Raw genomic sequence first — 144,179 nt, forward strand, 5'->3', positions numbered from 1 at the left:
GCTTCTCCCCGGGGCGTCGGCCCTCTAGCCTCGCAGGCTCCCTACGCACACAAGGACGTCGGTCCTCCAACCATCTGCACAGGCTGTTCACATAGTCTCAAGGGCGCCGGCCCTCTAGCCGACAAAGCTGTCTAAGGCTATCATCTGCATACTCGAGGGCGTCGGGCCTCAGCCGGCGCGGGCTATTTCCAACTTCATGAGGTTGTCGGCCCTCCGCTTATATAGGTCATTGTACGCGGGGATGTCGGTCCTCCAGCCATATGCACAGGCTGTCACAGTCGTGGTACTACGTACTACCGTACGTACTACCGTACGTAGTACCGTATGTTGATCTCTTACATGTTTTGTGTTGCTTATTCCTCAAAGGGTCATCGGTTATCCCGTTGGTGAGTACGTTTTATGATTCTGCTTCTCTCCCTCTTCTCTTTTGGGGATTCTTCTCGGATTTCGGGCAGGCGCCCTCTGAGCTATGATTCCCCTCGGGGTCTAAGCTCCAAAACATTGTTGTACATTCACCATTCTGTAATAAACATCACTCTCCTATTACCTGGTCTCTCCTGATTGAAATGAAGCATTGCGCAAGTTCAGTCAGGCAAGATCTCTCCCTGCGCTCGGGCAACTTCAACAATGTTTCACTACTAAATCCCCCCACTAAGAACGCTCTTCTTCCCTCTTTCCTATATCTGGCTGTCATACGGTTCGATTTGACTGTCGATCTCGTCTATCAATTAAGGCTGTCGAAGAATCATGTGATCGTGCCTTTAAATAAGATTCTCTCCCTGTGTAGTTCCTCCAGGCGGTCAAGTGTGCGACCCTCCACCTCCCCGTCGCCACCCAGTTCCTGTCTCCGTCTTCGACTCGTTGGTCGTCAGCTGCCGCCACCACCACCAGTGTCTGGACTCCGTAGGGGATTCTTCTCAGATTTTGGGCAGGCGCCCTCTGAGCTATGATTCCCCTCGGGGTCTAAGCTCCAAAACATTGTTGTACATTCACCATTCTGTAATAAACATCAGTCTCCTCTTACCTGGTCTCTCCTGATTGAAATACAATAAGTTGACTAATTCAATGGGCGCGGGCCGCTGATGGTTTGCTAGTTACCTCTCAGCTGTCATTCGCATAACTACCACAGACAACCAGACTTCTATGCACTTGTTCAAGCCCAAGCCAGACTGGATTTCTCTCATTGAACAAGTAAAATGAACTGAAAAAAGCATGTATTTCTTTTTGTATAAAATTGAGCAATTGCATATCTGTAACATACTCCAAAACACCTTTTCAGTATTTGTGAAGATTAACTAGTTAAAAAAATAATAAACACTGATGTAATGATTGTGTAACCCGGCTAGGGTTATTAGTATTATCATCTTATTTTTGAATGGGTTTTATTATTCTAAGAATGGTCTATTACGAACATATCAACAATTTGGTTAATTTTGTTTTCGTTTCTTGTTTGATAGAGAAATAATGGTTAATGTTCCTTTAAGATTTAAGTCTGGTAGTTAAGTTTGTGAGCAATGTACCTGCAGAACATGTGGGTTGTGCTATCAAGTTGATGGAGTCAATAGGTGCGTTCGACATGACCCGACTTCATGCGGCGCTGCAGGCGGCTGACTTGAAATAGTGAATTCTGGTTAGACTTTTTGTCCGACTTGAGACAGCGCCGAGGATACGTCACCATCAAAGTACCGTGAGATCGATACGAGAACTGCAGGCTGTGTAGCCGAGTGCATTTTCTCAAGAGCAACTACACGGGTTCAAGTGACGACACAGCTATTTCATGATTGGCCAGACTCACACACAACAACTTTGACCCGTGTTTTGTAATATTCGGACACCTTCAGTTTCGCCAACGCTCAAAAAAGTGTAATTGAATTCAAAATATTTTGAAGAAAGGCTTTTAGTCAGCCTCTTCACTAACGGAAAGACAACGTTTAATTATAAATAAAGTAAAGTAAGCAAACGGCACTTGATCGGCCATGACTGACATCAACGCAGCAAACCACGAGAAGCTGGAATGTCTGACTTCACAGAGCCGTTTTCAACTCCTCCCCGACTGCAAAGCGGCTACTCTCGCCGGTCGTTTCATGCAGCCGTAGTCATGTCGAACGTATCTAATGTCTAATTGGGTGTTATTTAGATTAATCCCATCTCTAATAAAGAGCGGAATTGGAGAGGGAGGAGAGCGGAAGGCCGCGAGAGAAAGAGGAACGTGGCGTAGAGAAAACAAATGCAAACAAGAATATTTCCGATTTATTGTAGTCAAGTAAGTCTTTGTTAGAACAGGAATCTTATGCATCACATGGATTAAGGTGATTGTTAGTCTCTATACGATATTGTACTAGGCATTGAGCATAGTCATTGGCTGTGTCTACTACCGCGCACTTTACGAAGTACACTGCAAAAGAGAGCACTTACATATTCAGTGCGCTCCGTCGCTGAAAAGTGCTGTCTGAAATGGAACACTTACGTTAAACACTTGGCGTAAGTGACGGCAGAAAGGGCTTCTCCTCTTCCGCTACGTAGCCAAGATGGCGCCCGTTTAGGGCGAGTAGTGTCCATCGTTGTACACTGTTTTTTTGGACCGTTTGCAGTGCGCCATCCGGGTACTTTCGGTGCACTGAATTCAGCTGGTTTTGTGAGTGAAGCGCCTTAAGCACTGAAAGTCAATTATAAACAAGGCAGCATTTCCATGTCACATTCAGTCATTTTATTTCAAACAAAGTGCCAAACAGTGAATGAACATCTTCTGCCAGTCCCCGCTACAGGTCCTGTCTGTTGGCCCTGACAATGAAGCACAAAATAAGTTTGTGTCCTATCAACATAATTGCACGTATGAAAGGGGATATACAAGTCATAACAAAATCACATCTAGAAAAATATACATAATCAAAAAAATATTATGGGATTCTAGTTTTTTGTCACATAGCCATGTTGAAAGGTTGGATATGGAAGCTGCAACCATGATTCATTCACCTGGCTAGTTTTGAATGGGTTGTCGGTGCGTGTTTGAGTTTCTCCGCTATGAGGAGCTCCACAGCCTTCTCTCCCAGTCCCGTCTTCCACTTCATAACAGCATCTGCGATTAGAATCCATGAACTTATTGTTAGCACCAATTTGAACGTTGACCGTGCGTGTAAGCCATAGTTCATGGCATCGCAAAACACCAACCATTCTTTCAAAACTCCAGCACCTTAACCCTTGTGCTGCCTTCGGGTCACATGACCAAAAGGTTCATAACGAACCATCGTTGTGTTTACCCAATTTTACCCAATACAAAAGCAAATAAAAAAAAAAATCTTTCTACCTTCGCAATGTGGGGGGTCTGAGACAGCCCAACGGTTAAAAGAAAATGTTTCACTTTTTTTGTATGCGGTAAAGTTGTTGCAAACAACGGTGGGTCCCAATGATGACCCGAAGATAACACAAGGGTTAAGGCGCTCCTCAAGGTCTTGGAGTTCAGCCTATGTTTGGGCCACCTGTAGGTCCATCACTGGCACCTCTCGGTGTGTTTATCCTGTAGTCGCCTGAATAAGAGAGCCTCTCGCTGGTTCTCCTCCAATGTCTCCATCTTCTGGAGCATAACCTGTAATGTCTGTCATTAAAGACAAGTAAAACAAGTTTACAAGAGTTAGCATGATTGGCATACACTGTGGTTCTTCTAGATTAGCTGTAACATTGATGTAAATAACACATGTTACCTTGAATGGTTGTATACAAAGCATTAGTAAGAGAACATTTGTTGTTTTGACAAGTATGTATTCCCCCTGCCACGATCAGAACAACGTAAGTATGCCTTACAATGAGTTGGCAATGCTATTGAGAACCTTTGAGTGTTTTATATTTGCACTTGCCTGGCTGCCATCTGTTTTCCTGGGCCCCCTATGGGTTCTCCTGGCGTCTGGTGATGCAAAAGTTTTAAGCCATGCTTTTGCTTCAAAACATGGTTCATACAATTATTGTCACTGGTATAAACGGTTATTCATTACTTTACCATCATTTCCCAGGAACACAGTGCTAGGCCGTGTGACGGTGGTAGGATAATCTGTACAGAAATTAAAGTGGAATGTAGTTTATGTACATAGTATTGGCATTTTTATATTGATATAAAAGGAGTAGCATCGCACATGTGATTGTTCGAAAGCAGGGCCCCTCAGCGTAGTGTCGCACGTGTGATTCTGAACATTCCAACCGACTATTTTCTTATAGATAATAACTATATGACAAACGCTATACTATGGCTTCAAAATTTACAATTAGTAGGCTAACAAGCAACACTAGCAGGTAGGAGCATTGCTACGAGTATTATGCTAGGTTGATAGGTAACGGAAGCTAATTAAAGCTACCTAGCTGCCGTTTTGGAAAAATAACTCACTCTGGTGGAAGCGTCGGAAATATTTAGAACTCACGCATCTTAAGGTTAAAACGAATAAACTTATCCAAAAACAGATGTCATGTACAAATTGAAAGAATTAGTGACATGATACTTTTATAGACGCCATTGCTGTGCATGCCATGACCAACTGTGATCAAAACGCAGGGGCCCCCCAGGGCTGTGTTCTGTCCCCACTACTGTACTCCCTGTACACACACACTGCAGACTCAAATAGCATCATAAAGTTTGCTGACGACACCGTAGTGGTAGGCCTAATCCAAAACAACGACGAGAAGGCCTACCTGGAGGAGGTGAGGTGCCTGACACAATGGTGTCTGACAAACAATCTGCACCTCAACGCCAGCAAGACTAAGGAGATGCTGGTGGACTTCGGGAGGACACAGGTACGGGACTACACGCCTGTATCCATCAATGGGACCCCTGTGGAGAGGGTGGATACATTTAAATACCTCGGTGTCCAGATCACCGATGATCTGACGTGGTCAACCCACCTGGACACTGTGGGAAAGAAAGCGAGACAGAGACTGTTCCATCTCAGGAGGCTGAAGAAATTCAGAGCCTCCAAACCAGTCCTGCAGAGCTTCTACACATGCACCATTGAGAGCATGCTGACTGGGAACATCACCGCTTGGTATGGGAACACCACCATTCAGGACCGTAAGGCTCTGCAGAGAGTGGTGCGTTTAGTTGAGCGTACCATAGGGGGGAAACTCCCTAATCTAGCAGACATTTACAGCAAGCGGTGCAAAGGCAAGACCAGCAGTATTCTGAAAGACCCCAGCCATCCAGGCTACGGACTTTTCTCTCTGCTCCGCTCTGAAAAGAGATACCGCTCACTGGCAGCAAGGACTGAGAGACTCAGGAATAGTTTCTACCCCCAAGCTGTCAGGTATCTAAATGGCACTGATTAAAGCACTTTGAGCAAAGGATTGTGGGTGGCGCAATTCACATACTTGTTTCATGTTTAGTTAATGTTGTATGCATGTTTGAGTTGAGTGTTGTTGTTCTGTCAATGAGGTTTGTCAGTGGATGATGTATAGATATTTGTAACTATAAGCGGTTGTCGTTGTTGCCATAACTGTGAATTGTATGTGAGTTAATGACTTGCTGTTGGCATTGGGGGGGTAGTAATAAAACCTGTAGTTGAGAGGTGTAAGGGACACAGGATAAAAAGGTCTTCTTCTCTGCGTCAGATCATTAAGCATCCACTCCAATATAGACCTCTAGTGCCATCGTGACAATATGTTTATATATTTAAAACTATTTATGTAAAGAAACTTAACTTTGAAGTAGCTAATTTCCAGTTGAAATCCATGCATTCAAGACGGTTAAGCTCCTGCAAAATATTGTCTGAAACCCCAGTTTCAGAGATGCGTTCAAATGGGCATGCGCCAAGTTGTTGCTCAGGGGCAGGTTTGCTAAGGAAGATTTGTAATATTCTGTGATGACTTGTCTTTTGAAATGAAACTTATGAATTGCTTACCTTTTGGTCACATTTAACAATTTTGTATTTCAAAATTATTGGAGCTCTAATTTGCATTGTGTGTCATACAGCTTTGTAGCCTGGCCCTGTCCTCCTACGTACTTCCGCTCAATTTGGATTTTGCTTCAGTACTAGGTCTGGGAGCTAGGCTCTGAAGTCAGTTTTCAGAAACACATTTTTTGTAGGTCCAATCAGCGAACAGAGGGAGTGGCTGAGAACGATGACGATAATGTTGTGCACTAGTTTGAGTAGTTCAGTAATGGCGGCGGAGAAAGTTGCGAGCAAAGTTATTCTGCGGTTGTGGCAATGCTGCCGAATATCCATAAGTTAAAGCCGGAGCAAGAACATTCCTTGCTGAGTTTTGTAGGTGGCCATGATGTTGTAGCCCTCCTCCCCACGGGGTTCGGGAAAAGTTAGATTTTCCAGCTACGGCAGCTAGCTCCGTTACAGTAGTGGTGAAGGAGTTGGCTAAGTTGAACGCTTGCGATTGGTTATGGCAGATCAGAGTGGCTCTGGGCAGATCCAATAGTTCTAAACTTCAACAGAGGACCCGCCTTCAAGGAAGTTATAGCTTGTCAATGGGGCGATCCCAGACCCTCTGTACAAATGAAATGTACAAGGGTCTGGTTAGGACTAACGGCTAACAGCTTTGGTGTGCTGACAAAGAATGTTTGCTTAAACAAGTGTAACCTACTTATAAGGAATTACAAAGAAAAACGTTTTGAATTATAACAAGGATATTGAAAATGGACCACGGTCGTAAATGCTGTGTTCCAGGCTGTAGCCTACAGGGAAGGCTAGCACTCACAGTCTTCCCAAGGAGCCAAACATTCAACAGGCATGGCTGCTGTTGTCTTATGAGAAGATCCCGGCGAAGTTCGACACTCAATCATTCATTTGCTCTGAACATTTCACCCAAGACAGTTTTGACAACCTTGGACAATTGCTAGCAGAATTTGCTAGGAAGCTGAACCTGGAAAGAGGTGCTGTTCCGATCGTATGCCCATTGCAACTGCCTATAAGGACAGTATGATGTTGTGCTAACAGTTATTAGCAATGCTAACGTTTCCTGTATAATATAGCATACCAGGTAGAATGCTAAATAAGTTTCTACACACATCAAATGACTCTAGCTAGACTAGCTGTAATCGGCATTAGAAGGGAATCTTTCGAAAAATAGCCAGAAAACGAACAGCAGTCTGGCTTATTGCTAACGCCTGTCTAGATAATCTATTTGAAAGAACTGGAGAAAGGCAGGTGCTTGATACAGGATACGGTAGCAGTAGATGTTACTAGTAACACCTAGACTGTAGGCATGTAAACAATTTTAGCTTGCTAACGCAAGAGCAAACGTAGAATGTGTGATAATTTAGCCTAGTTTATTGGCAATGGGGCTAACGTTGATTCATGTTCCTGACTTGTGTTTCATTCAAATAAATAACCTGTGTAATGTAAATCTACAATTCAAGATGCGTGTTTGTCCAGATCTTGGTCATGTTATTTTTCAGCAAGTTATTTAGAGCTAGCTAGCTAACTGAAGCCGAGTAGAATCAGGATATGGTTTGGTTGCTAAGCTGTAGCCTAACGTTATACCCACCCGAGTCAATCCAGTTTGCTTCAACAACAGAAGTGGAAAAACTAATGTTATCATTTCAAATGATATATAGTCAATCTGTTGCAAACAGCGTTGTGTAGACACAAAAGATTTATTTGCACGTTTTTATTTCAAGTCTCCAACTTTGGTGTTTCAGCGAGTGCTGCTGTTAGCCATGTTGCGTTTTTGCTCCCCAGCTTCACTCGTTGAAAACCAACCAATCAGCGCGCAGCTTATCTAAATATTAATGAGCATACCATAATAGGAGAAAAGCTAGTGTTTTTTCCCGGGAACATTTCAGAGGATCTGTCAGTGTGTCAGTGTGCATAGAACAGCACCCGGGCCATTTTCAACCCAACCAATGTTACATACCCTATTTGGAGACCTTAAGGAACAGTGTGAAATACCCCAAAAACCCAGTCAATTGCCCCTTTAACTATGTTACACATCACACATTGATTGCTTTTGTACATGAAAAGAATGAAAGACTTATATTTTAATATAGGCCTAAGGTTAAGAATATAATAATTATATTATATGCAGTCTTATTTATTAAACCTATGTTCCTGCATATGAGAAAATTGATGACCATGCTGAGGCTGAGCTGCACATGAATTACATACATTGTCTACATGTATACGTGCTGGGTGCAACATTTAATATTGTGTGATTGAAACTACTGCACTCGAGATCCGTGTCCTGCGACCAAAGAGCGACTTAACGGCAACTTAACCCATGGTACCAAAATGAATGTATCCAGCCGACCAAGGGACAAAGTCATGGCAACGTTGTCCACGGGACCAAAAAATAACGTAACCAGACAACCAAGGTACAACGTCGCTGCAACATTGCCCACGGGTCTAAAAATAACGTAACCAGCTGACCAAGGTACGACGTTGTGGCAACGTTGTCCATCGGACCAACTGGCAACATTCCCTTTATAACGTTGCCACAAGGTAGTCGCGGGTTACCAACTGAGCACTTACTGGCAACGTTGCCGCAACGTCATGTGTTAGCTGGGTAACCATTTAGCTAACTTTTTAGAGCTGGTATAGCTCACAGTGTAAATCAACAGACTTTTGTGTGCATTTATTTTTGCTCTAGTGCGATCAAATCCCACTTCATGCGAGCCTGCAAATATTTTATTTGGGATTAGGGTTAGTAATGTAGTGCGCTGTCTCTGGTGCATGTTAAAACTGTCCGCCGTGAAATGGTCAGTGGCGCAGAGGTGGCTGTAGGAGTTTATCCAAAGCTTTCCATGGGCGTGGCTCTTCACAAAATCTATCCACCTATTTTTCCTTTCATGATCAACAGGGAACTTAAATGGCGTTGTAGCGCAGCTGGAGTTCTTGCATCCAGGGAAGATGCAGTTGCGGGTGGTGGGAAACATCCTGAAGCTAGCTAATTAGCTGATGTAAGCTACAATAACAGTAGGGGAGACCGGGGTTGGTTGGCTACAGGGGTTGGTTGGCACACAGCATTTTTTGGTCGTTTTGAAGGTCACAGAAACAAAATTGTAACATCAAAATGTTTGCTTTCTCGACCTGCACTCATCTACTATGTTAAAACATTGGAAAATCACGAACTGTTTTGGTGAGGGTAACATTTCACTTTTATAGTATCAAAAGTAAAAAAGTGGTCTGTGAACTAAATGTATTATAAAACTGTGTAAGCTAAAGATATTAAAACAAAATTACATGTAGTTAATAGACATGGGAATCAGCTATATTTTCATTTAAAATTTGAAAGTTTGTGATGAGTGATGGTAGCTAGCCAACATAATTTAATCACAAAATTGGGTTAAATTTGAGCGGGGTTGGTTGGCACAATGATTTTGAAGATAGAGGAATTCAATCAAAAAGTGGTAAGACATGTATTATAGGTGTGATGGGGGAGAGGGGCTACTAGGAGGGCTACTGTTAGGCTACTGTTGGGGTTATTGTCCCTTTTAAATGTTGTCTAATAAGAACACTGTTGTCAACATTCCGTTCTTCAGTCTTAGGATTAGGCATAGGTTTAGGGTTAATACATACATTCCTTCTAATAAATTGCATAAAACATGTTATAGAATGATTAATTGGTTAAAATCTTTTATTCAATGTTTAAATTGTTTCTATTGCTTGCTTCATTTTGTGTAACTATAGCATTTTAACATTGTGCCAACCAACCCCGTGATGGGGCTGGTTGGCACAAATGCACAACATGACTTTAATCTCAAATCACAACATTTTTGAAAATATTTGTGTACTTGTAAACATATTTAATAATAGCTTAGACCATAACGTTTCATTTGCTGCTGGTTAGAATATTCTATCATAAATGATGGCAGAGAAATGTCAAACAGTGAAAAGTGTGCCAACCAACCCCGGTCTCCCCTACAGCAGGAGCAGCCATTCAATGATCTGACGTAGATGGGGCGAAATGACAGATAGGGCATTTTTGGGCTCCGCCCATTAAAACCTGATCTGAAAACGGAAAATAAACTCTTCATTGGTCTCACTCCACATTTCAGTGTGACAAAGTTTTAGCCCTTTGCACGCTTTCAGGAACTCATTTCTCACATATATAATGTACTTAGAAGCAAAACATGGAATTTACTTTACAGGATCTTTAGGTAACAAATTCACAAACATACGCTTCCTCAAAAGAAAAGGGCATTATAACTTCTATGGAAACAACCGTCAAACACAAAAAAAACAAGTAGCCATCGACTCTCGTTAAGTCAAGTCAAACAAAGCTACAGTTCTGTGCAGGCTGTTACGTTTTTTAACGTAAGCTAACTGATATTTCTAGTCCGCTCAGCTTATACAACCAATACCGGCTTTCCTTTGGCTGACCTATTAGCCCAAAAGCTAACATTATGCTAGCAGGATTCAAAGGCAATAACAGTGTACGGTTGACAAACAGTAAATATAATTTTACAGTATGTTTGACAAGGAGATTTGCTAGCTTACCAGCCATATCACAAATGTTGTCCCAAAATCAATAAAGATTTTCACGAACAATATCGGCCATAGACTAGTAGGCAACAGTATGGCCGCAGCCTGTGGAGCGACTTGAATAGCAAATGCAGTGCTCTCAACTGTCACACATTGAGAGTGACAGTCACTCATTTCGGTCTTTAGTCACGCCGTCCTGCCACATATTGTATTTCTCACGCAGAAAAAAATATTTATAATATATTTAATATGCCGCAGGACCCAACCAAAATTCCTCTGGCCGCGCCACTCTCACTATGAAACCGGCAGTCAAGCACATCTACCCTGGAGTTCTTAGTCGGGCCTGCCACTTATCAACCAGTATAAAAAAAAAGAAAAGAAAGGGTCTACACAATAGTGATGGGAAGTTAGGTTCATTTTACTGATTCGGTTCTTTGAATCTCATACAGTAAAATGAACACATTTTTTTTCAAGTCATTCGTTCATTTCAACGGGAGGGGGGGGGGGGATATTCTCATGTAGGTTAGTGCATGAAATGTGCACCAGCAGATACTATTTCAAAAGAAATTCCTGCATTAAAATAATGTATCATGAGTTTGTATGATTTGGTCATGTATTATCACACTAGCATTTAATTATCACGTCAAACAATTACACTGCACTAAACTGTAAGTGTAAATGTAAAGTGAAAATAACAAAACCAGTCAGTATGATGACTTGAGCGAATATCATTCACATCTTCCTAACACAGTGGCCACGCGAAAGGGAATAAGGATTCGGGAAATGATTGAATCATGCGTTCCCTCTAGCTACAGAGCCTATGCAGGTCACGTGAAAAATGATCCAAAGACTCGTTGAAAGGCCGAGTCGGGAAATGAACGAATCGTTAGTTTCCTCTAGCTACAGAGCCTATGCAGGTCACGTGAAAAAAATCCAAAGACCAAGTCAGGAAATGAACGAATTGTTTGTTTCCTCTAGATACAGAGCCTATGCAGGTCACGTGAAAAAAGATCCAAAGACGACTCGTAGAAAGACTGAGTCGGGAAATGAACGAATCACTCGTTGAGAGGACTCGTTACTCCCGAGTCCTTATAAGGATTCGTTCAAAATGAATGAATCGTTCACGAACGACACTTCACTACTAAAAGTCAAAGTCAAAGATGTCAGGTAAAAAGCAATTAATTTTGACCCCCTTATGTGACAGCATGTGGATGCCAAATATTTTGTGTATCCTATGTATACATGTGTAAGTGATCATAAGAGATGAGATTCTTTGTGCATGTCCGAGAGAAAGCTATGTTTCTTCCAGTGCTGAGAGAAGCAGTTTGGCTGAAGTGAGGATTTTGTGGATGCAGTCAGGAGCTGATGCTGTGGCTGTGCCCAATCATGCAGCCATGGCAGGGTCACGTCAGGCTTGGTTGACTCCTGTCTTTGATGGAGCCTGACCTTGAGAGGTGGCTGCTTTTAACTGACTGTCTGTTCATCACCACCAGCAGTGCCTCTGCCTTAGCCACTGCCTCTGGCGTAACACTCACATACACACACACAGAAACTATGGTAATGAGTGCTTGTGAAATATGAGACTTTTGTGTTCGTTTGTGTGTGTATGTGTTTATGTCTATTGGTAGACACAAGAGATGCTGGTGGAGACCTCATGGTTCCCAGTGGTGTTGAAGGACACCAGTCTGAGTAGCTCCCGGAGGACTAAGAAAAGCAGCCCAAGTCTCTAAAATCTACTGAAACACATTAGCCAGTGTCCAGGGAACGTCAGCTATGATGGCTCAAAGATATGTCCACACAGGACTTCGGTTTCTCCATAACACTTGTTTGATTTTTAAACGTTAAAGCCTTAAAAACAACAAATATATGTTACCCCTATGGAAATGTATTAAATGGCTACAGTTTAACCAGCTCATGTGTGTGTGTGTGTGTGTGTGTGGTTTAGAGGTTTCAGAGAGTAATATCGATGACTTTGGTTCTTTTGCTAAAACCTTTACTAGTTACAATGTCCATAAGTTCTCATGGGTCAAATATGAAAGTATGTTATTGAAGGTTGTGTGGTTCTGTGATCTGTGGGGAGAAAGTATTTAGATGAAAAGTTGTTGAAAACAATTGTTTTCTCTGTGAAGTTTGTACTGATGGTTTCTGCACAAATTATCCTTGTTCAATCTACCAGATTAAAGAAAAAAACTGAATAAAGAGGGAGTAAGAGACACATTTAATGTGGCTGCACTGTCAGGTCATCATATTTTTGGGGCTGATTTATCCAATTATGAGTGACACCCAACACTGTGTGAGGGTGGTAACACTTGTTCTAGCACTTATGACAGCTGAGTTTTTTCCCTCCTGACTTATGCTATCTCTGCCTGAGTAGAGATGAAAAGCATGATAAATACTTGACAGAATAAGCATTGAGATACTTCTTTTGTAAAACAAAAAGAAACTTTTGAGAATAGTAATTCATCTATAGTTAGTGGTATACACAATTTACTTCTAAAGATCTTAGTCAAATTGCTGGTTGTAAAGATATTGCAAAAAAAAAGCCAACTTTCTTTCCCATCCAGAACAAAAGCTACATTTTCTATAGAGGGTCTTGCTCAATCAACATTTTCCAGACACTACCGATGGGTTGGGAATGAATCATGTTTAAAGGGGACAGTCCTGGATGTCCTCTACATTTTCCTCATCCCTCTCTTCACCCCTGGGTTTGGGCGTGTGTTGGGGTGAAGTACACCCCGGGCCCTGATGATTAAGAGTCTGGAGCCGGTGACCATGAGTGTCAGCCTCCCCTTCTTCGTCTCACCCCTCATCCCCCATATGGCCCTTCATCCAGTGCTGGCACTAAGGCCCCAGCATCTCTCCTCCTTGCCCCAGCGGCTGTAGCTCTACTGGGGTGAGGCGCTGCCCGTCATCCCCCCTGATGGATGGTGGACATTAAGGCTGGTGGGGACAGGTGCCGTGGACGATTAAAGGCCTCAGCCACTCGCTCGGAAAGAATGGAAGTGGAAAAAAAGGATAAAGGGAAACTGTTCCCGGCAAATGAGTAAACATAAAGCCGTGGGTGGAGAACCCCTGAACAACTGGCATGGAAAATGGTGAGCGAGAAGGGAACGGAAAAGATGGATGGAGAAGTTTGTGGATTAAAATGTTTAAATACATGTTATATTTATGGACCCCTATACATTAAGTCTGTGTACAATCTTTGTATCAGGGTTAAGGTGTGTGTACACTGTACAAAATAAATGACCGAAATACATAATCATCACATACACATCACATAACATGACTAACATAATAACATCACATAACACCTAGGGCCTGTTCCATAAAGGCCACTCAAAAAAGCTAGACCAGACTTAGTAAAGCGAGGCTAAAGCGGTTCCATAAAGGCCAATTTCAGCTCACGCAATCCCACTAATAGAAGTCAGATTTAGGTAGTCAAGCTAATTGCGCGTGCACCCAATTCTTAAACAGCCCGAGAGGTAAAACATGGATCATACAGTCCACCACGGCAAATGCAATGCACACGGCCACGTGACTTCTTCCAGAAAGAACGATCCCTTTAAATCGTGTACAATGACAGCTCCCTCATCCAACGCTTCAATCAACAACAAAAAATGACATGCCATAATTGACGTCGTGAACGATAGGCTACGTAGGAGGACCTTTTTAGACCTTTATTTTGTTGATTAAAAAACACCCTCTGAACTCATTTTAATTGACTTTTTTGACATTGTTTAAAATAAATAGCCTACTATTAATCAATATCCAGTAGCCTACATGGTTTTTGTGTCGGGGAAATGGAGGGTGGATCGTTCATTTTGCAATTGCAGGCTACTGTTAACAATTATATTGCTATGATAATTATACTCGGATAATTTAGATTGAGATATAGGCCTATGTTCAATGTTGAACATATTGAACTGATGAGAATAAGAAAATGAGAATATAAGTGGTAAATAATCGTTTTCCCGTTAGGGTCAGTGTTACAGGAACGTCTGCTTAAGCACCAAGTCAAGCTAAGCCTGACAGTTAGTCTGATCCTGACCAGACTAGTTTTGCAGCCTAAGTTGCCATAGTAACCGAGTTTGAACTATGTTGAGCTAGCTTTATGGAACCGAATGAACTAGAAATGAGTCCGACTAACTGACATAAGTTTGGCTTATTCGGTAAACTCGCTTTATGGAACAGGCCTCTTGTCAATTAAACTTCAGGGATATAAATCTGTCCTGGTAGGAAGCATTAGCAATCACCTGTTTTAGTGCAAATAAAAATGGCAACAGGTGCACTGGAGAAGTAACATCATGGCAACCCCCAACTTCCTGACTGATTCTCCTCTAGTTTTGTGATTTGCTAGTGTATTTGCCACTGGTAGAATGAAGTGGTACCTGCAGCCCATTGATGTTGCACAGGATGTCCAGCTCCTCCAGCATGGCACATTCATACGTGCCATCATAAGAAGGTTTGCTGTGTCTCCCAGTACAGTCTCAAAAGCATGGAGGACATACCAGAAGACAGTCCGTTACACAAGGAGAGCTGGACAGGGCTGTAAAAGGGCATCAATAAGTTATTAATCTGGGTGCCGGGAATTGTGGTTTCCGATTGGATGTTTAACTTGAGACAACGCTCAACTCAGCAGAAAAATTTCCTCCGCATTCCTGAACCTCTTCCATTAATTATAGCGGGACAAGCTATCCCCTACTTCTCAGTGTGAGACATACAAGGTGTTGCATGAGAGCGTGAGAAATGGTTGAAATGCATGAATCTCACGGGAAAACGCATGACACTTAAGAGCCCTGGATTTATTTTGCGCGCTAGTTAGCTCCTTGTCACGTGAAAACAGAGCACAGTGACAAGGAGTAACTGACTAATATTAACCAACCTAAAATCTGCATGAATGTTTAGAATGTAAAGATGAAATTTAATTGGTTATGGAACGTTGGATAGAAAAGTGGACTGGTCACGGTATAAGATCACAACAGGCCCATACTGTGTCGTTGGCTAATTAGCGTGTGTTTTGTAAATAAACTAAAACAGGTCGCACCATAACAATTATTTGCACTCGCACAAATGCTCTCAAATACATTTTGAGGTCGCACAAACACAATTTCGGGAGCATATATGTGGACAAAATGGTAGCAATTGAAAGCCCTGTATGGGTGCAGGAAACTGCGGACGATGGCTAACAGCATACTCTGTGAGGACGAGACGATCGGCTATCCAGGAGCAGTAAGGTGCATAAGACATGGACGCTGGATGATCCTGCGAGGACGTGTCCCAACACTGTCTCCCTTAGACCCTTAAAGACTTTTAAGAAATACATTATATACATTTATATTTTAAATTAAAATACAATATTTTGTAGTAATTATTTTCGTCTGATTTGTTTTGGTTGTGCACACGCTGTTCCTCCCTCTCAAAACAAACCTCAACAATAAGTTCCTAGACTTACAAACTAGGTGGCGTAGTCAGCACAGCACTACACGCCGGCCACATGCAGATCTTGTCTATATTGCGTTGGTCGGTCCAGGAACATATATGCCATGGGGTCCTATGGCAGGCCCTAGAAGCGGTTAGTCGAAAGTTGTGAAATTTGACACACTCATTGGGGACAGTCCCCTGGTCCAATTCACAAAGTATGTCCCATACTTTGGCACTCTAGCGCCACCAACGGGTCAAAGTTGGACTTGTGTCCAATCAAATTAATCAGGAAAGCCATCAAACAGGAAATGAAGTCATATCTCAGCAGTTCTTTGAGGCAGTGACACCAAATTTGGTATGCCTACTCGGAGCCTTATTCTGAGTATGTCCTCCAAAAATTGGAGTTGGAGGCGTGTTCGGGCGAGTGTTATCATGGCGGAGGAAGAGTTACACGTTACTACAAATTGCAATAAATCCAAGGTTTGGCAACACTTCGGATATTACAAGAGAGCTGGGCAATTTGACAAGACCCATGCAATTGGCAAGATATGTTGTGCTGCTATAAAGTACACAGGCAGCACAGCTAATTTAGGTTGTCACCTGAAGAGGCTACATGGTATTTGTGTGGAGACGTCTGCCTCCCCCTCGGATTCAGCTGGCTACTGTCAGTACCCTAAGCAAGAATAGGAAGCTATTTTCCAACAAAACAAATCCCTGTTGTGTACGACAAAGTAAGACGAGAGATAGCTGAGTCATTGAGAAAATGTTTAGGGAAAAAGTAGGACGTAGGAGTTCAATTTAGTGTGTTGTATTATGACAGTGTGTACAGCAGCTTGTGACTGCCTGTAATAGTTTACTCTTTTTTACATTCAGAGAACACATACAACAGGAAAGAAGGACTGGTTTAAGGCAAGGTCCAGGCCTGATGTTATTTTATCTATTGTCAGAGACTTTTAATATGTGAAATAAAACTTTCACTTGTTTAGTTAATTGATGATTTGCAGTCTGACAAAGAAATAAATCATAGCATAAATGTAAATCAATATGTACCATATTAAATTGCATGGCATCATATTCCCTTTGCATTGCATCTCATTGAATCGCATCGTGTCGAATCGCACTGCATCGCAATAGGGGTGAATCGTATCGTATCGCATTAGTAGTTGCTTTTATGTATCTTTAATGTATCGGATCGTTGGCAGTGCATCGAGATGTGTATCGCATCGTCCTCAGTGATGGAGATGCACATCCCTATTATGCAAACAGATTATGAACGGAACATTATCAGTGTGGATGACCTTCCCCTCACCAACGCACCCCCCTCTCCCCAACCCTTCCCTACTGTTGACAATGAAAAGCCAAGGGCCTCTACAAACCATAGGGGCCATCCAGAAGAGCCAAGGGCAAAGCTGCAGGTGGTCAACTATATAAATAATGATGACCTCCCTCACACCGCACCATCCACTGTTGAAAATAAACAGCAAAGGACCTGTAAACGCCAGAAGCTCCCATCAAAAGAACCAAGGGCCTCTACAAGCCATAGGGGTCAGTCAGAAGAACCAAAGGCAAAGCTGTACGTGGTCAAAAATAAAGATCGATTGTTCAAACGATCGAAGAGGCCTGCCACCAATGTGGTTCCTGAATATCTGGTATACAGCCCAAATGCTGCAGAATGTATGAAACAAAGCTGCTCCAACCCAATGGATGTTTTCTTACAAATGTATCCACCCACCCTAAGAGAGATCACCATTGAAATGTCCAACCTCTACTCCACCGAGACCAAGAACAAGAAATTATATCTGGGCATGGATGAGCTCCATACTTTCTATGGGATCCTATTCACATCTGGGTACAGCTCTGTTCCAAGAAGACACATGTACTGGTCACTTGACAATGATGTGCACAATGAAAGCATTTCTGATGCAATGCGAAGAAATCGCTTTGATGAAGTAATGGCCTCAATTCATGTGGTTGACAACACAAAAATCACAGATGATCCATTTTTTAAGTTCAGACCCATCTTTTCTGAGCTCAATCAGTCATACAAAGTAATGCCCTTTCAAGAATGGCTGTCCGTGGATGAAAGCATGATCCCATATTATGGTCGACACGGATGTAAGCAGTTTATCAGAGGTAAACCAATCCGTTTTGGTTACAAGGTATGGAGCCTTGCATCATCTAGTGGTTACATGTACCACATGGAGCCATATGGTGGATCCCATACTCTCCTCCCTGAGACTGGGTTAGGTCAGGGACCCAGTGTCGTTCTCGGTCTTGCAGAGCAAGCTCAGGTGCCTCAAGGTTGCAAGTTCATTCATGACAACCGCTTCACATCGCTTGCACTCCTCGATAACATGACACAAAGAGGATATGGAAGCTCTGGAACAATGAGGCAAAATCGCCTTATTGATGTCCCATTCACGCCACAGAAGGACTTCATGAAGTTACCCCGGGGAGCCTCTGAGGTTCTGACCCAAGGAGACAAGTTGCTGGTCCGTTGGAAAGACAACAGCATTGTCACAGTGGCAACAAACATGGAGGACAAATACAGTGAGACCTCTGTCAAGAGATGGAACAAGGCGCGACGTGCCTTTGACAAAGTCCCACAACCAAAATGCATCAAGCTTTACAATGAGCACATGGGCGGTGTTGACCTTCACAACCAGCAGGTTTCAAGATCCCATATCGCCATCAGGTCTAAGAAGTGGTGGTGCTTTGCATGGTCTCTCAACAGTGCCATTGTAAACAGCCACTTCTTTTACAGAGACATTATGGGAGGGAGCATCGACCTGCTCACCTTCTCACGGATAGTAGCACAGTCTCTTATGCAGACATTTGGCACAAAACCACTGAGCCATGGAAGGAGATCTCTTCTGAGTGCTGCTGTTGAAGATCGGGCGAGATACGACAAAACTTCTCACTGGCCAATCAACACAATGCACCGGTTACAGAGATGTTGTCGTTGTGACAAACCCACCACATATACATGTGACAAATGCAAAGCGCCGCTGCACATTGAGTGCTTCAAGATGTACCATGGACAGTAAAAACAGAAATCCCAAATGAATGAAAAGGGAGGAAAAAGCCAATAACAGAAAGCAGTACAACCTAAGCAGAAAATCAAAATGGATCAAAATGACAAATGAATTAACTACAGTTGTTGGTGAATTTTGCACTAAATGTCATGTTATAATCTTAATGTTTCAATACATGTTGCAGTCGCAATAAATATTATAATGTGTTATACAATAAAGTTACAATGTTGAAATATGTTAATTGTTGTTTTTTGTCTTTTCTCTCAGTATTCAAATTGGTGTTGTATAAGGAATTTTGAGAGGTTAAATAAATCCCAATGATGGGGCCTGCCAGTGAATGTTCTAAATGTATTAATAACTGGGCTGGATAGGGTTATTTTGATAACTGCATAGGAGGAATATGTTACATCAATATACAACACACTATCCCACCGGTCACAATTGTGACCGACCATAAAACATACTTTTTCACCTACTTTCCCTTGAAAAAAAACATAATGATTAATTGTTTCAAAGGATTACTAATGACACATGATTTTGATATTTTTATGTCTGGGAAAAATTTGGGATTAAATGGGTTAATAAAATAGGCTAATGTAATAGGCTAAAACTGCTAAATCCTTCTCTAACTACGCTCCTCTATCTTGCATAATGAAACATAACGTTTTTAAAGTAATTATTAAAGCATACTCAAATGATGCCGTTCAGTACGGTAAAATTACAAAATAGGACGCGAGTGTCTCAGAAATAATATAGAGCTATTTGTCTTCATGGCCAACCAATGAGAATATTGTGAATACAAACAACACAGACACAGGTGGCAAATAAACAGGTAGATGTCAGCCTTGCATTGTTTGAAAAAGAAGAAGTGGGAAGCCAGCTAGTATATAAAAGGCAGATGTTGGATCATGGAAACCCAAAGTCGTCCCCACGTCTGGATCGTTGGCAGCTCGTTGGTCTATTGGCTTGTGCGACACGCGGAGGAGGTCGGACTGTACCCCGACCTTGCACTGGAGTGCCATATTGAATGGGTAGTGGTGAGGGGCATGAGGTGGGCAGACCTTGTGCCTAATCTCTGTGAGAAGCGTGGCATACTTCCCAGCCCGGACATCACGGTGCTCCACGTCGGGAGAAACGACCTCAGCCAAGTGACCGGGCTAGACCTGACGAGGCATATGAAGCGAGACCTGGGGGCCATCATGGAGATGTTCCCAAACACTCTGCTGGTGTTTTCGGATATCCTGGAACGCTGCGTCTGGAGATATCAGAGGAGCACCAGCGCTTCTGGTATCGACAGGGCAAGACATCGAGTCAAGGCAGCGGTGTCTAGCTTCCTGGCCGACCGTGGGATGAGGAGCATTCAACACCCCCAAATACAACAAGGTTTCATGTACCGACCTGACGGTGTCCACCTTGATCACGTTGGAAACAATGTGTTCTTGGGAAAGATCCAAGACGGTCTCCAACGACTCCTGTGCTAGCCACAGCACACACAACAACGACTCTTTTAAGAGCCACCCAAAATGTTAAAAAATAAAAATTAGACTGTTCAAAGTGTCGTTGTAATTGTACAACCATGGCGTCTTACAGGGTTAAATGGTACCATCTTTACATCTTTGAAGTGTATAAAAAGCCGCGTCATGTAGCTCAGCTCACTGTGTCCTACTCTATATAGCGAGCAACTCTACATTCATATGTCTCTGAGCTTGCTTTAAAATAACAAAACATATAATATATAATATATATAATATATTTACAATGATACATTAAGGTGCTTTTATGAATCAATATGTCCTACCACTTGAGAAACACTGTCCTACACGTACTTAGACAAATGCAATATTAGGTGTCCCATAGCCTACAACCTCATAACCAGGTGCAACAGGTGTCTCAAGAGGATTCGGGAGTTGAAGAAGCAGATGCTGTGTCTTCCTCTTGTTGGACAACCAACAAGTTGTTTATATCTGAATACAATTTACTAAGTTACCTACTGAGCGATACCATCTGAGTGATACATGTAATTTTTACAAAATTATTATCAAGGGAACACAATGGTCAGAAATGCAGTCATACACTTAAATGCTTTTTAAAATATGTAAACACCAGGAGACTATCGGTAGCTGGGGCAGCCACAAGCACACCCTCACAATTTCCCCAGAAATTGTATGCTCTCTAGTTATTATTTGTGAGAATGTTGTTACTATTGTTTTTCTGTTTCTCTTTATTGTGAGAATGCTGCATTCTCACTATTGCTTTTCAACTTCTCAATTCTTCCACCGTTTTTTGGCCTTTAACTAGTCCTGCATACTTTCACCGATTTCCAAATTTTTTTTGTATCAAAACGTTCAGCTCCTTCAGGAGATGATGGCTATGACTTCTTGTTGACGTACATACATTAAATGAGAGTGCACTTGAAAGTATTGCAAAGTATACTTTGAGGTTCTTTAGGAAGGATACTTGAGGAACTGAAAGTGCAGTACACAGGCTACTTTAGAGTATTCCAAAGTATACTTTGAAGTACTTGAGGAAGTATACTTGATGAACTGAAAGTGCACTACACAGGCTACTTTGCAGTATTCAAAAGTGAACTATTTTCAAAGCATACTTAAAAGTATATTAAAAGTGAACTATTTTCTAAGCATACTTCTAAAAAGTATATCAAAAGTGAACTAAAAGTGTACTATCCATATTTTAGTATACTTATAGTACACTTTAATATACTTCTTTTTTGTAAGGGTAATCACGGTTGGACTTTTTTTCCACAATCGACCAAATTGGCCAAACAACCCAGCTAACAAAATGACGTCCCCAGGACGTCCCCTGAACGTCCCCGAATGTTATCAGGACGTCGCAAGGGAACGTCCCCATTACGTTTTTTTGTAGGGTCCCCTGAAAGTCCCGGGACGTCGCAGACAAACGTCCCGGGATGTCCATGTAACGTCCTCATAACATTTAGGGGACGTTCAGGGGGACGTTTGTCTGCGACGTCATGGGGACGTTCCCTTGCGACGTCCTGATAACTTTCGCATACCAAATGCAGAATCAATTTCTCAACCTTAATCTATAGTCACATTTATGCATTTAATGGATATTTTTTGTATACAAAGTATAAAATGCATATTAGCCTATAGTGCAAAACTAAACTGAATGTGTTCACTTAAACTCAACAAGGTCATTTAACTTCTTTATTTAAAAAAAATCAACTTTAAGTTTAACAGGCTGCTGCTAAGTATTGTGTATTGTAACGTATTATGTGTATGCTTGTAGAAGAAAAAACACGATTTACAGTATAAACAAACACTTTATTCAAATATATTCTAAAAGCCTGAATTAATTTTCTTATATTTTAATTGTGTCAACCCCTTCTCATCCTCTCCCTACTCCTCGTCCTCCACCAGTTCGTCCGGAATCAACACCTGCAACATGAATTAGCTACAGTTAGACAGCAGATCAAATGCAAAGAACATTAAGTGGAAGTGTATTTTATCCATATGCTCCTGGAGTTATTTTTAGGACTGTAACAAGTGAAACGGAAAGCTTCCCTGACCTTCAGTATCCAGATATTTACAACCATCTAGCTAGTGCTAATCAACTTTCCTTCATCTACTCATCGTGAACATTTGTCCGACGTAGCAACGTAGCATATCATTATGCTACTTTCCTATGCTACGTCTTGGTTGTAGCTCTAGTCTAGAGATAACTGTCCAAAAGTAGCTTGCTACTCTACAATAGAGCTAACGCTACTTGACTTGCTAGAGCTGTAGCCCTCACCTGTCCAAAAGTAGCTTCAGCTGTTTTGTATTTTCTGTATCCTTAAAGAGACGACACCACTAGTTAGTGTGTAGGTATCCGATTTCAAGCTAGCTAGTTAGTGCTATTGAGAACATTGTTAACTACTGTACAAATTAAGATGATACTGTACGACGTCTCAATTTAGCCGACTTAGAAAACTACTGCCAACTCAAATTGGCTAGAAATTAATATAGCTACATTAATCTTCGATATGTCTATTTCACGTTGGATAAACATACAAATACATAGCTAGATAGTAGAGATGAAATTTGTATTAAAATATATTTACCTCAAATTCTGTCCTTCGGGTGGCCCATCCAAGAGTGCGCTAAATTACTATCCAACTACACAAAAAAACTATTAAAAACACAAAAACAAAGAACTAAACTATCAACAATAAAACTCAATTTGAAGATATATTTACACAAATTGATTATCAAACGGTATTATAGCTATAAATGAAGGATGCGGGATCAAAAGGTTTTGCTGTCTCTCAACGACTTCTTCACTCAACAACAGGGTTCACGTCACGATCGATGACGTACGGTGGCCCTGAAGTGCAAATCACACCCCCTAATATGAGTACATCCCCCAAATGAAAACACTCCCCCGAATACGAGTCAACTCCCCCCAAATCGGATGACTTGTTCACCTCCCCCCAATACAAAAACACGCTCCCCCAAATGGAAAACGACATTACATTAACTCTGAACGGAAAGGGTAGGTACTACACTTTAGCGCTGATTGGATGCTAGTAGGCTAAGAAATTGATCGACAGAAGTAAAAAAATGCAATAGCCTGACAGAGTTACGTGCACTAGGACATTTATTTGGGTATCGAAGCATGTAGCATAGGCTACGTATGCAAAAGCATAAATTGCGTGTTAAACATAGCCAAACAACTAGTCCACGTAACTGTCATTATCATGAACTTGATCGTTTTGGTTGGAAGAAAAGAGGAAACATTAATGTTTACAATTCAGAGTCATGACACTACTCTTTATTTTAATCAGGGTCATTCCTATGAAATAATCTCAGATATGCTGTTAACGTTTCAAAATATAAGTAGCCTATGCGCACGCTAAAAACGCAGTTGAAGGCAGGACTTTTCAGAAGAACAAACTAATAGTCCACTACAGAAGAACGAAATGCCACAATGACAGAGTAACGTGGACCAGGATATCTTGGTCCACGTTACTCTGTCACTACTCTGTTTCGTGTTAAATGTAAAAATCGATAGCCAAACAGTTTGGCTATCGATTTTTACATTAAAATGAAATACTTTTGCCTAAGTAGCCTACTATTTGCTACATTCTTCGATAGCCAAACAAATGTTCTGGTGCACGCAACTCTGCCAGGCTATTGCATTTTGTACTTCTGTCAATCAATTTCATATTTCTTGTTAGTTAGTCTACTGCATCCAATCAGCGCTAAAGTGTAGTACCTACCCTTTCCGTTCAGAGTTAATGTAATGTCGTTTTCCATTTGGGGGAGCTGTTTTTGTATTGGGGGGAGGTGAACAAGTCATCCGATTTGGGCGGAGTTAACTCGTATTCGGGGGGGAGGGTTTTCATTTGAGGGATGTACTCATATTAGGGGGTGTGATTTGCACTTCAGGGCCACCGTAATGACGTCCGCGAGAGATGTGCTGTAATAGGCTAGTATGGAACATTTCCAGAGACACAGCTGGTGCTTGGATAGGCTGGATCCAGCTTAGATGTTTTGTTTCAGTACATTCCCAAATTATTTATGACTATAATGTATTACTTCGCTCAAATGCATGTTATTGGTACCATACATAAACAATTGATTTAATACTGTACAGTTTCCAGAGTGACGGTAGGCTATAGCTCGAGCAATTCACATCACAGAATGACACACAAATGAAAATATCAGTTCGGAATTTAGATGGTTATGACCAACAAATGACGTTCTGGAACCCCCCGAAAGTTTTAAACATAATGTCATATCATGACCAACCAGGGATGTTCCTGGAATGTCCCCGATTTTTTTTTTACATAACGTCGTATCATAACCAACCAGGGCGTTCCTGGAACGTCCCCTGAAAGTTTAAAAATAAATGTCTAAATTGTGACCTTTTAGGAACTTTAATAACGTTCTAAGGACGTCCTATGGATAACGTCACGATATAACCTATAGGGGACCAAATAGGAACGTCACCGAACGTCCCCAGGACGTCCCTTGTTAGCTGGGAAGGTATGTAGCTACATTGAGCTTAAAGTGTACATAATCTAGCTAGATCGTTTTAGCAAGTTTTACAGAAATCTGCAAACATTGAGGCTCGACTGTCATAGCTGACCGTCTCAAACAGCCAAACCAGGGCTGGGGTGTTTGCTGCAGCTGGCGAGAATCCTACGAACAAACACTTCGTAACTGGAAGTTTTTACTTTTAATTGACGATATTGAACACAGATGTAAAGTAACTTGTCTTTACTCTATCTTCTCCGTTTTTAATTTGAAGTAGTAAATCTACTTATGTAGGAAATCTTCCATTGCATCCTCTCTCTGGGTTCACGCCTTCGGTTATTATTCAAGCCTACGGTGTTAATGCATACCACTTTGACACACTTGCAAGAAATGATCCGCTGGTTAGATGTAGCATGATCTTGTTATTTATGTATAAAAAACACACCAAGGACAACGACAACATCGGCAACCCTGCACTATGAATTATTATTCTGTTGTAATCTTAAATTAAGTGTTTGAACAGGACTGGGTGTTCAGGCACGCATGATTAGTTTCTCCTCCGTCTTGAACCTGAAACCTAGATTGTAGGTTAGAAATGTTGCAAATTACCAACGGTTGCTACGTTTTTCCGGCAAGTTCAAGTCATTCCAGTGTTGTCCTTTTACCTTTAAATTAGTTCTACCCAGACTTCAACAACTGGGTTTCTGCAAAATTTTCACATTTTCCTGCAGCTCATCTTTTAGTAATTTTCCCCATTTTGTTTAGCATTTTTCAGTTTTCTGCCTTCAACTTGCTCCAGGTCCTTTCAAAACAATCTTTCACAGTGGTACCTTCCAACTGCCAGTACTTGCATTTTTCTTCTCTTTTCTGCCTTCATCTTGCTGCAGGTCCTTTCTAACATACATTTCAGGCCTTTTGAAACTCCAGCAAATAATTTTCTGCTAAATGTTCACATTTTTATGCATTGTTAGCCTACTCTTCTTTCAGATTTTTTTTCACTTTTTGTTTTGCATTTTTCTTCTCTTTTCTGTACTTGTCTGCCTTCATATCGCTGCAGGTCCTTTCTAACAAACATTTCAGGCCTTTTGAAACCTGAGCAAATGACTTTCTACTAAATTTTGTCCTTTGTCCAGCTCCAGCCCCTATTTAAAATACCTTTCGGTCGCTTTGAAGCTTCAGCTTATAACTTTCTGAAGATTTTCACTATTTTCAGCTTTTTTCACATTGTCAGCTATCCCCATTCAAGTTTTCAGCATTCTCACTGCTGTTTCGCAGGAACAGCCTTTTCTAGTTGTGAGCATTCTCACTATTGTTTTCCTGTTTCTCTTTATTGTGAGAATGCTGTTAAGCTCACTATTGCTTTTCGACTTCTCAGTTGTTCCGCCGTTTTTTGGCCTTTAACTAGTCCTGCATACTTTCACCGATTCCTACAATTTTGGTATCAAAACGTTCAGCTCCTTCAGGAAATGATGGCTATGACTTGTGGTATTTCTCACTTTTATAGTTTTTAAAGAATTAAGGTTTTTGTGCAAATTATTCTCCCATTAAAAGTAATGGTAAATCCTTTCAAATCATTAAAAAGCTTCCTCCTCTTTCAAACTTAACTAGTTCAGCATACTTTCAGCTAGAGACACCATTGAAACTTCAAAATGTTCACAAGACATTCAGCTATTCCCAAATGATTCAGCTTTTTCAAATATTCAGCCAATTTTGAATCGTGACAGTTAAATACATGAAAAATGTAGCTCCTTCTTGATTTTTATGGTTGAGCAGCCAGCAGAGTGGCACACTCAGCTGGCTGCTCTTTTTCTGATATTCAACTAAAGTGTCAAACAAATTCCTCTGACGTTCATATAGTTTAACTTACAGAAACAAGTTATACCTTAAAATGTAGGCAAACTTGTCCTCTTTCAGCCAATGTAACTACTAAAGAGCTCACATTTACAGATTTTCAGCTTTCAGCCTTGAAGCAAGAGCAGCCTTTCAAATTCTCTCAATAACTTCAATGGAGAGGTGGGTAAAATTCGTCAGAGAATTTCGAAAGTAGACGTGTTTTTAAACTGCCGGTAGAGTCGTATTTCTGACCGCACAGACATATTAAGGACATGTCTCGTTTGCAGAGGGTCTTGGGTCTCGGAAAATATCCTCATTTTTTGGATTGGACGTATAGTTTTGCGTCTAACTTGTTTGAGGTGTGGATGCTAGGTAAATGTTGGTTATTCTCTGCCCAGCTCGTTAGCGAGCACAGCTGCTCCATTGCCGTGGCAACCAAACAGACACGCACCATGAAAGCAAAATTGGGTAACGTTTTGGAAACTGCCAAAAGAGTTGTATTTCTGACCGCACAGACACATAAAGGATATCAATGGTTTCGGCAGAGTCTTGGGTCTCGGAAAATGTCCTTATTTTTTGGATTGGATGTATAGTTTTGCGTCTAGGTTAACTTGTTTGAGGTGTGGATGCTAGGCAAATTTAAGTTATTCTCCATGAACCAATAAAGTTCATCATTCATTATTTATGCAATTACTCAATAAACACGTCTACGTGATTCTTTTTTATTAATCGTTGTATGCTCCAAGGACAAAACTTGCACCATCATCCTTCTGCAACAAAGTGTCGCCGTGTCTTGTATCGGCCCTACTGCTGTGTGTTTGAATCCTACTAAGAAAGCCGAGTAAATGCACTCAATGGTATGGCTATAATTTCAACTGTTAAAACGATAATATTCTTGTTACGACTAGCTAGCCTACTTCTTCTCCTGTTTAACAGTTCAGCTTTCAGCTTCTCCCGCATTGTAGGCTATTTTAGCTCTTAGCTTTGTTAGATCATGCAGTTCAGCTTCCACACTGCCTCTTTTGTGTGACTCACACATTTTTGAAATTCATTTCAGCTTGCGGGTATTTTCTCATTTCTGTATTTTCAGCAATAAAAAAAAAATATATATATATATATATATATATATGTAAAAAAAACGTTCAGCTCCTTCAGGAGATGTGTGCTGTGTTTTGGTATTTCTCCCTTTTATACTTGAAAAAATATTAAGGTTTTTGTGCAAATTATTCTCCCTTTAAAAGTAATGGTAAATCCTTTCCAGTCATTAAAAAAGCTTCCTCTTTCAAACTTTACTACTTTAGCATACTTTCAGTCGTCCTCTTTCAAACTTAACTACTTCAGCATATTTTCAGATAGACACCATTCAACCTTTAAAATGTTCACAAGACATTCAGCTTATAACTTTCTACTAAATGTTCACTATTTTCAGCTTTTTTTGCATGGTCAGCTATCCCCATTCAGGTTTTCAGCATTCTCACTGCTGTTTCGCAGGAACAGCCTTTTCTAGTTATTTTTGCCCCCCTGAGGATCAGTCAATATTTGGACTACATAGACAACGCCTGTGTCAAAATGTTCGTCTTGGTCTCGATTGCGTTGCTTGTATTTGGATTTACGTTCTGTTGCACAGTTTAGGAGGTTACAACGTTTTTGTGGGGACAAAGTGCCTTTTGTCGACGAAGGGTAACCTGTGCTAGCTACGTCATCACGTCAACACACGTTAGCAACGACGCAGGAATACAATGTGATAGAGACTTTCTAGCTCGCAAATTGGAGATTGGATTACAAGTGAAAAATACCACCCCCCAAAAAATCAAAACCATTTGGCTTTGTAGAGAAAGCAATTTTGCGTGGAACTGCGATCAGGGATTTTTGATTTAGGTCGTGATAGACTTTGAAATTTGAGCGAGTGCAGGTCAACCGTGAGACCGCCTAAAAGTAAGCGGCAGCCATGCTAGAACGCGTCATAGTAGTAGCTAATTTTATAGTTCAATTTTACAAGGGATAGCTAGGCTAACTGCTTTACTGCAAGGGAGCTGCAGAAACGCCACAAGCAAATAGGCCAGGGTGATAACTATTTACTCATTTTACTTTATGATATGAAACACAATTGTGAAGTGTAATGTACAATTTAAGCTGATATAAGGAAGTAGTTACATCTACTTTCGGAAACAGTAGTCTACTATCTCACTGAAGCATTAGCATCATGACATTAGCCTCTGTTGCCCGGGCAACACATACTACAGCGGTCTATGATGCATCTGTTTTCAATCATTAAAATAAACATTCCTCACAAATACATTTTCGTTGTAGGATTTATGACATTAGATTACAAGTAAACAATTTGTGAAATTGTCATTATCTGTAGTTTCAAACCAGTGTAGCTCACTGCAACGCTGTAGCCTAGTCCTGTAGCTAACAAAAACATCTCCACATCTGTTTACAGTACTAGTAGGAAGTCAAATGGCGGCATATGTTTCGGCACTACCCTTACTTAGCTAAATCAAAAGTCTTTCAAGAGGTGAAACTATCTGACTAGTGACTACAAACCTGAACTTCATTGCCACAGCCTGAACTTCAATCTGTTCATAAAAAAAAATCAATTTCAGCCTAGACCGTACAAACGTTAAATTGAATTCAACCAACGCAATTTCTACCAGGACAGTCTAGTAGTAGTAGTAGCCTACAATTTACCGGGGCAGCTTCTCCACACAGCAGGGCTATATCGCATTTTGCCTTTTTACTGACAATGATCACTACCACTGACATTTATGAATGAGTGATTTTCCCCTAAATAAATGTCAAGCTTATTTACGTTTTTGGGGGCATATTTTCAGTTAGCAGATGATACTATTTGAATTGCGATTCCATCTGAGATAGCTAGCTACTGCTGGAATCATCGTTGTTAAGATACATTTAAAAGGGGGTTCTTTATTGATGAATGAATGCAATACAAGTAGGCTAAATGCGTACACATTTAGTGTATTGCTAGCGAGTGACTGCCAAGCAGCATTTCAACGTTGAATGTCAATCGTGTGCCGGGTAAACTAGACTACTGTAGCTAGACTAGTACAGTATGCAGCTAGCACAGAATAAAGTTAGAGCTAGGTTGCTTACTGTAGCTAGCTAAAGTGACAAGACTGAATTTAACACACCAGGGACACCGACAACCTCGGCAACCCTGCGCCAGGTATACATTTTTTGTTAACGTCTCTTTAATCGTACAGAGGATTATAAAACAAGACTGAGTGTGTAGACACACATACAATGAGTTGGTCTTCCATCTTCAAATTGTCAAACCTCAAATGTTTACCGTGACAAACAGTTGTTATGTTACAAGAGACAAGAAACCAACCCGATTGGCCAACGCTAGCGTTTTCACGCTCCTCATTTACATAAAGTTGAGAAAATCCAACTTTCAACGCCCCGCTCGCCTTCCCACAATACTCTACGCGGTCGTCGACGCCTGGTTTCATTGAAAATGAATGGGAAGTCGACGCCCTGCTCTGCCCACCCCGCTGCAGTGTGAACGCACCGTTAAGGGTCTGGATGTTGTAGGGCTGTCTTGGTTGACACGACACGCAACATCGCGTGGACATTGGGGACAGTGCCTCTGGACTGGCAGACCGGGGTGGTGGTTCCCCTCTTTAAAAAGGGGGACCGGAGGGTGTGCTCCATACCCTCCGCGGAGTCCTGGAGGGTACATGAGAGCTCGCCAACCAGTCTCCCCATGTTTTCTGGATTTGGAAAAGGCGTTCGACTGTGTCCCTCGGGGCCTCATGTGGGGGGTGGTCCGAGAGTACAGGGTACCGGATTCCCTGATCGGGGCTGTACGGTCCCTGTACGATCAGTGCCAGAGTTTGGTCCGCATTGCTGGTAGTAAGTCGAACTTGTTTCCGGTGAGGGTTGGACTTGGCTTGTCACCGATTCTGTTCATTACTTATATGAACAGAATTTCTAGGCGCAGCCAGGGCGTTGAGGGGGTCCGGTTTGGTGACCTCAGGATCGGGTTGCTGCTTTTTGCAGATGATGTGGTCCTGTTGGCTTCATTGGGCCGCGACCATCAGCTCTCACCGGAACGGTTCGCAACCGAATGTGAAGCGGCTGGGATGCGAATCAGCACCTCCAAATCTGAGGCCATGGTTATCGACCGGAAAAGGGTGGAGTGCCATCTCCGGGTTAGGGAGGAGATCTTGACCCAAGCGGAGGAGTTCAAGTATCTTGGGGTCTTGTTCACGAGTGAGGGAAGAATGGAGCGCAAGATCGACAGGCGGATCGGTGCGGCGTCCGCAGTGATGCGGGCTCTGCATTGGCCCATCGTGGTGAAGAAGGAGCAGAGTCGAAAGGCGAAGCTCTCTATTTACCAGTCAATCTACGTTCCTACCCTCACCTATGGTCACGAAGGATGGGTAGTGACCGAAAGAATGAGATCGCGAATACAAGCGGCCAAAATGAGCTTTCTCCGCAGGGTGTCCGGGCTCTCCCTTAGAGAGGGTGAGAAGCTCGGTCATCCTGGAGGGGCTCAGAGTAGAACCGCTGCTCCTCCGCTGGAGAAGAGCCAGCTGAGGTGGCTCGGGCATCTGATTAGGATGCCTCCTGGACGCCTCCCTGGTGAGTTGTTCCGGGCACGTCCCACTGGGAAGAGGCCCCGGGGAAGACCCAGGACACGCTGGAGGGACTATGTCTCTCGGCTGGCCTGGGAACGCCTTATGGTCCCCCAGGAAGAGCTGGTGGAAGTGGCAGGGGAGAGGGAAGTTTGGGCCTCCCTGCTTAAGTTGCTGCCCCCGCGACCCGACCCGACAAGCGGTAGATGATGACATGACACATAACCTATCAGGCGGCTTCACATTCCGCTGGGGCCTCTGATTTTGAATACTCTCTGAACTTAGAACAGTAGAAACTTTATCACCAGAGCTTTGTTGCTCAACTCTCTCAGTGGATTCTGTATAATTTACAGGCATTGCAACACTTGTATGATGAGACACATTAGGTACAACACCCACATCACTTACATCCCCATTAGATTCATCTGATACATTTCTCATCTCCATTTCAGTAGTGATCATTTCATTTACATTTCTTTTGTACACTTTTCCATAAACTTTAACCAGGTAAGTGACAGGACCGAGCACCTTTACAATAGTACCAGGTACCCATTTGACACCTTGCCCCCCTGTGGTTACGAACCAACACCTTCTGTTTCGGCAGGAAGCATCTAACTTGAGCCATTTTCTCAGCTTGTTTTGACTGTTGTTTGTCCTGTCTCTGTTGCACAGAATCTGTAAAACTAGGTTTGGTTAGAGACAACCTTGTTTTAAACTGACGTCTGAGAATGACAATGCTGTAATGTCATGTTGCCATTCTTTCCTTTTTCCACAGCTGTTTTGAGATTCTGTACCAAACGCTCTGCAGCTCCATTAGAAGCTGGGTGATAAGGAGAACTCTTAGTATGTTTAACACCATTGTTTGTCAGAAATGTCTGAAATTCAGAAGATATAAACTGTGGTCCATTATCAGACACCAGTTCATCCGGAAGACCCCAAGTAGAGAAGTATCCCCTCAAGACCTTTAGTCTTCTCAGCTGTCGTGCTACTCATTAAAGCTACTTCTGGCCAACATGAATAGCTATCAGTCACAACAAGGAAGTTATGCTTTCCTTTTTGTGCAAAATGTATGTGTATCCTCTGCCAAGGTCGGTTAGGACAACTCCAGTTGTGCATAGGAACTGTGACAGGTTGGTTTCTGTTCAATTGATATATCTGACATTGACTTACTAGAGATTCTATGTCGGAATCAAGGTTCGGCCACCAAAAATGACTACGGGCTAAAGTTTTCATCTTTACCATTCCTTGATGGTTTTCATGCAATTCCTGCAACAATTGCGACCTTAATACCTCTGGTATGACCACGCGAAAACCCCACATCACACAGTCAGATTCGACAGTCAGCTCAGTGTTTCTAATGAAAAACAGCTTTAACTCCTCTTCATTCAAATGCTTTGGCCAGCCATTCAGTATGAATTGCTTTGCTCTCTGTAGTACTGAATCCGCTTTTGTCTGCTTTAACAACCACCTCTGTCGCCGGGCTGCTGCCAGGACAGGCACTCCGGTCTTAGGCCCTAGGATCTTTAGGAGTGGTTTGTGGTCTGTAAACAAAGTAAATTTCCGTCCATATAAGTAATCATAAAATTTGGTCACTCCAAATATGATACCAAGTGCTTCTTTCTCTATTTGAGAACAATTTACTTCAGTTTTAGGCCCCCTTTACACGAAAGAAAAACGCATAGATTTTCATGCAGTTTGGCCTTTCATTTAGACAAAAACCGAGGTTTTATCACGGAAAACGATCATTTCTAAAAACTCTGGAGATTTCTGAAAACTCTGTTTTTATGTTTGTGCGTGCACTATCTTAAACTGAGTTTTAGGTTCTCAAACGTCACAGTATAGACTAAAAAAGCATCACGTCATGTGAGCGTCCTGTTTATAGTAATAGGTGCATTCGACTTCATGCAGCGCCGGCGTCGCCTGCAGCCGCTTGCAGCCCGGCTGAATTGAAGCAGCCAATGGCTTTCTAAGCTTCAACGCAGCCGGCTGTCGGCACCACCAGTGCTGCATGAAGTCGAACACAACTAGCGTAATGGGGTCATTTATTCGTGAATTGCGTTACATTTCTGAATCACAAAATACATTTGTGCATCGCATTTGTGAATCATTCAAACAAATGAACCTCGCGCCTGAAAGGTAAAGGAAGTCAATTGTGTTATTCGTAGTTGTTGTTGATTTTGAAAATTCTGATTGGTTTGCATGGCTTTATCCTTCACATTACACTGCCGCCTACAGGTTTGGCATAGTTATGATGGCGCTCGGGGGCGTATATGTGGGTTAATGTAAACAGAAACATTTTTGAAAACGTACTTGTGTGTACAACGTTATTTTTGAAAATGGAGGGGCAGAAATGTTCGTTTCTGTAGATACCTGGCTATGTGTAAACGTGGCCTTAGTGAGTGTTCGACACGTATGCTATTGGTTTTTCACTGCCATTTGAAAACTGATGTGAAATCACTGCACCTGTGCCGTAAGGAGAAGCATTGCACACCAACATTACAGGCAGCTTTGGATCATGGTTCGTAAACACTGTTGCAAGTTGTGCTTTTGTACGTTCAAACGCCTCAACATTTAGTTAGTCCAATTCCACTCTCTTTATGCAAAAGCTCAGTCATGGGCTTAATTTCACTGGACAGATTTGGTATGAATTTACCATAATAGTTAAGCATGGCGAGAAACAACCTAAATTCTGTCAAGTTTTTAGGCACTGGAGCTTTGTCAATTGCCGCTGTTTTTTATTTTATTGGACCCCCTCTGCATCGATGACATGCCCGAGGTAGGCTACACTGTGCTGAAAAAAAGCACATTTCCCTTTGTTCAGTCTGAGACCATGTTCTGCGAGTCTCTGTAACACCTGCTTTAAATTGCGTAGATGAGTGGTGGTGTAATTTCCTGTTATTAGGATATCATGTAGGTAGCACACCACACCATCCAGCCCTTGTAAAACTTCAACCATAGTTTGTTGAAATATTGTAGGTGCGCTAACGACCCCGTATGGTAACTTATTGCATTCATCGAGACCTATGTGTGAGAAATGGCTTACTTTTCTCATCCATTTCAAGCTGTGTATAGGCCTGAGGCAAGTTTAGTGAAATGCTTTCCACCGGCTAAAGTGGAGAACAAATCCTGTGGCTTTGGCAAGGGGTATTGATCAACATCGAGCCACTGTCACTTTATAATCTCCGCAAATGCGCACAGAACCGTCTTGTTTTGGAATGCACACTAGAGGCGCAGCCCATTTACTATGCTGTACAGGCAAGATTATTCCTTGATTTTCCAGCTCAATTAGCTTTTTTTCAACGGTTTCGCGCAGCGCATAAGGCACTGGCCTCGCCTTGAAAAATTTGGGTTCAGCATCCGGTGACACGCAAGGACCACGGGCTACGAACAGTGGCAGCTGCAATTGCTGCTTTCCACAATGCACATTCACTTTGATTTTACCCAACAGAACTAACGGTTGGTCAGTGTACGTTCTCAATATAATGTCGCACAGTTCTAAATTCACTTCATTCAGTTTACATCTAGGCTGTGTCTACTACCGCGCACTTTACGAAGTACACTGCAAAACAGTGCACTTACATATTCAGTGCACTCCGTCGCTTATAAGTGCTGTCTCAAATGGAACACTTACGTTAAACACTTGGCGGGAAGTGACGGACACAAATTTGATTGTGACACCTGTGAAACTAAACCTGCTTGTATTTCTGTATTGTCACTAAGCATTAATAAAAACTGAACCTGCCAAAATGAACGCCCTTCTCGCCATGGTATTGTCCCTCGTCTACCCCTTTCTCCACCCCATTTGGAAACTGCGACACCTCCACAATCGTGGCAGGAACCTCCGGCTTCTAGCTGCACTTGAGATGGTATGTAAATTTCCTTATGATTTTGCCTTACCCTCACTGCCTAGCCTCATGTAGGCTAGTAGTTGCAGTGACATTCTCAATTGTCTTTGCCAGAAGTAGCCTACTTCTTTACAGTCCACATACACACCATATAGAAATAAAACATGCCAAATCTGTGTATGTCCCTAAATTTCAATTTGTTTTAAGAATGATCTACTGAAATCATAGGCATCATCTGCTTGAATTCACAGTAATAGGCCTACCTTGACTGACTGTACTTTTACACATCTCTGTTGTAGTTAAGTTTACCCTGATACAAGAATCAATTAGCAATGGAACACACAGGCATATTAATTATTGTTACAAACATTCATCAATTCTAATAAATCAGAAAAGGCAATAAAAGACTACTAAACCTCAATGACAACATTTTATTGATTATATTTATATGTCAGTCATTTAATCTTCCCTTCCCCTCTCCACACTCTACAGCAGCCACCCAGCCCCAGACGGCGCTAACAGATCGATCTTTCAATGCCACTGCTGGCATTGTATTTTGATGGCCACAGTGACCTGAGGGTGGACTTCAGGCTCTCCAGGGAGTCCTTCAATGCCCTCATGGCTGTGCTGGGCACTGACTGTGACCACGGTTGGGACCCCGAGATCTCCTGACTAGTCTTTCTTTTCTGGCTTGCCAGCGCCACCTCCTATCGGGTGGTGGCCAGGGCCTTCGACATGCCCCGGGCCTCCGTTCACCGGGTGGTGCACAGGGTGAGTGCACAAATCGCTGCGCTCTTGTCCACAGTTGTCCGGTATCCTACTGCAGATGAACTCCCACGCCTAGGTGCCCGCTTTGCCCTTCTCTCTGGGTCAGCTGCCTTCAGCAGAGTGGTGGGGGCTATCGATGGCTGCCACGTCAAGGTGAAGCCCCCAGCGGAGGATGCTGCCTGTTATTTCAACAGAAAGCTGTTCCACTCCATCCAGCTGCAGGCCATCTGTGATGACCATTGCAAATTCATCGACGTGTTCGTGGGCTACACAGGGTCAGTGCATGATGCCAGGGTCCTGAGAAACAGTCCCATCTACATTGAGCAGTCCTACCCTCCACCAGGATACTGTATCCTTGGGGACGGTGGCTACCCCTGCCTGTCCCAACCCATCTGCCTCTTGACCCCCTTCAGGCAGCCTGTCCACAACCACCTCCAAGCACGCTAAAACTGCTGCCTGTCAAAGGCAAGGTGTGTTGCGGAGAGGTCCTTTGGGATCCTGAAGACGCAATGGCGATCCATTTTTTTTAAGGCTCTGGAAGTGGATGTGAGGTTTGTGCCAGAGGTCATTGTGTGCTGCACTGTGCTCCACAACATCTGCCTCACCAACGGTGACCTGCTGGAGCCAGATGCGGGGAGGGCAGCAGCAGACCAGCCAGCACAAGAACCAGCACTAGCACCTCCAGGAAACGTCTCTGGGGCAGAGAAGAGAAACAATAGCCATGCAGTGCTACACTCCAGACCACGATTACATTTAAATGACCACATTAAATGCTCATAGGGGGTTCTGAAGACCAGAATTCCCCTATAATTGGCAAACATTCTATGAGTTTGTAATAATTCTTAACCAATTTTTTTTGTCAATATACCTTTAAAACGCCACAGGTTTTAGGCTCAGAGACCACCCACACATTTTGAACCCTTTACCTTTCAAATGTATGCAGTTTGAAACAAAAATATAAATAAGCATTTTATAAGAATAGAACTAACCCCTTGCACATATCAGTCTTTGACTGAGGTTTGAGCTCCTAACAGGCCGCCCATTAGCAAATGACAGCTACTCATATGATAAGGGTATGGTAATTCAGTGATGGCAATCACTATTGACTTCCTAGAAAAGTCAAAATGGCCTCAGTCCCCTAAGGGTTAAGTGTTAATAAATAACTCTACACTCTGAAGTGACCAGGCTTTATTATTTTTTCTGAGCGGCAAACTTCTCCAAAAGGGCGAGGAGGCGCTCCTCTCTGGCGGCTGCCTCCCTTTCTCTGGTGGCAGTCTCCCTCTCTGCTCCTCTCTGGCGGCTGCCTCTCTCTCTCTCTGGTGGCTGCCTCCCTCTCTCTCTCTCTTCTCCTCACTCTCTCTCAGCAAATTGAACCTCCTCTCCTCTCTTTCCACCATCTCTCTGTGGCTACTCTCTTCCCTCCCCAGGGCCTCTCTATAGGGCCTCTCCTCTTTGACAGTCGCCTCCCTTGCTTCTCTCCCCCTGACCTCCTCTATCAGCCTCTGCTGCTCTTCTATCCCCTTCCATGCCTCAGAGAAGCTCCTGTCACTGCTTTTTATGAGCTCCACAACCTCCACAGTGTCTACCCTCCGTCTTTTCGGGGTTGACAATGTGGAGGAAGCTTCGATGGTGTGACCACGGGGGGGGGTCCCTGCCACTTCCCGGCTGGATGAGGCAAAGAGGACAGGCGGGGTCACAGACGGCCTGGCCCCCAGTGCCTCATCCATCAGGGAATACCATTTCCAGGAAGCGGCAGTGGCCCCACCCCCTCTGTGCTGACACCCGTCCGGGGCTTCTTGAGCTCCTGCGGATCCACAAGATCATCTTAATCATTATATATTGCATACATGTAAATACTCACTAGCCATGCCATCTCTACATTGTGCAAGTGTGTTACTCTACAGGGGCAAAGTTATGATAAAGAAAGATGATTTGTTGGACACTAGGCTTAAACCGACCTTGTATTTGTGGACAAGGTTTTCCCACCTCTTTTTAACAAGCTTGGGGTCCAAACCCCCCTAGCCCTCTGTCCTTTATGAAGACCCTGGTGAAAACATATGCTGCTTAACATCTCGCCTCAACCACATTCCTGACACAGTAATAACCACATTGATCATTGTAAAGGTTAGCAACTAAGGCAACCATTTACAGTAAAGCCCTAATAGCGTATGAGTAATTGTACTTACTCATATCCCATCACGGAGGCGTTCCTCTTCCCCTTGAAGAGGGATTTATTAGAGGAACGCTAAGGGATTAGGGCCCTCGTATCCTCGTCTGTCCCTAAACATGTGAAATGTAAAAAAAAACACAAAGACGATTGAAAGCTAAAAAAAATTCTAGAATGACAAATGGCGGATCCTAGCTTAGATACCTATCGTAACGGTATTAATTATTGGACGGCGTGTGTTACGGGCAAACGTTTCGCGTTGCTATGTTTAACCATTATTTAACTGACATAGCTAGAGCCACGTTTGGTGGAGTGAACGATTTATACCGACAGTTAGCATTCACGTAAATATTAGCCAATGTATTGTAGATCCAATGGCATCAAATGCTACCTAGCTAGGTATGCTAACTGTCGGTATACATCGTTAACTCCACCAAATACTCATGTCGCTGGCTTTAATCTGAGAATGGCATGTTAGTAGAGCTAGTACATTAAATATCAGTACAGTTAATTACCGCTGAGACTTACATTTACGATCTGTTACCTCCACAGCTACTACTACTGCCACCGGCTCTGTCATTTCGCTCGCCATCATTTTTTAAATGAAATGAAAAGCTGCTGAAAGGGCTCCTCCGCTACGTAGCCAAGATGGCGCCCGTTTAGGGGCGAGTAGTGTCTATTGTTGTACACTGCTTTTTTGGACCGTTTGCAGTGCGCCATCCGGGTACTTTCAGTGCACTGAATTCTGCTGGTTTTGTGAGTGAAGCGCCCTAAGCACTGAAAGTCAGTGCTCGAAGTGCACAAGTGCACGGTCGTAGACCCAGCCCTAGTTTAGATCTTTACAGGCTCTCTGAGATAACTGACATTGCTGCCCCAGTATCTACTTCCATGTACATCCTAGCCCCATTGCATTTAACCATCACCTTGTAAGGTTTCACATACTCACAATCAGTCTTTACTGTATACAGTCTCTTATCAGTTCGCTGTTCAGTAGACTCAGTCTCTGTAACCAGTCTCGTGTCCTTGGTCCACGAAGTTCACCTTCGGCCCACCTTTGGTCCGAAGCGGGCATGCAGATGAATGTCCAGTACACCGCCTCTCTTGGTCCGACCGCTTATTTCTACAGGCGCGTTCCAGATGTCTGCTCTTTCCGCATCCCCGACACTGGAAATCCTTGAAGCGACAGTTCGCGGTCCGTGTCCCTTCCCGAGGCACCTGTAGCAGTCCTGGTTGCTGTCACCGACCTTCTCTCTTGGGTTCTGTGCAGCTCTGGGCTCCCGGTGTCTCCTCATTCCGACATGGTCCACACGTGGAGGCGCAGAAGCATGCTGTCCCTTTCTGCATACTCTCCAAGCCAGTACTAGTACACTCACATTTTTTTGTTATTTCTCCCATTTTCTTCCACGTTAGTCCCTCACCAATGGCGGCATTTACCAGTTGTCGACGTAGGTCTTTGCTGGATGTCCCACAAACGAATTGATCACGGAGCTCCTCTTCAAGGCTCCCGCCAAAATCGCATGTAGCTGCTAATTCTTTCAGACTGGCTATGTAATCGGCAAAGGTCTGTCCAGTCTGTTGTCGACGACTTCTAAAAGTGAATCTCGCCAATACGTTTTTCTTTGGCATGTAAAAATCCTTCAATTCACATCACTAAACGATTGAGGCGATATGAGGTCTTTCAACAACGCAAAAGTCTTTGGTCCAACCACCGACAAAAATACTGCTGTACTTCGATCTTGCTCGCAGCCAACAATTGCATCAGCCTTTCTTCATAGTTTTCTGTGAAAATAATTCCAAACATTATCATCACAATTTCTTCCTGCATATAGTCCGCCATGCTTATTCTTAAATTTCGACCGATTTTGCGAGATTTCTTGTCTTAACAGTCAGGACACTGGTTGGAAATCTGTTTGTGTGTGGTGTGCTGTCTTTGTCAAATCATGGCACACCACACACTGTAGGAGCAAGATGGCTAAATCTCGGATTTTTCGTCCTCATGTTTGTGGTCTTTCACAGTTTGAAAATCTTTTTTTTTTTTTTTATCTCATAAGGTTCAAAATGAATTTAGTGTGTCCCCAGCATAAAATGGCTAAATTAAGATACCTCTCAGATTTAATTAATACTCACTGTAAAAGACCAAAGATTTTATTTGCTACTTTAATTCTGCAATTAATCTAAAGCTGTCATTATAAAGTAGCTCCTTCTGGTGAAATCTGTGACAACTTTCTGTATTTTTTTCCTGGACAAAATCAAAACCATTCGCTCTTCTCTTGATAAATCCCCTGTGGTTAATGTTTGGCCTTTGGTTGCTGTTTCTAATGTTCTTTCCAGTTTCCCTTCCTGCTCTTAGTGACATTGTTAGTGGTATGAGGCCGTCCTCCTGTCCTCATGATATTGTCCCAGCAATTATTTTGAAATCGTCTTTTACATCACTTTGACTTAGTATCCAGTCAATTCTAAATTTGTCACTGGATCATGCTGTTGTCCCAGCTTGTTTTAAAAATGCTGCTGTTCAACCTCTACTTAAGAAACTCAACTTGGATCAAGCCAGTCTGAACAATTACCACCTGTGTCTAGACTGCCTTTTCTGTCTAAATTATTGGAGAAAGTTGTGTTATCTCAACTACTTCCTTTTTTAAAGTCATCAGACATTTTTGAACCTCTGCAACCAGGGTTCTCAGCTCACCATAGCACTGAATCAGCATTGTTGAAAGTGTTCAACGATTTACTGTCTATTGTCGATTCTGGGAATGCTGTTTTGTTTCTATAGGATTTCACCGCTGCCTTTGATACGGTGGATCATGACATCCTCATTGCGAGGTTGGAACACTGGGCTGGGGTTAAGAGGACTGCAATACAGTGGTTCAGGTCCTATCTCACTGACAGGACCTTTTCAGTCACTACAGATGTGTTTCTTCTTCCGTAGCTCCTGTTTCCTCTGGGGTTCCGCTGGGGTCAATTCTGGGTCAGATTAATTTTAATCTGTATATGCTTCCTCTGGGAGATATCATTAGGAAACACAACATCTCGTTTCATTTTTTATGCTGATGACACACAACTTTATCTGCCTTTGAAACCCAATGATACTGTTCAACCTCTTTTAGACAGCATTGCGGATATAAAAAAAGTGGCTTTCAAGTGATTTTCTACAACTAAACAGGGAAAAGACCGAAGTTACATTTTTGGTCCTGCTGGCTCCAGAGCTAGTCTTGGTAACATGAGTTTAAATTTTTCCTTAGTGTCAGTTCTCATGTTAGAAACCTTGGGTTCATTATGGACTCAGATCTTGGGTTAGTCAAGCAGATTAACTCAGTGGTGAAAAATAGTGGTGAAAAATAGTTTCTATCAGTTATGACCGATTTTCAAGGTCAAATCTGCTTTGTCTTTTAAAGACCTTGAAACTGTCATTGATGCTTTTATCACCTACGTTTAGATGATTGTAATTCCCTCTACGATGGTCTCCCCCAGTCCTCACTTGCCCATCTTCAGATGGTGCAGAATGCTGCTGCCAGAATGTTATCGTCCACTAGAAAGTTTGACCACATTACCCCAATCTTGGCCTCTATGCACTGGCTTCCTGTCCAATTAAAAATATGTTTTAAAATGTTATTGTTTTTTTTAAAAGCTCTGAATGGACAGGCCCCTTCATATATCTCGGACCTCTTAAAATTGCACGCACCCATTAGGTCACTGAGGTCTGCGGACAAGCTATTTTTATACACTCCATGAACACACTGTATACGCACAGGTGACAGGGCCTTTGCAGTTGCTGATCCTAATATGTGGAATCAGCTTCCCCTGTCTACTAGGCAGGCTCCTTTGTCTAATTTTAAATCCAGGCTTAAGATCCACCTTTATGTTCTGGCGTTTCCCACCACTTGAGTTGTGCTGTTGCTTGTTTTGCTGTTGTTGACTGTTTTGTATTTTGTTTTTACTGTGTTTTATAGTGTTTTTTAAATGTTTTTTAAATATGTACTATCTAATAGCAATGGAAAGGAGGCATATATTCAATAATTTGATTGCTGTTTCAAAAGCTTTAAATTACATTTAGATGCACTGCAACAGTTGGTTTGTTCACACGCATGCCCATACATTTGGTTATGATCTTGTATCTACTTACATCATAAATTGAGAACACCAAAACTAAAATATAGCTAGTTTATCTCTTATTACTCACTTTATGTTGCAAGTGATACGAGCAGACAAAAGGAAACTTTGGTGCGTTTTGTAAATTCAGCGCCTTCAGCCAGGGACGCAGATCCTCAACTTGTTGGAGGTTGGTTCAAAGTAAATGTCGGCCCACAACACTCGGACCTCTTCTTTCCATGGTCAAAACAATGATAATACAGGGTCTGATTCAGTTTTCTACCGCTGTTATGGCAGCCACAAACTGCACAGTTGACACTGGGCATCTCTATTAGCCTTAAATTAGTACCAGAGCAAGTTTAAGACATTCTCTTTTAGTACCTCTATAGAGCGAAAGTATCTAAACCGGAAATTAGAATACGCAGATGGCCGCGCCCATCATGACTTCCAGCATGAGGTGAATTGGATTATGAGGTAAATCCGATTAAATGATTGAAAACAAGGCACATCTGCCCATATTTTGTTTGTGAAACCGGGACAGGAATGCTCTTGGCAAGTTAACTAGCGACAGCGAGTTTGTTTCACTTCTAGGACATATGCTCAATTATTTTTAAAAACCCAGCTGGAAAAAGTTCGCGTTTTTTACAGTCCTGTAGAGGAAACTTTACTGAACAGAATGACATCAAGTTAAGGTTGTGGCATTAAAGTTCGGGTTAGCATGCCAAGGGTGTAAAGACCACTCGGCTAATAACAGAAGTCTTACTGTTAAAACCCCAGTGCCACACACGGGATGGTACACAGGCATTGGCTCTAATTTGAGTGATAGTTTGTTTCATCAATTCAAAAACTGATCTGGGACTTTTGACTAAAGTAGTGGGGGTTTTTCATGGCTAGCTTCCTAAACAACTATGGACTTATACGTTTCAGTTTGTAACTGCAGTGATGGTAGCTACAGTACACATGTCTAAGGTATACTGCCCTGCAAAAACTAACCGCAGTAACTACGCAAACAGTGAAACTGAGAAATGACTTAAAAGTTATTTGACTATCCAGCCAGATGTGTTGCAGGTAGATTAGTGGTAGTGCACTGATTGAACATATGAATGCAGTTATATTTATTAATTAATTAAATAAATTAATTCGTTAATTTATTAGTTAATTTATTAATTTGGTTCAGTTAACCAAATACTTAAATGTCTGAACAACACCCTGTTATTCAGTACAAAAATACCTGAAGGAATGTTACTCGTCCTCTTTAATTAAATGTCTCTTTCTTAGTCCATGAAAGCAAAACAAAACAAAAGTGTCCTTATATTGTCTTTAGCAACAAACAAAAAAAATAAAAATAAAGTAAAGTGCTGGCCAGCAATAATATTAGAGATCTATATGTGTGTGGTGGTTTAGTAGTTTTGCCTGCAATCCTCAGGATATTCAGAAGATGACGACGGCTCCTCACAAGCTCATGAGCCACAGGAAAGCACTCAGGAAACAGCGGCAGCGTCTCGTCAATGTTCCTTGAAAATTGTCTTCTTGTGGACAAACGTTGCCGACGGAATTCCGGATATTATGCAAAGAAGAAAAAAAAAACGAGTACTTTGTACGGTAAATATTTCACTAAAAAATGCTTTTAACAATTTAAACTCAAATTAAACAGCAGGAGAATCACATCTTGACCACACGTTGTTTGCAGGCATTGAATAATGTAGCTACCCGCGAAAACTTCGTCTCTACGGTAACAATAACACACACCGTAAAACAGCAGTCGTAAAGCTGCCGCAACATAAAGTGGTTGTAACCCTTAAAGTAACACACACCAAAAACAGTGATAATACAGAAAAGCATTAGATGACTGAAAATATATCTGGGTTACATCAACAAAAGTTTGCCTATTAAATTGAAGTATTAACATTTCTGAAAATCGTATGCCTATTGATAAAAACAAGACCAGACTCAGTTTTATTCTTCCTCAGCAAGATTTCTCCAAAACACTTGGCGGTTTGGGGGCATTAGTGGGCAGAGCTTGGTGATAATGTCTCCTTTTTTTTGCTTCTCAACCCCTTTCTCTCCGGGTCTTAATCTTTCAGGGAAGTCAAGGGTTGCCTTCTTCATGAGAAAGTCCACTTGTGTAAACTCCTCCTGATCGTGGGAGAGTTTCACCCACATCTCTCTCGATCCCCTTCGGAACTGGATTACTGCAATCTCGGATAGATATGGTGCCTTTTTCAGTTTTGCTACTGAGTGACCTGCTCGCCATGCCAGTATGTCTCCACTTCCCAACTCCACCACATCCACTTTACCTAAGTTGGAGGAAGCAACAACATTTTTTAAGTCCTCAAAATCCAGGACAACACCTCTTCATTTCTTGCTCCACCCCATGGTGGAAGCTGTCGGCACTCATAAATGTGTGCCCTGGTTCAAAGTACTTCAGGGTCACATCATTTATTGCAGTGGTTTTGTCATTGACAATTGAGACCAGGGTCGTCAACAGGCACCAATTTTTATTCTGCCCTGTGCAGTTGTCCACCCAGAAGATGATGTGAGGGACATCCCGCTCCCTCTTCAGTGCACTGACGTAGGCAGATGCCACCTCCTCGGCCTTCCTCCCAGCGATCCCCTCATGCCAGATAACAGAGATGCTTTTTTTCTTTGTTCCGGACTTGTTTCCAACCGTGGCAAAGGTCTCATGGAAGATGGAGATCCGCTTAGTGAAAACAGCTGTTTTCACTCCTGGCATGCAAGGCAGCATGATTACCTTTTGAAGGTCCACACTTCTAATTGAAAGGTCGTCAGTCTGCTCTTTTGCTGCATCAGCTTTGTAGTGGTGCCTTCCTCTCCCCGCTCTTAGCTTGTGGTCCTCCCACTTTTTGCAGATAGGGCAGTCTTCATCTGGATTATTATCTCCCAGGTTGGCAGTGGCTTGGTGTTCGGCCTTTGTGTGGACGTCGTGCAGCAGGCAGAGCTCACACTGCTCCTCTCCCAACTTGGTGAAGCTGATGTTTTTTAGCTTTACCTCCTTTCTGTAGGTCTCATACGAGCATTTGATGTTGTGCTTTTCTTTGAAGTCAGTGTACATCAGCTTGACAGTGATGTCACGTGGGAGGTACCTGCGCATGGGGGCGTGCTCTCGTCGGTAATGGCTAATTGTGGGATTAAAGGATTCAATATGTTCATGGATTGGGGCCATATTAAATTTATTTGGGGGTGTTTGCTTGCCTCTGCGTTCTTGGGGGGTGTCAGGCTTGAGGGGGTGCTGTTGCCAATTACAGTCTGTATAAGTCTGTAATTTTTGGGGTGGTAGCCAATTGTTGTCAGATAAAATGTTTTGCACACATCTTGTGCCTGGCCAAGGTTATCAATGAATTGGTATGACAGTGACTTCTTACGTCTGCTGGGACCAGCTGATGTTTGCCTCTTGGTTTCTCGTTGTGACACTGTGTGAAAGATGAATGACCTTTTCTCCATGTAGGTAATGTTCCAGTAAGACTGAAACAACTCCTTCCTTCGGTCTTCGGGTATTCTATCCCAGCACTTTTTCCTGCATGTTGGGCCGCAGGGCTTTCCCATCCGTGGGGTTTGCATATCCCGGTTTTCCTCCTCTCCAACATCAGTGGTGTGGTTGCAGGTATTGGTGTGATTGGTGATGGCATCATCTTCTTCTTCAGGGCCAGGCACATAGTCATTGTCATCATCATCATCGTTCTCTATCTCTTCATATTGAAATTCTGCCTCCAGTGCTGCAAATAACTCATCCAGTGTTTGTGGTATGACTACTGGAATTTTTGCAGGAGAACTTTGTACTGCAAGAAATTACAAACATAGGCTGTAATGTCTACATTCAAAAACATGAATACATTTTCTAATGAAAATATAAACAATTAATTTATCTTGTCATGTATTTATATTTGTTGTATATATATAGATTTTGTAGTGAGCTCTCTAATAACATTTAAAAAGTGTTTCATAATTGGACATTGGATTGTGATTCTATCTGCTTCCAGAAGGCTGTACAATTTCTATGCGTGTGAGCGAGAGCGAGATCGGGCTCATCATCAACTCGGGTGGTAATGCAAGTGCACTGTCTCGCCAGATGTGCGTAAAGTGTTTGGGTTTTATTATGGTTGGATTAGTGCATGATGCACAGAGGAAGAGTCCCAATCAAGAATACGTAAATGCCATTTGGATTATCGTGGAGATAGGAGTGCAGGAGAGTTCCCAGTGTCACTTAACGCTAGCTGCAGCGCTGAGTTGAACGCTACGTTACTATTCGTTAGCTAACTGCTCGTGACACAAATATTGGATTTATTTTATGATGAGGAAGGAAACGAATATGACATTTGAATGATCGTGAAATTACAAAGGATCCTTCTGGGAGCAGGTAAAATTTGATTGACTGGGTTTTCCAGTCAATCATTTGTTGTATTGTGTGAGGGATAGCTCAAGCTACCTAGCCTAAATGCGCTAGTCATCAGCTGACTGACTGGTTACCTTGACTTGAGTCAAGGTAACAGTAACTAGCTTAGCACTGGTGTGTTTAACTGAAGGTTTTGCGCAGTTAGTTTCGTAAGTCATTAGCATAAAAATACTTACCATTATCTGGATATTTTCTTTTAAGTGCAAGTTCCACCATTCTTTTTCCTCTTGATGCCATTTCATTCAGTTGAGAGTGGTGTTAAAGAGCGCGAAATAAGGATTAGTAGAATTATATGAAGACCGCAGTAAGTGCATCCAATGTAGGGCCATACAGATACAGAGCGCAATAACTACATTTACTGCGGTTTGCTTCGGTTTTAATTGCGTCCGATGTATGGGGAAACAGATACAGAGCGCAGTAACTAGACTTACTGCGGTTTGCCTTGGTTTTAAGTGTGATTTTGTAGTTACTGCAATTCTTTATACCCCTTTTCTCGAAAACTGAGCAAGATTGAACTCTTAAACCTTGTCACAAGATAAAACAGATATTGAGAAGTTCAATTTAACTTAAAACTCAATTTTGACAAAAATGAAGTTACTGCGGTTAGCCTTTGCATGGCAGTATAGTGTCCATGCATTAGCCAAGGACAATACTAGACTACTTTATTGTGTTGATTAGGTTGAATTAGGAGGACAGCAACAAAATTATCTCTGCTCCTAGTGTCTAGTTCTGATGACCATACCAAGACTGGTCCTGCTTGAAAAGCATCTAACCCTCCAGTCTCTATTTTTGTTGTTTTTGCTATTGTTCTGTGAGAAGTAAAGGCCGATACCCTGATTCAATCACCAGTTGATATGAAGACTTGACAATGTTGAGACAATATTACAAAAATCTGAGAAATAGTTAAATGTTATGCTGGGGACACACCACAGGATAATCAGTCCGATTTCGGCCCTTCCGACAATCCTAGGTAACATATGTCCCGATTATCTCGATGGTTCCGCAGATTTTATCAGATGTTCCCTTGGTGTGAGGTGTGTTTGGAGTGACCACACACTGTAGGAGCAAAACGGCTAAATCTAGGATTTTTTGTCCATGTTTGTGGTCTCTCACAGTTTGAAAATCTTATAAAATTAAATCGTGTGTCCCCAGCATAAGATGAAAAGTAGATTTATTGTGAATGTTTGAAATATGCATGCTTGGCTAAATGCTAGGGCATCTGCCAATTCAAGTGTGCCTTCCTCCCCTTACATGCGTGGGCTCCAAATTCTCACTGACTCATCCAGGCGTCTGACACACACGCAAGCTTGGGGAGACGCACACACGTCCAAGGATTTCTGGAAGGAGTGGGCTGACCTAGCCCCAACCCCTCACTCTTTGGCTTGAAGCAAAGGCCCTTGTGGATCTTGGTGGTATTGTATTTCCGATTTGGAATCCCATTGGTAAAAAGTTGTCCATATTTTGCCACACTGAAACTATAAGCCACACGTAATACCACAAATGACCGATCATTGCCCATATGTGGCGCTACAGGCCACGCAAAACATTGTCCATTTTAAAAGTGATGGCATTTCCACCCCATAAGTCCAAAATGTCTGAACGTTGGTATATACGCCTTATTACTCATGGGAATCCAAAAAGTCTCTAGAACCCACAATGTCTGCAGCATGGATTTTTCTATGCAGTGACAATTTGTGAATTGTCTGTCCCCTCTGTCCGACTCACCACCATGGGGAGTAGAGCATTCAGCCGCTTTGCTCCCCGTCTCCGGAATTCATTACCACCCCTACTCAGAAACATCGATTAATTCCCCCATTGAAAACTCAAAACCCAACTGCTTATTCCATTTAATGTCAATTACTCTGCCTTATTCAGTTGTTTTTAATGCTGTTATATGCTTTATTTTGCTGCTTTTAATGTCCGGTGTCCTTGAGTGCCAAGAATGGTGCCTTAAATAAAATGTATTATTGTTATTGTTGGAGGAGATAAACATCTAAAAAGGAGGCCCCGGGACCAGGATCAATGACCAGTATTGAGAAAGGTTGATTTAGAGGGAGTATTAGACAACATGACAAAGTTGAAGGAGCCCCCCCCCCCCCCCTGGTCTGACAGCAAACCCCATCTTACCACAATAACTAACACATTTTATATGGGGAACCCTGCGTCATCCTCAGTTTAGTAATAAAAACACAACAAGTGCAAAACTTGGTGTGTGTTGTCCTGCATTTTGCTAAACATGGAAGCTTAGCTAGTCTTGACCAGAGCCTAGAGTGCTGTGTGTGCATCTCCTCTTTTAGCCATCAAGGCTTATTGCCTCTGACTTGGCAACTGTAAGGCAGCGGTTTGCATTTCTCAAACCAATCTTCGCTTTTCCCACCCAACACCTCTTTTCCACTTTGGTGAGCAATCACTGGGAAAAATGACTGACCTTTAATGTATAGTCCATTAGAGTGATAGACAAAAAATCGTGTGATTCTAACTGCCATGGTTAGAAAAAATCCCACCACAACTCCTTTCCACTTTAGATGCAGTTGAAAGGAGTTGTGTACGTGTGTGTTTTTGTGTCTGTGTCAGTGTGAATGTTCACACCCCATAAAGAAGCCATCATGTGGACACTTGTATGCCTGTGAAACTGAGGACAGACCTATTTTGTATTATCAAACAATCCTAAAACAGATGGGATTGCTCGCTCTACTGACAAAACTTAAGACCAAAAGCCAAATAATCCATTATAGGCAGTCCGCTGTGAATTCCATAAAATAAAAACTGGAATGCATATATTAACAATAGGAATCCAATAGTGCCAGATTTTAAAAACATGTAGTTTTTTTTTATATCCACACAAAGATACAAAGATAGATCTGAATCACTGAAATGAGCAACACTTCTATGAGCCACCATATGCGCTTAAAAAATTTAATGAGCCACCTTATGCGTTTACATTATAAGGATTTTTTACTTTAGACATAAAGATCACAAATCTTTTCTGGTTTCCATAGTAGATTATCAAGAGAGTGATACGAAATGAGTGTTATAAACAGTTTTTCAAAGCTATTGAAAAATGTAATGGTTCTGGTATGTTGCTATTATTAGGACAAAATGTTTTACTCATTTAACTACAAGGAAATAGCTCATGCAAACATATGTACAACATATGTTCATGTGAATACTTATGGAGCCGGTGTAGAACGGTTAAACTCATCCTCAGATGAGCTATGTAAGGGATAATAACCGACGAGGTGTCCAATATCACCTGATAATGGACGATGCGGAGGCGTGAACCGTCCAACGCGCAGCTAAGTTTTTTTTAAAACATTAATTTATGCTTTCAGGCATTTTGAAAAAGAAATCTAACGTTTTTTAACGTTAGCCAACTCTGATATTTTATAGTCCGCTCAGCTCCAGTGACATGCGGTGAGGTTCGTAGCTGGGGAGGCACTGACTCTTTCAAAGTCAGATTTACAAATATATGAATTCAACAGAGCAGCATCAATTCGCCATTCAACTGGCTGCTTGCCAGGGCCGGCCATAGGACATTTGGCGCTCTAGGCGAGCTTAACTCCTGCCCCCTCCCCCCCCCCCCCAAAAGAAAAATTTAAACGGTATTGCAACTTTCAAACGCTATTATGCCCTGCAAAACTGCATTTATTTAAAATAAACACAACAACGATCGCAACGATTAAAATCCTTGAGAAAATGTCACATCTGTGCTGAACTACGCTCTGGCCACGCCCCCCGGTTCAACGGTGCACACACGGTGCATGGTCACATTCACTCCCTCATTGCCTGCAATTAAGTCTTCTGTTCTGTTGATGGATGGCAAACTACATTCTTACAAGGTCTGGGTCACTTATGGCACATATTATTCACTTATTTTAAGCAATCAATCTACCTGAACAAAATTAGACAAATAGAAATAGGAATAGAAACGGGACATTCTTCTTTTTTTTTTTATCATTGACCCTATTCTTAACAGTTCTACAGGGAAGTAGTGCTTTATTCATTGCAAGAACACCAGTGCAAACTTACGTTGTTATGATTACTCAAATATTTATTTCATGACACACCGAAAATGATTGACCGCAAATTGCGGTACAGCTGAACTTAAACTGATGTTTCGACTGAATGGCAATAATAAGGAACGTCACTGGCTAGCTAGCGTTAGCTAATTAGCTAGCAAGATTACATACAATCCATTCGCAAAAGTTGACAATACAACACTTGGATTTTTACCAGTATTCCTCTCTTGCAGTGCGTTCACACTGCAGCAATGCGAGCGACAACATGTTTTCCATTCATTTTCTATGGAGCCAGGCAAATCGCTTGCATGGTGCATTGTGGGTAGCGACGCAACGCGACAGAGTTGAGATTTTCTCTTATGCAAATGGGGAACGATTTTCGCTAGCGATGGCCAATCGGTTTCTTGTTTCTCGTAACGTAGCAACCATGGTAAACATTTCTAGGTTTCAAGGTGGAGAAACTAATCTTTTGTGTGGCTGCTTACCCAGTCCTGTACGATACTGTTACGGTCTCTCTCTCTCCTGCTATCTGGTACCTCTCAGGTGTGGTGCGTTTCCAGCTGATGACGTGGGCGTGTCCATCAAGGCTCCTCGTTAGCCAATCAGGAGAGCTCCATACCCTTAAGAGTGTCAGTTTGTATGTGTTGGTGGAGGGACGTTTGGGAGCTTTGTTTGTTTGAGTTATGGAATTGTAGATAACTGTGCAAGTTGTCCATTTGTAGACCTACTGTGTTTGTTAGTGATGGGGGAAACAAAGCTTTTCGAAGCAACAAGCTATTTGACACAATTGTCTCGAAAAAGTATCGCTTTTTCGAAGCGTTCGATACATCTTCTCCATAGGGACATCTGCTGGTCAGTTTATGGTATGGCGACTGTATCGAGCGATGGAAGGAATCAAGTGACGTCAAGTCCTCGAGCTGCAGTCTCATAATCGTCATTGAGAAGTTGATAAACAAGGTTATGTGACAAATGTTTCGATTTGCAAGTGTCAAAAATATGTTATCATATATCTTGTTGTATTATAAACAACGTAACGTCTTTGCTACTTTACGTTTATGACATTTATTTTTAGGTTCTTATTAAATTACCTACACAAAGTTCAATTGAGTATGGCCTCGTGGTAAGAGCGCAACCCCTCACTCAGATACAGTGAGATTGCATCCCCTCACCCCGTTTTAGTAGAAGTGTATGCTAAAAGAATATATTACTATTAGTGCTGTCAGTTTAACGCGTTATTAACGGCGTTAACGCAAACCCAAATTAACGGCGTCAATTATTTTATCGCGCGATTAACGCTCTTTTTGGCCTAGCAAACTTTGTGGTTTTTTTCACATGCTGTTGCAACAACTACCGACGTTAGAAAAACTACAACACCACACCGGATCTAGCTAGACCGGAAACAAAACAACAGGCACGCCAAACACTCGTTTGGCTTGCAAGCTGGCTAAAGAGTAGTAGCAGAGCCCGTTTACGGATATTAGACATTCTCTGGTAGTAGGCTAACGTTACGTTTTGAGTGGATGATGAGCGCGAGATGCCGAAATGGATGCCAATAAGATTCTGAATGGAAAGTTTGCTTTTAAAAAGTTGCCAAATGGTTCTATTGACAAGACCAGTGATCTGTGTGTTTTGTCGTTGTAAACTAAGCTATCATCGCAGCACGTCCAGTCTGAAATACCACTTGATGGCCAAGCACACAGCTGATGCGAATTCTCTGCCCCCTCGTAAAAGCCATGCGATTGCAATGTTGTTTTCAATAAAAAAAAATTTGCACAAAGCAATCCGAACCACTTTTCTATGTTGACAAGAGCATTAAAATTTGAAAAAAGATTGGGACAAAAAAAAATCAGGGACATTGAGAATAGATAAAAATGTGCGATTAATTGTGATTAATCGCGAGTTAACTATGACATTAATGCGATTAATCGCGATTAAATATTTTAATCGTTTGACAGCACTAATTACTATATGACAATGTAAGCTAGCGGTGAAGGTTTTGGAACATGCTTTTTCAACCGGGAAAGGGATGGCCACATTTGAAGGCTGGTAAAACTAGAGAAAGATGTAGGCTATGTGCTTGTGTACACCTACTATCTCATATCTGTATCTATCTCTATCTAGCTCTGGCAATCTATCTGTATCTGGTTCTGTCAATGAATGTAGTGTCCGTAAATAGGCCCGTCTCCTCTTCATAACCTACGAATATTAGCGATGTCTGATGTCTTGTAAGCGTTTGAATAAAACGCTGTTTGTCTCAGCTGCTCATGTGACGTCCAATGCTTCGGACGTCACTTCGACACCTCGACTCTGATCACGTGGTTTTTGCCCATTTGAAGCCACGCTCGACACTTTTGTGTCGGTACAAATTGTTTCGAAAGGTCGATACCGCTTCGTGAGCACGGTATCGAGCGTAACATCACTAGTGTTTGTGACCCTGGTCTGTGGAGTAGGGCTAGGTAAGATACATACACCCGTAGGTTACTCTCTGTTATATACACTAGGCTAGAAGCCTGCGGCTGTCACCCTGTGTATTGTAGCAGTGAGGTAAGTTGTAGGGACAGTTTAGTGTAATGTGATACTGTGAGATACTAAGTGTACTGTGATATGGTGAGATACTAAGTGTAATGTGATACTGTGAGATATTAAGTGTGATATTGTGAGGATTGGAGGATTGGGGTAGGGAAGCTCAGGGACTCTTTGTTTATTTCTTTGGCAGACCGCTGGCACCGCCCTACTCCTAACCCTTTGCCTGTTGTCCTCCCTCTCTATTGTTTGTGAGTTTATGTACAGGCATATGTGTACTTATTAAAACCGTGTACACGGCATTCCTGGTTGTGGCATACACTTTTATTGGCGCTACCCTCCCGCTTCCTTCACTACTGTGCGGCCTAGGGCAGTTGCGTGCTCCTCCTCTCCTGAGCCATTGGAGGGGGCGTAACAGATACATAGCTGTATTTGTACAGAGATGTTAATAAAAAAACGATGCATGGCGCATGGTTGCCGAAGTTGTTGGTGCTTATACTTTCAAATTCAGTCTAGTCACATTACGTAACTTTGTTCAGTGGTAACTAGCTAGCTAGCTAGCCCGGCTGGAACTCCCTATCGTATTGAAAGATTAGCAGAGACTTTGAGTAATATAATAAATGTTTTTTACACATGTCAACGTGTATGTCTATTAAATGTATTTTCTATACAAGTTGTATTTTGATCGTCGTCTTTTTTGTATAATAATGTAGAATAAATGGACAGTTTTGTTATATCCGCCTCTGTAAAATCCTTAAAGAACTATGTGACAGCTAGCATATACCCAGTGCCTACAAAAGATTTATGATTATGATTGATTTAGAAATGTTTAGGCCTAATCTTTAAATTAAATATTTTATTGAAAGTGTCCCATTGCCGTTGTTATTTTAAAGGCAACTTTTATAAAATGAGCAATGTGAATGAATGAGATGGTGCTAGATCTAGCTAGGCTAACAAACTGAAGTTCACAATGCTGTTTGTCCGTTGCATAGCAACAGCCGCACGTACGGGACTATTTTCTCTCGGCTACTGAAATGCGGATACGCAATGTTTGTTGGCTATAACTATTTTGTGCAGAAAGGCAGCTTACTATTTATTTCCTAGTTATAATTTTGCAGGTACTCGAGGCAGTACTTTATCGTCAATAAAGTACGTGTTCCAGGCCCGACATGCGTACTGCCTCTCGTACCTTATTGCTTAAATAACTACAGTATATAAAACTGATCATGTGTAATAATTAACATTATGCCCGATCAACATGGCTAAATAAAAGCTCGTAAATGTATCTTTGGAAAACTGGCTAGCTTAACTAGTTTGCTGGAAATTATTCTTGATTAAGGCCAGACACCACACTCGAATTGGCCTTCTTCTGTAGTTTACTTATATCAAAATAAAACCAAAATGTTTTCATTACAAGTAATTAACATTTTATAATTGTGATATGCAAATTATGCATTACCTCGTTATATATGCGCTAATATGCATATACATTACAATACTGTATCCGTACCATTTGTATCTGTTGTATCTTCTGTAATATTTGTATTTGATATTGTAAATTACTGCAACTTATATTTTATTGTATATTTAATTTTAATTCTATTCCACTTAGTATTGCTAGTTTATGTACCCTTAGTATAGTTGGACCACATATTTAAATGTAAGATTCCTATATGTTTATTGTATGCCCTTCCTGCCAAAGCAAATTCCTGATACAGAGTCAGATACCAAATGGTTAGGCATTTTCAGAGCGGTTCATCAACATTGGTTCTCTATTAAACCCTCAACCTGATGGTTGTGCTTTAAATGCAATCACTCAACATTAGCATTACCTTTCCAAAATATCCTACCCTAAGTCTCATTTTGCAGAGTAAAGTCAATTAAGCTCACGTGGACCAGAAGACTATAGTTACCTGTGTTCTGACACTTTTCAGATTTGTGATTAGGCAGGGAACGTAGAATTTGAGGAAGAGGAGGAAAGTGTGATTCAGTGACAACTGATTCAGAGTTGGGTCAGGTATAGTTTGCATTTAAAAAAGAGTATATGTTTTCTATGTAAGAGTAATGAGCCACAGTGAGAATACGAGCAATGATTTCATATGTGCTAGTATGAGCATGTGTGCGAACCTGAAAGGGGGAGACTTATTTAGAAGGGTAATTGAGTGCGTAATCCCATCAAAGACTGCTCTGTGCCGACTGCTTCTCTCCCTAATCTGTCCATAATTACACACTCACACACAAAAAAACACATGCAACCACCCACCCACCCTTCCTTACCCCTTAGGGTCGTCAACTCACACACCGTCTGCCTTGCAATCACGTGGTGAAGCCAAGCAAAAACAGATACTTAGATACTACCCCCAGGAGACAGTATTTCAGTCAGTTCAGATCAACTTTTATCATTCATTATCTGATGATGAGACTTTTCACTGCCATCTTTTTGTTAATACTTCTGTGTCTGTGTAGTAGTGATGTGTCGTACGCGAGCGATTCGTTCATTTTGAATGAATCTCAAGTATGACTCGGGAGTAACAAGTAGTCTCAGAGAGTGATTCGTAAATGTTCTTGTGGCCGTTCACCAGGACTCAGTAGAGGAAACAGAAATGATTTGTTAATCTCCTGACTGTCTTTGAGTTTGTGTCTTTGGATAATTTTTCACGTGACCTATCTTCAGGTACGAGTCTTGGATATTTTTTTCATCAGGAAGAAATCTTAGTTTATCTAAACCAGTCAAGATAAATTTGAGTAGGATAGAAGGGAATTGCACATTTGTGTGGCAGATATTTTTAAAAGAAAAACTCCCGCATTAAATACAATACATCATGATAGTTTGTATGATTTGAAATGGTCATGGAAATTACATTTTTTGTCCACTTGCCACTGTGGCTGGTGGATTTCAAAATCTACCAGCCACTCAATGTTTTTACCAGCCAGTTTCTTGTTTTTAAACCGTTAATGTGTAACTGTGTGTGAAAATTAATACTACAAGATTTACAATACTTGAGCAGTTTATTTAATCTCCAGTCTCAATGAAACACTGACACTTTCTCTTTCTTTCTTATACATACACAAACCACGAACTGATATACATTTCATTAAATGAGTAGGGCAGATTAAACAACAAACCAACGTTCCTTCACCCATCCTCCCCACTCCCAGTACAATTTACTCCTGCTAATCAGAATCAGATTCTGAAGTTTCAGAGATGCTTTCCTGAGCGTTCTTCTTCCACGACAGGGCAAACAGCACCCCGACGCGAAGCGGTGTAGCTTCGCTCTGAAGGGGCTTATTTTCCCAATAATGATAACGGCGTACTGTACATTATCCCGGTTATTACACAGCTACTTGCCAAAAAAACAACTTAAAACGTGTATTTTTACAATTTATATGTTACCATTCGTAGTGTTGATCAGCAGAGAAATACTTCGCCAAAGACGTTGAGCATTCTTTAGGCTTCAAATCAGCTGACGTTGCTAAGCAATGGAGTACGCTGGGGTTGAAAAGTTACCAGACTACTTGCGAAGTGCTACGTAAAACGTGAATCCAAGGCAAAAAGGGCACTATTCTTGACTGCGGTCAGTTATTTATAGCAACGGTCTGTTATCGAAAAATAATTTACCACAGAACGTCGGGAAGCCCCATTCAAGTGAATGGGGCATTCTACAGCGTTAAGAACAGCCGTGTAATAATTTAATTTACTCGCCATGGTGGCCGGTAGCTGAACTGAGTTTACCCACCACAACACAAAATCACCCGCATTTGGCTGGTGGTGGGTGCTAATTTCCATCCCTGTTCCCATTACCTGAACCTTTATCAATCGTCTCCGCCCCTCCCTTACCCCCCACACTGTTGCCACTCTTGTTCACAGTCTCGTCACTTCCCATCTGGATTATTGTCACTCTCCTTTTTGGCCTCCCTCCATAAACTTCAACTGGTCCAGAACTCAGCTGCCCGCATTATAACTCGCACCCCCTCTATCCACTACATCATTCCTGTCTTGCAACAGCTCCACTGGCTCCCGGTTCAGTTCCGTATACAGTTGAAAATCCTCCTGTTTACATTCAAGGTCATCCACAACCTCGCCGCCCCGTATTTGTCTTATCTCCTCCAGGGTCCCACTACCTCCTTTTTTCTCAGATCCTTTTCCTCCATACACCTGTTTGTCTCCTCTGCCCGCCTCACTACCTTGGGGAGTAGAGCATTCAGCCGCTCTGCTCCCTGTCTCTGGAATTCACTACCAAGCCAACTCAGAAATATTGATTCATTTCCCTGTTTCATATTGGAACTCAAAACCCATTGGACCTTATTCACCAATATGTTCCTAAGTTATTTCTTAAGTGTATTCTTAAGAAAGTTCCTAAGAAAAATCTATGTGAGTCCTGAAGTTTTCTTAAACAGCAGAATTGTTTGCAGGTGTGTTCTTGATGAATCCCAATATTTCTTAAGTTGAAAGCTTGTGTCCTGTTGCTCCTATTTAGCATAGGTAAACGTCCTGTTAATTCCCATAAAAGGGCATGATATGGCAGGGCCGTGTGCACACTCAGAGAAATGTCAAAACGACTTGGTAAAGACGGTGGAGGCCTCGACAAAAGACAGAAAAACGTAATAATAATTCTGAAGTGGGGGTACAGCTGCAAGAAGTTAACGACAAACGACACATCATATTTTATAGCTTTAGCTGTGGATACAAAGCAGTAAATAAAACCGATGCATGGAATGCAATTACTCATGTAGTGAACGCTGTATCTGGAGAAGTGCGCAGAACTTATGAAGTGAAAATATAAATGGTTTAACTTTAATCTGAATTCTTAAGCAAAACAACATAGCCTAAAAATCAGTTGACTGTTACAAATATCCATAAGGACTGCTCTTGGTAGCTTAAAGCTTTCCAACAGGTAGCCTACTTGTCGCTCTCTGCAAATAAATCGGGATGGTCAAGGAAGATGTGTTCCTTCCTCAGGGAATGATCTGCAACACCTTGCAGCAGCAATAAATACGCCATTGTGTGGTGTAGTCCTAGTGTGCGGAATAAGCCTACTTTGGGCCTATAAATACAGTGATAAGTCACTTATTATTTGATGGCCAAGTTCCCTATTAACATAATTGAAGGCAAAGCAAGGCTATTTTACAGTTTTTTTTTTTACAATTGCTATGACAATCTTTTTAATACATCTAACAAGTTTCCTTGTTACTCTTACTCTTAATGCAACATACGTACCACACACAATTGGCAAAATTGTTAATTTCAAATGATCAAAATCACACATTGTAAACTCAACTTAAACACTCGTTTGCTTTTAACAGGAACATTTAATCGATCATAGCACGTCATAACAAACACTAACATCAGATGAAATTACATAAACTGCATTCTATTATGCAGTATGTGTCAGGTCTCCCAGTGTATGGATCATAGATTGTGTTTTGCAATGCAGTTTCTTTTGAAGCCTCTTTACATTTGAGTTTTGTTGGGTTTAGTAAATGCATGCATTTTTTTTCTTTTGTTGCAGAAATTCTGAACAAAAAATGAATGATCCATCTCAGAGTAGGTTTATAGGATGTACGGTTACTGTATGAAAAAGAAGACAGAAACATAATTGCTGCAGTAAAGGCTTCAGTTGCAACAGGACATTACTGCAAGAAATATGCAATTTAGCTGCCATTTACAATATTTCGTAAGTTACCCTAGCTATGGCCCTTCTCTGAGCCCCACCACACATTCCAACTCCTATCCCTTGTCCTGGTACTTGTCTTCCTATTCCTCGTGCAGGCATTACATATTCTTTCTTTCTTCGTGTTTCTCTGTATTGTTCTTTTCCCACACAAGATTATCCCAAAGAAGTCCTCTTACTGTATATACCTTATGGTCATGCGATTGAAAGAACCTCAACACCTGAGTGTTTCCTAGTTGGGAATCAGCTGTGATTTACAGTATTTGCATAAACTTCAACCAGCGGTTTCTCAGTAGCAATGGAATAAAATACAGGGGATGTTTGTGTTTCAATTTACAATATGAACAGCTGATCACTTTGGCTTTAGCCAATACGTCAAAACTTTGTAGTTTTTTTCACATGCTGTTGCAACAACTACCGACGCTAGAAAAACGACAACACCACACCGGATCTAGCTAAACCGGAAACAAAACAACAGGCACGCCACACACACTTGCGACGGCTAAAGAGTGGTGCCAGAGCCCGTTTACAGATATCAGACATTCTCTGGTAGTAGGCTAACGTTACGTTTTGAGTGGATGGCGAGCGCGAGACGCCGAAATGGATGCCAATAAGATTCTGAATGGAAAGTTTACTTTTAAAAAGTTGCCAAATGGTTCCATTGACAAGACCAAAGTGATCTGTGTGTTTTGTCGTTGTAAACTGAGCTATCATCGCAGCACATCCAGTCTGAAATTCCACTTGATGGCCAAGCATACAGCTGATGCGAATTCTCTGGCCCTTGTCAAAGCCAGGCGATTGCAATGTTGTTTTCAATTAAAAAAAATATTTGCACAAAGCAATCCGAACCAATTTTCCATGTTGATAATAGCATAAAAATTTGAAAAAAGAATGGGACAAAAATAAATCAATGGACATTTAGAATAGATAAAAATGTGCGATTAGTTTTTTAGACTTTGTAGTTTTTTTCACATGCTGTTGCATCTACTGACGTTAGAAAAACTACAACAGTACACTGGATCTAGCGAGCCGTTTTCAACTCCTCCCCAACTGCAAGTGGCTACTCTCGCCGGTCGTTTCATGCAGCCACAATCCATGTCGAACGCACAATCAAGCTCTGATGCACAAGTTTAAGGATGTTCCTGTTTAAGGATATATATATTAGGCATCTGGCACGGTCTCGTTGGCCTCACTGCGCCACTGAGCAATTTTCATAGAAATGAATGGGAACGCCATCTTGGAAGACAGAAGTTGCTGTCTCTAGTAATATAACTATGGTTTGGGCTTGCGAGTGGATGGCGAGCGCAAGACGCCAAAATGAATGCCAAAAAAGATTCTGAATGGAAAGTTGATGTTAAAATAACTGCCAGATGGTTCCATTGACAATACCAAAGTTATGTGTGTTTTGTCATCAAAACCAGGCAATTGCTATGTAGTTTTCAATTTTAAAAATAACATTTGCACCAAGCAATCCGATCCACTTTTCCATGAGTGAGAGGATTAAAATGAAAAAAAAAAAATATTGGACAAAAAGAAATCAAGGGACATTTAGAATAGAGGAAAATGTGTGATTAATCGCTAATTAATTATGACATTAATCATGATTAAATATTGTTATCGTTTGACAGCACTAGTATTTATATAGGCCTAGCACAATTCACACACAATGGAAATTCCAAATGCTCTAAAAATGAGCAGAAGTGTAAGTATAGTGTGTATTTATTAAAACAAAAACATAAAATGTTGTAAAATTATGAAAATTATTAGGCGGAAAATTACAAAAGACAGAAATATTCAATTTTAAATTAGAACGGACGAAAAAGGTATAACTACTTATTTTGCGCAAACATGTCAGCTCTAAATTGTGCGTAAGAGTGTGCATAAATTCTGTTCTTACCTAAGAACAAATCCCAAATAAGAAAACATTGGTGAATGCCATAATCTTTGTGAAAACGGCGTAAGTGGGTTTGTAAGAACATTTGGTGAATGAGGCCCATTGTTTAAAACTGCTTATTCCATTTAATGTCAATTACTCTGCCTTCTTCTGTTGTTTTAATGTTGTTGTATTCTTGATTTTGCTGTTTTTAAATGTCTTATGTACCCAGTACGGTGTCTTTGAGTGCAGACAAAGGCGCCTTTAAATAAAATGTATTATTATTTATGCTGGAAATTTATGCTTGTCAATGTATGGCTTGCTGGGTGACCAAAGTCATACTGTTTGCAGAGGTGTCTAGTTTGTTTGACAAGTGAACTGAGGGATATACAGTGGTTTGGATTTTTGTATAATAAAGATTTCAGCAATTACCTGTTCTTTAAGGCCAGCTGCTACCCGGCAGAAGTAAATGAAAAACTCATCTGTTACTGTAAGTTTTCTTGCAGGGTTCGGTGTTGGAAATGCCTCTCATCCAAAATGAATAAATTGAGCAATCATGTTCCTAACCTGACTTAAACTGCCCCTTAAAGGGGTCATTGATTGCAAAACCGAGTTTACCGTTTCATAGTTGAATAACGACAGTTCGGCAGGTAAAATGGACATACAGTGAATCTCAAAGTCCATTGACACCTCTTTCCTATCTAAGTCTCACAATTTAAAACTGCTGCTGTAAAAGGAGCGGTTTTAAAAAATCAACATTTGTGACGTCACAAATGTGGCTCCACCTTTTTGGGCTGTGGTCTGTACCTTTGTCACGCCCCAAAATTTGCTGCGCGCTGTTCTGTGTACTTCCACAGAATTACAAAGATGAATGTATTTCAAGGATATTGAAAATGGACTACGGTGATAAGAGCAGTATTCCAGGCTGTACAGGAAATGCTGACACTTTTCAGAGTCTTCCTAAGGAACCAAACACTTGATGGGCTGTGATGTTTGTCTATGAGAAGATCCCTGTGCAGTTCGACCCTCAATTAGCCTACATTTACTCGAACCATTTCACCAAGGACAGTTTTGAAAACCTGGGACAATGTAAAGCAGGATTTGCTATGAGGCTGTTGCTGAAAAGAGATGCTGTTCCAACCTTGTGTTCATCCCAACCGCAAGCTGTAGTATGATTTTGTCGCTAACAGTTATTAGCAATGCTAACGTATCCTGCCTGTATCTAGCATAGGTAGAATGTGTGATGATTTAGTTTATTGGCATTGGGGCTAACGTTATTTAATTTTCCTGACTCTGATTCATTCAAATAATTAACCGTGTTGTCATGTAAATCAACAATTCACAATACATGTTTCTCCATATCTCTGTCAGTTATTTTTATTAGTTAGCAAGATAGCTAACTGAAGCTGAGTTGAATCACGATAGTTGTGTTGCTAAGCTGTAACGTTACCCATCTACGTGGATCCCGTTTGATTCAACAACAAAAGTGGAAAGTACAGCGTTCTTAGAACGCTCGTAAGAAGCTCTTAACGTAAAGAGCTTCCTAACGGATCTGGGAAACCCGGCCCAGTTAGGTAATGTTGTTGAGAAGCACTTTTTGTCGTATTTGCCGAAAATTTGAACACAAGGAAGGGGTGAACTGACCATAGAAGGCTCCAACTCAAGGAAGCAGTCGTCGGCACAGACCGCAGACCACACCGAAGGAATAAGGTGTTAAGCCATTATCTATTAATGGCTGAGAATAATTAGAAAAGTGCAGGCAGGGCTCTAGAGTGCCACCAACTTGGTCGCCTATACGACCAAAATGTATACGGTGCAACTAAAATTGTTCCTATGTCGCACCGGTGCCTTTAATCTCCTCTCATCCGCTGCCTCTCCAGAAATAAAGCGTTTGTGTCTTCTTTAATGGAACTCACACTCATGGTTGGATCATATCGTGGTTTAACCTCTTTTGGATCCTGTTAAATGTTCCCAAAAAACGCCTAAACAGCATACCCAAAGTAAATTGACTGCTGTTCTTTAACCATTTGGAGTGCATGCATGTAAATGGACTCTTTTGAAAGCTGACACTCTGAAGTTATGTTTCTTGTTGTCAGGACCCCTGTCAGTCCTACTGGTGTTGAGTAATAGAAGCTTGAACACAAGGAAAGTGAAAGTTTCTATTTCTGCCTAGATTTTGTGTTGAAAACAAAGGCCTGAGGAGGCCTAGAGGTGGTAGGTATTATCTGAAAGACAGCATTGGACCACAAGTTGAAGCCTTACCCAATTCAAATCAAAAGTCAAACATAATACCACAATATATTCGGATTTGACAAATGTTTTTATAAGAGTACATCCAGGCGTTTTCTTTTGGAGACTCCAGAATGACCCTTGTAACCAAGGTCAAATTCTTAGGATAAAAAGGTATCATTGTTATCTCTAATAAAAGGTGGTACTTAGAACTATCATATATAACAGCTAAACCCCTCATTAGAATTACTGAAACACAAAAACTGAAGCAAGAACACATTGGAGTGTTTTATCTGATTCCCAGGATTGGCCCTAATAGAACACTGACATATTGCACGATCGACTTTTATTTTGAAGGCTCCACAACACCTAGCATATGGGGTATCGCCATTTACAGCTAGCTCTAAGCTACAAGGATAACTAGCTCAATTCAGAGCCAGTCGAAGCCAGTTAGAAAAAATTGTGTAGAGGGGGCGGGGGGGGGGGGGCGGGACGCACAGACCTAGTTGGCATTAGGGGGCTGTCTCCGGGGCATGGAAGTTCCTATTGGGTCGAACAAGGTGTCAATCAAAAGGGTAGAGTGTAGCGGCCAGACTATCCCCGCGTTTGTACTCTACCCACATCTCCTCCTATGAGCGATAGTGCGTGAGAGACTGGAGAAAAAAAAAATACGACGGAAGAATGAAGCAACAAGATCGTGGCTATGTGTGTATATAATTCATTGTTTGGACAACTGCTTGACATGATTTGATACTTTGGACCTTTGGGAATGTAAGCAGATTAGGTTTTGATGAGTTGTGTGCATACCTGGAACATTCGTGAGGTAAATCAAAAATGTAAAATAAATAAACGTGTTGAGCGGTAGTAAATATGTAGTCCTGAAAGACTAGTGATCAGGCAATTTACAAATGTGTGCTTACACAACCTGACCGACAGGATAGTTAGCTGTTGGTTAGCCCTCGAAAATGAAAAACTAAAGGTTGATACAGAATCTAGTTTTTAACAAGACATGGACTTCTAAGTATCTGTTTACTGAGGTCAAAGTCAAAGCTGTGTTCTTAGTTTTGGAGAACATGTTGCTGTGTTGAAGGATTACAATTTGAATCGGCACTAAGGGACTCAAGAAAAAAACTAACGCGGACATAATAAGAACTTGACAACTTCTAGTTTAGTCTAAAGCTAGTTAAATTGCAGACCCGGATCATCACCTGTCCTTCGCATATCCACATTAAGCCAGATTTCGATGCACTTGAACTGAACTGAAAATGCAAATGAACTGAAAAAAACGTATTGCTTTTTGTATAAAGTTGATCAATTGCATATCTTTAACATAATGCAAAACAACTTTTCACTTTGTGAAGATTAACTAGTTACAAATAAAATAAACACTGATGTAATGATTATTTTAGTTTTTTACTGTTACTTCGATAGTCTTTTCCTAGTTGACCAACATGTAAAATATTTATATAAACATTTACAGAATATCCTTATTCTTCTGATAACCAATATCAGCTAATCAAAATATATACTTTACTGCTTTTTACAATGGGGAAAAATGAATAGTAAGCAGAATTAAGTTTAAGTTATTGTTGATGCGGCCCTCCAACACATTTCAGGTTTCTCATGTGGCACCTTGTCAAAATTAATTGCCCACCCCTGAGTTACAGAGCTGGGCCATGGAGCTAGGATTTTGATGCTAGGGAGAGTTTGGCAAACTGGTTTAGCCAAGGCCAAAGAGCAAGAAAGCCAAATTACAGGTGTTGGCCATCTCAAGGGCATGCGACAGCAAAGGGGGACCCGCTATAAGACTTTCAGCCATGAAATGTTAGGTCTCAGTTCAGGGAAGCACTTTTAAACAGTAGCACTTTCTATTTTTAAATGTTTTTTATTTTGCTTGCAATGTTTTAGTTTGGCAGCTCAGTGAAGCATTTAAAATATTTTTACTTTTATATACAGTTTAATTGTACCTCAAATAAAACCAATATTTACCTACACCTTATTCTTGTTTCAGGTCATTTATATAATAAATATGAATGTATATGGAGCGTGATAAAAAGATGACCTTGAATTTGTGGCAACGCAAGGAAAAATTTGGGTGCACCTAAATACAAAAAGTTAGGCGCACCAGTGCAACCAAGGGAAAAAGTTAATCTAGAGCCCTGGCAGGGCTAATGGAGTTGCAACGTTAGTTTTCCTGTTGAATTGAGGTTAATAACATTGACTTGTGAATGCTTTGGGAAATCAACAACAAAGATGACTGTGGTAAAGTTAGTTTGAAGTTTTGAGCTGCAGATAGAGTGCTGCTTGTCTGGGTTGTTATGTGTGTGGAAACTGCAAGTGGCAGCTCGGATCTAAGACGGATTCGAGAGACCACAGATAGAGTGCGGCTAGTCTGGTTTGTTTGATCTATTACTTTTATCACTTGTATTATTGTTTTTGTTGATTTTATGTAAAGCACCTTGAGCTGCAATTCCTGTATGAAATGTGCTACAAAAAGTCTTACTTACTTACTTCAACAGATATTCGGACGCCCAGTATTGTGTTATTTTAATCGGTGTTTAGCACCGCTACGACCGGCCACTGAGCAATGCTTTTGGCTGCTTAAACAACACGTATGTTTAAAATGTGTTAATTGGTTTTGAACCTACAACCCTCTGTTTATCAGCACAACATCTCAGCCAATTGAGCCATTGCCAGATCTGGACTCTTGCCATGTGCAGTCATCAACTGGATAATAAAATGTGGCGCCCCCTATGGTCTGATGTGGGCCAGTCTGTGTTTGGGCGGTAGATGTGGCATGTTGTATCAATATGCTAAATTTCAAAACTTTTGACCAATGTGTTCATGAGATAATTTACAAGAATAATAATAAATATAGCTGCAAGCAGCGATGCGGGTTCCTCCGCAAAATGGCAAAATATTATAAACATGTACACTGCAGAAGATCGAGACCTGGACAACAAGAGAGCAAAACGACTTCATGTTTGGCCAAAAACAATTCCAGATTCTCAGTCAATGCATAACTAAGTAAAGTCATGTGGGAAACTGGGCTAGGGCAGCGTTAATATTCAGTTTCTTGCAAGAATAGCCTGGGACGGTTTAGCAGCCGACTCTCTGGTCCCATTAAACTACACAACATACACAATCAGGGTGACCATAAAGATTATATTAACTAACCAACAATAACAATACAAACATCTAACTGAACGAACACAACAACTGAAATCCCTGGCACGGCTTTTGTAACCAAACTATTTTCCACAAGTCTTTGTGTTTTTTGACATGTCACAGTACATGCTGGGTACCCAAGGGTGCTGACTCTCCTTATCTAGCTGTGCTCTGACTGCGTGATACGAGTATTAGTTTTTGGTCAGCTTTGGGACAAAGGTTAAGAAACGGTTGACATTTCAAGGTGAAATTGCATGAAAATGGGCATGGTATTTCAGAATGATGTCTGCCTGTTTAACTAAACAAGTAATCAAAATTATGACAGGCCAAAAGCCTGGATTCAAACCTGTGACCTTGCGCTTTGCAAGACAACGTTTCAACCCATTGAGGTAGCCGCAAGGCTGAGAAATTCTGGTCAGTTTCTGTCAACAAAAAAAAAGAAGCCATATCTCCTGTAGCATGGCTTGTTCGATTCGGCCAAAGTTTAAACAGCTGTAATTCAATGATCTTTTGACATCCATCCATCCATCATCTGCCGCTTGTCCGGGGATCGGGTCGCGGGGGCAGCGACCTAAGCAGGGAGGCCCAGACTTCCCTCTCCCCGGCCACTTCCACCGGGGGACCCCGAGGCGTTCCCAGGCCAGCCGAGAGACATAGTCCCTCCAGCGTGTCCTGGGTCTTCCCCGGGGCCTCTTCCCAGTGGGACGTTCCCGGAACACCTCACCAGGGAGGCGTCCAGGAGGCATCTTAATCAGATGCCCGAGCCACTTCAGCTGGCTCCTCTCGACACGGCGGAGCAGCGGTTCTACTGAGCCCCTCCCGGATGACCGAGCTTCTCACCCTCTCTCTAAGGGAGAGCCCGGACACCCTGCGGAGAAAGCTCATTTCGGCCGCTTGTATTCGCGATCTTGTTCTTTCGGTCACTACCCATAGTTTGTGACCATAGGTGAGGGTAGGAACATAGATCGACTGGTAAATAGAGAGCTTCGCCTTTCGACTCAGCTCCTTCTTCACCACAACGGACCGATGCAGAGCCCGTATCACTGCGGACGCCGCACCGATCCGCCTGTCGACCTCGCGCTCCTTTCTTCCCTCACTCGTGAACAAGACCCCGAGATACTTGAACTCCTCCGCTTGGTTCAGGATCTCCTCCCCGACCCGGAGATGGCACTCCACCCTTTTCCGGTCGATTACCATGGCCTCAGATTTGGAGGTGCTGATTCGCAACCCAGCCGCTTCACATTCGGTTGCGAACCGCTCCAGTGAGAGCTGAAGGTCGCGGCCCGATGAAGCCAACAGGACCACATCATCTGCAAAAAGCAGCAACCCGATCCTGAGGTCACCAAACCGGACCCCCTCAACACCCTGGCTGCGCCTAGAAATTCTGACCATATAGGTAATGAACAGAATCGGTGACAAAGGGCAGCCCTGGCGGAGTCCAACCCTCACCGGAAACAAGTTCGAATTACTACCGGCAATGCGGACCAAACTCTGGCACCGGTCGTACAGGGACTGGACAGCCCCGATCAGAGAATCCGGTACCCCGTACTCCCTGAGCACCCCCCACATGAGCCCCCGAGGGACACGGTCGAACGCCTTTTCAAAATCCACAAAACATGTGACGACTGGTTGGGCGAACTCCCATGTATCCTCCAGGACTCCGCGGAGGGTATAGAGCTGGTCCACTGTTCCACGGCCAGGACGAGAACCACATTGATCCTCCTGAATCCGAGGTTCGACAATCCGACGGACCCTCCTCTCCAGGACCCTTGAATAGACTTTCTCAGGGAGGCTGAGGAGTGTGATCCCCCTAAAGTTGGAGCACACCCTCCTGTCCCCCTTTTTAAAGAGGGGAACCACCACCCCGGTCTGCCAGTCCAGAGGCACTGTCCCCGATGTCCACGCGATGTTGCAGAGTCGTGTCAACCAAGACAGCCCTACAACATCCAGAGCCTTAAGGAACTCCGGGCGGACCTCATCCACCCCAGGGGCCCTGCCACCGCGGAGCTTTTTAACCACCTCGGCGACCTCAGCCCCAGAGATAGAAGGGCCCCCCCTGATGTCCCCAGACTCTGCCTCCACGTCGGAAAGCGTGTTGGTGGAATTAAGGAGGTCTTCGAAGTATTCCTTCCACCGATCCAGGACGTCCCATGTCGAGGTCAGCAGCGCACTATCCACACCGTGTACAGTGTTGACAGAGCACTGCTTCCCCCTCCTGAGCCGCCGGATGGTGGTCCAGAACCTTTTTGAAGCCGTTTGGAAGTCATTCTCCATGGCCTTGCCGAACTCCTCCCATGCCCGGGTTTTTGCCTCCGCGACCGCCAAAGCCGCGTACCGCTTGGCCTGCCGGTACACATCAGCTGCCTCAGGAGTCCTACCAGCCAATAAAGTCTGATAGGCCTCCTTCTTCAGCTTGACGGCATCCCTCACCTCCGGAGTCCACCACCGGGTCTGAGGGTTACCGCCGCGACACGCACCGACCGCCTTGCGGCCGCAGCTCCGGTCAGCCGCTTCAACAATGGAGGCCCGGAACATGGCCCATTTCGGACTCAATGTCCCCGGCTCCTCCGAGACATGATCGAAGCTCTCCCGAAGGTGGGAGTTGAAGCTCCTTCTGACAGAGGGTTCCGCCAGCCGTTCCCAGCAGACCCTCACATTACGTTTGGGCCTGCCAGGCCTGACCGGCGTCCTCCTCCACCATTGAAGCCAACTCACCACCAGGTGGTGATCAGTTGACAGCTCCGCCCCTCTCTTCACCCGAGTGTCCAAGACATGCGGCCCCAAGTCCGACAACGCGACTACAAAGTCGATCACCGAACTGAGACCTCGGGTGTCCTGGTGCCAGGTGCACAGATGGACACCCTTATGCTTGAACATGGTGTTCGTTATGGACAAGCCGTGTCTAGCACGGAAGTCCGACAACAAAACACCACTCGGGTTCAGATTGGGGGGGCCGTTCCTCCCAATTACGCCCCTCCAGGTCTCACTGTCATTGCCCACATGAGCATTGAAGTCCCCCAGGAGGACGAGGGAATCCCCGGGAGGAGCACTTTCCAGCACCCCCCCCCCCCCCAGAGACTCCAAAAAGGGTGGGTACTCTGAGCTGCCGCTTGGTGCATAAGCACAAACGACAGTGAGGACTCGTCCCCCCACCCGGAGGCGGAGGGAGGCTACCCTCTCGTCCACCGGGGTGAACCCCAATGTACAGGCGTCGAACCGAGGGGAAACAAGTATTCCCACCCCAGCTCGACGCCTCTCACCAAGGGCAACTCCAGAGTGGAAGAGAGTCCAGCCCCTCTCAAGGAGACTGGTTCCGGAGCCTATGCTGTGCGTCGAGGCCGAATATATATAGCCGGAAACTCTCTACCTCGCGCACCAGCTCAGGCTCCTTTCCCGCCAGCGAGGTGACATTCCACGTCCCTAAAGCTAGCTTCTGCAGCCGAGGATTGGACCGCCAAGGCCCCCGCCTTTGGCCGCCGCCCGTCTCACACTGCACCCGACCCCCATGACCCCTCCTGCGGATGGTGAGCCCATTGGAAGAGGGTCCCACCTTGTCTTTTCGGGCTGTGCCCGACCGGGCCCCATGGGAAAAGGCCCGGCCACCAGGCGCTCGCCATCGAGCCCCACCCCCGGGCCTGGCTCCAGGGGGGGGCCCCGGTGACCCGCTTCCGGGCAGGGGCAACTGAGAACCATTAATGTTTTTCTTCATGGTTGGTTTTTTGAGCCACGCTTTGTCTGGTCTTTCACCTGGAACCTGTTTGCCTTGGGTGACCCTACCAGGGGCATAAAGCCCCCGACAACATACCTTCCAGGATCACTAGGACACGCAAACCCCTCCACCACGGTAAGGTGGTGACTCAAGGAGGGGATCTTCTTTTGACATATCAAGGTGAAATTGCGCATTGGAACTTCAGAACGATGTTATCCTGTTTAACTAAACGTATATTCAAATTTAAGACAGACTCAGTGTGGCTGGATTCAAACCTACGACCTTATACTTTGCAGGTCACAGTTCCAGCTCGTTGAGCTATTCTCAGTGTTGAGTATTGGCATGTTCAGTTACTGTACAAAAAAGTAAGCTGTTTCTCCTGTGGTAAGCTTTGCTAGAATCAGCCAAGGTTGAAACAGCTCTAATTCAATCACATTAACATACCAAGGTGAAATTGTTTATGGTACTTCAGATAGACGTCCTCTTGAACCCTATTAGGTTTGAAAAACCATCAGTCAAAATTATATTTGATTTATTGACACAAAGAAATTGAGGCAATGTGTACATTTACATAAATACACCTCTTTCAGCCATTTTGTATTTGATTCAATTGTCAATTGAGCCATTCCAAGGCATGGAATACACAAAGTTCAGTAACTAGATAATAAAAAAAGCTGTTTCTCCAATGGCGAGCATTGTCAGATTTGGTCCAAGTTCAAACAGCTGTAATTCAGTCATATTTTGACATACCAAGGTGAAATTGTTAATGGTACTTCAGTGAGATGTCATCTTGAACCCTATTAGGTTTGAAAACCCATCATTCAAAATGACATTTGATTTAGTGACACAAATATATTGAGGAAATGTGGACATTTACATAAATACACCCCTTTCAGACATTTTGTACTTTATTCAATTTCTATAAGTAAAAAAAATGATACGTCAATGATACATATCTGTACAAAATCTCAAGTTAATTAGACCTTTGGTTCAAGAGAAGAGGAATTTTGAAGGTTTTCCCAAATTATCATTGTACAGGGAAATCCATCAGGCGGACCTTATGGGTCCTTGAGGCTTTTTTGTTTGCCATGAGAAATAAGGCATGAACACCAAGTTTCAGAAAAAATTTGAGCAATGGGGTGGAAATGCTATCACTTTGAAAATCAGACTTTTGTGCGTTTCCTGTGGCGCCCCCTATGGTCTGATGTGGCCCATAGTTGGTGTGGGGGTACCCACTCAGATGTAGTATCACTGTGCCAAATAAGAAAATGAGTTACCAATACCATGTTTAGTTATTGTGGCGCAAGGAGAAGAGGAATAATAATAATTAATATAGCTGCAAGCAGCGATGCGGGTTCCTCCGCAAAATGGCAAAATATTATAAAAATTTAAATTGTAAAAGGTCAAGAGTTGGACAACAAGAGAGCAAAACTACTTCATGTTGGGCCAACTACAATACGCTGAATGGGGACTTGAACTCATGAGCATAAGGTTACAAGGCAGCCTCTCTATCCCCTCTGCTACACACCAACTGTTGAGTCTATATGAGTAGAAAGGGTAGAGTATTAGCTTTGGTCAGCTTTGTAACAAAAGGGAACTTGCGCATGGTGTTTCATAATAATGTCATCCTGTTAAACTAAACAGATATTCAAATTTAAGACAGGCTAAAAGACTGCGGCTGAATTCAAACCTGCAACCTTATACTTTGCAGGTCACTGTCCCAGTCCATTGAGCTATTCTCAGTGTTGATTAAATTTAATTTAGTTACTGTATAAAGAAGTAAGCTGTTTCTTCTGTGGTAAAAGTTGTTAGATTCAACCAAAGTTTAAACTACTCAAATTCAATCATTTTGACATACCAAGGTGAAATTGTTGATGGTACTTCAGAGTGATGTCTCCTTGAACCCAATAAGGTTTGAAAACCATCATTCAAAATGACATTTGATTTAGTGACACAAATATATTGAGGAAATGTGGACATTTACATAAATACACCCCTTTCAGACATTTTGTATTACATTTCTCATTCCATTTCACCCTATATAAAACACACACCTACCCGCACACTATCCAATCCATGCCGTTTACCTCCCTCCCAGCGCAAGTCCCGCCAAAGCAGAAATGCTATAGCGGACGCATGAGGTTTAGTTGTTGACCAAAATTTGCCTCCCACAATCAAAACACATTGATCGCAACACTGCTTCCAGAGTTTCTCAAAGATGACCTGAAGACTCCTCTCCAGAACCATTATCAATTTACAATCAAGAATAGCCTCATTGACAATAGGTCTATGGCACAGTCCATGATCAACTCTTTACAAGTTTTAATATAAATGTAATTACAACGGCCGACTCTCACTTCCCATTAAACCACACAACATGCACTCTCAGGGAGAACAACAAGATTATATTAACTGATAAACAATAATATTACAAACATCTAACTGAACAAACACAAAACTGAAATCCCTTGCACGGCTGTTGTAACCGCACTATTTTCCACAAGTCTTTGCCTATTTGACATACCGCACTGCATGCTGGGAACCCAAGGGGCGCTGACGCTGATGATCTAGCTGTGCTCCGACTGCGTGATATGACGAGATGCTAGTGACGCGCTAAGGTCTCTGAGTCTCCTGAAATATAACGTGTCTTTCTGCCTTGAAGCTGCGTGTGCATCATCATCAAGACTCCATGTATATGTCAAGATAACATCCAAGCTAACAATTTCGCCAAATCTGACTGCGGTGTTGTATACCATATGTACTGTGTTATGGTTGTTTGAGTTAAACAACTTGCTTAATGAATAAATGGCTGTTAAATGTCAATTCCAACTATAAATGTATAAAAGAGAAAGTTCCAATCAAATCTGAATTATTTTTAAACCTAGAGGTTTATAAGACAACCTTTGCCTAAACTGACATGCACCAACACAGATAACTGAGTTTCAACATCCATTTACACATTTAGTCTCTATTTTTTACTCTACTCTTAAGGCATAACTATGTTTAACTTAATGTCTGCACCTCTCTGTCACCAACTGTCTCTGGAGTGGGGGCTTCACAGGGTGTCTACAGGTGTAAACAAGTTACATTTAAGACTTTTTAAGACATTTTAATACCCCTTCCAATTGAAACTAAAGACCACATTTAAATATAAATCAAAATTGGAAATATACAGTAATCTTCCCAAACACTGATGTCTGTTCAATATGAACAGTATGGTAAAATGACAACAATCGGTTGAGTTTAAGAACATTGACTAAATGTGTGTAATGGGAAAAGACAACACAAAAATTGAATTGCTGTCCTAAATTATTATTTTTTATTACACAATGGTGGAGCAGAAACTAGCAATTCCCTGAATCCCATGGAAACAGAGGCAAATGTGTGAGATGAACTGATGTGGAGCACAAATCATCCAAGAAGCAGTACTTCTCTTGAGTGGTTTTTATTCAGATGACTAATCATTGGATTCAGGTCAAAAGTCTATAACTTGAACTGGTTTCATTACTTAAGACACTAAAAGTCAGCAGCTTGACATGCTGGGACATGGAAAGGATTAAACTTTCATCAAAGTAAAAAATTCTGTTTTTTCCTTTTTCATCAATGTCCTCAAAAAAGCAGTCTGCAGAGCTACTGTGTCTGTGGGGTGACTGTGTGTCTCTGGAGGGATGGCAGGCAGGGGCAAGCAGGGCCTGCAGGCAGGCAGTCAGGGCAGGCCAGCTGGATGAAGCTGTCCTGGGGTCAGGGCTGAAGAAAAGCTGTCCAGCTAGAGGGGGGTAGTCCAGCAAGGGATCTGTTTTTCTCTCAGCATCCTCTGTTGAACTCTGTTGAGCAGGCCTCTGCATTACCCTCCAGACCTGTAATAGTGAAGAAAGGATCCATGTCAGTTGTGAAAAATGAAGATTTTTACATCTACATTTGACATAAACTACAGTTTTGACTGTGAAATGCAGTGGCATTACTTGAACTTGAATCCAAATGTGTTGAACTGATGGAGACCCGGCCATGCAAAGTCACTCCAAACATTTGGCTCGATTCCAGGCTCTAGCAAGAGTATTTAGCTCCAAACTGGTCAATATACACATCTGACCAAAGACCAGCTTGACCTTTGCCTGTAAACAGTGATTCTGACTGTCAGAGACCTTTAAATAGGCTGACCGAGTGAAACTAGCCAGGCTAACGTAGGTCGATTTCTCAGGAAAATGACAAATGAAATAGGCTTGTTTTGAAGGATCCTATATACTGGCTATCTTCAGCAGACTCTTGTCTACCAAAAGCAGCCCTCCTGACATTTTAGGACTAGAATTTAGTGAATTACGATATTGTTTAAACAATGCCAGTGAGTGAGCGAGCCTAGTCTGTCACTGAGGCTAAGTCAAAACAATGTACCCCCGGGACGCAGTCTCACTCCACTTGCAAGTTTTCCACAAATCACAAAAATAATCGGAGCATCTGGCTAAAATCACAATTCCCACATCTCCTAAAGGCTGCCCTCCTTGACATTTTTGGTGTCGACCGAACTGTGAAATGAAGAACTTATGAACATGACGCAACCAAAACATGCCTGCCGCCTAAGCCTATGCAGTGTCCCTGGCGCATAGGCTTATTACAAAGACTCTCTCGACCCAAATCAAAATTCTGAGCCGACAGGTCTGTGGGGAATCGCTTGTTCTCCTAAAAGCTGCCCTCCTATAGCTTTTTGATGAATTCGCCGAAATGCTAACCTACATGATTCAATAATTACACAGAGGGAAAAAGCCAGCTACTTTTGGAGTTTGGTTTTCCGTCACTTCAAACTCACGATCTAAAGGTCTCAAAGTGCTCAAACCTTCACAATAATTCAAGAGTAGTGTACTTTCACAAACGCAATCCTTGATTCTAGCTTAAAATGTGTAAAAATAGGACTTACCGAACGTGGCTGCCTCCAACACGGCTTTCAGGTGATTCCAGTTGAAAACAACTATGGCCGCCAACAAATAATTTATATTCGTAACGGCAAGCTGCGATTGGAAGCGAAATGAGGGTGAGGGTGGGGCTTGGTCAGCACACCATTTCCAGAAAGGATGTGTGTGCGTCTCGCCAAGCTCGCGCGTGTGTCAAGTAGGTTGACCACCTGTCCCTCTTTGCGCTGTATAGCACAGCATTTTCAATATGCGACGTGCAGAACAAGGGGTGAAAATGCTGTGCGACACAACACAAAGCGGGACAGGTGGTCACCCTAGTGTCAAGGGGCAGGATGAGTCTGTGAGAATTTGGAGCGCGCGCACTGTGGAGCAATTCAATTGAATTCAATCATATATTGACATACCAAGGTGAAATTTTTTATTGTACTAGAGATTGATGTCGTCTTGAACCCTATTAGGTTTGAAAAACAATCAGTCAAAATTATGTTTGATGTATTAACAATCAAAAAATATTGAGGCAATTTGTACATTTACATAAATACACTTCTTTCAGCCTTTTTGTATTGCATTTCTTATTCCATGTCACCCTATGTAAAGACATGTATTCTACACATCTGTAACACATTTCAAGTCGATTGGACTCATGGTTCATGAGGAGAAGGGTTTTGAAGGTTGTACCAAATTTGGACAGTACAGCAAAATCTATCATGGCGGACCTTATGGGTTAAGGTTTTTTGTTCCCCATGAGAAATAAGGCATGTATACCAATTTTCAGGCATTTTGGAATAATGGGGCGCTAGGGAAATCACGTAGACTTTGGGCGTGTTTTATAGCGCCACCTATGGGCGTACATGGGCCACTAGCCGTCTGGGAGTAATGAGTGACCTGTTGAATCATTGGGCCATATTGGAAAAAATCGGGTCCAGGACTTTTTGAGCTATTGGGCCATTTAGCGGAGAAATATAATAATAAGAATACTAACAAAAACAATAGGGGAGGAACCCTAATTAATACAGCTGCAAGCAGCGATGCGGGTTCCTCCTCAAAATGGCAAAATATTATAAACATGTACACTGCAGAAGATCGAGATTAGGACAACAAGAGAGCAAAACGACTTCATGTTTGGCCAAAAACAATTCCAAACTCTCAGTCAATGCACAACTAACTAAAGTCATGTGGGCAACTGGGCTTGGGCAGCGTTCGTTCATATTCAGCTCCTTGCAAGAATAGCCTATGACAGTTTAGCAGCCGATTCTCTGGTCCCATTAAACTACACAACATACACAATCAGGGTGACCAAAAAGATTATATTATCTAACGAACAATAACATTACAAACATCTAACTGAAAGAACACAACAACTGAAATCCCTCGCAAGGCTGTTGTAACCATCACCAACTATTTTCCACAAGTCTTTATGTTTTTGGACATGCCGCACTGCATGCTGGGTACCCAAGGGTGCTGACGCTGATTATCTATCTGTGCTCTGACTGCGTGATATGAGTATTATTTTTTTGTCAGCTTCGGGACATAGGTTAAGAAACAGTTGCCATTTCAAGGTTAAATTGCATGAAATTGCGCATGGTATTTCAGAATGATGTCTGCCTGTTTAACTAAACAAGTAATCAAAACTAGAGAGCATACAAGTTCTGGGGAAATTGTGAGGGTGTGCTTGCGGCTGCCCCAGCTGCCCATACTCTCCTGGTGTTTACATATTTCAAAAAGCATTTAAGTGTATGACTACAGTTCTGACCATTGTGTTCCCTTGATAATAAGTTTGTAAAAATGACATGCATCACTCAGATGGAGGAGAGGTGATACTGGTTGGTTGGAAGAGAAGGAGGCCAAATGTAGCTCATGAAGATGCAGCGCTAGATAACTTATTAAATTGTAATCAGATATAAACAACTTGTTGGTTGCCCTATTATGTCCTATTATCCTCCTATTATCGTCCTATTATGTAATTTGAACGCCCTGAACGGCATCATTTGAGTAATGAGGGCAGCGCAGGCTTATTGATTACTTAAAAAACGTTAAGTTTCATTATGCATGATAGAGGAGCCTAGTTAGAGAAGGATTTAGCAGTTTTATTATTAGAAGCCTATTTTATTAATAATTTTCAGAGTAACCTCAAACCTTTCTTTTGTTTCTTTGACCTTACATTTTCTTTGAGAGCTTAGTGGTCTCGGTTTAACATCATTATTTATAGCAACATCATTACCGGACACTGTTAGCTCGCAATGTGGACAAAGAATGCCCCTGCAACAAAGTTGTAACTTGGTAACAAGTAGCCAGCGAGAAACCGACCAGAAGTTTGTAGCCATATAAAGGCCTATATATATAGGCTACTTGATTTGGCTGCAAGATTTGCTGATTTTGAGTGTCCAAGATATGATGGATTCTGATCTGTGTCAACAGTCTAGCCATGTAGCTAAGGCTTGTCCGGGAAGAGTGGATTTTTTTTGTACGGCAAGTCTGGAAGATCAATTTAGGCTAGTGCTACTTGCCCCAATGCACTGGACAAGTTATTAAAACTCAAACAAAATAAAATGCAATGTTAGGCCTACTTCACGTTATGTGCCACTCATTACGTCTATCGATTTTATTTGAGCGAATTCTGCATCAGTAAAACCACCAACCCAAGATCTCTACAGACCAGCTAATTTCCTGCTCAACACTTCAAAGGGGGGCTTATTACTTGAAAGATGACTTAGGCTATTTACGGTCGTCTCAGTTACACTATGAGGGGTGGGAAATACTGTGATTTGCTTAAGAAGACAAATGGCTAGTAAAACATAACATTTCATAATAATTTCAGTAAATCAAGCAGCGCTGCAAGACCTAGTGAAATGTATATCCTACAGCAAAGCAAGGCTGAAGCAGGCTGACATTAATTATTTTCATGAACAGACAAAGTTTTGACATTGACAAAGTTTAGGCTGTGGCAATAAAGTTCAGGTTAGTAGTCAGATACTTTCACCTATTGAAAAACTTTTGAGTAAGGGGAAAGCCGAACATGTTCCGTCGCCGTTTGACTTCCTAAACAGCTGTGGAGATGTTTTTGTTAGCTACTCATTAGTGTCTCGGGTAGGCTACAGCGTTGCAGTGAGCCGCCACACTGATATGAAACCACAGGTAATGGTCATTTCACCAACAAATCGTTTATTAATGTCAAAATAAATCCTACAACAAAAACGTATTTGTGAGGAATGTTTATTTCAACGATTAAAAACAGATGCATCATGACCACTGTAGTATGTGTTGCCCAAGCAACAGAGGCTAATGTCATGATGCTAATGCTTCAGTGAAATAGTAGACTACCGTTTCCGAAAGTAGATGTGGGCCTACTTACTTATTAAATATCAGCTAATATTGTACATTACATTTCACAATTATGTTTCACATCACAAAGTAAAATGATTAAATATCACCCTGGCCTCTTTGTTTGTGGCGTTTCTGCAGCTGCCTTGCAGACTAGTATCCCCCAAGTTAACAGATGCGAAACTAATGTTCTGCTAGAGATAGTCACGCGAGTTTCGTGACGTTAGTGACGTTAGTGGCGTCAGTGACTGTGGCTAGCAAGTTAGCCACCGTTAGCTTCACTTTTCGCCACAAAAACGTAATTTCTACTTAAACCGTGCAATGGAACGTAAATCCCAATACAACCAACGCAATCGCTACCGAGACAAACCTTTTGACATCGCCGTTGTCTATGTAGTCCAAATATTGAGGCATCCTTAGGGGGGCGAAAAGAAACAATAAATAATAAATAATATATATGTGAGATAACAATGGTTTGTGCTCGCCGAAGGCAAGCACACCCCAATTATGACAGGCCAAATGACTGTGCCTGGATTCGAACCTGTGACCTTGCGCTGTGCAGGACAACATTTCAACTCATTGAGCTACCCGCAAGGCTGAGAATTTCTGGTCAGTTTCTGTAAAAAAAAATATATATGTATCTCCTCTAGCATGGCTTGTTCGATTAGGCCAAATTTTAAACAGCTGTAATTCAATGATCTTTTGACATATCAAGGTGAAATTGTGCATGGTACTTCAGAACGATGTCATCCTGTTTAACTAAACATATATTCAAATTTATGACAGACTCAGTGGGGCTGGATTCGAACCTACGACCTTATACTTTGCAGGTCACCATTCCAGCTCGTTGAGCTATTCTGAGTGTTGAGTATTGGCATGTTCAGTTACTGTACAGAAAAAAAGCTATTTCTCCAATGGTGAGCATTGTCAGATTTGGTCCAAGTTCAAACAGCTGTAATTCAGTCATATTTTGACATATCAAGGTGAAATTGTTATGGTACTTCAGGGGCGTGTCACCTTAAAGTATATTAGGTTTGAAAACCCATCATTCAAAATGACATTTGATGTAGTGACACAAACATATTGAGGCAATGTGGACATTTATATAAATACACCCCTTTCAGCCATTTTGAATTGTATTCAATTGCTTTAAGTACAGTTTTTAAATATGTCAATGATACATATCTGTACAAAATCTCAAGTTAATTAGACCTTTGGTTCAAGAGAAGAGGTATTTTGAATGTTTTCCCAAATAATCACTGCACAGGAAACTAGATCAGGCGGACCTTATGGGTCCTTGAGGCTTTTTTGTTTGCCATGAGAAATAAGGCATGCACACCAAGTTTCAGAAGAATTGGAACAATGGGGTGGAAATGCTATCACTTTGAAAATTTGACTTTTGGGCGTTTCCTGTGGTGCCCCCTATGGTCTGATGTGGCCCATAGTTGGCGTGGGGGTACCCACTCAGATGTAGTATCACTGTGCCAAATTCGAATTAGTTATCAATACCATGTTGATTATTTGTGGCGCAAGGAGAAAAGGAATAATAATAATAATAAAACTAACAAAAACAATAGGTTTCTTTCTTACGGAGGAACCCTAAATAATAATAATAAAACTAACGAAAACAATAGGTTTCTTTCTTACGGAGGAACCCTAAATATAGCTGCAAGCAGCAATGAGGTGGCCAAGCAGTCAAAAGACCCAGAAAACATTTTAGATAACCTCAGAAGAGGGTAACGAATACACGCAGCAAGTTTGGTGTGAATTCATCAGAGATTTGCTGAGATACAACCCAACTACCTGTTTGCTGGCTTAACAGCACATTTTGATTGCCTGTACCGGAAAAACGGTTTCAAAAATCAAAAAACCATGTGATGGATTTTGTAAAGGTTGGTCTGAAGATAATTACTGCCAAACTTGGTGAAGATTGGACAACATGTGTAGGAGGAGTAGGGAAAAAAAGTTTTTCAATTAATTCAAAATGGCGGCCGCATCAATTCAGCTATTATCACAAATGAATTGAATCACACACGGGATGTCCCAAGATATCATGAGACAAAGGAATCACTTAATAAAGGCAAACAAATCAATAGTTATTGGCCCAAACACGTTTACTTCCTGCGGCCACGCCCAGTAATCACATGACACCAAATTGTGTAGATATCCTTTTCTTTTCTGCTGAATTTGATTGGCTGTACCGGACAAACGGTTGTGAGGATCAAAATTATTTTTGATAACTTTTGTGAGGCTTGGTCTGAAGATCATCTCTGGTCATTTTGAAGAAGATTTGACAAAAATTGTAGGAGGAGTAGGCTTTTAAAGGTTTTTGATAAAACCAGAAATTGCGGAAAATCGATAAAACTGGAAATTGACGCCATAGGGTGTGTTGAACTCGTCTTGATCCAGGGAATCCAATGGTACCTAATTTTTGAAAATCGGTCATACGGTCCAAAAGTTGCATGTGTAAACACAAGTCCAACTTTGACCCATTGGTGGCGCTAGAGTTGTCTAATGAGAGACATGAAACTTCTAAATTTCAAAAAAAGTTATCAAAGGGTTCTAGGGGCTGCCATTGACTTCCATGGTACAAGAATAAAAACTAGAGAGGGTACAATTTCTGGGGAAATTGTAGGGTGTGCTTGCTTGCTTCAGTTGCTGGTGGGTCCGTTTTCCCTTCTAGTGATATTTCAAGCATTTAGCCTACTCATATTGCATAATTCATTAAGAACACCTTTTGAAACAAGGAACCCCCTTTGAAACAAGCTACTGTAACGGTGCGTTCACACTGCGGCAGGGCGGGGCGTCGTCTTCCAATTCATTTTCACATAGGGCATTGTGGGAAGGCGAGCGGGGCGTCGCCTTTACAAGAAACAAGAAACCAACCAATTGGCCAGCATTTTCATGCTCATCATTTACATAGAGTTGAGAAAATCCAACTTTCGACCACCGCTCGCCTTCCCACAATGCCATATGCGAGCGGGGCGTCGAAAGTTGGATTTTCTCAACTTTATGTAAATGATGAGCATGAAATGCTGGCCAATTGGTTGGTTTCTTGTTTCTTGTAACGTAGCAACTGTTGGTAAACATTTCTAGGTTTAACAATTTCAAGATGGAAGAGCAACTCATCGTATGTGTCTTCATACCCAGTATTGTATGATACGTCTATGTTCGATTACAGAGACTTAAACAAAACAAAAATGATGCCTGGCGCAGGGTTGCTGAGGTTGTCAGCGTCAATGGTGTGTATTTTGTACTTGAATTCAGTTTCATCGCATTACGTAACTTTGTTCTGTGCTAGCTGGATAGTCTAGCTAGCTCACCAGGCACACGATTGACATCCAACGTTGAAATGCTGGCTGGCAGCCACTCGCTATCCATGCAGTGAATGTGTAGTGGCAAGTCATAATCTAGCAATTGATTTGCAGTGATTTTGAGTAATATAATAAAAGGGTACACATGTCAACGTTTACGTCTGATGTATCTTTTTTTTAGATAAGATCATGTCAGATCGAGAAAGCGTATTGGATTTTTGCTTAATGAGTGTAAAAGTTGTATTTTGTCTGCACATTTGCCATGACATTATACAAACTACAACAGTGATTTAAGAGAAAACTACAGCTCTGAATTAATCTGTCTGACACACCCCCGAGCATGGTGCACTGTGGGAAGGCCAGCGGTGCAGAGCGGTAAAAAACGCTGCAGTCTGAACGCACCGTAACAACGTTGTCACCGGCAGTATTTCAGATGGAATTGCGATTCAAATAGTACCGTCTGCTATCTGAAAAAAAATCCCCCAAAACGTAAATAAGCGCAAGAAATTAGAACGTTTCTTTTGTAAGGGATAATTAAGCATTAAGCCCCAAGAGGCCGTGGTTTTCGCTGATTTTAGAACAGGTAAGGGGAGTTGTTAGGCACGATGCAAAGCAGAGTTTTCGCCATTTTTGTTTCGCCATGAAGGGGCTTATTTCCCTGATGATGACCGGCGTTCTATACATCATCCCGCTTATTACACGGCTACTTGCCAACAAAAATAACTTAAATACATTGTAAAATGACACACTGTGTTGTTACCATTCGTATTGATGATCAGCAGAGATATAGTTCGCCAAAGACGTTTAACTTCATAGACTTTGGCCATTATTTTGGCTTCAAATCAGCTGACGTCGCTAAGCAACAGAGTACGCTGGGGTTGAAAATATACCGGACTACTTGAGGAGTGCTACGAAAGACGTGAATCCGAGGCAAAAAGGCCACTTCCCTTGACAGCGGTCAAATTTTCAACGGTCAAATATGAGAAAATTGTTCACCACAGAACGTTGGGAAGCCCCATTCAAGTGAATGGAGCATTCCACAGCATTAAGAACAGCCATAATAAGACATAATAAAGTTTAGCTATAGCTGTGGCATTGAAGACAGTACTGTAGCCTACTACACTGCCAGTGGGTGAGCCGTGTCTGTGACTCTGTGGCTAACGTCAAAACAAGACGCAGTCTCACTCAAAGTTTTACACAAATAACAAACTATGCTGACCCGCTGTCTGTCTTCGCAATCGCCATATCTTTAAAACACTGCTGTCCATTCAGATGTAAAATTGACCCTGGTACGAAATTAAGAAAATACTCACCAGACGCAGATCGACAGTTGACTGAGTGTCAACCTGTTGACAACACTGTTGTAGCTGCCGCAATCGTCAATGGAGGCTGACAGGCTCTCACGTAGCAAACAAATCAACGTTTTTACAGCAATCTATATTAAAATCTCACCACCTGGCTGTTTTCACAATAGTAATATCGTCATAACATTTCCCTCAGTTTTTTTGTGTAAAATTGAACTATAAAATAAAATACTACTATGACGCTTTCTAGCATGGCTGCCGCCTAAAAGACAAGGCGGTCTCATGGGAGACCTGCACTCGCTCAAATTTCAAAGACTGTCACAACTTAAATAAAAAATGCGAGATTGCAGTTCCACTCGAAATCGCTGTCTCTACAAAGCCAAATGGTTGTGATTTTTTGGGGTGGTATTTTTCACTCGTAATCCAAGCTCCAATTTGCGAGCTAGAAAGTCTCTTTCACGTTGTTTCCATGCGTCGTTGCTAACGTGTGTTGACATGGTGACGTAGCTAGCACAGTTTACCCTTTGTCGACAAAAGGCACTTTGTCCCCACCAAAACGTTGTAACCTCCTAAACTGTGCAACGGAACGTCAATCCAAATACAAGTGACTCAATCGAGACCAAGACGAACCTTTTAACATCGACGTTGTCAATGTAGTCCAAATATTGAGGCATCCTTAGGGGGGCGAAAAGAAACAATAAATAATAATCATATATATGTGAGATAACAATGGTTTGTGCTCGCCAAAGGCAAGCACACCCCAATAATACTACCAATTACAATAGGTGCCTCGCAGCTTCGCTGTTTGGCCCCTAATAAGAAAAGGTAGAAACACTTAAGTGGCTTTGCCGCTTTGCGGCTTGGTCACCAATAATACTACCAATTACAATAGGTGCCTCGCAGCTTCGCTGCTTGGCCCTTAATAAGAAGAAGAATACCAACAACAACAATAGGTTCCCTCCTACCGGAGGAACCTAATAATATGAATACCAACAATAACAATAGGTTCCCTCCTACCGGAGGAACCCTAATAATAATACCAACAATTACATTAGGGTCCTCCTGACGGAGGAACCCTACGTATAAAACCTCAAACAGACACCAGAGTATCTTAACAATGTCTGGTATACTTCCACAGCCTGTATAGCCTGGCTCTGCCCTCCTACGTACTTCCGCTCAATTTGGATTTTGCTTTTGTACTGGTCTGGGAGCTCGGCTCTGAAGTCGGTTTCCAGAAACACATTTTTTGTAGGTCGAATCAGCGAACAGAGGGAGTGGCTGAGAACTTTGACGTTAATGTTGTGCACTAGTTTGAGTAGTTCAGTAATGGCGGCAGAGAAAGATGCGAGCAAAGTTATTCTGCGGTTGTGGCAATGCTGCCTAATATCCATAGGTTAAAGCCGGAGAAAGAACATTCCTTGCTGAGTTTGGTTGGTGGCCATGATGTTGTGGCCCTCCTCCCCACAGGGTTCGGGAAAAGTTTGATTTTCCAGCTACGCCAGCTAGCTTCGTTACAGTAGTGGTGAAGGAGTTGGCTAAGGCGAACGCTTGCGATTGGTTATGGCAAATCAGAGTGGCTCTGGGCGGATCCAATAGTTTAAAACTTAATCAGAGGACCCGCCTTCAAGGAAGTTAACGTTTGTCAATGGAGAGATCCCAGACCCTCTGTACAAATGAAATGTACGAGAGTCTGGTTAGGACCAGGCTACAGCCTTTACTTCAACTAAGTTTCAAATAAAATGTAGAAAAGCACTAATCTTTGAAAATAGCTTAATCCTTGCAAATCTGAACTTTTTCAAAATTGTGTGCCTGTTTGTGCACATTCTGAAGATTTTTTGCACTGTGAATTTGCACTGTCAGTTCTGTTTTTGAATAAACGGTTGTAAAAAAAATGCTTTTTTGTTTTATATCCAATTCATCGATTAATCGAAAAAAGAATGGACAGATTAATCAATAACTAAAATAATTGTTAGTTGCAGCCCTAGACCTGTTGTGACCATAAGTCAGTGTTCACTGACTTATGCATACATGTTGTACAGCCTTTAGTTTTTTCATTTTTATCTCACACACTTCTGTCACAGGGTGCCACCCCTCAAAATCTCTTACCGCCCTCTTGCCACCCCATGAATATTTGTCTAGATCCACCCCTGGCTAGATCACAGTGATTTCCACTGTTGGTTACAAGCGGTAGGTTACCCAGCTCCAGGTACGAGGCTCGCTGCAAACTTTGCCCCAAAAATAATCAAATCAGGGACTCTGGGTGTGAAGGCGCTGGAGTCACATGCCAGAGTGGAGAAACACAAGCTACACACATTCACTCACACACCGTCTCTCTATTTGAAGGCAAGTTAGTTTTTAGCCTATTTTCATTTGGGGGGAAAGGTTTTGGGCATTTGGCACGTTGTTGGGTGTGGAAGGTTACTAATGTGATTGCTTTATCTGTAAATTAAATTAATGTTTTTTCAATGACTGAATTAATTGAAATAACGTTTTTTTCCATAATTTCTTTGATTTGAATAGTTTTTGGGTAGGTCTTAAATTTAAATCTCTATGGTCTTAAAATGTCTTAAAGGTCTAAAACTTGACATACTGAAACCTGCAGAAACCCTGCGGAAGCAATCATTGTCAGTAACAACATCCCTGTCTTCAGACTTGGGGCTCATGTGACCACGTTGTAAATTGTCGCAAGACTTCACAGTCACTCCTACTGACCCCAAATTTTAACCCCGCCGGCCCACTACATTCTATCAGTACATAAAAAATAATACTAACCCCCCAAACTCCAATATTAACATGAAGATTCTTAAACCAGAAACCCAGTGACAACCACCGGTGTCGTATTCTTTTTAGAAGCTGACCCCAGTACATATTCAAATGTGTCAGTTTGAAGGATCCCCATTGATGGTTAGAGAAGTAGTAGTTACAGGTTTCCCCCTAGATCCTTGTGTGGTGAGCAGGCGGAAGACATGCAGGTGGCAGCTGTTGCCATTCAAAGGAGCATGGTTGATTTATGCAGACAGAAGAGGACTGCTCTTTCCTGTTCTGTCCCAACGGCTCTATGCATCGATGCTGCCCACCCATCACACTCGCATGGGGTATCAAGGGAGGAGTGAGCATTACATGCTACTTTGTTCCCCTTATTATGCACAAAATACCCCAGGGGCAATAATGGTTAGGATGTCCTGGGGGAGAGGGCATCCTAACAGTTACATCCTCACAAACTAAATCTATCTTTCAAGCCTCTCTAATGTTCTTGACACACACGCTAGGTGGCACTCAAAATATAGCTACAGATGCTGTTTTCAGATCTTGCACTGGATCTCTGTTCCTATCCAAGACAAAGGGGCCTCCCACTGATTAAGCACAAGCTAACTGTATGTGGCAAAAAAGCAGAAATACTTAGCAACTGAGCTCATTCAAATGTGCCTTTTCTGTCTTAGCAATTTATTTATTACATCGAAACCCCCTCATCGACCCTGCATTGGGTCCCAATATAACCCCCACTGTTCTAACTTGGTAACGCTATGGCTTGTCCACTGCAGACACAGATCTATCACAATTGAAATTCTGTCAGAGTTTTAAAACGGGATGGGGGTAAAAAGAGGCAAAAAATGAAGTGAGAAAAATAGATCAATATTTAATTTTCTCCCCAGGTGAAATGTTCACCAACTAATCAGTAGAGACTAGAGGGATGACACATGGAATACTAAGTAGCAAGCATTGCTCTTCTCAGGCCACGTTTACACATAGCAGGGTATTTACAGAAACAGATATTTCTGCCCCTCCGTTTTCAAAAATAACGTACATACACACAAGTACGTTTTCAAAAATGTTTCTGTTTACATTAACCCGCATATACGCCCCCGAGCACCAGCATAACTATGCCAAACCTGTAGGCGGCAGTGTAATGTGAAGGATAAAGCCATGCAAACCAGATCAGAATTTTCAAAATCAACAACTACGAATAACACGATCGACTTCCTTCACCTTTCAGGAGCGATCAGGTTAATTTGTTTGAATGATTCACAAATGTGATGCACAAATGAATTTCGTGATTCAGAAATGTAACGCAATGTGTTCGACTTCATGCAGCACCGGCAGTGCCGACAGCCAGCTGCGTTGAAGCTGAGAAAGCCATTGGCTCCTTCAAGTCAGCCGGGCTGCAGGCGACTCCGGCGCTGCATGAAGTCGAACGCACCTATTACTATAAACAGGACGCTCACATGACGTAATGCTTTTTTAGTCCCATACTGTGACGTTTGAGAACCTAAAACTCTGTTTAAGCTAGTGCACACGCAAACACAAAAACAGAGTTTTCAGAAATCTCCACTTTGGCCGGAGTTTTTAGAAATGATCGTTTTCCGTGATAAAACCTCAGTTTTCGTGTAAATGAAAGGCCAAACCGCATGAAAATATATGCGTTTTTCTTCCGTGTAAACGGGGCCTCAGTTGTTCACACTCTCCTTCATTAACTCCCTTTTTTCCTGTCTCTTTCTCTCCCTTCATGACTTCAAAGGATCCTTAAGGAGCCTTCGTTTGAATGTACCAAGGAGAAATTATGAATAAACCCCCAAAAAGAGTGATGCTTAATAGAGAAAATATGCATTTGCACAATGTGTTAAAGACTTTTGCATACATATATTGAGTTTTGCATTAAAATGTGTTTTAGAATTTGTTGCATATGAATATTGAGTTACTAGATCAAATGTGCTTTGGCAAATGTGTTTTTAGAAAATGTTTTTTTGTAGATGTGTTCAAAATAGCTTGCAACATGTTTTTAGAGCCTTTCCACCACGTTATAACTGCTTACTGCTAAAAAGTTTGAAGCAGAATGTTTCAGTATGAAGTATTTGCAAAGGATGTGGTTAGAAAATGACTTGGGTTTTGAGCTAGGTTTCTTAGAACACAAGATATGTTAGAGACTGACCACATAGAAGTATACATGACAGTTGGCTACATGCGTCATGTCCATTGTCCAAATTTGGAGAAGTAGTCTCTAGGTTTCTTGAGCATAGGAACAGGTGCCCTGCATGACCTAGATAAGGAAAGCATATACATATGATGTGTGTGTCAAAGTTAAGAGAGCACTTCGAGTGCTGCCCCAGCAGGCTCACACAGTCTTACTCAGTTAAAGTCTTACCGAGTCTGCTCTGAGTCTGACAAGTCTGATAGTCTAAAGTCTTGTTAGGTTGTTCTGACAGTTGATACTTTGTTGAATTGCACTAGGCTCGTTTTATTATTTTTTAAAGTCGCCTCTGCAGAGGAGGATAGGATTTATATATTTTTTGTTTTCTTTTATTTTACAATAGACATTTGAAAAGAAAGTCGTTGTCCGCACACAACACACACAGCGCCCCACGCCGATAACCAAGGTGAGTCCCCGGGAATCGCGTCCAGCTAATTGGGTGTGCTTGCCTTCGTTAAGGGCAAAACCTCTGTTCTCTATCATATATATTTATTTATTATTGTTTATTTTCCCATCCCTAAGGATGCCTCAATATTTGGACTACATAGACTACGTTGATGGCAAAAGGTTTGTCTTGATAGCGATTGAGTTGCTTGTATTTTTATTTACGTTCCGTTGCACGGTTTAAGTTTAAATTACGTTTTTGTGACGAAAAGTGAAGCTAACAGTAGCTAACTTGCTAGCCACAGTCATTGACGTTACTAATGTCACTAATGTCATGAAAATACGTGTGACTACATGTAGCAGAACATTAGTTTAGCAGCTAGTTAACCTCTGGGAGATAGCTTCTGTGAGGACTGCTGTATACCAACACACACCAGGGTGAGCTTCAACAATGACAAACGCTGGTTTACAGCTAAACTCAGAAGGCTGAGGCTGGACAAAGAGGCTGCGTTTAGGGGTACAAGGGGAACATCAATTCTCTGCAAACGACTCTGCTTCTGTCTGGAAAGGGCTCAGGCAGATCACCAACTTCAAGCCCCCCACTCCACTAACGACTCCCGCCTGGCCAACGACCTGAACGAGTTCTACTGTAGATTTGACAGACAATTGGACAATCCTGAACAACTCCTTTCCACCCATGAGGCCTCCCCCCCTCTACAGTGATGACTCTCTCCATTCAGGAGAAAGAAGTGAACAAACTGTTTAACAGACAGAACTCCCGCAATGCAGCTGGACCAGACTCTGTCTCTCCAGCCACCCTCAAGAACTGCGCTGACCAGCTGTCTCCGGAGTTTACCTTTTATCTTTAACACCTCCCTGGAGACATGCCATGTGCCAGCCTGTCTCAACGTTTCATGTTTTAACGTCTGTGGTTTTTCACCCGTTCTATTCAGTAGGAGCAGTGAGCAGCTGCAGAGCATTGACCGGTGACCAACTCCAGATCCATTTCTAATTCCCACCATTGGTCATTCTGGAAAAGTGTGTACAAGTCTCAATTATCCAGATAAATTAAAGTGCACCAGTTCTCAATGTTCTTGTGATTCCATTCACATTGAATATGAGATACAAGTGCTACAAGGGAATCAATAATAACCATTTACGACATTTAGGACAATATTTATAATAAGATCATTTAAATGTACCTGTAGTTGTTACAAAATAAACCTGCACTTATCCAGAAGGGATTTCAAGTGTGCTTTTTAAAAACTTGTTATTTGTTTGTGTAAATCTGATACCTTTTGCGGGAGACACTTAACCCAAATCTATATGATGCTTAAAATACTTTTGAAAATCCAATATCCATTTTAGATAGACTGGAAAACTGGACATAAGTTTTGATGGAATTTTATTTTGAGAAATTTCACACAAATGTCATGTAATAAGGTAAAACATGTTCTTTTAAATTACATTCCCATATCCTTTTGGTTACTCAAGGTTATCTTTCTGTCGCTTTGGATGAGTAATTTGTATATGTTGTCTATCAACTGGAAGAAATGTTGGTTGTATAGTTTATTACAAGTTTACAAAATTACATTTTACAAACTTAATTAACTGACACCTCTCTCTCTTCTCTCAACCATCTTCCAGATCTTTTTCAAGCGCTTTTTCCTCTCCTTAAAAATGTCAGGCCATAAATAGACTCTGGCTTTGTTCAGACAGTATCTGAATGTGGCCCAAATGCTGTGACAACATTGCCCCAAAATGGCTGAACGTGGCTGCAGTGCCAGTGAAAAGTCAAGAGCCTATTTTGTTTTGGTTTAAAGAAACTAAAGACTGAAGCGTTCTAACTGTTAGAGTGTCCTGCATCTGAAGTGTTTGTTTCTGTTCTTTTGCGCATGTGGGCCAGTTCAGGACCACAATCAGCTCACACTGGAATCTGATATTGGCCACATTTAAAATGACAATGTGAACAGACCGCCAACAGGGCGTCTACAGGTATAAACAAGTTAAATGTAAGATTTTTTAAGACCTTTTAATACCACTTCTAAATGAAATTTAAGACCAAACTTACAATGGAAATACAAATCAAAAGTGGAAATATACAGTAATCTTTCCAAATAAACACACTGTCTGTTCAAAATGAACAGTATAGTAAAATGACAACTAGAGCGGTTACAATTTCTGGGGAAATTGTAGGGTGTGCTTGCTTACTTGCGTTGGTTGCAGGGGTCCGTATTTAAATTACATTTCTGTATATTTTATATTAAAATGCATAGCCTACTTATTATTTATAAAGATTACATAGACTTAAAAGCATATTTTTTCTGCTCATTTACAACTCAAAATACTAAGAGTGAAGAGTAGAATGAAATAGTTGTCTACTCATTTCCCCTGCAAGAGGGAATGGTGATCAGCAACCTCATAGTTGAATCAAAACAAATACATTTGGCAGACCGGTGTAAAAATTGACCTAATCTCTATGACTTAAACGTCATTGTAAGTTTTTCCCTTCTTGTAATATTTTCAGGCATTTAGCCTACTTAAATTGCATTCATTTAATAATAAAGAACCCCCTTTGAAGCTTATTTTAACAACAACGTTACCAGCAGCTATCTCAGAAGGAATCATGATTCAAATAGTACCATCTGCTAACTGAAAATATGCCCCCAGAAACGTAAATAAGCTTGACATTTATAAAAATGTCAGTGGTAGCGATCATTGTCAGTAAAAAGGCAAAATGCGATATAGCCCTGCTGTGTGGAGAAGCTGCCCTGGTAAATTGTAGGCTACAACTACTACTACAGTTGACTGTCTTGGTAGCAATTGCGTTGGTTGAATTCGATTTAACGTTACTTCCGTTATACGTTCTAGGCTGAAATGAATTATTTTCATGAACAGATTGAAGTTTAGGCTGTGGCAATGAAGTCCAGGTTAGTAGTTACTAGTCAGATAGTTTCACCTATTGAAAGACTTTTGATTTAAGTAATGGTAGTGCCGAACATGTGCCGTTCGACTTCCTACGTAGGCTACTGTACTGTAAACAGCTGTGGAGATGTTTTTTTTTTTAGCTACTGTATTAGACTAGGCTACAGTACAGCGTTGCAGTGAGCTACACTGGTTTGAAACCACAGGCAATGATAATTTCACCAACAAATTGTTTACTTATAATCTAATGTCATAATAAATCCTACAACGAAAATGTGATTGTGAGGAATGTTTATTTTAACGATTGAAAACAGATGCATCATAGACCGCTGTAGTATGTGCTGCCCGGAGAACAGAGGCTAATGTCATGATGCTAATGCTTCAGTGAAATAGTAGACTACTGTTTCCGAAGGTAGATATAACTACTTCCTTATATCAGCTTATATTGTTTTTCATATCACAAAGTAAAATTAGTAAATAGTTATCACCCTGTCCTATTTGCTTGTGGTGTTTCTGCAGCTCCCTTGCAGTAAAGCAGTTAGCCTAGCTATCTCCCAGAAGTTAACGAGCTGCTAAACTAATGTTCTGCTAGAGGTAGTTACGCGATTTTTCGTGACGTTAGTTACGTCAGTAGCGTCAGTGACTGGCTAGCAAGTTAGCCACCGTTAGCTTCACTTTTGCCACAAAAACTTAAATTAAAACCTAAACCGTGCAACTGTACATAAATCCCACGCAATCGCGACCAAGACGAACCTTTTGACATTGACGTTGTCTATGTAGTCCAAATATTAACTGAGCCTAAGGGGCGCAAAAATAAACAATAATAATAAATAATAAATATATATGTGAGATTACAATGGTTTGTGCTCGCCGAAGGCAAGCACACCCCAATAATCGGTTGAGTTTAAGAACATTGACTAAATGTGTGTGATTGCTCAGAGGTCAGATGGCATTGTTGGCTCTGGATTTCCTATCGTAATTTTTATTTCGTTGTTTATTTGTCAGGGACAATGCAGTGCACATTATTACATACATAGATAATGTTGTAGATGTGTTGCATAAAAGGTTTTTAGCCAATAGGCTAATTTTCAACCCCAGTCCCTGGTCAGACCTTTCAATTTTTTTGGGCAAAAACAATTTACTGCCTAGTGTGAGTTACACAATCATGCAGCAGATGCAATATATTAGTAGCCTATATCATTTCACAGATTCATGACCACATTACACACAACAGCACAGTACGTAACAACACAATACATTACAACAGGGACATAACAACACAATACATTACAACAGGGACCACAGAGACACACTGTGTGCTCCTGCCTTTATGGACCTGACTTAGTGGCTACATGTTTGGTTTTCTTTCAGCCAGTGTTTCCCCTTTCTATTGAATGTTTTCAGTTCGGTTTGTGTTTTTATTCAGTTGGTAAATTGTTCCCTAAATGGGTCCCTATCACTAAAAAACATGATTGGCCGAAAGTGGTTTTGCACACATCTACTATGCAGTTGCCACCCACTGTAACATCCACCGTTGTAACGTTGACATCGTTGAAAGTGATGGAAATGTTGGAGCAGAAACTAGCACTTGAAGGGTTCTGGCGTGCCCTTCGTAGTCTGTGTTTTTGCTCTGCACGTGCGATTCCATCGCTCTGATCCCCATTGTCCCAAGTTTGACATTTTTCCGACACGCAGTTCACTTCATAAGCATTTCCAGGCACCAACCTTAACCAAGAATACTCGTTCTTTTCAAGCCATTTGTAATTGAACTTTCATTTCCCCATGTTTCTAAGTTGAGTGACTAGTGATGTGTCGTTCGTGAACAATTCGTTCATTTTGAACGAATCCTTACAAGTACTCGGGGGTGTATGGAGCTAAATTAGGGCCAAATGTTTTTTTAATAAAAACAAAAAAAATATTTAGTCGAAAAACTAAAGCTTGACATAAAAAATTTACGTTTTGGTCGAAAACTTGAAAAATAAAACCAAGTATTCAAAGAAAAAATAAGTGTACCAATTTTTTTTTCAGGTTGAATAAAATTTCGATAACATTTTGGAATAATTTTGAATAAGTTATTAATTTTCATTTTTCACTTTCATATTTTCACATTTCATGTTTTCAGATTCAAAACTTTTTTTTACGGCTTCAATTTTTTTCTTTGTGTTTCTTTTTTTTTTTTTTCAGTTTCAGACTTATGGCCCCGATTTTGCGTAGGGGGCGTGGCTTCAACTCAGAGGCAGGAATTGTGAGTGACAGCCTAACAAAGAGGCAGAAGACTCGGCAGTCGGCATGGCGTCCGCTCCGCCAACCCAGTCTCATACTTCTGCGTATCAATCATCTATGACAAAGGTTTTCACATCTATTGTGCGTGCCATATATACGTCAAATCGGAGATCACTAATTACACGTGTGTGGTAAATATTGAGATGATAGTTGTCTCGAGTTATAAAGACTTAAATCAGAAATCTTTTTTTTTTTTTATCTCCACAGCCCACCCTAGCTGGCAAGAACCTGGCCTGTATATGTATTTTTTTCTTATTTAAATATAAATAAGAAAAAAAGATAGGCACACACACCAGGAAATCAGTCTATAGACTACATAAGATGTAGTCTATAGACTGCTAGGTACACACACCAGGAAATATAAGATGTAGTCTATAGACTACATCTTATATTTCCTGTGTGTGTGCCTATCTTTTTTTCTTATTTATATTTACAAGAATGCTGCTTGGTGTTGGTGGCAAACTGCACGCAAAACAGCGATTTGGTGAATATATGGCACGCTAAATGGATGTGTAAACCCGTGTCATAGATCATAGATACGCAGAAGTTTGAGACTGGGTTGGCGGAGCGGACGCCATGCCGACTGCCGAGTCTTCTGCCTCTTTGTTAGGCTGTCGCTCACAATTCCCGGCTCTGAGTTGAAGCCACGCCCCTTACGCAAAATCGGGGCCAAAAGTCTGAAACTGAAAAAAAACAAACTGAAACTCAAAAAAAAAAAATGAAACACAGAAAAAATTGAAGCCATAAAAAAAACTTTTGAATCTGAAAACATGAAATGTGAAACATGAAAATTAATAACTTATTCAAAATTATTCAAAAATGTTATCGAAATTTTATTCAACCTGAAAAAGAAATTAGTACACTTATTTTTTCTTTGAATACATGGTTTTATTTTTCAAGTTTTCGACCAAAACGTACATTTTCAATGTCAAACTTAGTTTTTCGACTAAAGATTTTTTTTTCGAATTAACAAAACATTTGGCCCTGATTTAGCTCCATAGGGGTAACGAGTTCTCTCAAAGAGTAATTCGTTCATTTTCTCGTGGCCACGCATCGGGACTGTTGCATAGGCTCGTCCAAGTAAACAGAAATGATTTGTTCATTTCCGGACTCGTTCTTCGGGTACGAGTCTTTGGATCCTTTTTCACGTGACCTGCATAGGCTCTGTACTGGTAGTTAGAGGAAACAAACGATTCGTTCATTTCCCGACTCGGTCTTTCTACGAGTCTTTGGATCATTTCACGTGATCCGCATTGTATTTTTTAGTAGAGGAAACAGTTTCCTCATTCCCTTTTGCGTGGCCGCTGTTTTAGTAGGACGTGAATGATATTCGCTCAAGTCATCATACTGACTGGTTTTGATATTTTCACTTTACATTTACACTTACAGTTTAGTAGAGTGTAATTGTTTTCCGTGATTATTAAATGCTAGTGTGATAATAAATGACCAGATCATACAAACTGTCATGATACATTATTTTTATGCAGGAATTTCTTTTGAAATAGTATCTGCTGGTGAACATGTCATGCACTAACTTACATGAGAATATTATACGTCTTTGCAGTGGACGGATAGCCCCCCCCCTCCCTCCCCCCCCCCCCCCCGTTGAAAGGAACGAATGACTTGAAAAAAGATTAGTTAATTTTAATGAACGAGATTAAGAACTGAATCAATAAAATGATCCAAACTTCCCATCACTAGTATCAACCATTACTGTATTGCCGATGCTTTACGTCATCAAACTCTGTGCAATTGGCTACGCTCTGACCTAACCATAGACAACGCAGCGCAAAAAAAAATCAAAAATCAACCTGACAGAGCAGATTGCCTGCATTTTCGCAATGACATACACAACAACAAAAAATTAAGACCGATTCAATCTGAATTTAAGACAATTAATGCTTTGTAATGCCTTATTTTTTGGAAAAGTAATTTAAGACTTTAAGACTTTTTAAGGACCCGTGGCCATCCTAGCTAAAATATCGGATCTGATTAATACGTCGGAACTGATCATTTAGGCTTGCAGTGTGAAGCCTTTAAGCCCCTTGCTATCTGATTTGTACGGTACTACTTGTGCTATCTTCGAATCAGGAATCTTTCTCTTCTGGGAGAAAAACTGTAACAAACTCAGTCAAAATTATATATGATTTATTGACACAAAGATATTGAGGCAATGTGGATATTTACATAAATACACCCCTTTCAGCCATATTGCATTTCTTATTCAATTTGACCCTTTATAAAAACATGTATTCTACACATCCGTAACAAATTTCAAGTTGATTGGATCTATGGTTCATGAAGAGAATATTTTTGAAGTTTGTACCAAATTTGGACAGTACAGCCAAATCTATAATGGCGGACCTTATGGGTCCTTGAGGCTTTTATGTTCCCCATGAGAAAAAAGGCATCAGGCATTTTGGACTAATGGGGCGCTGGGGAAATCAGGTAGACTTTGGGCGTGACCACTTATGGGCGTACATGGGCCATTAGCGGTCTGGGAGTAGTGAGTGACCTGTTGTATCATTGGGCCAAGTTTGAAAAAATTGGGTCAAAGACTTTTTGAGCTATTGAGCCATTTCATGGAGATGAAGAAAAATAAGAATAGTAACAAAAACAATAGGTTCCCTCCTACCGGAGGAACCCTACATATCGCTGCAAGCAGCAATGCGTGTTCCTCCGCAAAATAGCAAAATATTATAAAAATGTACATTGTAGAAGGTCATGAGTTGGACAAGAGAGCAAAGTGAATTCATGCTTGGCCAACAACAACAGGAGATTCGAACTCAAGAGCATGTGGTTGCAGGTCAGCCTCTCTATCCTCTGTGCTACACATGAACTGTTGAGTTTTTAAGAATAGAAAGGGCAGGGTAATAGCTTTGTTCTGCTTTGGGACAACGTTTTAGCAGCTGTAGAACACCCCTCAAGAGCTTCCAACCCAATCTCTTCTCCTGTCTTCCCCCCAATGGTGGAATCACCTCCCCACCTCCATCAGAGACACTGACTGTCTCCCCACCTTCAAGAAAAGGCTAAAGACACACTTGTTTCGGGAGTACAATAGTACCTAGGAATTATTTGCTGGACCTGATGTTAGTTTTGTTTATCTCCTCCAGGAGCACAATGACTATATTGAGGTACTTCAGAATTATGTCATCCTGTTTAACGAAACAGATAATCAGAATTATGACAGGCCCAAAGCCTGTGGCTGGATTTCAACCTATGACCTTGCAGTTTGCAGTACACCATCTCAGACCATTGAGCTATTTGCAGGGGTTGGGACATGCAGTGGTCATTTAACGGTTAGAAAAAGTAAGCCATTTCTCCTGTGCAAGGTACTTCAAAGTAACGTCCTCTTGAAGTCTGTTAGGTTTGTAAAATCATCAGTCAAAAGCATTTGCATTATTGAGGTAATGTGAATATTTACATATATACATTTTATGCAGTCACTTTGTATTTCATACCTTATGCATGATCACCCTGTAGGAAGACATGTATCCCACACATGAAAAGCCCTGACTTTAATCAATTGGACCTATGGTTCAGGAGGAGAATATTTTTTTATGTTTAAGTTTTCACTGTACAGGAAAATCCATCATGGCGAACATATGTGTCCTTTAGGCTTTTTTGTTCTGCATGAAAAATGAGACAATGAAAATGTACACAACGTTTCAGAAGAATTGGAGTTAGGGGGTGGAAATGCAATCACTTTGAAAATTTCACTTTGGGCGTGGCAGATGGCGCCTCCTAAAGTCAAATGTAGACCATATTTGGTGCGGAGGTACCCACTGGCCTCTAGTAACAATGGGCCTCATTCACCAATATCTTCCTAAGTTATTTCTTAAATTTGTTCTTAAGAAAGTTCCTAAGAAAAATCTACATGTGATTCATGAAGCGTTCTTAAACAGCAGAATTGTTCGCAGGTGTGTTTTAGAATGAGGAATCCCAATATTTCGTAACTTGAAAGCTCGTGCCCCGTTGCTCCTATTTCCTACCATAGGTATACGCCCCGTTCATTCCCATAAAAGGGCATGATATGGCAGGGCCGTGTGCACACTCAGAGAAATGTCAAAACGACGTGGTAAAGACGGTGAAAGCCTCGACAAAAGACAGAAAAACGTAATATTAATTCTGAAGTGGAGGTACAGCTGCAAGAAGTTAGCGACAAACGACACATCATATTTACGTAATAGCGTCGGCTGTGGATACAAATCAGTAAATAAAACTAGTAAAAAATAAATGGTTTAACTTAAATCTGAATTCTTAAGCAAAAGAACTGACTGAAGTTTTTTTGACTGTTACAAATATCCATGAGGACTGCTCTTGGTAGCCTGAAGCGTTCCAACAGGTAGCCTACTCGTCGCTCTCTGCAAATAAATTGGTATGGTCAAGAAAGATGTGATCCCTCCTCAGGGAACGATCTGCAACATTTTGCAGCAGCAATAAATACGCCATTGTGTGGTGTAGTCCTAGTGTACGGAATAAGCCTACTTTGGGTCTATAAATACAGTGATAAGTCACTTATTATTTGATGGCAAAGTTCCCTGTTAACATAATTGATTTGAATTGAAGGCAAAGCAAGGCTAGTTTACAGTTTTTTGAATGACCCATCTCAGAGTAGCTTTATAGAATGTACGGTTATTGTATTGGAAAAAAAAAGACATAACATAATTGCTGCAGTAAACGCTTCATTTGCAACAGGACAAGAAATATGCAATGTAGCTTCCATTTAAAGTATTACCCGAGCTCTGGCCCTTCTCCGAGCGCCACCACACATTCTAACTCCTCTCCCTCGGCCTGGTATTTGTTTTCCTCTCCCTTGTCCTGGTACTTGTCTTCCTCTCGCTTGCCCTTGTCCCATTCCTCTCCCTTGTCCTGGTACTTGTCTTCCCCTCCCTTGTCCTGGTATTTTTCTCCCTCTCCCTTGTCCCACTCCTCTCCTTTGTCCTGGTACTTGTCTTCCTCTCCCTTGTTTAGGCATTAATGTATTCTTACTTTCTTTTGTTGCTCTATATTGTTCTTTTCCCACACCAGATCAGCCCAAAGAGGTTCTCTTTACTGTCTATACCATATGGTCATGCAATTGAAAGAACCTCAACACCTGAGTGTTTCTTAGTTGGGAATCAGCTGTGATGCACAGTATTTGCATAACTTAAGCTGTTTCTCAGTAGCAATAGAATGAAATACAGGGGATATATATCTGTTTCAATTCACAATATAAACAGCTGTTCACTTTGACTTTTGCCAATAATTTAGGTTTTGAACATGTTATCTGTTTTGCTGACAGTGTGAAAGCATTGGTAAATTGGGCAGTAAAAATTGATTGTGAAAATGTGTTTACTCTATGCATTTTGTGTCAAAGCAACAACAAATGTGTTAATTGTACAGCCTACACAGACGGATGTTGTGCTCACTGTGTTAAGAGTATTAAACGTATTAAAGGTATTGAAAAAACTAATAGCGATTGTAAAATACTGTATTTATATAGCACAATTCATACACAATGGAAATTCCAAGTGCATTACAAATGAGCAGAAGTGTAAGTGTAGTGTGTATTTATTAAAACAAACAAAAAAAAGTGTAAAATTATGTAGATTATTAGTTATAAAATTATAAAGGAGAGAAATATTCAATTTTAAAATAGAACGGACGAAAAAGGTATAACTATTTAGTTTGTGCAAACATGTCAGCTCCCAATTGTGCGTAAGAGTGCTCTTGGGTGTGCGTAAATTCTGTTCTTACCTAAGAACAAATCCCAAATAAGAAAACATTTGTGAATGCCAGAATCTTCGTGAAAACTGCGTAAGTGGGGTTTGAGAACAAATTTGTTCGTAAGAACATTTTTTTTTTTTTTTTTTTACCAGGGACCTTTTGATAAATTGGGGCGCAAGGAGAAGATGAATAATAACACAAATAATAATCATAATAATAGGAATACTAACAAAACAATAGGTTCCCTCCTACAGGAGAAACCCATCCATCATCTGCCGCTTTTCCGGGGGTCGGGTCGCGGGGGCAGCAACCTAAGCAGGGAGGCCCAGACTTCCCTCTCCCCGGCCACTTCCACCAGCTCTTCCTGGGGGACCCCGAGGCGTTCCCAGGCCAGCCGAGAGACATAGTCCCTCCAGCGTGTCCTGGGTCTTCCCCCGGGGCCTCTTCCCAGTGGGACGTGCCCAGAACACCTCACCAGGGAGGCGTCCAGGAGGCTGGATCAGATGCCCGAGCCACCTCAGATGGCTCTTCTCGCCGCGGAGGAGCAGCGGTTCTACTCCGAGCGCCTCCCGGATGACCGAGCTTCTCACCCTCTCTAAGGGAGAGCCCGGACACCCTGCGGAAAAGCTAATTTTGGCAGCTTGTATTCGCGATCTCGTTCTTTCGGTCACTAACCATAGTTTGTGACAATAGGTGAGGGTAGGAACGTAGATCGACTGGTAAATAGAGAGCTTCGCCTTTCAACCCAGCTCCTTCACCACGACAGACCGATGCAGAGCCCGCATCACTGCGGACGCCGCACCGATCTGCCTGTCGATCTCGCGCTCCATTCTTCCTTCACTCGTGAACAAGACCCCGAGATACTTGAACTCCTCCGCTTGGGACAAGATCTCCTCCTTGAACCGGAGATGGCACTCCACCCTTTTCCGGTCGATAACAATGGCCTCAGATTTGGAGGTGCTAATTCGCATCCCAGCCGCTTCACATTCAGTTGCGAACCGCTCAAGTGAGAGCTGAAGGTCGCGGCCTGATGAATCCAACAGGACCACATCATCTGCAAAAAGCAGCGACCAGATCCTGAGGTCACCAAACAGGACCCCCTCAATGTCCTGGCTGGGAGAGGTTAGGGGTGGTACTCTGTTTGTTTCTTTGCTTTGGTACCGTCCAACCCCTTTTCCCAAACATACCACCATGTTATTATGTTTGTTTGGTGAGGCGAATAAAGCCCTGCTTGACTGTGTTTGCTGTTTGGCATTTTTATTGGTGTTTTGCTTGCACACTTATGGGGGTCCTTGGGCTGTGGGGTGTCGGGTCCCCCTCCTTCCAGAGGTAGATCATAACAACTCGTAAAAATCGCCTCGGTTCGCCATTGTACACATAGCAATATACTAGGAAGGCACAAGGCTGGATTAACCATTAGGGCAACTGGGCACTTGCCCAGGGGCACATGACATCCAAGCAGGGCCGGATTAACCATTAAGGCAACTGGGCACTTGCCCAGGGGCACATGACATCTAAGGGGCCCTGGACAAAGTCAACTAAAATGTTATATCACGTTATGAACGCAGTCCTAACTTTCCTTAATGTGAGTACTTTATTGCAACTCGTTCGATCAAAATGTTATGTTAAATCACGTCAAAAACAGTGTTTGTGTAGTCTAGTAGCCAGTGCCGCTGCTCCTATAACGCGCACTACGTGCTGTGCGTAGGGCACCAAAAAATAGCCAACTGAAAAATCATCATAGTTATAATACTTCAATATTATTTGTGTATAGAAATATTAGTCACGTATATTACAAAACAGGCAGAACAAGAGATGTAGTTAAATGCTCAAAAAAAGTTACGATGGTGCCCCCCCCCCCCCCAAACAAAACAAATAGGCTACACATTCAACTTCCCAAGCTCGCTGTGGGTGCCCTTCCCTCTGTAGGCTGACAAACTTTGACAGTAAGCCAGAGGCCTGTTCCATAAAGCGAGTTTACCGAATAAGCCAGATTTATGTCAGTTAGTCGGACTCATTTCTAGTTCCATAAAGCTAGCTCAACTTAGTTCGAACTTGGTTACTATGGCAACTTAGGCTGCGAAACTAGTCTGGTCAGGGTCAGACTAACTGTCAGGCTTAGCGTGACTTGGTGATAACCAGACGTTCCTGTAACACTGACCCAACGGGAAAACAATAATTTACCACGTATATTCTCATTTTCTTATTCTCATCCATTCTGTTCAACATTGATGGAAAATCAACTTAAATAGCCTACAACATTTAGCCTAATGCATTAATCAATGATGAACAATGCTTTGATAGGCTACACACCATAGCCGTCAATGTATGGATGTTAGTTTGTGATTTCAAATGTTTAGGCATCAGGCATAGGCCTATATCTCAATCTAAATTATCAGAGTATAATTATCATAGCAATATAATTGTTAACAGTAGCCTACAACTGCAAAACGAACCTAAATCCGCCCCTCAATTTCCCTGACACAAAAACCATGTTAAAAAGTTAGGCTACTGGATGTATTGATTAATAGCAGGCTTTTTATTTTAAACAATGTCAAAAAAAGCCAATTTAGATGAGTTTAGAGGGTTTCTTTTAATCAACGAAGTAAAGGTCTAAAAAGGTCCTCGACCTACGTAGCCTGTCGTTCACGACGTCAATCATGGCGTGTCATTTTATTTTGATTGAAGAGGTGGATGAGGGAGCTGTCAGAGTACACAATTTAAAGGGAATGTTCTTTCTGGAAGAAGTCACGTGGCCGTGTGCATTGCTTTTGCCGTGGTGGATTATATGATCCATGTTTTACCTCTCGGGCTGCTTAAGAATAGGGTGCACGCGCAATTAGCTTGACTACTTAAATCTGAGTTGAATTAGTAGGACTGTGTGAGCTAAAATTGTCCTTTATGGAACCGCTTTAGCCCCGCTTGACTAATTCAACTTATTCAAGTCTGGTTTAGGACTTTAAGTCTAGCTTTTTTGAGCGGCCTTTATGGAATAGGCCCCTGGTCAACTTTTCTAAAATGGGCTTAAAACGATAACAGGAGTCAGGGGAAGAAAAAAAGAAAGAAAGAGACTGCAAGGTGGTTCCCGGTACATCACTTTCAGGTAAGTCCATGCAGTGGTGCCTTAATGCACAGGCTTACCTGGGCTTAAGCCTGGGGCCTTGAGCTAACAACGTTTTCACCGGCAGTATTTTTCAGATGGAATCGCAATTCAAACAGTATCTACCATCTGCTAACTGAAAATAGGGCCCCAAATGCGACTTTTTGGTCTCAGTCAAGAGCCCTGTGTGGAGAAGCTGAATTGTGCGACGAGCAAGCTAGCCTAGCTGCTGTTGCTAGCCAAATTACACTGAGGGGATTGTTTGAATGCGTTGGAAATTAAACTTTTCTTTTGACAAACATTTTAGGCTGTGGCATTGAAGACAGTGACACACCACACAAGCTTGAGTTTCAATACATTATTTAATGTGACAATACTTACTGTACATGCAAGTCTTGAATTGCTTGAATGTATAATGATGTTAGTACACCATGGCACGATACAATACTTGCTTGACGTTGTGACATAGGCTAGCACACCAAGTTCCCTTCGTTAACACAAGGCACTTTTTGCCACAAGAACTGAATTTCAGCCTAAACCGTGCAACGGAACGTAAATAAAAAAAATACAAGCAACTCAATTGCTACCAAGATGAAACTTTTGCCATTAGCGAATAATCAAATCAAATGTATTTGTATAGCCCTTGTTACACGCAAGCATGTCACAGAGGGCTTCACATATGCCCATAGAACTGCCCCTCAACCAACCTAAAACCTCAAGGAATACAAGCATAAACTCCCAATAGGAGAACAAATGGAAGAAACCTTGGGAGGAGCAATTCAGAGAGGGATCCCTCCTCCAGAGACGGTTGGTGAGAGAGAGGAGCAGAACACAGGCTTAACATAGTCATACAGTGTCAATGAGTTTTGAAACACCAAAATCCATTGTTGAACTTTATAGATGTAGGACAGGACCGGGATACTCGCTGTTGGCCGTCATGGAGACTGGTTTCCGGTTGACGACCAGGTCCAGCGTTGGCAGACCGACGAACAGGCAGGTGCTGACAGCTCAAACCCCCCACACTACAAGGGATGTGTGTGTGTGTGTGTGTGAACAGGGATTAGAGAATGCCAGGAGCATAAACTACAATTTTTTTAAATTACATGTGATTCACACATAGGCAAACACGCACCCAAGGTTTATAAATAAAGTACATACACACATACTTACCTTTAACAATCGTAGAATTGACTAAACAAGAACATTTTTAACCTAATTTTAAATGTCGAAACAGTAGATATATATAGCTGAGTATCATCTGCATAACAGTGAAAATTTACCCCAGAGCTTCGAATCATGTTTCCTAGAGGCAACATATAGAGTTAAAATAACAGAGGGCCTAGAACTGAACCCTGTGGTACACCGTATTTTACTGTGGAGCTCCTGGATGATCAGCCATCATAGTGGACATATTGTGATCTATCAGATAGATACAATCGAAACCATTGAAGTGAAATACCAGAAATCCCAACATAGTTTTCCATACGTTCCAGGAGAATCTCATGATCCACAGTACTGATGGGAAGTTTGGATCATTAATGATTCGGTTCTTCGAATCTCGTCCAGTAAAATGAACAAATCTATCCGTCCACTGCAAACGCGTATCATATTCTCATGTAAGTTAATGCATGACATGTTCACCAGCAGATACTATTTCAAAAGAAATTCCTGCATTAAAATAATGTATCATGACAGTTTGTGTGATTTGGTCAATTATTATCACACTAGCATTTAATTATCACAGCAAACAATTACACTGCACTAAACTGTAAGTGTAAATGTAAAGTGAAAATAACAAAACCAGTCAATATGATGACTTGAGCGAATATCATTCACGTCTTACTTAAACAGCGGCCACGCGAAAGGGAATGAGGAAACTGTTTCCTATACTACAAAATACAATGCGGGTCACGTGAAAAAAGGATCCAAAGACTCATAGAACGACCGAGTCGGGAAATGAACAAATCGTTCCTCGAGCTACCAGCACAGAGCCTATGCAGGTCAAGTGATTAATGATCCAAAGACTCGTACCCGAAGACCTAGTCGGGAAATTAACAAATCATTTCTGTTTACTTGGACGAGCCTATGCAACAGTCCGGATGTGTGGCCATGAGAAAATGAACGAATCACTCTTTGAGAGGACTCGTTACTCCCGAGACCTTGTAAGAATTCGTTCAAAATGAATGAATCTTCATGAACGACACATCACTAGTGTCAAAGGCTGCACTTAGGTCTAGAAGAACCAGGAAAGAGATAGAGCCCGCGTTAGAGACTAATAATAGATCATTGACTACCTTGGCTAATGCAGTTTCAGTGCTGTGGTGAAGACAAAATCCAGACTGGAGAGGTTCATAAAGCTGATTTGAGGAGAGGTGCTCAGTGCTTTTTCCAAAATTTTGGAGAGAAATGGCAAATTTGAAATTTGGTCTGTTGTTGCTAAGACAACCTGGATCCAGATTTTTTTTTTTAAGGGGCAATTGACTGCAAAACCGATTTTACCTTTGTTATAGTTGAATAACGACAGTTCGGTGGGTAAAATGAACATACCGTGAATATCAAAGTCCATTGACACCTCTTTCCTATTCAAATCTCAAAAAGAAAACATTTGGCTGTAAAACGCTAGCTTTTCAACAAAGCTACCGGTCCTACGTAGGGCCGGTGATCGCCTTCTTATTGGCTCTGGTCTGTATCTTTGTCACGCCATAGAATTTACATCCAGACCAGCCCGAGGTAGCGTCTATCTCCGATACTAGTTTAGCTGCGCGCTGCTCTGTGTAGGCTACTTATAAGGAATTACAAAGAGGAACATTTTGAATTATAACAAGGATATTGAAAATGGACCACGGTCGTAAATGCTGTGTTCCAGGCTGTACAGGGAAGGCTAAAACTCAGTCTTCCCAAGGAGCCAAATATTCAACAGGCATGGCTGCTGTTGTCTATGAGAAGATCCTGGCCAAGTTCGACAGTCAATCATTAATTTGCTCTGAACATTTCACCCAAGACAGTTTTGACAACCTTGGACAATTTCAAGCAGGATTTGCTAGGAAGCTGAACCTGGAAAGAGGTGCTGTTCCGACCGTATGCTTATTGCAACCGCAAGCTATAAGGACAGTATGATGTTGTGCTAACAGTTATTAGCAATGCTAACGGTTCCTGTATATAGCATACCAGGTAGAATGCCAAATACGTTTCATCAAATGACTCTAGCTAGACTAGCTGTAGTCGGCATTAGAAGGGAAGCTTCCGAAAAATAGCCAAAAAACGAACAGCAGTCTGGCTTATTGCTAACGCCTGTCTAGATAATCTATTTGAAAGAACTGGAGAAAGGCAGGTTCTAGATACAGGATACGTTAGCATTGCTAGTAACTGTTACTAGTGACACCTAGACTGTAGGCATGTAAACTAGCATGTTTAGCTTGCTAGTTAACGCAAGAGCATAGGTAGAATGTGTGATAATTTAGCCTAGTTTATTGGCAATGGGGCTAACGTTGATTCGTGTTCCTGACTGTGTTTCATTCAAATAAATAACCTGTGTAATTAAAATCTACAATTCACGATGCATGTTTGTCCAGATCTTTGTCATGTTATTTTACAGCAAGATATCTAGAGCAAGCCTAGCTAGCTTACTGAAGCCGAGTAGAATCACGATATGGTTTGGTTGCTAAGCTGTAGCCTAACGTTCTACCCACCTAAGTCAATCCAGTTTGCTTCAACAACAGAAGTGGAAACAAGTAATGTTATCATTTCAAATGATATATAGTCAATCTGTTGAAAACAGTGTAGACACAATAGATTTATTTGCGCGTTTTTATTTCAAGTCTCCAACTTCGGTGTTTCAGCGAGTGCTGCTGTTGGCCGTGTTGCGTTTTTGCTCCCAGCTTCACTCGTTGATAACCAACCAATCGGCGCGCAGCTTATCTAAATATTAATGAGCATACCATAAAAGGAGAAAAGCTAGTGTTTTTTCACAGGAACATTTCAGAGGATCTGTCAGAGGGCATAGAACAGCACCCGGGCCATTTTCAACCCAACCAATGTTACATACCCTATTTGGAGACCTTAAGGAACAGTGTGAAATACCAAAAAAAAACATTCAATTGCCCCTTAAAAAATGTTCTTAAGAATGTTCCTAAGAAAAATCTACGTGTGATTCATGATGTGTTCTTAGAATGAAGAATCCCAATATTTCGTAAGTTGAAAGCTCGTGCCCCGTTGCTCCTATTTTAGCATAGGTAAACGCCCCGTTAATTCCCATAAAAGGGCATGATATGGCAGGGCCGTGTGCACACTCAGAGAAATGTCAAATCGACGTGGTAAAGACGGTGTAGGCCTCAACAAAAGACAGAAAACCGTAATAATAATTCTGAAGTGAGGTACAGCTGCAAGAAGTTAACGACAAACGACACATCATATTTAATAGCGTCAGCTGTGGATACAAAGCAGTAAATAAAACCGATGCATGTGCAATTACTCATGCAGTGAACGCTGTATCTGGAGAAGTGCGCAGAACTGATAAAGTGGAAAAATAAATGGTTTAACTTTAATCTGAATTCTTAAGCAAAAAAACATGGCCTAGAAATCCGTTGACTGTTACAAATATCCATGAGGACTGCGCTTGGTAGCCTAAAGCGTTCCATCGGGTAGCCTACTCGACGCTCTCTGCAAATATATCAGTATGGTTAAGGAACATGTGTGATGTGAAAACAAGTCAAAAGGACAACAGTCAGCACAGAGGGTAATCCAAAAAACTAAACACAAAAGTAGGCCTTACCCACAAACAACACTGCTACAGTAAGCCAGCGACTTATTCCCCCCCCCCCCAAACAAACACAGAGTGGCACAATATATACTGGTGGAGGGATGGTTGATGACAGGAACCAGGTGAACCGGATTATGGAGAGGAGGAGTCATGCATAGGTGTTGATGGTTTGATTCGCGCCACCTATGGGGAACAGACAGCACAGCAGGGAACACACACAAATACAACACAGAACACCACAGACTGGGGGTCGTAACAATGACCCATCTCAGAGTAGCTTTATAAAATGTACGGTTACTGTATTGAAAAAGAAGAAGACATAACATAATTGCTGCAGTAAAGGCTTCATTTGCAACAGGACAAGAAATATGCAATATAGCTTCAATTTACAGTATTACCCTAGCTCTGGCCCTTCTCTGAGCGCCACCACCCATTCTAACTCCTCTCCCTTGTCCCACTCCTCTCCCTTGGCCTGGTACTTGTCTTCCTCTCCCTTGTCCTGGTACTTGTCTTCCTCTCCCTTGTGCAGGCATTACTGTATTCTTACTTTCTTGTGTTGCTCTATATTGCTCTTTTTCCACACCAGATCAGCCCCAAAAAATTATGTTTCAATTCACAATAAAAACAGCTGTTCACTTTGAAGTTAGCCAATTCACCATTCACCAAATGTTCTTACGAACAAATTTGTTCTCAAACCCCACTGACGCAGTTTTCACGAAGATTCTGGCATTCACCAATGTTTTCTTATTTGGGATTTGTTCTTAGGTAAGAACAGAATTTACGCACACGCAAGAGCACTCTTACCCACAATTGAGAGCTGACATGTTTGCGCTAAATAAGTAGTTATACCGTTTTTGTCCGTTCTAAATAAAAATTCTGTATTTCTCTCCTTTATAATCGTGCAACTAATCATTTTAATTATTTTACACATAATTATATGTTTGTTTGTTTTAATAAATACACACTACACTTATGCTCATTTGTAAAGCAATTTGAATTGCCATGGTGTATGAATTGTGCTACGCCTATTTAAATTAACTAGCCTTGCTTTGCTTTCAATTCACATCAATTATGTTAACAAGGAACCTTGCCATCCAATAATAAGTGACTGGTCACGGTATTTATAGGCCCAAGTTAGGCCTATTTCCACACTATTACTACACCACACAATGGCATATTTACTGCTGCTGGAAAATGTTGCAGATCGTGCCCTCTAGCCTGGCTGCCAGCCCAACTTCGCCCCACCCACAAAAAATGTGGTTTGGGAAGTTGGGTCTGGAGGGTCTCGTAATGGGAACAACTATATAAAACCAGGAGCTGGGCGGACCAATGAAATTGCCAGGGCGGGCTTAATACGATGACGGACAGATGATCAACAGTAACGCAATCAACAACGTCACAAAAGAGCCCTTGGGTTGAATTTGTTTTCAATAAACAACATATTACGTTGCTCTGATTGGTTGTAGGTCTATCCAATTGAGCGAAGAGGCATTTGTTTTACGAGTTCGGTTGAAACACGCCCCATAGTCACAGCCCAACGGAGAGTTTTCAGACTCATATTCTGACTAGAATTATGAGTATGACAAGGTCAGGCTACGTGCCCTCAGGAGGGAACACATCTTCCGTGACCATAGACATTTATTTGCAGAGAGTGACGAGTACCTGTTGGGATGCTTTAGGCTACCAAGAGCAGTCCTCATGGAAATTTGTAACAGTTTGGAGCCAGCACTGCAGAGCCATACCACACGCTCTAACCCTGTACCACCACATGTGCAGGTACTCTCCATCTTGGGATTTGTCGCAACTGGAACCTTTCAGAGGGAGCTAGGAGACCGGGTGGGAATATCACAGGCATCTATCAGCCACACTCGCACTCCAGCGAGTCGTCGATGGAATTAATCAATTGGCTACACAATAAATACAATTCCCCTATACAGAAGAAGAACAGGTCCCAATTAAGAGAGGATTCCAGCTCATTTCTGGCTTCCCCAACATCATTGGTGCAATAGACTGCACACACGTACGCATTAAGGCACCATCTCCAGATCCGTTCCCATATCTTAACCGCAAGCAATACCACTCCATTAATGTTCAACTAATCTACAACTCCCAGAATAAACTTCTGAATGTGGTCACCCGCTTCCCAGGAGGTGCACATGATTCCTACGTTGTGCAAAACAGTTCTGTGGGTATGCGGCTCGAATAAGGAGCTGCTGGAGACGCATGGCTCATTGGTAAGCATCTCAGAATAATGGATTCCATCAACAATTGCTTTCTATTCCTAAATTGACTTGTTTTATTAGGAGATCGTGGATATGCCCTGACCACCTGGTTAATGACCTCACTCACCAGCCTTCAGACTTACCACAAAGTGTCATACAATCGGAAGCATGCTCGTACTTGCTCCACCATCGAGCGCACCATTGGCATTTTAAAAGGACGCTGGATTGTTTGGATACAGCAGGTGGAAAGCAGCTTTACAAACCGTAGAAGGTGTGTGTGTATATAGACCAGTTGAGAAATTGCTTTAAATATGGCAGGAATAGCCTATCTGGCCAAGTTCTACCATACGCTTTCTGTATTTGAAATGACGCCATATTCATTGTTTTAGGTGTGTAAGATAATCATGGCCTGCTGTGTCTTGCACAACATTGCCATGAAACGTGTTGTAGCAATTCCCCCTCAGCCACCAATGAATTGCTCGTTTGTAATTCTGTTTGTGCTTCTGTTCCAAGTTTAGTCTTCGAGGTCCCATTGGAGCATGAGGTGCTGATGACTGATTTTTTTGTTCGCTATCATTTCAAGAAATAAATTGAGTCACTCACAGGTTTCAGTGCAGGCATTTTATTTTTTGAAGTGTTCTTTAATTTCTATAAGCGTCTGGGAGATTGTGATTAGTGTTGAGGCTATCTGTGCAAGTGCTTGGGCAATTTTCAGGACCGCATCAGTGATCACATGTGGAGAAGTTGAACGGGATCTGGGGGCACGTGTAGATGTGCTGGTGGATGCTTCAGGTTCAGCTTCAGAGGGTGGTTGCTGTTGCCTTTTATCTACATAAATGAAATAAGTGACTGTTTGAAGATGTCCAGGAGAACACTTCACACACAAATACACACTAGTGTCTTGAATGAATCTTCCAACTTGTATCAAATCTGGAAAAACAAAAACAACTGCTTACCTTCCAATTCTAGGATAGGAGATGATCTAGGAGATGAAAAAGCCGACACGTGGCCGATGTCTGTATCCAAATCCTCGGCCGATGGCACACCCGTGAGGGCTGTCTGTCCAATTAAAGCCCCTATGTGCTGGTCCAGCTCAGATAACTGTGTCCCAGCGTTCCCCCCCTCCAGTGGCCAGCATTTGTTTTCTATGTTTTTAGATATTTTGGGGGGTCTCTGATTTCAGATCAAACCACTTCTTTTTTACTTCCTTGGTTCTGCGCCTTTCTCCGTATACAGCTTTCACTGCATGGGTAATTGCATTCCATGCATTGGTTTTATTTACCGCTTTGTAGCCACTGCTGACGCTACTAAATAATATGTTGCGTTTCTTCTTGCAGTAATATCTCCACTTCAAAATTACAGAAATGTTTCTTTCTTTTGGCATCGAGGCCTCTACCGTCTTTCCCACGTCTTTGTGATATTTTTCTGAATGTGCACACGGCCCTGCCATCTGCCCTTTTATGGGAATTACGGGGCGTTCATTTATGCTAAATAGGAGCAAGTGGGCACGAGCTTTCAATTTACTAAATATTGGGATTCACTATTCTAAGAACACACCTGCAAACAATTCCTCTGTTTAGGAACACGTCATGAATCACACGTAGACTTAAGAACTTTCTTAAGAAGAAATTTAAGAAATAATTTAGGAAGATATTGGTGAATGAGGCCCAATGTCACCTAGTCTTAAGAAACCCTCAATTAGCTTGTTAGCAGAACAGCTATGCTTAAATAAGACGGCTAATAAAGGAAAAAATAAAAAAAACTTGACAGAGGTGAAACAAATTGGGCCATGATATGCTACGTACATAACTAATTTCCTTCCCATCAACCAAGGGGTAATGTTGTTTGAACTGGTAGGTTGTGTTTTGTGACACTAAAACATTGTGATTGGTCCTGTCAAGTTGAAAGATAGTGCAGAACATCTTTTGGATTAAATTATTTGCTGCATGTCATATGAGAAAATAGAAATGCATGCCAAAGCTGTCTCATCATGTTATCCCTTTTCTATAAACATTCCCTCACTTTCTCATCCTCCATGACTGCTGTCCTCTTCCTTGTCCACTTTTCTCTTTCCTCCCTTATCTGTGACATTCTTTCCTGGCATCCTTCCACCCTTAAACCCTTTGTCTTTTGCATTTCTCCTTTCGCTGTCCATTTTTACTCTCTCTTATCTTACTTCCCCTTTTTTCAACGGTCTTACTCATACTCAGTCCCTCATTCTCCCTCCCCACCTTCCAAAAAGAAGCATCTGCACAAAGTGATGCAATGGTCTTAATTAGCCTTCCCTTCAGGTCAATCATATTGCAACTGATGCACGGAGTGTCTCATCAAATACTGCTCCATACTGATTCCGGCCACAGAGAAGAAAAGAAGAAAGTAAAATGTTAAAGGAGAAGAACCTACTCAATCTGTTCCTTTTGTTTCATTTTGCTCTCATCAAGATCCAAATCAATCCAATCTCATTCTGACTCCTCAATGGTTTTGTTCGAACACCATCGTGTGGAATCAGTCGACTGATAAAGTTGTTGTATCAGAGTGTTGAAAGGTTGAATAACACTACTGCTTTTTTTCTTGTCCAATGTGCAGTGCCATGTGAACAGAGGGATACTCATGATTTCCCTGAGCTGGTAAACAATTGAGTGAGATTGCATGTAGCTGTGAGACTAGATCGATCATCCTTTCACAGAGGAGGGAGACCTCTGACAGAGTACTTTATTAAGTCAAATTAGGGCTGTGTGGCCATAGAGGATAACTATCCATCTTTGTGTTCGTTTGGTTGTTGGTGAGCCACTTATTTATGCCGTTGGCATGGCAACATTGCTTCCTTTACTGGCTCTTGAGCGTTAGTAGCCCCTGGCGGGGGGCAAATGATGTCATTGCCTGATTAGCTGAGGGAGACCACTAAAAGGGTCAGGAAGCAGGAAATGTAGGACATTTCATGCAAAACTTCCATCTGAACCCAAAAATATTTTTTTAAGAAAAACTACAGCTTTTTTTACTTAAACTAAATGTATGTTGGATTATTTTTTTGTGCAGATTTAGAAATGTTATATTTAAAAGCACATCGATATTTTTTCACCCTGTTTTGACAATTGCTTTGACCAGGAGGCAGAATAGAGATCTTTCATCAATGTTGAGGTGTTGTCAGCCATGATTCACAGCTCAATTATCAGCTCAATTACCCACTGTATTGATATATTGATTGGTAGGAATGACAGTAACACTGAACATTACCAATATTAAACTTCCACAAAGGATCATGCAGATAAATCATTCTGCTAGTGCTTTATATAAATGTACTATAATGGTCGAGAAAGGTCCAGGTTCATGTCAGAATGGTAAAATATGTAGGGAAGTTCCAAGGGACCTCAAAGGGGACGCTGAGGAAAAGATTGATTTTCTGCCTCTATTTTATGCTGTACACAGATACATCTGGACTCATTCACACATTCACTCTCACAGTGACACATATTACACACACACTGACATCCCATTCAGTCTGTTGCACAGACATACTCTCCATATAAAATACATACACAGGAACCATTTCACTCACTTTCTCTATCGCCCACACACACACACACTCAAAAAAGACCCAGAGACAATATTGATGGTTCAGGCAAGAAGACTCAGTAGTAAGTAATAATACAACTTTATTGACAATACAGACAGATTCATCTTGGTTCTGCTCGCACCGGCTCTCTGTCAATAACCCTGAGAGACAGACACTTTTTCAACATCTGTGGCAGAGAGCTGTGATAAGCAACTAAGCAACACGCGTCCTGTGTTGCACTTGGAGCAATGTCAGAGAATGGGTGAGCTTCTGGTCTTTAAATAGACTGGCCAGTAATGTAGGAGGGTTCATGAAGTGTGTGCTATGACGGTGGTTCTGACTGACAGCGCGTGTGTCTCAGAGTCTCCTGCATTTACCCCTTCTACCCGATTCTTCAGCTTCCATCCCTACTGTGGATATCTTCGAAATTTGGAGAAATAGAGAGAAAAGGGGGGGGGGGGGAGTAAGAGAGAGAAAGTGAAGTGTGAGAGAATTTGCCTCTGAGAGAGCTTTTCCATTCCCTTGCTTTCTCTCTCTTTCTCTCTCTCTGCAATCATGATAATAAATAAGAGAAGCAGGACCCTCTCAGCCCTCCTTATCCCCCCTCTCCAGCCATCCAACTCCAGGCAGTGAACTGCCCTTTAAAAAGCTAACTTGTAAGCTGATAATTAACAATCTAAAAAAAAAGCTAAATTTCTCAAAAGAAAAAACGTAATAAAAAAAGTCTGCTTCATGCCTGAGAGTAGGCTGACCTTTGTTGGGTCTAGGATGGCAGGCGAGCAGAGGCGACTCACTTAGAAGGATTTAATTAGCTTCGCTCAGGGCTGTGTGGGATGCCAGTGGACAGCATAGACAAGAGAAGGAGAGAGAGAAGAGGAAAAGCAGCTCCGATTCCAGATGCTTCTCATCATCTGCACAGACATCCAAACTTACATCTACACATACAGGCACATACACACACACATTGACCTGATGTGTTATGAAAAAGGAAAGCATAATGACCACGAGGGCCTGAATCTTTGTTGTTGTTGACGTTGTTGCTGTTCTTTCCCTCACAACATCTGTAACCTAGCCCGAGGAAGACCTTTAAGGGTCAGGAAGCAAGACTTCAAAGTGTGACTCAAAAGAAAGAGGCTTGCTGGCTTATACTTTGTTTTCTCGTTCTTTCTCTCTCTACCTATATTTCTCTCACTCCCTTCTTTGTTTTTCTCCATCTGCTACACACAGCTTTTCAACTAGAGTCAGTCAGAAGAGGAGTCAGACAGACATCCACAAACAAAATGGAACTCACACTATTTTAGTTTTTAATCCAGTCAAATTTATAGTGGTATTGATGCAAGATGCAACAAGATGCCTGGCTGGCGTTACTACATTTACATTTAGTCATTTAGCAGACGCTCTTATCCAGAGCGACTTACAGTGAGTACAGGGACATTCTACCCGAGGCAAGTAGGGTGAAGTGCCTTGCCACAAGACAACAAAGACAAACTGGCTATCTAGTTACCGGAGCCATAACTCTTGTTATATGTTAATATGAGTGTGGTAAAAGGTTAATTATTATTTTGGAATATGAATGTCCAGCGCCAACCAAAATCCAACCCAAACCCAATGACAACATGAATGCAACTTTACTCCACCTTGAGGCTGAAATGTGCACACCAGTGCCTCAGCCAAAAATAACATTGCATTATGTCTAGTTACAGTAAATTGCCTGAAAAAAATGTGTACACTTGTAGTGGTTTATGGCTACATTGAGGAAAGATGAATCTTTTTGAAACATTTATCAATTTTCACTTGTAAGATCACTTCAATCCACTGTCCTGAATTGTAGAGGTGAACACTCCAGCCCTTTAAAATCAATGACATGTTTTCTTTGGCCTCACTTTCATAGACAAATATCTAATTCATTAGAAACACAAAGATTTGGCAACATGATTCCAGATAATGTACCTAGAGGGTTGATTGCAACATTAGTATGCAAATATGTATTTAAGTGTGTCTGGCATGAGGCTTTAATGAATGAGGGCTGAGGCGCTAGGTGACATTCACAGGGTACCTAACCTCTGTGGATCCCTTCCTCCCTGACACTATTTGTGAATGTTAATTACTTTTAGTCTGCCTTCTCTACAGCCTCCACCTGTTTCACAGTCCTGTTAACTGGGGACTGGGCATGTTCGTTGCCTGCGCTTTAAGAAAATCCTTTGTGGCATTCCTATTTTGTTTTGGCCAAACTCTTGCGCCACCCAGATATGGAAGGACCATGTAATTGGAGGGAATTCCATTATCACCATTTAGCCTTACCCCAGACCCATGTTCTGCCTTTTTGTAATACCTTATCAAATATAGTTACCGTAGCGCAAATACATAGGGCTAACCATAACGGTAACCTAGTTGTACGCAACATAGTGGTGGGCATAGATTTTTTTTTTAATCTAGATTAATCTCACTGTAATCCTGGAATTAATCTAGATTAAAATGGCTAATTTGAATTCCGCCGAAGGCATTCAGAATATGTGTGCTACCCAAATAATGACATAAGTCTTTGACAAAGTTTTTCTCAAGCCAGGTGAGCGAGGAGATTTAGCTGTGCTGACGGGCTTGCCTCGGTTGCACTCAAACATAGTAGTTTGATGACAACTCTTTCCCTGCGCTACATAAGTGCTTGGCCCGGCATCTTCCGCATTAGCTGGGATGCTTTGCGTTTAGGTGGTACTTGAGACTGGAAGAACTCCTACACTAAACTAATTCTGCATCGCACAAGGTGCAAACAACCTTAGTCTTGTCGAGGTTTCCATTGGGAAGCTTCTTAAAAATAGATTTTTCCTGAAGCAAACCCGGCGGCTTCATAGCTGCATCCATGTTAGCACGTCACGTTTGATGTGGTCATTTCATACACAAGGCATACACACAGGTTCGAAGACTCGTTCTTGCCCCCTACAGTGCAATTCAGCAAGTTATACATCAGCACAAAAATATCAAGGTAAAAGTCATCACAGCTTACATTTACATTTAGCAGACGCTCTTATCTAGAGTGACTTACAGTACGTACAGGGACATTCCCCCTGAGGTAAGTAGGGTGAAGTGCCTTGCCCAAGGACACAACGTCATTTTGCATGGCAGGGAATCGATCCGGCAACCTTCTGATTACTAGCCCGACTCCCTCACCGCTCAGCCGCCTGACTCCCAGCTTGCGTAGTATAGACCCAGATCCCAACCCAACTTTGAGAATAGATTAACGGCAATTTTTTTTTATCGCCCGATAAGAGTCTCAAGTTAACGCAGCAAGTTAAAAAAAATGGAGGCTAACTTAAACTACTGCTTGAAACAATTCCCACTGCCTCTGTCAAGAGCTGGAGCCCATTCAGGCCACATCCGCTCTTTTCTCATTGGAAGCAATTGAAAAAAGAAGCTCATGCAAAATAATTAAAACACTATCAAACACCCTTACGCAAGTGTTTCAACTATGGCAGCTGCACACTGCTTTTTTAATATGGTGACTTTTATAAGCATGGCGTGGCTGACACTTCTGACACACCAACCAATATGTTTGTTTGTTATATGTTTTAGATCTATTACTTTTATCACTTGTATTATAGTTTTTGTTGATTGGGGTGTGCTTGCCTTCGGCGAGCACAAACCATTGTTATCTCACATATATATTATTTATTATTTATTGTTTCTTTTCGCCCCCCTAAGGATGCCTCAATATTTGGACTACATAGACAACGGCGATGTCAAAAGGTTTGTCTCGGTAGCGATTGCGTTGGTTGTATTGGGATTTACGTTCCATTGCACGGTTTAAGTAGAAATTACGTTTTTGTGGCGAAAAGTGAAGCTAACGGTGGCTAACTTGCTAGCCACAGTCACTGACGCCACTAACGTCACTAACGTCACGAAACTCGCGTGACTATCTCTAGCAGAACATTAGTTTCGCATCTGTTAACTTGGGGGATACTAGTCTGCAAGGCAGCTGCAGAAACGCCACAAACAAAGAGGCCAGGGTGATATTTAATCATTTTACTTTGTGATGTGAAACATAATTGTGAAATGTAATGTACAATATTAGCTGATATTTATTAAGTAAGTAGGCCCACATCTACTTTCGGAAACGGTAGTCTACTATTTCACTGAAGCATTAGCATCATGACATTAGCCTCTGTTGCTTGGGCAACACATACTACAGTGGTCATGATGCATCTGTTTTTAATCGTTGAAATAAACATTCCTCACAAATACGTTTTTGTTGTAGGATTTATTTTGACATTAATAAACGATTTGTTGGTGAAATGACCATTACCTGTGGTTTCATATCAGTGTGGCGGCTCACTGCAACGCTGTAGCCTACCCGAGACACTAATGAGTAGCTAACAAAAACATCTCCACAGCTGTTTAGGAAGTCAAACGGCGACGGAACATGTTCGGCTTTCCCCTTACTCAAAAGTTTTTCAATAGGTGAAAGTATCTGACTACTAACCTGAACTTTATTGCCACAGCCTAAACTTTGTCAATGTCAAAACTTTGTCTGTTCATGAAAATAATTAATGTCAGCCTGCTTCAGCCTTGCTTTGCTGTAGGATATACATTTCACTAGGTCTTGCAGCGCTGCTTGATTTACTGAAATTATTATGAAATGTTATGTTTTACTAGCCATTTGCCTTCTTAAGCAAATCACAGTATTTCCCACCCCTCATAGTGTAACTGAGACGACCGTAAATAGCCTAAGTCATCTTTCAAGTAATAAGCCCCCCTTTGAAGTGTTGAGCAGGAAATTAGCTGGTCTGTAGAGATCTTGGGTTGGTGGTTTTACTGATGCAGAATTCGCTCAAATAAAATCGATAGACGTAATGAGTGGCACATAACGTGAAGTAGGCCTAACATTGCATTTTATTTTGTTTGAGTTTTAATAACTTGTCCAGTGCATTGGGGCAAGTAGCACTAGCCTAAATTGATCTTCCAGACTTGCCGTACAAAAAAAATCCACTCTTCCCGGACAAGCCTTAGCTACATGGCTAGACTGTTGACACAGATCAGAATCCATCATATCTTGGACACTCAAAATCAGCAAATCTTGCAGCCAAATCAAGTAGCCTATATATATAGGCCTTTATATGGCTACAAACTTCTGGTCGGTTTCTAGCTGGCTACTTGTTACCAAGTTACAACTTTGTTGCAGGGGCATTCTTTGTCCACATTGCGAGCTAACAGTGTCCGGTAATGATGTTGCTATAAATAATGATGTTAAACCGAGACCACTAAGCTCTCAAAGAAAATGTAAGGTCAAAGAAACAAAAGAAAGGTTTGAGGTTACTCTGAAAATTATTAATAAAATAGGCTTCTAATAATAAAACTGCTAAATCCTTCTCTAACTAGGCTCCTCTATCATGCATAATGAAACTTAACGTTTTTTAAGTAATCAATAAGCCTGCGCTGCCCTCATTACTCAAATGATGCCGTTCAGGGCGTTCAAATTACATAATAGGACGATAATAGGAGGATAATAGGACATAATAGGGCAACCAACAAGTTGTTTATATCTGATTACAATTTAATAAGTTATCTAGCGCTGCATCTTCATGAGCTACATTTGGCCTCCTTCTCTTCCAACCAACCAGTATCACCTCTCCTCCATCTGAGTGATGCATGTCATTTTTACAAACTTATTATCAAGGGAACACAATGGTCAGAACTGTAGTCATACACTTAAATGCTTTTTGAAATATGTAAACACCAGGAGAGTATGGGCAGCTGGGGCAGCCGCAAGCACACCCTCACAATTTCCCCAGAACTTGTATGCTCTCTAGTTTTATGTAAAGCACCTTGAGCTGCAATTCCTGTATGAAATGTGCTATATAAATAAAGTCTTACTTACTTACAAACAAACAAAAGAAAACATTCATCCAAGCTTTGACATGTCTATGCATCAAGGTCCGTTCCACGTCGTTTTGAGGAAACAAAAAAAGACAAATCCAGGAGCAGACAAATCCAGGAGCAGATGGATATGTCAAACAAGCATTTGTTCGGCTAACATGTTAGCTAAATAGCTATTGTTTATTTCAATCTTACATAAACTATCCATATATAACAGTTTCAAGAATTCCCACATTAAAACGTACATTTCTGTAGCTACCCTAGTCAAAAAGTCCTATAGGACATAGCAATTTTCCGATAGAGTCCTATAGGATTCTAAAATTCCTATTCTAAAACTGGTTGTTCCCATCCTTGATTGTGATTGGCTATATCGCGTTCCATGCCGTTGTAAAATCCAGCATAACCTCACAGGTTGTCCTCATAACATTCTTTAACATTCCATATTACTGCGCATCGAATATTTCAAATTGAAAAAGACGGCAAAGGTGTCCATCTGGCTGTTGCGTGGCAACGATTTATGTAGGAACTATACTTTGTAGTAGTGGAAGAATTACGGTTTATTATTAAACTATTTTGTTTCTAATTGTTTTTATTGATGAAACCATATCAAATATTTGTAGTAACAGTTTTAGAAAAGCAATAAGCCCCGCGAGTCCGTGGTTTACGTTGATTTTAGAACAGGTAAGGGGGTTTTCCGCACTCTGCGTTGCGTCGTGCCTAACAACTCCCCTTACCTGTTCGAAAATCAGCGTAAACCACAGCCTCTTGGGGCTTATTGCTTAATAAGAATTCCTTTCACCTCTATAAGAATCTAATAGAAGTCTTTTTGAAAACGTTTCTCTCTACTGGAAATCCAAAGTAAAGCTATGAATCCTATAGGATTTAAAATGACTTGCTTTCACTTCTATAAGAATCCTTAAGGAGTCTTACAGGATTGTTTTCTGTATTGGAAATCGAAAGTGATTATGTTGTTAGCTATGGAAATATAAGAATCATATAAAATATTGTTTAAATATATATATATATCAGAATTCTGTTATAGTTTTTGTTTCTCCCCACTGAACATTGAAACAAATTTGAGCTCATTACAACAACAAAAAATCACAACTATCCGCATGTTAGGCTCTTTTAAGTTCTTTTTAGCTGTTTTAAAGTTTTGTCATACAAGCTGTTGCCCATGTCCAGTATCTTGTCCAGATCAGCCTTCCTCAGGTCATCAACCTCATTGTGGTATGCCAAAAACGTCAGAGCCATGCATGTACACTGCTTGTTCCTTGACTTTACATAGCCAATACGACCCTGATGAGTTGACGCCTGAACTGATATCTGACTTTGTAGGATGCATTGTTCTTGAGTATTGTAATTTTCAGAAGTGGCAACTACACTTCCATTATGCTGTTGAAGCTGAGCTGTGCATGAGGATGACATCACAGGTTGACTCCACACTTGTTCACAGTCACCGTCGCTTCTGTGTGGCTCTGCACTCTGTAAGCGTGGGTCTGAAAGGTCCAATTTAGACCAGCACAGCTTTACAGACTGAGATTTCTTTCCCTTACGTGGCATCCCAGGTGAAAAAAAAGTATACTTAAGAGTATTTCAAGCATATTCACATTTTCAATAGTACATTTTAAATATACTAAGAAAAAGTGTACTATCTGTAAATATATAAAAAGTATACTACCATCATGCTTTTACCAGTTTTAAAGTTAATACGTTGAACACGCTTTAAAAAAATTGTACTACAGTACACTTTTAGTAAATATATTATAAAAAAATAAGTAAGTAAAACGTATATGTAATTTCTAAAGTGTAACTTTGTGTTTAAACATATTATTTGTATATTTTAAAATGCATGCTAAAAATTTTCTTACACTTAAAGTTTACTTTAAAAATAAACATTTTAATATGCTGAAATGTGAGGATATTTTAAGTTACTTTCTAAATCCTTTCATCAATTCAGCCTTCAGTGTACTGGTATACATTTGCTGTACTGTAGTGTGTAGTAGAGTAAAGTACCTCTTTTTTTTCTTACAGTTTTCTTGTGCTTGTACGGCTTCTATTTCAAATCGGCTTATAGTCCGGTTTTAGAACAAAAAAGTGGCTTCTTTCAAGATCTCTATTTAATGCTCAACACTTGAACGGGGCTTATTACTTGAGGAATTATTTTCGGTATCTTTCAGTTGCACTATCAGGGCTTGGAAATACAGTGACTTGCTAAAGTAGGAAAATAGCTAGTAGAACATAACATTTCATAATAATTTCAGTTAATCAAACAGCTGCAAGACCCAGTGAAATGTTATAGGCTAGCTAGCAAGCTAACACTAGCATCGCTAACATTACTAATTCAACTTTGTAGTGTAAACGAGCTCTTTGTAAGCTCGTTTTAGATATAATTGTATATGATCGTGTGGACCATGAGACACGGACGTGGTATCTTTTCAAAACTTGTATTTTACCACTGCTCTTCTTGACATAGCCATTCAAACATTCCTCACTGATTTAACGTAAACTAATGGTTTCAGCATCAAGCCTAAAGCAACTCCCGAGGGACAAAACACCCTTGTCCTTTGTCACGCTCTTGGTACCCAGAATGCCCTGCGGCAAGCTGAAAAGCTACTAAGTTAAGGGCATTAGCTTGGTTAAATAAGCATTGTTTGGAGTTCTATTGTTGTGTTTGTTTTGTTTTGATATGTGTAATGCTATGGTCTATAGTATAGATAATTTGAGTGTTCACCCTGATTGTGGATGTTGTCTAGTTAGATAGGTTTCCAAGCTATCCGTTAAAGCAGTGAATATGCATGTACTCAATCATGAGTATAGCGTTGCTCAACATTGGCTGCATAATGGTACGTTTGTATTGAAAGTGTGTTTTATACGAAATGACCCTCTGGGGGGTCTAGGTAAAAACCGTATATGTTAAGTATACTTATGCATACTTGAGTATACTTTAAGGCTGATTAGTTATCAGTGTACTTAAAGGTATTGAATGATTAATTAATTTGAAGTGTGCTATTTTTGAACAACTTATTTTGTATTAAATATATTTAAATTGTAATTAAATTGTACTAAAGCACAATTTAAAGTGTATTAAGTGTACTTTTATGTGCTAAAGTGGAACAACTTCAAGTATACTTAGTACACTTTAAGTATATGGACATAGCCGTATACTTAAAGTGTACTAAGTATACTTGAAGTTGTTCCACTTTAGCACATAAAAGTACATGTGGGACGATTAACTGAAGAAGACTAACCTTTTTATCAATAATTTCTTCAATGGAAGTTGCTCCCTCGCCATGGCTATCGCTGCCACTGTTTTCGGCAATAAGACTAATTTTCCGTGGTTAACATTAGGTACTCCACTCGAGGTGCTCAGTTTGTGAGCGTAGGCTTCCATTTCTCCGCAACTTCCTGCTGCATCACAGAAATTAAATGGACTGCTGTTCCTAATTATTCTCTATCGACATTATCGATATTATTGAAAATGAATTAATGTTACGATATCTTTATCGAGGGAAGTCATTACTTCGATAGTTATTTTTATCGATTTATCGCCCAGCCCTAATTCTCAGTACAGACATGAAAGGTCAAGCATTGCGTCTTATGTGCTTACTGGTCAAAATAGTCTCTCCCTAACAGGTATTGAACACACACAGTCGCACATACATTAATTGTAGTGTTCCTTAATTAGTTAGGGTACATATTGTGTAAAATACAATTTAAAAAACTGTAGTGCGATATAAAGCAATCTGCTAAAATGACCATGCAGTTGTCGAGTGGATCGTAAACGGCACGTGTATGTGGGACGATTGTATGTCCAATCGGATTTATACTAGTATGAGTCTATGATGTGCAGGTTATATCATTCACAATGTGAATTGTAATACAAGCCATGAAAAGTGAAGCATTGTATCTTGTGTGCTTATTGTTAAAACGTTGTGCTACAAATACACAGTTATATAGGATAAATAGAGATTTACCTTCACCAATGTCACTGGGCAACAGGTCAGTCAGGCCTTCTGGAGATGCAGAGCACAGATCAGGAGGAACTATTCAAAATAAATATGAACATAATTTAATAATAATAAGAGACCAAAAAATGCAATTGGAAAGTCATGAGAACGTTTTATTACCAGGCATACTCAAACAATATGAGAAGTTTACATTTAAGATTGCCAAGCAAGGATGTAATTAGCTTAGTATTCAGAAGCATAAAGAAAAAAAGTAGTACACACTGCACGATTTCACTAGCCTAGCATAAAGATGCATGCTCAACACGACGGCCAAAATTGTTAGCTACTGGCTAGAATTGCCATAAGTGCTGAATATTTCAATCTTGACATTTAAATGAAAGTAATATTAGAGTCCTCTACTGATAAACCAATTTAATCTAATAATTTATAAGCAAACTACCAGTCTGAGGGTCCCCTAAAAATGTTAATTTATTAGTAAGTCATAGTGAAATTAAATTGATTAAATTTACTTGTTGAGGTACTTACATTACTTGAAAGTGCACTTGAAAGTATTGCAAAGTATACTTTGAAGTACTTTAGGAAGTATATTTGATGAACTGAAAGTGTACTACACAGGCTACTTTACAGTATTCAAAAGTAAACCTTGAAATACACTGTAAGTGTACTAAATGACCTAAAAAGTGGGCCAATTCAGTTTACTTAGTACAAAAATAGTATATAAATAAGTACACTGCTAGTATACTTTAAGTAACATGATAATAGTATACTAAGTATACTTAAAAAATAAAATATACTTATTTTTTGTAAGGGAAGCCCTATGGCTCAATATAATTTGTTTCCAAAATGTGGTGAGATGGATTCTCAGACAAGGAGATCAGTGCACAGTCTGACTTGTACACTAACATCAATTCAGGAGATCAAGTTATGGCAGACAGGGTTTTTTTGATTGTTGAAGAACTGGCTAAATGTGGTGCCACACTGGTCATGCCTTCATTCCTCAAGGGGAGAAAGCAGCTAAAATATAGCTAGGCCAAACACTATTATAAAATGGCCATGAATGCAAAATACAAATATTTCATTATTTACAGTAATTTTTACAGTACACACACAGTAACATAAATGAAGCATAGCGCAAGTTCAGTCACGCAAGACCGATCCCTGCACTCGGGCTCAATTGTAGTTGCACTACTCACTCCCCCCGCTAAGAACGCCCTACCTTCCCTCGTTCCCGGGTCGGGCGGTCACTGGGGTTCAGGTTGATTAGCGCTCCCGCCTACAATACATGGCGTCATATGGTCCGTGCCTTTTAAATACAATTCTTTCCCTGTGTAGTTCGTTGATGCTGTCAAGTGCGCGACCTGCATGTTCGTGCTGGCTGGATCTTTCGCTCGTTCAGTATCTCTCGCTTGTGGTTTTGGGGCTTACATCGGCTTTGGAGCTGGGCTTGTTGTGGACGCCGTCCAGGTTTCGGGTTCCCCACTCTGTTGGTCGGCGTGGTTCGCTGCTCGTCGGGGCTCCGATGGTTTTCACAGGTCCGTGAGATCGCTGGTTTGCATGCGCTGCTCTCCCTGGCCTCCGCCGGCGGCTCCCTCGCTGGTGGGCTTGGCCTCTTTTGGGGCTGGCATGTCTCCTCGATTGAGGTCTCACGTATGCGGGTCGGGTATGGTTTTCTAATCCTGTTTATCTTTGTTCCTTTCCCTGAGTGCGAGGGTAAGGTTTTCCACCGGAGGTTTTTCTGCGCCGTCCTGACCTCAGCTGGCCGAGGTTGGCGAGGGACTCGATGGGTGCTTTGTTGTTGCATTGGTGTTGCATTGGTGTTTTCCGCTTGGTCGTGTTGCTCTGTCGTTTCCAACGGAAGACGGAATTCAGATGGTAGGCCTACTTGACGCTGATCGGGGATCCCATTACCGGTCGGCAATGTATGACATCTGCCTGGTGCCCGAGCTAGCCCTGTATGCCTGACTGTGGCTTCGGGTGCGCTCGGCGAAGCTGCCGCATCGTCAGTGGATGCTTCCTTAGTTGGGGTGGAATTGACTGGTAGATATAATTCTGTTTCTGCTTTTCTCCCGGTTCATCAGTAGCTATGCTACAATTGTTGAGCTTCCCATCGACTGAGACCACATGTTCCCATTCGGCATTGTTGCTGCCAATGATCGCTTCCAGCAAACTGTTCTCGAAATGGCAAAGTCACGTCTCGCTTGTACTCGTTATTTTGGGGGGGCTTATTACCAATTCCTCATGCTAACGTTAACTCACGATTTATCTGACTGCTGTCAATTGACACCTTTGTTAGAATAGCTTGTTTCTAAGGGGGTTCAGCTTGTTTAACCCTTGTGTTCTCCTCGGGTCATTCTGACCCATCAGTCATTGTGACCCACCGTTGTTTGCAACAACTTTACCACATACAAAAACAAAATGAAGCATTTTCTTTTAATCGTTGGGCTGTCTCAGACCCCCCACATTGCGAAGGTGAAAAGAAAATTATTTTTATTTGCTTTTGTATAGGGTAAAATTGGGTAAACACAACGATGGTTCGTTATGAACCTTTTGGTCATGTGACCCGAAGGCAGCACAAGGGTTAAAAGGGGGGTGCTTAATAATTTATAGTATGGCTAAATGCATGTCAATATCACTTGAGGGAAACTCCTAAGGTGACGTAAGTCATGGAGGTAGGACATATTTGCACCGGATTGCCCAGTATCTTCGTTGATCTAATAGACCAATTATCACCTTATGCACACACCTGTCAAGCAGGCTCAACTGCACATGTCGGTTGCAAAAGACGCACTTCTCCCAGGTCTATTACACTTGGGAGTGTAGATCAGGTCATCTTACATCTCTGCCCACTGGATTGTAGGGCTTGATATTAACTTTTTGAGGCTCTTTGTCCTTTGGACAAATACGTTTACGTTTCACTTGTCTATGCACAAAAGTCACTTGACCCTGATACCCTTAATAGGCTGACCAAGTGATTGGGCAAAACTATTTGTATTATCCGTGTGGTCCTTTTGCCATTTAAAATGCTATCCTTTCCCGGTTTTCTGCAACCACGTTGTGCGCGCTTCCCGAATGTTTACAAACAAATAATTGGTCTATTCAACTGAGGTTGCTAGCTATCGCACATCACCATTTCCTCTTGCAGAGGACATGTGAAGTCAACTGTTTCATCGTTGATGAGCAACAGCTATGCTTTTAAATCCATGCTATCTTCGTCAATACATGTATTAAATGAGCAGAAGTAGGCTACCTGGGAGGGCAGACCGGGCTAAGACTTTGTACCCTCTCTAGGCGAAATGTCACATCTTCCTACAGTGGGGGGGCGTACGCTCTCCTGCTCCTGCGCATAATCACAAGGACGGTCTTGTGGTTGTGACTCCTACGGCTCGCTATCCTCCATTTCCCCATTCTATGCTGCTTCCATCTCTCAGCGCAGGTCGCAGAGGCTTCATACAGCGGCCGTTCGGGTAGAAGCAGCCCGTATCATTCTGTATAGCTTCTCTCGTATTGATCGCGGTCGCTCCGATCGGGGCTACGCACCCAGGTTGGCAGCTCTCTGTGTTGTGTTTGTGTTGCTTATTCCCCAGCGGTTTCATGATTCCTCCTGTTGGTGAGTATGTTTTCGTTTGGTCTCTACCTTCCTACCCTTTTACTTTTGGGGATTCTTCTTCGGGCGTTGGGCAGGCGCCCGTTGATTTATATAATTCCCCGCGGGGTCCAAGCTCCAAACATTGTAGTACATTTATTATTCTGTAATAAATATCTTTCACTTATCCAGGTCTCTCCTGATTGAAGTACAGTTAACCCAGTATTTACAGTAAACACAGTGTTTACAGTAATTTGTATTGTGTTATTTATAGACAACTGTATATTTAGGAGGTTTACTTATTTAAGCCTAGCATAGATGTAATTTATGTTCTGTGTACTTATATTAGACATATGTAAATGGCAGGTGCTTGCATTGTCTTAAGAATGTGCATCGGAAAATAAAAGACGAACTATATGAAAAAAATATATATATGCTATATACAGACATATACCTGCTATATGAAACAATCAGTGATAAGAAATCTTAATGTTTGCTTTATCCAACCTTTACCTTCCTACTGTCATCTCTGCTTGCTCATCGATCCACAAATCCTCAAAACTGCTCATCATTACAATGATAAAGTTTCCATTGTCAATAAGATAGATAGGTACTTAATCAACCCCCGAAGGAAAATTATTGTGTCCAGACAGATAGCTAGAAAGCTCATGCAGTCTAGAAAATCTTTAATAGTTAAGTTGGATATTGTAGCTACAGCAGTAGCTAGCGATCTCAGTCACTACGAGTTTGATACACCGTTACAATATTACCTATTTATTATATGGCAACGACGGTACGAGCTTTCTGATGGGTCAATACGGCTCCGTATTGCCCTCTGACGTCATCTTCAAAATGAGCGACGAGTCAGCTACTGAGTTTTACTATCCAGATGATGCTGAAAAGACTTGTCATCGAAAGTGAGGATGAAGACTAGACTCTTTTAAACACTTGTGTCGTTATTTTGTGTTGAAATTAAAGCCATTTTAGCAGAACAATGTTGTCCGCTTTCTATCAAAAGTAATGAGTTGCTAGGCAACACATGAAACACATGTATTATGAACATGTACACTGTAGAAGATTGAGACTTGGACAACAAGAGAGCAAAACTACTTCATGTTTGGCAAACAACAATAGGCTGAACGGGGATTTGAACTCATGAGCATAAGGTTACAAGTCAGTGCATCTCTCCACTCTGCTTCACACCAACCACTGAGAGTTCATGATTAGTTAGGGCTTATTATTGACTTTCCATTGGATATTGAAACTCTTCTTGAGTTGATCTCTTTCCAGACTCAATCAAATACACAACTAACAATAGTGATTTAAACAACTGGACTGAGGAAACACTCATATACAGCTCCTTGCAAGAATAGTTTGTGACAGTACAGCAGTTGATTATCTGGTCCGATTAAACTACACAACATACACAATCAGGGTGACCAACAAGATTATATGAACTAACCAACAACTAGAGAGCATACGATTTCTGGGGAAATTGTGAGGGTGTGCTTGCGGCTGCCCATAGTCTTCTGGTGTTAACATATTTAAAAAAGCATTTAAGTGTATGACTGCAGTTCTGACCATTGTGTTCCCTTGATAATAAGTTTGTAAAAATTACATGCATCACTCAGATGGAGGAGAGGTGATACTGGTTGGTTGGAAGAGAAGGAGGCCAAATGTAGCTCATGAAGATGCAGCGCTAGGTAACTTATTAAATTGTAATCAGATAAACAACTTGTTGGTTGCCCAACAAGAGGAAGACACAGCATCTGCTTCTTCAACTCCTTAATCCTCTCAGGGCACCTGTTGCACCGGGTTAGAAAGACATCAGCATAATGTAGCTAATTTTACACAACACATTAAGGATTAAAAAATCAACACCCATCTTTGCTATATTTAAAGGGTCAATTGTAGGCTATGGGACGTCTAATATTACAGTTAGTCTAATTATGTGTAAGACCGTGTTTCTCAAGTGGTGGGTCACGACTCCCGACCCAAGTGGATCGCAAGCTGGTGTAGGACTTACTGATTCATAAAACCATCTAAACTCCATATATTAATGTTTTCTGTTATTTAAAACTAAGCTCAGACGTATGAATGGAAAAGGCATCTTTGTAAACCATCCTGGTCTGTTGTTATGTGTAAACCGAACATTTCACTTAGCTACTTGACTTTAAATAATCACTTTGTATTCTACCAAATACAACAAAGCTGACTAGACTAGCTAGATTTTTTTTTGCTAACTGACTATCACTACGGCACTAGCTGGTGGCTGGACGATTTGTATAGTACCTCCCAGAAGAGGTCTGGAACGGAAGACTAACAAGGTAGCAAGTTAGCTGTAGCTAAGTCTAACACTTGGTAACACTGCAGATAGTAGCAGACGTGCTGGGGTAACAGTTAGAGCTAACTCCTCTGTGAAATAGCAGGCCACTGTTTCCGAAAGTAGATCTACTAGCTTAGCTCTAATAATATCAGCGTAGTAGCTATAGAGCTATCATATGTAGCTAGCTAGCTACATTTCACAAACGTGTTTCATATCACAATGTAAAACGAAAACATTTGGCAGACCGGTGTAAAAATTGACCTAATCTCTATGACTTAAATGTCATTGCAAGTTTTTCCCTTCTCGTGATATTTTCTGGCATTTAGCCTGCTCATATTGCATTCATTCATTAATAAAGAACCCCCTTTGAAGCTTATTTTAACAACGACGTATCAGCAGTAGCTATCTCAGATGAAATCGCGATTAAAATAGTACCATCTGCTAACTGAAAATATGCCCCCAAAAACGTGAATAAGCTTGACATTTAGTGAGGGGAAAATCACTCATTCATAAAAATGTCAGTGGTAGCGATCATTGTCAGTAACAAGGCAAAATGCGATATAGCCCTGCTGTGTGGAGAAGCTGCCCCGGTAAATTGTAGGCTACTACTACTTACTAGCCTGTCTTGGTAGCGATTGCGTTGGTTTAATTCGATTTGACGTTACTTCCGTTGTACGGTCTAGGCAGAAATGAATTATTTTCATGAACAGATTGACAAAGTTTAGGCTGTGGCGATGGAGTTCAGGTTAGTAGTCACTAGTCAGATAGGTTCACCTATTGAAAGACTTTTGAAGTAAGGGGTAGTGCCGAACATGAGCCGCCGTTTGACATCCTACGAGCTGTCAACAGCTGCAGTGTGGAGCTGTTTTTTTTAGCTTACGCTACTAGCGTTCTTCTAGACTAGGCTACAGTACAGCGTTGCAGTGAGCTACACTGGTTTGAAACCACAGGTAATGATAATTTCACCAACAAATCGTTAGGTTGTAATCTAATGTCATAATAAATCCTACAACGAAAATGTATTTGTGAGGAATGTTTATTTTAACGATTGAAAACAGATGCATCATAAACCGCAGTAAGATGTGTTGCCCGGGCAACAGAGGCTAATGTCATGATGCTAATGCTTCAGTGAAATTGTAGACTACCGTTTCCGAAAGTAGATGTACTTCCTTAATAATATTACCTTATATTGTACATTACACATCGCAATTGTGTGTCATATCACAAAGTAAAATGAGCAAATAGTTATCACCAAGGCCTCTTTGTTTGTGGCGTTTCTGCAGCTGCCTTGCTGTAAAGAAGTTATCCTAAGCCTAGCCATCTCCCAGAAGTTAACGAGCTGCTAAACTAATGTTCTGCTAGAGATAGTCACACGAGTTTTCGTGACGTTAGTGGCGTCAGTGACTGGGACGTTAGTGACGTGGCGTCAGTGACTGTGGCTAGCAAGTTAGCCACCATTAGCTTCACTTTTCGTCACAAAAACGTAATTTCTACTAAACCGTGCAACGGAACGTAAATCCCGATACAAGCAACTCAATCGCTACCAAGACGAAACTTTTGACACCTAGGTTGCCTATGTAGTCCAAATATTGACAAAGTTTTAGGGGTGGGAAAATAAATAAATAATAATATATATGTGAGATAACAATGGTTGTGCCCTTGCCGAAGGCAAAGCACACCCAATAACATTACAAACATCTAACTGAACTAACACAACAACTGAAATCTCTCGCACGGCTTTTGTAACCAAACTATTTTCCGCAAGTCTTGGCGTTTTTTGACATGCCGCACTGCATGCTGGGTACCCAAGAGTGCTGACGCTGATTATCTAGCTGTGTTCCGACTGTGTGATATAAGTATTAGTTTTTGGTCAGCTTTGGGACAAAGGTTAAGAAACGGTTGACATTTCAAGGTGAAATTGCATGAAAATGGGCATAGTATTTCAGAATGATGTCTGCCTGTTTAACTAAACAAGTAATCAAAATTTTGACAGGCCAAAAGACTACCTGGATTTAAACCTGTGACCTTGCACTTTGCAGGACAACGTTTCAACCCATTGAGCTAGCCGCAAGGCTGAGAAATTCTGGTCAGTTTCTGTCAAAAAAAAGAAGAAGCCATATCTCCTGTAGCATGGCTTGTTCGATTCGGCCAAAGTTTTAACAGCTGTAATTCAATGATCTTTTGACATATCAAGGTGAAATTGCGCATTGGAACTTCAGAACAATGTCATTCTGTTTAACTAAACTTATTCAAATTAAAGCCAGACTCAGTGTGGCTGGATTCAAACCTACGACCTTATACTTTGCAGGTCACCGTTCCAGCTTGTTGAGCTAATCTTAGTGTTGAGTATTGGCATATTCAGTTACTGTACAAAAAAGTAAGCTGTTTCTCGTGTGGTAAGCTTTGTTAGATTCAGCCAAGGTTTAAACAGCTCTAATTCAATCATATTAACATACCAAGGTGAAATTGTTTATGGTACTTCAGAGAGATGTCATCTTGAACCCAATGAGGTTTGAAAAACCATCAGTTAAATTATATTTGATTTATTGACACAAAGAAATTGAGGCAATGTGTACATTTACATAAATACACCTCTTTCAGCCATTTTGTATTTGATTCAATTGCCAATTGAGCCGTTCCCAGGCATGGAATACACAAAGTTCAGCAACTGGATCAGCGTGTCCGCGGGGTTTTAAAAAGTATTAAAAGGTGATAAATCAAAATTGCCAAATTTAATGCCATTAAAAGTGTTAAATTTGGTTTTAGTGGTATTTTTTTTTTTTAATAGGTATTATTTTTTTCAGACTATCAAGTGTCCTATTCTGATTGAAATTATTTCTGCTAAAGTTCGCTTTAGTTCTTTTTTCGCGGGTTTTAGCTGAACTAATGTTTGATGGTGACGTCATAATCAGTGGTCGTTCGACATCTCAAACGCTTTGCTTAAACATAACTCGCTTGCATGGCTAACATGGCTCGCTTACGATTTTGACTTAAAAATCTTCAACGTCTAGACAACTATGGGGAAATGCAAATTTTCTGACAGCTGGGTGCAAGACCCAGAGTTTAAGGAATGGCTCAGGCCGGTAGTAGGTAATGACCGGCAGGCTTATTGTTCGGTTTGCAAAAAATCCATCAATGTGAACTGGATGGGAGCGAATGCACTTCGGTCGCATATGGAGTCCACGAAGCATAAAAATGGAATGCGCAGTCGGCGGCAGCAGTTAACTCTACCACTCTTAACTGTCTGTGGTGCTGCACCTCCGAAAACTAGTGCTACGGTACACACCAACGCAACGGCTACAGCAACTACTTCTGACCTCCGGGTGACTTTGGGCTCCACACCAACACTTCGTGCGGAGACTCTGTGGTGTTTAAACACTGCAGTTAAGCACCACTCCTTCAATTCCAACGAAGGCATTTCGGAGCTTTTTAGAGATATGTTTCCCGACTCTGACATCGCCAAATCATTTACGTGTGGGAAAGATAAAACCGGCTACATAATCAGATTTGGGCTAGCCCCATACTTCAAAAAACAGCTTGTTGATGGCATCAACAAGGCTGGGCCATTCGTATTAATGTTCGATGAGAGCCTCAATCAGGCTTCAAAGAAAAAACAGCTTGACATCCATGTTCGATACTGGGAGGATGGCCGTGTCCAATCCAGATACTTTGGATCTCAGTTCTTGGGACATGGAAGGGCCGAGGATTTGTTGCATCACATCAAGGTAAGTTAATATATATTAATATATATATATATATATTTTGCTATATAGGCCTACTTAGGCGGCATCCTGTGGTCATTCATTTGAAGAGTTATTTATTCACAAAGATTTTATGTATTATAGAAAAATGTTGGCAAATGTATTGTTGGCTACACAAAAGGATTAAAATGGCCAAAGGCCTGCAGTTATTTGAATGGAAGCTGAGTAGGCCTACCTGCATTAATAAACCTGTGGGGTATAGCTCCAAGGTACAAGAAAATCAAACATGTTTTTAGTATTTTGTTAAGTTCAGTAACCTATCACAGTTATAGAAATTTAATATTTGGCTCAAGTTTTGCTGGTGAAAAAAATAAAATAAAATCATTGCTAAAATACCAACTAATAATTGATATCAAATGTGTGTGCAGTATGCTTCTCCTTACCCCCAAGTGCCAAGCCTTGTGAATGTTGAGATCTATTTGACTGTATCTGATTGATAACTTTTAACAAATTGTCTCCTGTGTCAATTCACAGGAATGTGTTACACAACTGAGTATGAGGGAACTACTATCAGTTGGCATGGATGGCCCCAATGTGAATTTTAAGTTAGTGGATCTTCTCCAGAAAGAGCATGCAGAGCTCTACGGAGGTGCTCAGGTTGTCACTGTTGGAAGCTGTGGACTTCACACCGTCCACAATGCTTTAAAGGCAGGCTTCACTATGTGGCAGTTGGAAAAACTTCTGCGAGCCATGCACTTCCTCTTTCATAATGTTCCTGCCAGGAGAGAAGACTTCACTAGTCTGACAGGGTCCTCCTGCTTTCCCTTACCATTTTGTGGCCATAGATGGGTCGAAAACGTTCCTGTGGCAGAGAGAGCAGTTGAAGTTTGGCCAGTGCTTAAGATGTATGTGGATGCTGCAGAGAAAAAGAGGGTTCCAGTCCCCTGCACAGCCTCATATGACACCATAGTAGCAGCACAAAAGGATCCATTAATTATTGCAAAACTCCAGTTCTTTCTCGCAATTGCAAGGACATTCAACCCCTTCTTGACCAAGTTCCAAACTGATGAGCCAGTGTTGCCCTTCTTGGCCAAAGATTTGACTGAGCTGCTGATGGTAATGATCACTGTAAATGTTTTATATCATTGATTGCATTTGATGAATCTGTATGTAAATAGCTTGATTTCTGACTGCTTGTTTTGCCATTTTAAGAGTTTACTGAGGCGGTTTGTTCAACGAGAGCTCCTCCAGGACCTCAGACCCGAGCAGCTGATCAAAATAGATCTAACAGATGAAAGGGACTTGGTCTCTCCTAAGAGTGTAGACATAGGCCTGGGAGCTGAATCTGCTATCAAGGTAATTTTGATATATCCTACTACTATACTATTTTTTTTCAGAGATGCACATGTGTTTTGGGTTGCCTGCACAATGAACCAGGATGTATGTTGTAAAATTAACTTTTGACACTTAGAAGTACTGCTACTACTATGTTATGGCTGCTACTACAACTACTACTAAAAATAATAAGAAGAAAAAGAAATACAGATTAAAAGAGTAAAACTGATTCTTTTCCAAAGCATTTGCAGTGAACATTCATTAATGTTCCTCATTTGTTAGGAACTACAGGGCAAACCAGGATGCAAGTTGGGTGAGCTTTCTGTGCTCACCTTCAGGCGAGAATGTTTGCAGGGCCTGGTTAAGGTGGTTGTGAAGCTACAGGTGAAAAGCCCCTTGAAATTTCCAATGGTCAGACAGATTGCATGCTTGGACCCTACAAAGATGCACAGAGATCCTGATTGGTGCATCAGACAGATGAAGGGCATAGTGCAAACATTCCTTCAGGGCAAGCAGCTGGCAGGTGGCATCCCAGCTGGTAAGAAAATATTGGATAGGGACAGTTAAAGTGCATAGGTTATTCAGATTGATTAAAGCTGTGTAAGAAGTCTCATTAGCAAGATGGTTTTCTGCATTCTCCTCCCAACAGTGAGGAAGTGTCAATGCTTTATCAAATTAATAAGTTCTGAAAAAGTCTTACACATTCCTAGCTCAGTGTAGAATGTTATAACATGATGTTGTGATATATGTATTGTCAAATGGGTGACTAATTAATTTTGAATGACCTATTAAGTACCTTAATTCCTGTGTCAATGTTGCAGGTGATGTGATCATCCAGCAGTTCACGTCATTGCTGTCCCTTGAGGGCAGAGATGAACGCTTCCGCTCTTTTCAACCTTTTAAGCAGCGTGTGGATGTGTTTCTACACTCAACGCTCAGCACATCATACACTGACCTTTTAAGGTTCTGCCAGAGCCTTTTACTTCTGTCGCATGGACAAGCCACAGTGGAGAGGGGCTTCTCCATAAACAAAGAGGTGGAAACGTGTAACTTTCTAGGTGAATCCTTGGAGGCACTGAGGTTAATCTGTGACAATGTCAGTAGCTGTGGTGGTGTCTTCAAGGTGCCTTTAACCAAGGACCTGCTGGCCTCTGTGGCCTCAGCAAGGTCCCAGTACAGGCTATACCTTGAGCAAGAACGCAAAAAGAGGGAGAGTGCTGCTCAGACACTGAAGAGGAAGGCTGCAGTGGAAGAACTAGTGGAGCTCAGACAGCAACGCAGAGTCCTGGATGATGTCTGTACCATCCTTGAAAATGATGCCAATAAATTGGCTGAGGAGGCAGAGGGGAAGGCTGGGTCAAAAATGGCCCAGCTAATCACTAAATCCAACACACTGAGAAGGAGGTACAAAGAGAAAAAAGAGGAACAGGTCAAACTGGACAAAACTATTGAGGAAAAGGCCATTCAATTAAGACAGTTGCCATAAGAATATTTTCTGACTGCTTGTTTTGTTATTTAAAGAGTTTACTGAGGCGGTTTGTTCAATCTTTTGCTCATGGGTTCATATGAGTCCTGTAGCACAGGTTTATGTAAATAAGAGCAGTTCACCAGTTCACGTAGTGGATGTCAGTTTGTAATGATCACTGTAAATGTTTTAATAATTGATAGCATTTGATGAATCTGTATGTAAATAGCTTGATTACTGACTGCTTGTTTTGCCATTTGAAGAGTTTACTGAGGCGGTTCTATTCACGAAATGAAATAAATGTGTGCAATATGTGGTCAACATCAGCGAGTCTCTAAATCTATTCTGTTGTGTATAGTGTTATATATGTAAAAATCTGCGTAAACGTGAAAAAGGTCGCCAATTAACACTTGCAAACTCAGTGTCGTGATGGTATTAAAAAAAATTCAGATGGTAGTAAAAAGGTTATTAAAAGGTATTAAATTTAACTTAAGGATTGCTGTATATACCCTGTGGATAATAAAAAAAGCTGTTTCTCCAATGGCGAGCCTTGTCAGATTTGGTCCAAGTTCAAACAGCTGTAATTCAGTCATATTTTGACATATCAAGGTGAAATTGTTTATGGTACTTCAGGGGCGTGTCACCTTAAAGCCTATTAGGTTTGTAAACCCATCATGCAAAATGACCTTTGATGCGCGGACCACTGCGGGGCAGTGGCGGACCACCACATTTTGAGAACGACTGCTCTTCACGTATGATTGTGGTGGTGCTCATAGCCTAACTAGTTTTTGGTTTGTTTTCTGTTCCTCCAGCCTAATGATCGTAGGTATTATTGTAAGTGAGAGTGCATGTATTGTACATCACAGGCTGGAGGGGTTTTCTTTATTTTTTTTATTCCTTTGTTTTGACCCCCCCTTCCCTCTCGTGAAGCCAGCCTCGGTGGTGGTGTAGCCAGGGTAGCATATAGCAGCGGTTCTCAAACTTTTCCCCTGGCGACCCCCCAAAATTCCGTGGTGACGTCTGGCGACCCCCTATTCTAGTGACTAGTGGAAACATGGGGGAAACCCATGTGGGACATAAAGTGGCAGCTTCAGCCATTTGTAGCTATTAACCTTTTGGGTGACTGCAGCAGCCATTTAGGTTTTGGCTGAGCTATTATTGACTTGTTTATTTTACCTGTTGACCAACCAAACCAACACCTCCATACCATGTATTAATAAACATTTTGTTTTTATACTTTTCTAAGAACCTATGTCTGTACAGATTATTAGTTCAGAGTTCCCCTTGACCTGGCATTAGCACTGACAAGTTTAGCTCAAGGGGTGGCGTAGTCAGCTGTACACTAGACGGCGCTACATATTGATTTTAATTTGTAATTTTATTTTTTGTAATTTGTTAATTACATTTCTTATAAATGTATTTAAAAGGTTCTGTTTTTTAAGTTTGCATTTATTTTTATATTGGATGCACCTTTACTGAGGATGGTACTGTTTTTCAAAGTAATTTGATTTGTTGTTCTGCATTTTCCACACATTTTAATGTTTTAAACCAAAAATATTTAAAGTGGTTAACTAGTTTACCGTAAATGCATTGTCTGCTTGTTGACTTTGTTAGGCCTACCTTTCAGTACACCACGTTCAGAATGCTTCTTAATACAGAATCACTTTTTTTGTGTCAAAACTAACATTAGAATACTCTTTTGAGGTGCTATATTTTAAGATTAACCACTGAAAGGTAAAAACATGCTAAGCTGACATTGGTCTGATATAAGCAACACAGCAACTGCTAAACTAGTCAAATTGATAAAGGATGTGTTAGACATATTGTAGGTGTGCGAGCAGTGACAGTAGTCTATACCATTGGGTGCCGCAGAAGTATATGGTTGTAGCCTGACGCTGTCATACTCATAATTCTATTCAGAATATGAGTCTGAGAACTCTCCATGGGCTGCGAGTATGGGGCGTGTTTCAACCGAACTCATTAAACAAATGCCTCTTCGCTCAATTGGATGGACCTACAACCAATCAGAGCAACGTAGTATGTTGTTTGCTGAAAACGAATTCAACCCAAGCACTCTGGTGACGTAGTTGATTATGTTACTGCTGGTCATCTGTCCATCTTATAAAGTCCACCCTGACAATTTGATTGCTCCGAACAGCTCCTGTTCGGACATAGTTTTCCCCCAACCGAGGTTCCCTGGACCCAACTTCCCGACCACATTTTTTTGGGTGGGCGGGGCTAAATTGGGCTGGCAGCCAGGCTTAGGCGGGGCTTAGTTGGGGCCCCAAATCATATTCTGCTTAGGGCTGCATAAAGGCTTGGCTGGCCCTGTTTGATACTCTCACCACTTCTTCAAACCAACTCTTGCTTTTCACATGGTTTCAGTCGAGTAACAGGCTGTAGCCCAGATTTCCAGTTCATTATACATCCAATGGAGCAGAATGCTAATCCTAGCAAATATTGTGTGGTGCAAGAGAACCTTGCAAAAACAAAGCCTGTCTATTAATTTGTAACAACTATTTTCGTCAGAGTACAAACAAAAAAGGGATGTAAACGAGTAGGGGGAAGGAGAGATAGAGATCTTCCATTTCTGAAGAAGAGCTTTGAATTAGAGCTAATCCACAGCGCTGTGAAAATAGCCCCCCCTCCCCCTAAAAAATGCTAGAAGGCCTTTTGATTTGGGTTTAGAAGGAACATCTGTGCATATCAAATGATTAGTAGCAGCAGTTACAGAAGAAGGATTATGTTTTACCTCACAATCTCTCTCTTTTTTGTTCTTCTTAACTTCTTATGAAGTCTTTGGTTCAGAGTGAGGTGGAGAGAAAGGATACAAAATGATGGTGTGAATTCTACTTTACAGACACTATTTGCAATAGTTCATCTAAATTCATTTAGATATAACCTTGGGAGCAAATGTTCTGAATAGCATCCATTCAGCTAACAGATTCTCATCCTCAGTACAATAACCAAATGATCACCAAAGTCCTGTCAAAGGGAGTGGTTTTTTTGGGTTTTGTTGCTTCAGTGGGCAGCCATTTCAACTCTCACATGTGAAGGTATGCTTCGACACTATAGTTTTTATTGAAATTGTCCCAAGACCAGTACAGAATGTATGCTTTACATTCTGCAACAGCACCTTACTGCTTAAAACATCCCATTGATTTTCCCTAAGTGTGCATGGAGACATGTAGGCATGTGTTTATGTGTTTGTATGTGAGCAAGGGTGGTGGCTTGCAACCATAAAAGGCAGAAGTGAATCTACCTTTGAGAAAAATAATACAGTGAACTGAATAAAGCATCTGTGATTAGTTGCCATAAACACAGTAAACCCTAACAGCTGTTAACAAGGACAGTGTTGGCTTGGAGGTGGAAGTCAAAATCGATCAAATCGAGGTGGAAATCGATTTAGTGACACAAGCATTTCAAAACTTTACAGTGTGAGAACCTAAACATGTCGCTTTAAAAGCGGCACACTATAAATGGAAGCTGTAACAAGTTATTACCATCCCTCAAATACATTGTGTAGGAAGGGCGTAGTGTGTGCTCACACAATGCCTGCTCAATGTACATTTGATTGAAAAAAATAAAACAAAAAGCACACACCTGGACTGGGACCTAAACAGTGTAGGTACATTATCATTACTGGGCAAATCTGGATTTGATCTTTTCAACATAAGAAGTATAATTGTTTCCAAGCTTTGTTTTTGTTCCTTCAGTACCCCAAAAAATTATAATTACACCCAACTATACAAAGAAAACTTTTTTATTGCAAGTACCCTGATCCACAATACTCAACAACTTACAAATGTGTTTTGCTATTCTCAAACACACAATTCCTGTGACTCAGAAGTTTGCATTTAAATAAATGTGCTACAATTTGTACAATTAGCCCAAATCTCTTTTGGTTATATTGTTTGTAATTTCAGAAATTACTGTTGCGAGCTTGAGTGATGTAAACAAGCAAAGGCTGAAATGTCCAACCTGTGTCCCCCAAATCAGCAGTGCTGTGTAGTAGCTTAGAAACTTTTTTTACGTTTTTTTACTTTTTCCAATAACCAAATAGATGACGTCTTAAAATCCAATCTCAACCTAGACAACACAAAACAGTCCACAACTAGACACGGAATGACCTAAACCCTTATGCATAAAACACAACAATCAAACTATGAGCACAACATTTACACAATTCATATAGGCTACATGAACATTAACAGGACACCCGAGGTCCGCAGGGTGTCCGGGCTCTCCCTTAGAGATAGGGTGAGAAGCTCGGTCATCCGGGAGAGGCTCAGAGTAGAACCGCTGCTCCTCCGCGTCGAGAGGAGCCAGCTGAGGTGGCTCGGGCATCTGATTAGGATGCCTCCTGGACGCCTCCCTGGTGAGGTGTTCCGGGCACGTCCCACTGGGAAGAGGCCCCGGGGAAGACCCAGGACACGCTGGAGGGACTATGTCACTCGGCTGGCCTGGGAACGCCTCGGGGTCCCCCAGGAAGAGGTGGTGGAAGTGGCCGGGGAGAGGGAAGCCTGGGCCTCCCTGCTTAGGTCGTTGCCCCCGCGACCCGATCCCCGGACAAGCGGTAGATGACGACGACGACGAGAATACAACAGTTTAAATCAGCTACCACTAACCCAGGGATCGACATTAAGGCTTGTCCGGGACAAGTGGATTTTTTTGTAGGGCAAGTGGAAGAGAACTTTACTTGTGCCACTGGACAAGTTAAAACTCAAACAAAATAAAATGCTGTTACTTCACCTTATGTTCCAATCATTACGACTATTTTACCGATTTTATTTGACCGAATTCTGCATTAGCAAAACACAAAATAAGTGGCTTGGTCCCATGATCTATGACCTTGCAGCTAATTTAATGCTAAACACTTTAAAGTAAAAACACGCTTTTACTTGAAAGATGAATTATTTACTGTGTCATCTCAGTTACACTATCAGGGCTTTTAAAAACTGTGACTTGCTCAAGTAGGCAAATGGCTAGTAGAACATACAATTTCATAATAAATTCAGTAAATCAAGCAACGCTGTAAGACCCAGTGAAATGTTATACAGCAAGCAAACTAACGTTAGCTAGCATCGCTACGACATTGGCTAACTCTACTTCGGTAGGCTATCCTCAGTATTTGCAAGCTATCTAAACTTATACTGTATCTGAAATAAGACAAATAGCCCCGAGACAGGCTTTCACAGGTGTTCGCGTGTCTATGTTGCTTCACTCCGTGGACCTGCACCTTGTCAATTTCTGTTTACATTGTTAGCAGGACTACTTGGTTGGCTGCCTTCTCAGCGTGAGAAATACAAGGTTTGGCGTGAGCGTGTGAGCAGGGGCAATTCTAGGATCAGACCTCTAGGGGTGCTCAGCCCCCAATTAGAATGTGACATGAATACAGTGCCTTGCAAAAGTGCTAAACCCCCTTGCTAATATCAATCCCAAATTTCACTTGATAACAATTCATAGATTTATGTATTATTATGCAATATATTGAATGAATGAAAAAACTGAGGATGTCCCTTTCTTCATGAACTACCAGCATCAAATGATAATAAATAATTATATATATATATAATTTAGGGGTGCTTGAGCACCCCTAAAAAGGGTGTTAAATCCCCACTGGTGCATAACCTACTTTACAGTTGAATATTAGCTGATATTTAACTATGTACATTTAACAAATACAAATGCTGCCGACGCTAGCTAACTAGAAACGTCAACACAATTATTATTTTTTATAAAATGATGAATCTTTACCCTGACAACTGACTTTTGTGTATGGACAAGTGAAACGTTAATGTACTTGTCCAAAGGACAAGTGCCTCAAAAAGTTAATGTCGAGCCCTGCACTAACCAACAAGAGCAATAGTCTAAGCAAGAGTCATTGTGATCCTTGAGGAAACTAGCATTGGGTTCAGCAAACCAGTCCTAAGTACCATTGTACTCCTTGAACAAGTGCGTCTTGAGCCTTCTCTTGAAGGTGGAGAGACAGTCTGTGTCTCTGATGGAGGTGGGGAGTTGATTCCACACATTTTAGACACAGTTCTCAAGTTTTTATTTATTACATTATTACCAAGTCTTGTTAGATCACGTTATATCCATTAATAGGCGTTTGGTTTTGTAGGATGAACTTAAAACACTGGCCACATTTCTACACTGATGATAAATTGAAGGCAGTGTGAATTTCGTGGCATTTCGTTTGAATATAAAGTTGACAGTAATCTATGGTAAGTCTGCATTATGGAAGATTTTGGTTACCAAAATAACTAAGCTTTCTTTGCCTGGCGAGAACAACGACGGAGCTGTTCATGTTAACAGTTTATTTAATCCGATACAATGCGTTGGAAATCATACTCATATCACGAAGAAAAAAAGCAACATATGTGATGAGTTTAATCTAGAATAGCCCTATATTTAGTAGGGATGGGCGTGGTTAATCGAATATCCGGATATCCTAAAGTAAGTTAGTATTCGAATACTTTTTTCGAATACTTATGAGCGTAGTTTAATTCAAAAAAACATTTTATTGAAAAACCGTCGCGTCGTGTTGTGAATTCTAATAGTTGTGACGTTAGAAAATGATGAAAACCATCAAAAAAGGTAGGCTACGCCTGTGTTCTGCTGCGAGTCTCCTTTCATTTCATTTGGCGCTACAAGAAGCATAGTGTCCTGGCTAAGCAATACCTCACAGCAACCTCAGGTCCTGCAGTCTTTTCTACGCCGGCCTGCTCGTAAATCGACTCCGTACTCGCCTCTCCCCTGAGCATGTTTACATGCTAATTCTCCTGAATGAAAATGCATATGGCTAATGCAGTTTTGGCTTATTTATTTTCTTACCAGTAGCCATGTAGAGCTAGCGTAATCGGCTGTTTATGTTTGCATTGTGTGGTGGCGCACCGTATCCTATAGGATTCCGGTTCCAAGTTAATATCCAAGTTTATATGCAATAGTTCTCCATGTGTGTCTTTCGTTTTTATCGAGGATAGCCTACCCAATGTGTTTAATTTAGTCCAATGTAGCCTACTTTTTATTTCACATAATAATAGGCTAATCGCTTCTCCACCAAATTAAGAGCCTACGTCTGAAGACGCACCGTTTTTTCAAGTTCATTGTCTTTTCGTCATGTTAATAAATTGATCTTTCATTTGTTTTCTTTATTCAACTCTTATTTAATCTAATATCTTAACAGTCTCATTTATTGCCAGAATGTGTGGTGGTTCATGTGTTTACTGTGTGCTTTGCGTCACGTCAGGCTAATTACATAACGGAACCACATTAACAAAATAGATTATCCGGATATTCGAAAATTATTTCGGATACTATTCGAATAGTGAAATTAGTTAAAATCTCCATCCCTAATATTTAGCCCTATAGCCTATTTCTAAAAAACAAGTGGAAGGAATACAGTGACAGAATACATTTACGTTAAGTTTGCATAATGTCTCTGATTCTTATCGGACTTTCTGCCCATAGATTCTGCCACTGCAATGCCTTAGCTCACACGCTCGTAACCATATAAATCTATGCTCGCGACTGGTTGTCGCAAAGTATGACGTGTACAGCTAGTTGCAAGCGTGCACAAGGTCTCGGAGCTAGGGGAAAAAAAAAACATTGTTTAAAGCTAGACCGGAAGACACGGAAGTGGAAAGATGGCCGCGTCCAGTCTCGCGCTCTCGCTGCCTCACTGCGCCACTGAGCACTTTTCATAGAAATGAATGGGGACGCCATCTTGGAAGACAAAAGTAGCTTACTGTAATTATATTAACTCTATGGGTTTCCCCAATGGCCATAATTTTTAATCAAAATATGATATGTGTAATCTGTCTTCTGTTCTACATTGCCCACATATTTGTGGATATTCCACCTACTCAAAGTTTTCCTCCATCTTATAATTAAAGGGGTTAAAAATAAAGTTGTCTGATGAGGTATGGTGGATGGAGAGGTTTTTGCAAAAAAATGGCTGCCTGAAATCACCTTGATAAAATATGATTTGCCTTAAGTAATCATATATTTAGTCACATCATAAAAATCCCCTAGTTCTCCTCTTCAATATGGTATAAACAGTTAAGGTGTATGATTTAATATGAAAATGCATAAAATATTAATATGAATATCATATTTCAACAGCATATGGAATGTTGTAAATATAGTGACTTGTGGATTTGTCCTATAGAGACATGCCATATCCATGCTGGATGAACTGTTCCTCTTCCTCATGAACTTGTCCTTGGGGTCAACTGAAATGGACCTCGCTGACCGATTTGGCATCCATGACTCGACAAGTAGGTAGAATTGTTGTCACATGGACCAATTTAATTTTTCTCTCCATGCCCAACCTCCACCACCCTCTTCACATCACCCCCCCCCCACACACACACACACACACACACACACACACACACACACACACACACACACACACACACACACATTTTGTCCTTTCCCACAGTCATGGTCAAGACAAATGCGTCACTGCAGTCATAAGCCTTTTTAATCAGTGTGAGAGATTCGCAACATCCTTAACTCTCTCACTAATTGCTATTCCTCATTACCCTGCTCTATTATTCCTTTTCCAGAAGTTTTGATCAATTCCTCGATGGTTTAGGCCCAGATCAATCTCTTCCCCCAACTTCAATATCCATGACCCATCAGAAAGTACATTTGTTGTCAGTATTTAGCACTATGAACGAGAGGTATATTGCGTCTTTGTCACCAGGGGAAGAATTTCTCCTTAACCCGTGCAAGTCAGTAATAATTATTTTGTTATGTCTTATGCATTGGTGTCAGCTTCGAGAACAACAAGTGTATGCACTAGACAGGGTGTGCTGGTGTGATGCTCCTGATTTGCTTGCTACAGTGTTGGACCATGCTGTTCTGTTTGCAGAATAAAGACTGGTGTTAAGTACCTAGTTTAACACAATTTGACTCTGCAAGACACCACAGATATCTACGTATGTTCTGGAAGCAAGTTATTGAAGAAAGAACAAAAGGGAATAGGGGGTGGGGGGTGAAATGAAAAGAAGCACTGAAGTATTTTCTTCTTGTTTAGCAGTGTAGCAACTGCAACGCTGTAGCCTACCCGAGACACTAATGAGTAGCTAACAAAAACATCTCTTTAGAGATGTTTAGAAAGTCAAACGGCGACGGAACATGTTTGGCTTTCCCCTTACTCAAAAGTTTTTCAATAGGTGAAAGTATCTGACTACTAACCTGAACTTCATTGCCACAGCCTAAACTTTGTCAATGTCAAAACTTTGTCTGTTCATGAAAATAATTAATGTCAGCCTGCTTCAGCCTTGCTTAGCTGTAGGATATACATTTTACTGGGTCTTGCTGCGCTGCTTGATTTATTGAAATTATTATGAAATGTTATGTTTTACTAGCCATTTGCCTTCTTAAGCAAATCACAGTATTTCCC

At 41.4% G+C, this 144,179-nt stretch overlaps 1 protein-coding gene and 1 long non-coding RNA gene across 3 annotated transcripts; one reads left to right on the forward strand and one right to left on the reverse strand.

Moving 5' to 3' along the window:
• Positions 1-2,453: 2,453 nt before the first annotated feature.
• LOC146222332 (uncharacterized) lies at positions 2,454-83,270 on the reverse strand. 2 transcript variants are annotated; one of them, XR_014746741.1, is made up of 6 exons: positions 82,621-83,270; positions 3,992-4,042; positions 3,852-3,898; positions 3,477-3,592; positions 2,974-3,076; positions 2,454-2,781 (listed from the first exon to the last, which is right to left on the reverse strand). It is a non-coding gene; the product is annotated as an uncharacterized LOC146222332 (long non-coding RNA). The 2 variants fall into 2 exon arrangements; XR_014746740.1 differs by lacking the exon at positions 82,621-83,270 and adding an exon at positions 4,675-4,800.
• Positions 83,271-131,049: 47,779 nt separating this feature from the next.
• On the forward strand, positions 131,050-135,087 carry LOC146222333 (uncharacterized). The gene is made up of 5 exons (XM_084692083.1): positions 131,050-131,985; positions 132,496-133,077; positions 133,174-133,317; positions 133,579-133,834; positions 134,118-135,087. Exons 1-5 carry the CDS (start codon positions 131,278-131,280, stop codon positions 134,780-134,782), a joined length of 2,355 nt encoding a protein of 784 aa, XP_084548209.1. The 5' UTR covers positions 131,050-131,277; the 3' UTR covers positions 134,783-135,087.
• Positions 135,088-144,179: the final 9,092 nt, after the last annotated feature.

The sequence above is a fragment of the Hypomesus nipponensis genome, chromosome 25 (genome assembly GCF_054491055.1).
Source record: "Hypomesus nipponensis isolate SF chromosome 25, ASM5449105v1, whole genome shotgun sequence".
In the NCBI taxonomy this organism is placed as follows: Eukaryota; Metazoa; Chordata; class Actinopteri; order Osmeriformes; family Osmeridae; genus Hypomesus; species Hypomesus nipponensis.

Excerpts from the sequence above, each read along its gene's own strand:
- LOC146222333 (XM_084692083.1), top strand. The coding sequence starts at position 131,278 with ATGGGGAAATGCAAATTTTCTGACAGCTGGGTGCAAGACCCAGAGTTT. Across the intron at positions 131,986-132,495 it reads ATTTGTTGCATCACATCAAG|GAATGTGTTACACAACTGAG; the intron begins GTAAGTTAATAT and ends GTCAATTCACAG. Across the intron at positions 133,078-133,173 it reads ATTTGACTGAGCTGCTGATG|AGTTTACTGAGGCGGTTTGT; the intron begins GTAATGATCACT and ends TGCCATTTTAAG.